The 143381-nt window shown below is 45.0% G+C and overlaps 9 protein-coding genes across 15 annotated transcripts in view; 5 read left to right on the forward strand and 4 right to left on the reverse strand.

Annotated features, from left to right (window-relative positions):
- Nucleotides 1-10040: 10040 nt before the first annotated feature.
- LOC106608170 (actin, alpha cardiac muscle 1) lies at nucleotides 10041-13635 on the forward strand. The gene is made up of 7 exons (XM_014205952.2): nucleotides 10041-10193; nucleotides 10586-10730; nucleotides 11206-11530; nucleotides 11708-11869; nucleotides 11983-12174; nucleotides 12442-12623; nucleotides 13260-13635. Exons 2-7 carry the CDS (start codon nucleotides 10602-10604, stop codon nucleotides 13401-13403), a joined length of 1134 nt encoding a protein of 377 aa, XP_014061427.1. The 5' UTR covers nucleotides 10041-10193; nucleotides 10586-10601; the 3' UTR covers nucleotides 13404-13635.
- Nucleotides 13636-13758: 123 nt separating this feature from the next.
- On the forward strand, nucleotides 13759-17000 carry LOC106608171 (gap junction delta-2 protein). The gene is made up of 2 exons (XM_014205953.2): nucleotides 13759-14810; nucleotides 15220-17000. Exons 1-2 carry the CDS (start codon nucleotides 14734-14736, stop codon nucleotides 16073-16075), a joined length of 933 nt encoding a protein of 310 aa, XP_014061428.1. The 5' UTR covers nucleotides 13759-14733; the 3' UTR covers nucleotides 16076-17000.
- Nucleotides 17001-30120: 13120 nt separating this feature from the next.
- Nucleotides 30121-53999, reverse strand: stxb6 (Syntaxin-binding protein 6). 6 transcript variants are annotated; one of them, XM_045719473.1, is made up of 7 exons: nucleotides 53727-53999; nucleotides 52912-53071; nucleotides 51882-52012; nucleotides 51172-51496; nucleotides 50782-50880; nucleotides 49962-50131; nucleotides 30121-30329 (listed from the first exon to the last, which is right to left on the reverse strand). In XM_045719473.1, the coding sequence occupies exons 2-7, from the start codon at nucleotides 53063-53065 to the stop codon at nucleotides 30138-30140; spliced, it is 1071 nt and encodes a 356-aa protein (XP_045575429.1). In that variant the 5' UTR covers nucleotides 53066-53071; nucleotides 53727-53999; the 3' UTR covers nucleotides 30121-30137.
- A 3466-nt stretch (nucleotides 54000-57465) lies between these two features.
- LOC106608167 (phospholipase DDHD1) lies at nucleotides 57466-70173 on the reverse strand. 2 transcript variants are annotated; one of them, XM_045721073.1, is made up of 13 exons: nucleotides 68996-70173; nucleotides 68593-68775; nucleotides 67735-67863; nucleotides 66687-66834; nucleotides 65959-66068; nucleotides 64584-64690; nucleotides 64137-64396; nucleotides 63909-63987; nucleotides 63643-63792; nucleotides 62717-62781; nucleotides 62243-62424; nucleotides 59845-60093; nucleotides 57466-57757 (listed from the first exon to the last, which is right to left on the reverse strand). In XM_045721073.1, exons 1-13 carry the CDS (start codon nucleotides 69786-69788, stop codon nucleotides 57573-57575), a joined length of 2640 nt encoding a protein of 879 aa, XP_045577029.1. In that variant the 5' UTR covers nucleotides 69789-70173; the 3' UTR covers nucleotides 57466-57572. The 2 variants fall into 2 exon arrangements, with proteins under 2 accessions (XP_045577029.1, XP_045577028.1); XM_045721072.1 differs by having other exon boundaries at nucleotides 68572-68775.
- Nucleotides 70174-70179: 6 nt separating this feature from the next.
- On the forward strand, nucleotides 70180-74412 carry LOC106608169 (cell growth regulator with RING finger domain protein 1). Its single transcript, XM_014205951.2, has 6 exons — nucleotides 70180-70385; nucleotides 71066-71205; nucleotides 72423-72603; nucleotides 72921-73068; nucleotides 73308-73415; nucleotides 73726-74412. The coding sequence occupies exons 1-6, from the start codon at nucleotides 70207-70209 to the stop codon at nucleotides 74059-74061; spliced, it is 1092 nt and encodes a 363-aa protein (XP_014061426.2). The 5' UTR covers nucleotides 70180-70206; the 3' UTR covers nucleotides 74062-74412.
- Nucleotides 74413-74538: 126 nt separating this feature from the next.
- On the reverse strand, nucleotides 74539-78680 carry LOC106608168 (26S proteasome regulatory subunit 10B). Its single transcript, XM_014205950.2, has 14 exons — nucleotides 78519-78680; nucleotides 77986-78065; nucleotides 77833-77872; nucleotides 77683-77735; nucleotides 77498-77565; nucleotides 77244-77358; nucleotides 77046-77133; nucleotides 76685-76746; nucleotides 76462-76585; nucleotides 76173-76234; nucleotides 75738-75858; nucleotides 75322-75402; nucleotides 75162-75233; nucleotides 74539-75047 (listed from the first exon to the last, which is right to left on the reverse strand). The coding sequence occupies exons 1-14, from the start codon at nucleotides 78601-78603 to the stop codon at nucleotides 74929-74931; spliced, it is 1170 nt and encodes a 389-aa protein (XP_014061425.1). The 5' UTR covers nucleotides 78604-78680; the 3' UTR covers nucleotides 74539-74928.
- Nucleotides 78681-92000: 13320 nt separating this feature from the next.
- On the reverse strand, nucleotides 92001-95658 carry LOC106608165 (prostaglandin E2 receptor EP2 subtype). The gene is made up of 2 exons (XM_014205947.2): nucleotides 94668-95658; nucleotides 92001-94182 (listed from the first exon to the last, which is right to left on the reverse strand). The coding sequence occupies exons 1-2, from the start codon at nucleotides 95454-95456 to the stop codon at nucleotides 93856-93858; spliced, it is 1116 nt and encodes a 371-aa protein (XP_014061422.1). The 5' UTR covers nucleotides 95457-95658; the 3' UTR covers nucleotides 92001-93855.
- Nucleotides 95659-112188: 16530 nt separating this feature from the next.
- LOC106608149 (proline-rich extensin-like protein EPR1) lies at nucleotides 112189-113433 on the forward strand. Its single transcript, XM_014205910.2, has one exon. It carries the CDS (start codon nucleotides 112189-112191, stop codon nucleotides 113431-113433), a length of 1245 nt encoding a protein of 414 aa, XP_014061385.2.
- A 29348-nt stretch (nucleotides 113434-142781) lies between these two features.
- LOC106608164 (mRNA decay activator protein ZFP36L1) overlaps nucleotides 142782-143381 on the forward strand; it is a 14981-nt gene continuing 14381 nt past the window's right edge. Inside the window, exon 1 of the mRNA XM_014205937.2 lies at nucleotides 142782-142906. Coding sequence (XP_014061412.1) covers nucleotides 142886-142906 — 21 coding nt within the window. The 5' untranslated portion in view covers nucleotides 142782-142885. The remainder of the gene's footprint in view (nucleotides 142907-143381) is intronic.

Raw genomic sequence — 143381 nt, forward strand, 5'->3', positions numbered from 1 at the left:
CATACCAGGCGGTGAAGCATCCAGTCAGGATACTCTCGATGGTGCACCTGTAGAACTTTTTGAGGATCTGGGGACCCATGTAAAATCTTTTCAATCTCCTGAATAGGCGTTGTCGCTCCCTCTTCACGACTGTCTTGGTGTGTTTGGACCATGATACTTTGTTGGTGATGTGGACAACAAGGAACTTGAAGCTCTCAACCTGCTCCACTACAGCCCTGTCGATGAGAATAGGGTGTGCTCGGCCCTTCTTTTCCTGTAATCCACGATCATCTCCTTTGTCTTGATCACATTGAGGGAGAGGTTGTTATCCTGGTACCACACTCCCAGGTCTCTGACCTCCTCCCTATAGGCTGTCGCATTGTTGTCGGTGATAAGGCCTTCCACTGTTGTGTCGTCGGCAAACTTAATGATGGTGTTGGAGTCGTACTTGTCCATGCAGGCATGGGTGAACAGGGAGTACAGGAGAGGACTGAGCACGCACCACTGAGGGGCCCCCGTGTTGAGGATCAATGTGCAGATGTGTTGTTACCTACCCTTACCACCTGGGGGCGGACCGTCAGGAAGTCCAGTATCCAGTTGCAGAGGGAGGTGTTTAGTCCCAGGGTCCTTAGCTTAATGAAGAGCTTTGAGGGCTCTCTGGTGTTGAACACTGAGCTGTAGTCAATGAATAACATTCTCATGTATGTGTTCCTTTGTCCAGGTGGGAAAGGGCAGTGTGGAGTGCAATAGAGATTGCATCATCTGTGGATCTGTTGGAGCATTATGCAAATCGGAGTGGGTCTAGGGTTTCTGGGATAATGGTGTTGATGTGAGCCATGACCAGCCTTTCAACGCATTTCATGGCTACAGACGTGAGTGCTATGGGTCGTTATTCATTTAGGCAGGTTACCTTGGTGTTCTTGGGCACAGGGACTATGGTGGTCTGCTTGAAACATGTTGGTATTACAGACTCAGTCAGGGACAGGTTGAAAATATCAGTGAAGACACTTGCCAGTTGGTCAGCGCATGCTCGGAATACACATCCTGGTAATTCGTCTGGCCCAGCGGCCTTGTGAATGTTGACCTGTTGAAAGGTCACATCGGCTACGGAGAGCGTGATCACACGCTGGTCGTCCAGAACAGCTGGTGCTCTCATGCATGCTTTAGTGTTGCTTGCCTCGAAGCGTGCATAGCAGTAATTTAGCTCGTCTGGTAGGCTTGTGTTACTGGGCAGCTCGCGGCTGTGTTACCCTTTGTTGTCCGTAATAGTTTGCAAGCCCTGCCACATCCGACAATCGTCAGAACCGCTGTAGTAGGATTCAATCTTAGTCCTGTATTGATACTTTGACTGTTTGATGGTTCGTCAGAGGGCATAGCGGGATTACTTATAAGCATCCAGGTTAGAGTCCCGCTCTTTGAAAGTGGCAGCTCTATCCTTTAGCTTGGTGCAGATTTTGCTTGTAATCCATGGCTTCTGGTTGGGATATGTACATACAGTCACTGTGGAGACGATGTCATTTATGCACTTATTGATGAAGCCAGTGACTGATGTGCTGTACTCCTCAATGCCATCTGAAGAATCCTGGAACATATTCCAGTCTGTGCAAGCAAAACAGTCCTGTAGCTTAGCATCTGCGTCATCGGACCACTTCCGTATTGAGTGAGTCACTGGTGCTTCCTGCTTTAGTTTTTGCTTGTAAGCAGGAATCAGGAGGATAGAGTTATGGTCAGATTTGCCAAATGAAGGGTAAGGTAGAGCTTTGTATGCGCCTCTGTGTGTGGAGTAAAGGTGGCCTGGAGTTTTTTCCCCTCTGGTTGCACATGTAACATGCTGGTAGAAACGAGATAAAATGGATGTAAGTTTCCCTGCATTAAAGTCCCCAGCCACTAGGAGCGCTGCCTCTGGATGAGCATTTTCTTGTTTGCTTATGGCCTTATACAGCTCATTGAGTGTGATCTTAGTGCCAGCATCGGTATGAAATAGACAGCTACGAAAAATATAGATGAAAATGATCTTGGTAAATAGTGTGCTCAACAGCTTATCATGAGATACTCTACCTCAGGCGAGCAAAACTTTGAGACTTCCTAAATATTCGATTTCGTGCACCAGCTGTTATTTACAAATAGACACAGACACCCACCCCTTGTCTTACCGGAGGCAGCTGTTCTATCTTGCCGATGCACAGAAAACCCAGCCAGCTGTATGTTATCCATGTCTTCTTTCAGCCACGACTCTGTGAAACATAAGATATTACAGTTTTTATTATCCTGTTGGTAGGATAATCTTGATCGGAGCTCATCCAGTTTATTATCCAATGATTGCACGTTGGCTAATAGGACGGATGGTAGAGGGGGATTACCCACTCTCCGTCGGATTCTTACAAGGCACCCCAACATGTCCCCTATATCTCTGTCTCTTCTTCATGCAAATTAAATGGATTTGGGCCTTGTCCGTGTCTGAAGTAAATCCTTTGCGTCCGACTCAAATAAAAAATCTTTGTCCAGAACAAGGCAAGTAATCGCTGTTCTGATATCCAGAACCTATTTTCGGTCATAAGAGATGGTGGCAGAAACATTATGGACAAAATAAGTTACAAATAATGCAAAACAATACACACAATAGCACAATTGGTTAGCAGCCTGTAAAACGGCAGCCATCTTCTCCGGCGCCATTTCTCCAAAATATACTGCTCAAAAAAATAAAGGGAACACTAAAATAACACATCCTAGATCTGAATGAATGAAATAATCTTATTAAATACTTTTTTCTTTACATAGTTGAATGTGCTGACAACAAAATCACACAAAAATAATCAATGGAAATCCAATTTATCAACCCATGGAGGTCTGGATTTGGGAGTCACACTCAAAATTAAAGTGGAAAACCACACTACAGGCTGATCCAACTTTGATGTAATGTCCTTAAAACAAGTCAAAATGAGGCTCAGTAGTGTGTGTGGCCTCCACGTGCCTGTATGACCTCCCTACAACGCCTGGGCATGCTCCTGATGAGGTGGCGGATGGTCTCCTGAGGGATCTCCTCCCAGACCTGGACTAAAGCATCCGCCAACTCCTGGACAGTCTGTGGTGCAACGTGGCGTTGGTGGATGGAGCGAGACATGATGTCCCAGATGTGTGTCAGCAGTTCCTGCAAGAGGAAGGCATTGATGCTATGGACTGGCCCGCCCGTTCCCCAGACCTGAATCCAATTGAGCACCAATTGGATTCAGGTCTGGGGAACGGGCGGGCCAGTCCATAGCATCGATGCCTTCCTCTTGCAGGAACTGCTGACACACTCCAGCCACATGAGGTCTAGCATTGTCTTGCATTAGGAGGAACCCAGGGCCAACCGCACCAGCATATGGTCTCACAAGGGGTCTGAGGATCTCATCTCGGTACCTAATGGCAGTCAGACTACCTCTGGCGAGCACATGGAGGGCTGTGCGGCCCCCCAAAGAAATGCCACACCACACCATGACTGACCCACCGCCAAACCGGTCATGCTGGAGGATGTTGCAGGCAGCAGAGCGTTCTCCACGGCGTCTCCAGACTCTGTCACGTCTGTCACATGTGCTCAGTGTGAACCTGCTTCATCTGTGAAGAGCACAGGGCGCCAGTGGCGAATTTGCCAATCTTGGTGTTGTCTGGCAAATGCCAAATGTCCTGCACGGTGTTGGGCTGTAAGCACAACCCCCACCTGTGGACGTCGGGCCCTCATACCACCCTCACGGAGTCTGTTTCTGACCGTTTGAGCAGACACATGCACATTTGCGGCCTGCTGGAGGTCATTTTGCAGGGCTCTGGCAGTGCTCCTCCTGCTCCTCCTTGCACAAAGGCGGAGGTAGCGGTCCTGCTGCTGGGTTGTTGCCCTCCTACGGCCTCCTCCACATCTCCTGATGTACTGGCCTGTCTCCTGGTAGCGCCTCCATGCTCTGGACACTACGCTGACAGACACAGCAAACCTTCTTGCCACAGCTCGCATTGATGTGCCATCCTGGATGAGCTGCACTACCTGAGCCACTTGTGTGGGTTGTAGACTCCGTCTCATGCTACCACTAGAGTGAAAGCACCGCCAGCATTCAAAAGTGACCAAAACATCAGCCAGGAAGCATAAGAACTGAGAAGTGGTCTGTGGTCACCACCTGCCGAACCACTCCTTTATTGGGGGTGTCTTGCTAATAGCCTATAATTTCCACCTGTTGTCTATTCCATTTGCACAACAGCATGTGAAATGTATTGTCAATCAGTGTTGCTTCCTAAGTGGACAGTTTGATTTCACAGAAGTGTGATTGACTTGGAGTTACATTGTGTTGTTTAAGTGTTCCCTTTATTTTTTTGAGCAGTGTACATTTAAATTGGATGTCACAACAGCATCATAAATCGTCCACTTTTAGGATTTCCTAATTCCATTTTTATTTATAAACTCAGCAAAAAAGAAACGTCCTCTCACTGTCAACTTCGTTTATTTTCAGCAAACTTAACATGTGTAAATATTTGTATGAACATAACAAGATTCAACGACTGAGACATAAACTGAACAAGTTCCAAAGACATGTGACAAAGGGGGGGTCAAAGGGGGGGTCATGTGAACAAAGGGGGGGTCAAAATCAAAAGTAACAGTCAGTATCTGGTGTGGCCACCAGCTGCATTAAGTTCTGCAGTGCATCTCCTCCTCATGAACTGCACCAGATTTGCCAGTTCTTGCTGTGAGATGTTACTCCACTATTCCACCAAGGAACCTACAAATTCCCGGACATTATTGGGGGGAATGGCCCTAGCCCTCACCCTCCGATTCAACAGGTCCCAGATGTGCTCAATGGGATTGAGATCCGGGCTCTTCGCTGGCCATGGCAGAACACTGACATTCCTGTCTTGTAGGAAATCACGCACAGAACAAGCAGTATGGCTGATGGCATTGTCATGCTGGAGGGTCATGTCAGGATGAGCCTGCAGGAAGGGTACAACATGAGGGAGGAGGATGTCTTCCCTGTAACGCATAGTGTTGAGATTGCCTGCAATGACAACAAGCTCAGTCCGATGATGCTGGGACACACCACCCTAAACCATGACGGACCCTCCACCTACAAATCGATCCCGCTCCAGAGTACAGGCCTCGGTGTAACGCTCATTCCTTCAACGATAAACACGAATCCAACAATCACCGCTGGTGAGTCAAAACCGCGACTCGTCAGTGAAGAGCACTTTTTGCCAGTCCTATCTGGTCCAGCGATGGTGGGTTTGTGCCCATAGGCAACGTTGTTGCCGGTGATGTCTGGTGAGGACCTGCCTTACAACAGGCCTACAAGTCCTCAGTCCAGCCTCTCTCAGCCTATTGCGGACAGTCTGATCACTGATGGAGGGATTGTGCATTCCTGGTGTAACTCGGGCAGTTGTTGTTGCCATCTTGTACCTGTCCCGCAGGTGTGATGTTCAGATGTACCGATCCTGTGCAGGTGTTGTTACACGTGGTCTGCGACTGCAAGGAAGATCAGCTGTTTGTCCTGTCTCCCTATAGCGCTGTCTTAGGCATCTCACAGTACGGACATTGCAATTTATTGCCCTGGCCACATCTGCAGTCCTCATGCGTCCTTGCAGCACGCCTAAGCCACATTCACGCAGAAGAGCAGGGACCCTGGGCATCTTTCTTTTGGTGTTTTTCAGAGTCAGTAGAAAGGCCTCTTTAGTGTCCTAAGTTTTCATAACTGTGACCTTAATTGCCTACCGTCTGTAAGCTGTTAGTGTCTTAACGACCGTTCCACAGGTGCATGTTCATTAATTGTTTATGGTTCATTGAACAAGCATGGGAAACAGTGTATAAACCCTTTACAATGAAGATCGGTGAAGTTATTTGGATATTTATGAATTATCTTTGAAGGACAGGGTCCTTCAATTTTATATGTAGATATCTTTGCTAGAAGTATACTATATTTCCCTTGATGGAGTGATGCTGAATATCAAAAATGGATAAACTTACCCCACTGTCCCCAATTTGTCAAATCATTTCTACATTTTTTCTACAGAAAAAAGCATTTTGAACTCAAAACAAATGAAGGACAACCAATACAGATCAAAATAATTTCATATAATGGAAATTCAAGTAAATTTTACTTTACAATGACATGTATGCACATATGTGACATTACAGGACATTACAGTGCATTCGGAAAGTATTCAGACTTTTTCCACATTTTGTTACATTACAGCCTTGTTCTAAAATGTATTAAATCATTTACCCCCTCATCAATCTACACACAATACCCCATAATGACTGTCACAACGTTCACAGAAGGTGGCGCCACTCCCCGATCGGGCGGCGGTCGTCGTCGCCGGCCTACTAGCTGCCATCGATCCATGTTTCATGTGTTTGTTAGTTATGTTTGTTTTGTGCGCACCTGTTTCTTGTTTGTAATTAGTGGGAGGGTATTTAGTTAGTCAGTTTCTTGTTTGGGGTTGTGCGGGATTGTTTCGTGTCTGCTGTTGTAAGTTGGGGAAATGTATTTTTCTGTCCATTTTATGTCTTAGCGTTTAGGCGTTAGGGTTGCTGGGCTGCGTCCCAAATTATTTTAGAAGACTGTGTTAGTCTTCCTTATTTGGTATTTGCCCTGCCTTTTCGGCTTGATATTTTTGGACTGATTTTTCCCTTCATTAAATTACTACGTGTTTCACGTACCTGAGTCTCCTGCGCCTGACTTCACCCCTTCCTTCAGAACTATTCTATGACAATGACAAACTGAAAACAGGCTTTTTTTGCTACGAGACTCGAAATTGAGCTCAGGTGCATCCTGTTTCCATTGATCATCCTTGAGATGTTCCTACAACTTGATTGGAGTTCACCTGTGGTAAATTAAATTGATTGGACATGATTATGAAAAGGTACACACCTGTCTATATTAGGTCACACCATTGACAGTGCATGTCAGAGCAAAAACCAAGCCATGAGGTCGAAGGAATTGTCCTTAGAGCTCTGAGACAGGATTGTGTTGAGGCACAGATCTGGGGAAGGGTACCAAAAAATGTCTATAGCACTGAAGGTCCCCAAGAACACAGTGGCCTCCACTGTTCTTAAATGGAATAAGTTTGGAATCACCAAGACCCTTCGTAGAGCTGGCCGCCTGGCCAAACTGAGCAATCGGGGGAGAAGGGCCTTGGTCAGGGAGGTGACCAAGAACCCCATGGTCACTCTGACATGGCTCCAGAGTTCCTCTGTGGAGATGGGAGAATCTTCCAGAAGGACAACCCTCTCTGCAGCACTCTACCAATCAGGCCTTTTAAGTGGAGTGGCCAGACGGAGGCCACGCCTCAGTAAAAGGTACATGACAGCCCACTTGGAGTTTGCAAAAGGCAGTTAAAGATTCTCAGATCATGAGAAACAAGATTCTCTGGTCTGATGAAAGCAAGATTGAACTCTTTGGCCTGAATGCCAAGCGTCACATCTGGAGGAAACCTGGCACCATCCCTACGGTGAAGTATGGTGGTGGCAGCAGCATGCTGTGGGGATGTTTTTCAGTGGCAGGGACAAGGAGACTAGTCAGGATAGAGGGAAAGATGAACGGAGCAAATTACAGAGAGATCTTTGATGAAAACCTGCTCCTGGGGCGGAGGTTCACCTTCCAACAGGACAACGACCCTAAGCACACAGCCAAGACAACACAGGAGTGGCTTCGGGACAAGTCTCTGAATGTCCTTGAGTGGTCCAGCCAGAGCCCAACCTTGAACCCGATCGAAGATTTCTGGAGAGACCTGAGAATAGCTGTGCAGCGACGCTTCCCATCCAACATGACAGAGCTTAAGAGGATCTGCAGAGAAGAATGTGAGAAACTCCCCAAATACAGGTGTGCCAAGCTTATAGTGTCATACCCAAGAAGACTTGAGGCTGTAATTGCTGCAAAAGGTGCTTCAACAAGGTACTGAGTAAAGGGTCTGAATACTTACACTACCGTTCAAAAGTTTGGGGTCACATAGAAATGTCTTTGTTTTTGAAAGAAAAGCACATTTTTGGTCCATTAAAAAAACATCAAATTGATCAGAAATACAGTGTAGACATTGTTAATGTTGTAAATGACTATTGTAGCTGGAAACGGCAGATTTTTTATGGAATATCTACATAGGCAACCATCACTCCTCTACATTATCAGCAACCGTGACTCCTGTGTTACAATGGCACGTTCTGTTAGCAAATTCAAGTTTATCATTTTAAAAAGACTAATTGATCATTAGAAAACAATTTTGCAATTATGTTAGCACAGCTGAAAACTGTTATCCTGATTTAACGAAGAAATAAAACTTGACTAGTTAAGTATCTGGAGCATCAGCATTTGTGGGTTCGATTACAGGCTCAAAATGGCCAGAAACAAAGAACCTTCTTCTGAAACTCGTCAGTCTATTATTGTTCTGAGAAATGGCTATTCCATGCAAGAAATTGCCAAGAAACTGAAAATCTAATACAACGCTGTGTACTACTCCCTTCACAGAACAGCGCAAACTGGCTCTAACCAGAATAGAAAGAGGAGTGAGAGGACAAGTACATTAGAGTGTCTAGTTTGAGAAACAGACGCCTCACAAGTACTCAACTGGCAGCTTTATTAAATAGTACCTGCAAAACACCAGTCTCAACGTCAACAATGAAGTGGCGACTCCGGGATGCTGGCCTTCTACGCAGAGTTGCAAAGAAAAAGCCTCATCTCAGACTGGCCAATAAAAAGAAAAGATTAAGACGGGCAAAAGAACACAGACACTGGACAGAGGAAGATTGGAAAAAAGTGTTATGGACAGACAAATCTTGAGGAGTTCGGATCACAAAGAAGAACATTCGTGAGACGCAAAAAAATGAAAAGATGCTGGAGGAGTGCTTGACGCCATCTGTCAAGCATGGTGGAGGCAATGTGATGATCTGGGGGTGCTTTGGTGGTGGTAAAGTGGGAGATTTGTACAGGGTTAAAGGGATCTTGAAGAAGGAAGGCTATCACTTAATTTTGCAATGCCATGCCATACCCTGTGGACGGCGCTTAATTGGAGCCAATTTCCTCCTACAACAGCACAATGACCCAAAGCACAGCTCCAAACTATGCAAGAACTATTTACGGAAGAAGCAGTCAGCTGGTATTCTGTCTACAATGGAGTGGCCAGCAGAGTCACTGGATCTCAACCCTATTGAGCTGTTGTGGGAGCAGCTTGACTGTATGGTATGTAAGAAGTGCCCATCAAGCCAATCCAATTTGTGGGAGGTGCTTCAGGAAGCATGGGGTGAAATCTCTTCAGATTAGCTCAACAAATTGACAACTAGAATGCCAAAGGTATGCAAGGCTGTAATTGCTGCAAATTGAGGATTCTTTGATGAAAGCAAAGTTTGAAGGAAACAATTATTATTTCAATTGAAAATAATTATTTATAACCCGGTCAATGTCTTGACTATATTTCCTATTCATTTTGCAACTCATGTCATGTATGTTTTCATGGAAAACAAGGACATTTCTAAGTGATCCCAAACTTTGGAATGTTAGCGTATGTTTTTTTATTTGATTTATTTAACCTTTATTTAACCAGGTAGGCTAGTTGAGAACAAGTTCTCATTTGCAACTGCGACCTGGCCAAGATAAAGCAAAGCAATTCGACACAAACAACAACACAGAGTTACACATGGAATAAACAAACATACAATCAATAATACAGTAGTGACAAACACACACACACACACACACACACACACATCAGAAGGGATGGAGTCTTACATTTACTGAACACTAAAGTCATTGTTCTTAATAGAAGGCATTGCTAAGAGCTAAAACGTTAACTCTCACATCACATAACCCCTGAAAATATAGACCCTGTAAGGCCTGTTAAAATCCGTGGCATGCTCAAGTCTATAAGAGGGAATGACGTCTGCTGCTGAAACCTTAGCCAGCAAATAACATTATTCTTCATGTCTACTCACTGTGCCGTGTATAAAATAGAGGGGATACCTCCAGACATCTTCACACCCTCATACTTCGCAGCTGTCTGTCCGCGCGGGTCCCCTTCCATACATGGGCGTTCAGGAGTCAACGCGCGAGCCTCAGCGCCCTTCCACTCCACTCATAATAGGGCCTGGCATCCAAATAAGGAGAAAGAGGTCGCCGGGCGTAGTGGTGCTTGTAGAGTAGACCTATAAATTGGGTTCTGCCCTCACCACACCACCGCTGCTCATTCAGAGGAACAGGATACTCGGTACTTATCTGGTGAGTATCTGACAACTGAAACAGAGAGTTCTATTTACTAGTCTGTTTTCCACCAGGTTCAGACGAAACAGCGAAATTGATGATGAATCATATGGAATATTAATCTGCAGTTCATTATTATTATTAGATTAATAATACATTATTTGACATTGCGGTGCTCGCTATAGGGTTTTCAAAGAGATAAATCATTACTCAAAACAAGTTTGTTAGACTTGTGTGGCCTGTGTGTTGTAGCCTATACTGTACAACGTTAGCCTGCCAGTGTTTCCCGGGGCCACAACAAAAATATGTAGGCTACTGTTGGGGCTATTCGAGGACCGGAGTTGGGAAACGCTGTTGTATATGACCTGTAGCCTATACTTCTTAGCCTAATGTGCGTTTTATCACAACAGAAACCCAGCTGACATCATGTGTGACGACGACGAGACTACCGCCCTTGTGTGCGATAACGGGTCGGGTCTGGTGAAGGCTGGATTTGCCGGAGATGACGCACCTCGCGCTGTGTTCCCCTCCATCGTTGGTCGCCCCCGTCACCAGGTAAACTTCACAGCATGAAAATCAATGAAACATTTATGAGGATACATCAAACATCCATCAAACTGGGCGTTTTTCCAGACTTAATTGTCTATACATTATGCATTACCCTTGATTATCTGCTCACAACTTTATTTTACCTAACCAGGGGTATTCAACTCTTACCCTAAGAGGTCCGGATTTCTGTTCTACCTGATAATGAATTGCACCCACCTGGTGTCCCAGGTCTAAATCATTCCCTGATTAGAGGGGAACAATGAAAAAAGACAGTGGAACATGCTTCAAGGTCCAGAGTTCTGTTTGAGGGCACTAGACCATTGAATTGTGAGAGAAAGAAAGACACAAAGGAAGAAAAATAATGAATGTATAAATGAATGAATGAATGTCCTGTGCTATTGTAGCTTACAACTATCTGGCCCTGTGTTTGAGTTTGAGGAATTGTGTTTTGACTAAGTTTGTTTCCTTTCTTCCCCTGCAGGGTGTGATGGTGGGCATGGGACAGAAGGACTCCTACGTGGGAGACGAGGCCCAGAGCAAGAGAGGTATCCTGACCCTGAAGTACCCCATCGAGCACGGCATCATCACCAACTGGGACGACATGGAGAAGATCTGGCACCACACCTTCTACAACGAGCTGCGTGTGGCCCCTGAGGAGCACCCCACCCTGCTCACTGAGGCCCCCCTCAACCCCAAGGCCAACAGGGAGAAGATGACCCAGATCATGTTCGAGACCTTCAACGTCCCCGCCATGTACGTGGCCATCCAGGCCGTGCTGTCCCTGTACGCCTCCGGTCGTACCACTGGTGAGAAACGAGCAGAGGAGAAAGGCTGCATACATTAACATACAATTCAGATCCAGTGCATTATTGAGTCTCATGCAACCTTTCATTACATGAATCGTAGTTTACACCATTAAGATAAACATAAAGCTGTTCTATTCTATTTCCATGGTTTACATAGTATTCTGCCTCATGTTCTAGGTATTGTTCTGGACTCTGGTGATGGTGTGACCCACAACGTGCCCATCTATGAGGGTTATGCTCTGCCCCACGCCATCATGCGTCTGGATCTGGCGGGTCGCGACCTCACTGACTACCTGATGAAGATCCTGACAGAGCGTGGCTACTCCTTCGTTACCACTGGTGAGACCATCATTCCTGAGAATAAACGTATTTGCTATGTTTGATATTGAATGGTACGGTCATAATTCATTATCCACCTTCTCAACCAAACTTTGAATCTTCTATTCTAACAGCCGAGCGTGAGATTGTGCGTGACATCAAGGAGAAGCTGTGCTACGTGGCCCTGGACTTTGAGAATGAGATGGCCACCGCTGCCTCCTCCTCCTCTCTGGAGAAGAGCTACGAGCTGCCCGACGGTCAGGTCATCACCATCGGCAACGAGCGTTTCCGCTGCCCAGAGACCCTCTTCCAGCCTTCCTTCATCGGTAGGTATCTTAGAAGCATTGTGCAGCTCACTGTCCAATCAAACCCATTTTTTTTTACCTCTTTAAGAGACAAGAAAAGAGTCCCTGTGTGATCTTATATAGCCTTCATAACAGCAACATAAGCCATTATACTAACTACTGCCAAACATACTGTATGTTTATATTGAAGCAATGAGGGAGTTGTCCATTTCAGCACCAGTTAGGCCTACACGGGTGACTTCTCATCCAGAGCATTCGCTTACAACTTGTTCTCTTCTATCTCACCAGGCATGGAGTCCGCTGGTATCCATGAGACCACCTACAACAGCATCATGAAGTGTGACATTGACATCCGTAAGGACCTGTACGCCAACAACGTCCTGTCAGGAGGTACCACCATGTACCCTGGTATTGCTGACCGTATGCAGAAGGAGATCACCGCCCTGGCCCCCAGCACTATGAAGATCAAGGTCAATATTATTCTCACTGAAGTCCACAAACTCAACATCTAAGACCAACCTGACCACAATCTCTGTGTGAGCCTACTAATGACCAATCACAGCCTTCTAATGACCAATCACAGCCTTCTAATGACCAATCACAGCCTACTAATGACCAATCACAGCCTTCTAATGACCAATCACAGCCTTCTAATGACCAATCCCAATCACAGCCTTCTAATGACCAATCCCAATCTTCTAATGACCAATCACAGTCTACTAATGACCAATGACCAATCAGTCTACTAATGACCAATCACAGTCTACTAATGACCAATCAGTCTACTAATGACCAATCACAGCCTACTAATGACCAATCAGTCTACTAATGACCAATCACAGCCTACTAATGACCAATCACAGCCTGCCAATGACCAATCCCAATCACAGCCTGCCAATGACCAATCCCAATCACAGCCTGCCAATGACTAATCAGCCTGCCAATGACCAATCAGCCTACTAATGACTAATCACAGTAACACCTATATTCTCCTTATAATGCATTATATGCTAATTTGAACAAATGATGAACTGTATGGTGCATTATAAAGCAGTACATATTGAGAGGACTTTTGCTTATCAGTTTTCCTCTTCCCCCTTCTCTAGATCATCGCTCCCCCCGAGCGTAAGTACTCGGTCTGGATCGGCGGCTCCATCCTGGCCTCTCTCTCCACCTTCCAGCAGATGTGGATCAGTAAGCAGGAGTACGACGAGGCAGGCCCCTCCATCGTCCACAGGAAGTGCTTCTAAGCTCTCCCACTTGCCCATCGCTCCCCCCAGAGACAGTCAGATGACCACGGATGAAAAATCTGTTTACATTACCTCCGCCTATGGATATGTTGTTTATGACCCATATGCAAGTTACAAATCCAGGCAGGCCTCTGTTTTATGTTTTGTCAATGATGTACAGTTTGTTTACACCCAAGTGCAATATGTAGATATTTATTTGCTTTATAAAAAGACTGGGATCTTGTGTAATACCGCACTTTGTCATCTCGTCAGTCATCTGCATATTGGTATTTGTTGTATTATAATTCAGGAAAATGACATACTGTATCTGTTTACTCATAGGCTATCCATTCACAATACAGGTTGAACTAATTCCTGCTAGTGAGATTAGTACGCTACATGTTAAGTCCAGTCACGCACACAGTACAGTACAATGTGTTATGTTAAAATAACTACTAGAGGCTGCCCACTAAGTTGTTTCTTTAGACCCTCTGAAGCAACCCTTTAAAGCCATTACTCAACCCAGATAGATCACCTTGGCTGGGACTGTATAGGCTAAGGAATTATTGCGGCTTTGAATACAAACAAATGCTTAGGCTACTATAAGGTAATATATTGTTACTTTGCTTGACAGACTGTAACATCTGTTTTTATACAGACACTAGTGTAGGAGGTCATGGTAGATCTGCACTGATGCAGGCATGTTTCAATATAGTTTCTCCAGACAAGCAGATTAGACGTTGTAGCCTCCATCATGACAACAATCATAGTCAGAATACAGAATAGGCCTACAGAGAATACAGACCAGGACAATAGTCTCTCTCTAGGCCACTACTCGTTCTGTCACTGTCATGTGGTCTTACAGGCGACAGACATCCCTCGTGATTTGAGCTTATGACCAATCATTTTTATTACATATTAATATGCTACATTCCCGCCTTATACTTGGAGAACAATGAAAGTCAAAAACATGGTGTCTCTTTCTGCCTATCTCCACCAACCTGTCCGCGCGTGACGCAAGGGGAGTATACTTAAAGCAGGATTAGCTCTCTACCAACATTAAACTCAACTGCCCTCCATTCAAGCACCGCGCGACATACCGTCCGGCGCGCACGATCGAAAATAGGAGGGCTTTCTACTAATCAGCACTCAGGCTCGCGCGAGCAAAAGTGCTTGGGTTGTGGAGTGAGCTTTTAGCAGAGGCGCAGAAGGTAGAAGGCATGAGCGAACGCAGAAGCGGTGGGTTACCAATGCATTCTCCAGATATTGGAGCATCCGGAGTAAAACACGGGAAACAATAGATTCCACGGGAATTTTGCACAGTGCACGGTGTGCTATCGTCTCCGAATGAATGACCATGGGGGAGTGGACAATATTAGAGCGTCTCTTGGAGGCGGCTGTCCAACAGCACTCGACTATGATCGGAAGGTAAGAAGGAAAGTGAGGATACTTTGTAAAAGTGTTAGCAGGAGTGTGTGTTTGATCAAGTGCTGAAAGTGATTGGGTATAAAGAACTGTACAACAAAAAAACCCCGCAAAAAACCCAACAAAGATTCATGACAATATGCAAAAAACGTGAACCAATAGGGAATCATTTGATAACAGAGCTGTCACTTGAGATGAAAAACTGTGGCGCTTTCCTTCTATAACAAAACTGGCTGGTGGCTTTCAGCACTGGATAGCTCCCATTTAGCGTCTGCTTAGTAGCCTACACTAGAGCCAGCTTTACTTTGCAATCGCTAATTGTCTCTATATCTTGTTTGTTTAACAATCAATCCTATCATCTCTGCACATCTGAACTGAGACATGTTTGTTTTCGTGCTTGTTTGTTTTGTAGGATCCTCCTAACTGTGGTGGTGATCTTCCGGATTCTAATCGTTGCGATCGTTGGAGAGACGGTCTATGATGACGAGCAGTCCATGTTTGTTTGCAACACCCTGCAGCCCGGCTGTAACCAGGCCTGCTACGACAAGGCGTTCCCCATTTCCCATATCAGATATTGGGTGTTTCAGATTATTCTGGTGTGCACCCCCAGTCTCTGTTTCATCACATACTCCGTACACCAGTCCGCCAAGCAGAAGGAGCGTTTGGAGCGGGGGTACTCCACCGTGTTCCTCTCCTTGGACAAGCGCCACGATTCCATCAAAAGAGACGACAGCAAAAAGATCAAAAACACCATTGTAAACGGAGTACTTCAGAACACGGAGAACTCCACCAAAGAAGCCGAGCCCGACTGCTTGGAGGTGAAGGACATCCCAAATTCGGCCATGAGAACTAGTGGAAAGTCTAAAATGAGGAGGCAGGAGGGAATCTCAAGATTCTACATCATCCAAGTGGTTTTCCGAAACGCTCTAGAGATAGGGTTCCTGGTGGGTCAATATTTCCTCTATGGATTCAATGTCCCCGCGGTATATGAGTGTGATCGATACCCCTGCATCAAAGATGTAGAATGCTACGTTTCAAGGCCCACGGAAAAGACAGTGTTTCTGGTCTTCATGTTTGCGGTCAGTGGCGTCTGTGTGCTCCTGAACCTGGCTGAACTCAATCATCTTGGATGGAAGAAGATCAAAGTAGCTGTCAAAGGCGTGCAGGCCAGGAGGAAGTCCATCTACGAGATCCGTAACAAAGACTTGCCTAGAATGAGCATGCCAAATTTCGGCCGCACTCAATCAAGTGACTCTGCCTATGTGTAGCTGTCTATTTCAATACAACTGAATGGAACAATTGTAGCCTACAAAGAATTGACATATATTTAATAATAATGTGGTAGATATTTTATCTCACCGACTTCGTTTGCGAAGTAGGTCGGGTATATGGATTTTATTTGTATTTTATGGATAGGTAAAAAAACAAACGGACCAAAACGTTTGCTTGTCATATATATACACACATACGAGAAGGCACTGATGCAACTTTTTACTATGGTTTATCCTATATTTTGTAAAGTGCTTCTTAAAAGCATTTAATTTGTTTTCACATATTCACTCTGTCGTTCACTTCAGCGGTTGAACATGGAGCAAATACTTGCACTAAATATGAATAATAAGGCAAAATATATCCGATTTGTGCTGTGAAGTCTTTTAATGACATTCTACCGGTTTTAAACTCCACATACCATTATAGGCACGAAACACACACATTGTTTGGCAGTTTTATTGTCAATATTCCTCAAATGTACACAAATGCATATTCATTCTTCTAGTGGGCTAGATCACTCATTTCACATATTTGTCAGATAGATCAATGACAGCACTATAAGTTGTTTTGGTTGACCTGAGTTTGCACCATTGACCTTAACCTATGTGATCACTCCATTAGGGGAATGTGCTGCAAATGCTGACTTTTTTCTTTACTTTTTATTTACACCCAAGCGCCCATTCCTTTTATTTGTGGGGAAATTGATTTTCATGTCATCAAGTGCCATATATGTACATAAATATAAACATGACCATATCTATAAAGTTTTCCCTTCATCGTGAAAGCTTTAATTCCAGTAAAGGCCGTTGTCATCTTTGATTTGAATCACTGTGGTTTCTATGTAAATGGTATGCTACTATATTATTATCTCTGGTTTCATTTGCAACATACAAAAATAAACAACCTTTGCATATTCAAAAAGTATTGACGAGCAATTAGTCAAATAGACCACACATCTACAGTAAGTTGGAATCAATTACAAAGGGCAATAGATGTTGGCCCCTGATGCTACCATTTTCCAAAGCAATGATTTAAAGTATCAATGTACACTACATGGCAAAAAGTTTGTGGACACCCCTTCAAATTAGTGGATTCGGCTATTTCAGCCACACCCGTAGCAAACAGGTGTATAAAATCGAGCACACAGTCATGCAATCTCCATAGACAAACATTGACAGTAAAATGGCCCGTTCTGAAAAGCTCAGTAACTTTCAACGTGGCACGGTCATAGGATGCAACCGTTCCAACAAGTCAGTTCGTCAAATTTCTACCTTGCTAGAGCTGCCCCAGTCAACTGCAAGTGCTGTTATCGTGAAGGGGAAACATCTAGGAGCAACATCGGCTCAGCCGCGAAGTGGTAAGTCACACAAGCTCACAGAACGAGACCGCCGAGCGCTGAAGCACATAGCGCATAAAAATCGTCTGTCCTCAGTTGCAACACTCACTACAGAGATCCAAATTGCCTCTGGAAGCAACGTCAGCACAATAACTATTCGTCGGGAGCTTCAAGAAATGGGTGTCCATGGCCGAGCAGCCGCACACAAGCCTAAGATCAACAAGGACGATGACAAGCATCGGTTGGAGTGGTGTAAAGTTCACCACCATTAGACTCTGGAGTGAGGAATCACATTTCACAGTCTGATGAATCTGGGTTTGGTGGATGCCAGGAGAATTCTACCTGCCCCAATGCATTGTGCCAACAGTAAAGTTTGGTGAAGGAGGAATAATGGTCTGGGGCTGTTTTTCATGGTTCGGGCTAGGCCCCTTAGATCCAGTGAAGGGAAATCTTAACGCTACAGCATACAATGATATTCTAGACACTTCTGTGCTTCCAACTTCGTGGCAACATCTTAGGGAAGGCCCTTTCCTGTTTCAGCATGACAATGCCCCCGTGCACAAAGAGAGATCCATACAGAAATGTTTGTCAAGATCGATGTGACAGAACTTAACTAGCCTGCACAGAACCCTGACCTCAACCCCATCGAACACCTTTGGAATGCCGAATGCAAGCCAGGCCTAATCGCCCGCGGGCTGCCAGTTGGGGACATCTGCCGTAGCGAATGAGCGGGTTCAGCTCTGTCGGAAGCCGAAAAGTCGCCTTCTGCACTCCCACAAGGTCACGGAGAGAAGTGCTGAACACTGAAACCCGTTTCCCCAGAGAGTCGGAGTCTCCCCAGCTAACGAATCATGATGCGGGGTGAAAGAATGGGGAGGGGCTGGAGTGTTGGTGGACAGGTATGGCTGCCAAGATGACTCGGCAACTCTGAGGAGCAGAAATGGAAGCACCAAGGCCCTGACAGATCAATATCAAATTCAGCAGCGACTTTAGATGCTCCACCAACTCTCCAACACGAAACAAGCTCTGATCGGTTGGATCGGCTGGCTAATGGCCATTCCTGCTTCCTGTCTGTCTGCCTGTCTGTCAGTCAGACAGATGCAGCTTAGCACTTGGTGTATTGGATTAGTGGTTTCTAACATTTCCCTTTGTAACCTTCATGAAAGGCTATCTGAGAACACAGGACAGGCTCCGACTGGTAACAGGAAGTACTTAGCTACGGCTAAATATAGCTACACTGAACCTCAGTCTGATCACACACTGACTGCATGATGTCCTTGTATTTTCTGATTGTCTATCCAGCAAATATGAATCTCCAATCTACAGCCTTTATAGGAATGTGTTAATGTTTTTCATACATATCTAAAAAGATATCCCCTGTTTACACTCTAAACAGTGCACTTTTCATTCAGATATGCATGACAAATACAAAAGGAAAATCAATAAACATTAATTTTGGTGATTCATGTTATGCTTCCAACTGTTTATCTAGAGGCATAGTGAGGATGTATGTTAATATCACATTAATGCGACTAATAAATATTTAATAAAGGCATCATCATCTGATCAGGTCATTCTTCCGAAATAAACCTTTGACCATCAACAACCGTAAAAAATCACTATGTCATTTCTGAAAATAGTTTTTAATCATGACAATATGTGTTATGATCATACACAATCATCACTCATCTTCAGAGCTTCCAAGATGAGAAAACCAGCCAAGCTGCCTACACTCTTAGGAAAAAAAAGTGCCCTCTAGAACCTAAAAGGGTTCTTGGCTGTCTCAATAGGTGAACCCTTTGAAGAAACCTTTTTGGTTCCAGGTAGAATTGTTTTTCGGTCCATGTAGAACCCTTTCTACAGAGGGTTCTACCTGGAACCAAAAAAGGTTCTGCCTGGAACCAAAAAGGGTTCTCCAATAGGGACAGCCGAAGAACCCATTTGGAACACTTTTTCCCCAAGAGTAAGTAGAAACATCAAAGATAGTACATGGATCCTCCTCTCTAAGAGTGTTCCACGTGTCTAGTATTCTACATGGATCCTCCTCTCTAAGAGTGTTCCATGTGTCTAGTATTCTCTCGTCCATGTGTCTAGTATTCTACATGGATCCTCCTCTCTAAGAGTGTTCCATGTGTCTAGTATTCTACATGGATCCTCCTCTCTAAGAGTGTTCCATGTGTCTAGTATTCTACATGGATCCTCCTCTCTAAGAGTGTTCCATGTGTCTAGTATTCTACCTGCCACTATGTCCAACACTGAGAGGGTCTGTCTCTGGTTTGGAGCAAATTAAGACATCAAAGCAACCATGGGAATAGAAGACAGATCTGATGTTGAAGTGCCTGAGGCCTGGTCACACGCATAAATACTGTGTGTGTGTGTGTGTGTGTGTGTGTGTGTGTGTGTGTGTGTGTGTGTGTGTGTGTGTGTGTGTGTGTGTGTGTGTGTGTGTGTGTGTGTGTGTGTGGTGGTGTGTGTGTGTGTGTGTGAGTGAGTGGTGGTGGTGGTGAGTGAGTGAGTGAGTGAGTGAGTGAGTGAGTGAGTGAGTGAGTGAGTGAGTGAGTGAGTGGAGTGAGTGAGTGAGTGTGTGAGTGTGTGTGTGTTTCACTTCTGCGCTCCACCTCACTGTCTAATAGGGGCTATTCCTCTAATATAAACACTAAAGGAGAACAACAGCTCTTACTTCATATTCATAAGGTCTTCTGTTTATTTTGTAACTATATTTCCTACAGAGAGCTGCTTCAGTATACGTTTAGAGTGCAATTCCTAATAACACAAAGACTTGAAAGAGAGTGGTTGTCTTTCTGCATTTGTTTCCACATCTAGAGTGAATTTACACACTCTTTTGAAGTAAGCAGGTCCATCTCAGACAGCTCATCAGTATATACATCAATGAACACCTAACATGGGGTGATGATGGCCAGGTAAGAGGGAAGGAGAGGGAAGGAGTGGGAAGAAAGGAGAGCGAGGTTCTGCTGGTGCTGCCAGGACGTGGAGCTCCCTGTGTGGGCAGGGTGCCCACTGGAGTCATCACCGCGGCCCTGGGCACGGTGCCCATGACATTAAGGATTTATGAGGTCATAGGGGATGACGGAGTTAGAGCCCAAACGAGGCGGAGCAGCAAAGACAATAATGATAATGCAATGTCATGCTGTCACCTCGGCCCACCCAACACGTCACTACCACCTAGGCTGGCTGGCTGGCAGCGGGGCCACACTTCAAATACAGTCAAGTGGGTGTTAGCAGAGAGTGTGTGTGTGTGTTTGTGTGGACATGTTTAACTATTCTTGTGGGGACCAGAAGTCCCCACAAGAATAATAAACAAACAAAAATTTGACCAACGGGTCAAATGCTATTTCTACGGGGTTTAGGGTTAAGGTTAGAATTAGTGTTAGGGTTAGAATTAGGTTTAGGGTTAGGAGCTAGGGTTAGTTTTAGGGTAAGGGTTAAGAGCTAGGGTTAGGTTTAGGGTAAGGGCTAGGAGCTAGGGTTAGGTTTAGGGTTAAGGTTAGGTTTTTGGGTTAGGGTTAAGGTTAGGGTAAGAGTACCGGTTAGGGTTAAGGAAAACATGATTTTTAATGGGACTGAATTGTGTGTCCCCACAAGGTTAGCTGTACAAGACTGTGTGTGTGTACAGTTTTAGCAGTGCTCAGTTGTTTGAATAAGCAGCCAGCTCATCGGAATCTGACATTAACTTCCTTTACGTCCACAGGAAGTGCTGTCAAAGCAGAGATAGGTATTTCTGTGTTGTCAACATTTTCACTTCAGTCAGATACATTTTAGAGTCCTGTGTTGTGGCATTAGTGTCACTCAAGAAGAAGACATCACATGACATGATGGACAGCTCAGTGCTTTACGATGGACAGCTCAGTGCTTTATGATGGCCAGCTCAGTACTGCACATGCTGTGATGGCAATAAAGTTAAGGAATTACCAAAGCTCCCTCTGTTAGATTGTTTACCAGTATTCATGCCAAACATTGTCAAAGAGAACACGACGCGTTAGTTTCTCATAAAACACTAAAGCCATTGCAATGGATCACTTGGATCCGTTTCTGATTTCATGAGTTATGGAGAGGTTTCAAAGGCAGCCAGATCTGCCCGGCAACACCCACCCCAACAGACTACCAGGCCAGCCAGGCAGAAAGGACTAGAGTCTCCCAGCTGTGGCCTCCTCCATGGGCTCCCTCCTATCTCCTCTCCTCACTCTCTGATTGCCAGTGGGGGGGGGGGGGCTTCTACAGTAGTATCCTCAAAGAGAAGATTTACAAGCACATGACCTCTCCCTCTGTATTATAAATCACAAGGATGACCTTCGTGTCACAGCTGAAGCACCCCATGGGAATTGTGAGGAATGCTGCCAAAATCAGCTATTCCTATTCTCTTTGATGGTTGTTGTTCAGGCAGTGTTTTTCTTTCTCTCCTTAAATATCTCTCCCCCTCTAAGACCATCTTTCAAAAATATATGAGATGGGAAATATTGATGTAAAGGGCCCGTATTCATAAAGCATCTCATAGTAGGAGTGAGGATCTAGGATCAGGTCCCCCCTCTTATTAATTACTATCCAACAGGCAAAACTGATCCTAGATCAGCACTCCTACTCCAAGGTGCTTTATGAATATGTGCCCAGTGCATGTTTTGTTGTGGCAATGAAATAATGTCAGGTGTGTTCTGTACTGTACTTGGTATGTCGGGTGTTAAGGTGTCTGTGGAGGTGTCAACCTTATGGTAATGATGGATTTCTAATGAGACTAAGAAACCTAGTGTGGTTCACAGTTCCCATGGAGACAGTGTGTGGGGGAAGGGCTGGCAAAACGTTACCTCAACAAGAGGACCTTTACTTCAACATCGATTAGACATTACCTCAACAAGAGGACCTCTAATTCCAACATCGATAAGACATTACCTCAACAAGAGGACCTCTAATTCCAACATCGATAAGACATTACTTCAACAAGAGGAACTCTCTTCACATCGATCATCAAGGACCTCTAATTCCAACATCGATAAGACATTACCTCAACAAGAGGACCTCTAATTCCAACATCGATAAGACATTACCTCAACAAGAGGACCTCTAATTCCAACATCGATAAGACATTACTTCAACAAGAGGACCTCTACTTCCAACATCGATAAGACATTACCTCAACAAGAGGACCTCTAATTCCAACATCGATAAGACATTACTTCAACAAGAGGACCTCTACTTCCAACATCGATAAGACATTACCTCAACAAGAGGACCTCTACTTCCAACATCGATACTCCCAGTCTGAGATTATTGTATCAAATGAGTTCATTATTTAAAACCAGCAAGATAAACAGTGGAAGAGAGGTTAGATAATCACGGCTACAGTAGAACCTCATCACTGATTGACAGAGCTAACCCGATTACTATCACTAGAGTTATCTTCAGAGCTCTTTATCAAACACTGAATAAACAATACCATTTCTCACACAATTTCGCTAGCTCTGCAGAGCAGTTATAGCATTTTAAAGCTGTATAGTCAGGCGTTGCCACGCCACCGCAGGTGAGAAAATGAACAGGTGTGATTTTAGCAGGCCAAGAGTTGCTAATGAACACAAGGGTAGATTTTTCATAGAGCAGAAATCAGTGCTGCTATATAATCTCAGCAAAAAAAGAAACGTCCCTTTTTCAGGACCCTGTCTTTCAAAGATAATTCGTAAAAATTCTAATAACTTCACAGATCTCCATTGTAAAGAAGTTAAACACTGTTTCTCATGAACAATTAATGAACATGCACCTGTGGAACAGTCGTTAAGACACTAACAGCTTACAGACAGTAGGCAATTAAGGTCACAGTTATGAAAACTTAGGACACTAAAGAGGCCTTTCTACTGACTCTGAAAAACACCAAAAGAAAGATGCGAAGGGTCCCTGCTCATCTGCGTGAACGTGCCTTAGGCTGGTGAGAGGCTGGACTGTGGGCTTGTAGGCCTGTTGTAAGGCATGTCCTCACCAGACATCACCGGCAACAACGTCGCCTATGGTCACCAACCCACCATCGCTGGACCAGACAGGACTGGCAAAAAGTGCTCTTCTCTGACGAATCACGGATTTGTCTCACCAGGGGTGATGGTCGGATTTGCATTTATCGTCGAAGGAATGAGCGTTACACCGAGACCTGTACTCTGGAGCGGGATCGATTTGGAGGTGGAGGGTCCGTCATGGTCTGGGGCGGTGTGTCACAGCATCATTGGACTGAGCTTGTTGTCATTGCAGGCAATCTCAACGCTGTGCATTACAGGGAAGACATCCTCCTCCCTCATGTGGTACCCCTCCTGCAGGCTCATCCTGACATGACCCTCCAGCATGACAATGCCACCAGCCATACTGCTTGTTCTGTGCGTGATTTCCTGCAAGACAGGTGTGTCTGTGTTCTGCCATGGCCAGCGAAGAGCCCGGATCTCAATCCCATTGAGCACATCTGGGACCTGTTGGATCGGAGGGTGAGGGCTAGAGCCATTCTCCCCCAGAAATGTCCGGGAACTTGCAGGTGCCTTGGTGGAAGAGTGGGGTAACATCTCACAGCAAGAACTGGCAAATCTGGTGCAGTCCATAAGGAGGAGATGCACTCACTGCAGTACTTAATGCAGCTGGTGGCCACACCAAATACTGACTGTTACTTTTGATTTTGACCCCCCCTTTGTTCAGGGACACATTATTCAATTTCTGTTGGTCACATGTCTGTGGAACTTGTTCAGTTCATGTCTCAGTTGTTGAATCTTGTTATGTTCATACAAATATTTACACATTTTAAGTTTTCTGAAAATAAACGCAGTTGACAGTGAGAGGACATTTCTTTTTTTGCTGAGTTTATCTACTGCACCACCCAGCATGCAACACAGCCTATAGGAGTCAATCAGCACTCTGAGCCAACCTGAGCATGTAGGAGTCAATCTGCACTCTGAGCCAACCTGAGCCTGTAGGAGTCAATCTGCACTCTGAGCCAACCTGAGCCTGTAGGAGTCAATCTGCACTCTGAGCCAACCTGAGCCTGTAGGAGTCAATCTGCACTCTGGCTCCTAGCATAGATACTTTGTAACTTTCCCACTTGAAAATAAATTCATTAGACTACTGTCAATATAATCTGTATCCCACCGCTGCCACCAAATGTCGCAAATCCATTTTTCTACTTCTTAGCGTATCTGTTTCCATAAAATCAGTAGAGGAGTGAGATTATTCTGGAGATAGTTTTAGCTTGGTCATTATCTCGACAACTCCAAATGCTGACACTATTTCATCATCATACTCATCCTTGATATTAAACACAGGTCATTTCATCTTTATTATGTTTTTGGCGAGAAGGATAGGTCCCAAAACGGGTGGCCCCTTCCTCCCCCTTATATCATCTGTTCACATTTGTCCCCTAGTTTACATTGGTTTCCTTCCCATAACCCCCCACCCACACCAGCATAATGCACCAAATAACATGACCCTTTTCCATTCGGAAGTTGAGATGAATCATTGTGATTTTACACTGATTTCTATGATCTTAGATTAGAGGACCCACGGGTGGTAGACTCCAGAGGTGAACGGGTGGAGTCCATTCAAGAATACGATCACTGGTTCATTTGATTGGAAATCCGCTGCATATACTGTACCATCCAGCGGGTATTTGATAATACCAGGAGATTTTCTCAACCACAAGACCTGACCAGGTGAACTCCAGGCCCTAGTGATAAACAATGGACATCTACAGTACGTGCCTGAAGAGTAAAGTCTATACACTGTTAGGATGGCCTCCATGCCATGTCCTCTAGATCCAAAGATGGTGTCCGGTATCCACAGAGTCACTGGGAATGCACACTGGTGTCTGGTTACTGGTGCTTCTGTGACCTCAAAGCTCTGATCTGACCGTGTGATCCCTACTGCGTCCTGTGTACTGTGGAACTTTGGGGGAATTATAGGAAGTGGTGCTCTATTTTTAATCTGATGGCTATTTAAAGATCCTCATGATATTGTACTCTCATACATGCACACACACACAAGATCCAGTCACTCTGGATGTCAACTGCCACTCTGGATGTCAACTGTCCCTCTGGATGTCAACTGTCCCTCTGGATGTCAACTGTCCCTCTGGATGTCAACTGTCACTCTGGACGTCACTCTGGATGTCAACTGTCCCTCTGGATGTCAACTGTCACTCTGGACATCACTCTGGATGTCAACTGTCCCTCTGGACATCACCCTGGATGTCAACTGTCCCTCTGGATGTCAGATGTCAACTGTCCCTCTGGATGTCAACTGTCCCTCTGGATGTCAACTGTCCCTCTGGACATCACCCTGGATGTCAACTGTCCCACTGGATGTCAACTGTCACACTGGATGTCAACTGTCACTCTGGACGTCACTCTGGATGTCAACTGTCCCTCTGGATGTCAACTGTCACTCTGGACGTCACTCTGGATGTCAACTCCTCTGGACGTCACTCTGGATGTCAACTGTCCCTCTGGATGTCAACTGTCACTCTGGACATCACTCTGGATGTCAACTGTCCCTCTGGATGTCAACTGTCACTCTGGACATCACTCTGGATGTCAACTGTCACACTGGATGTCAACTGTCACTCTGGACATCACTCTGGATGTCAACTGTCCCTCTGGATGTCAACTGTCCCTCTGGATGTCAACTGTCACACTGGATGTCAACTGTCACTCTGGACGTCACTCTGGATGTCAACTGTCCCTCTGGATGTCAACTGTCCCTCTGGATGTCAACTGTCCCTCTGGATGTCAACTGTCACTCTGGACATCACTCTGGATGTCAACTGTCACACTGGATGTCAACTGTCACTCTGGACATCACTCTGGATGTCAACTGTCCCTCTGGATGTCAACTGTCCCTCTGGATGTCAACTGTCACACTGGATGTCAACTGTCACACTGGATGTCAACTGTCAATCTGGATGTCACTCTGGATGTCAACTGTCCCTCTGGATGTCAACTGTCACTCTGGACGTCACTCTGGATGTCAACTGTCACTCCGGATGTCAACTGTCCCTCTGGATATCAACTGTCACACTGGATGTCAACTGTCACACTGGATGTCAACTGTCAAACTGGACGTCACTCTGGATGTCAACTGCCACACTGGATGTCAACTGTCACACTGGATGTCAACTGTCACTCTGGACGTCACTCTGGATATCAACTGTCACACTGGATGTCAACTGTCACACTGGACGTCACTCTGGATGTCAACTGTCCCTCTGGATGTCAACTGTCCCTCTGGATGTCAACTGTCACTCTGGATGTCAACTGTCCCTCTGGATGTCAACTGTCACTTGATGTCAACTATCACTCCGGATGTCAACTGTCCCACTGGATGTCAACTGTCACACTGGATGTCAACTGTCACACTGGATGTCAACTGTCACACTGGACGTCACTCTGGATGTCAACTGTCACACTGGATGTCAACTGTCACTCTGGACGTCACTCTGGATGTCAACTGTCCCTCTGAATGTCAACTGTCATACTGGATGTCAACTGTCCCTCTGGACGTCACTCTGGATGTCAACTGTCACTCTGGATGTCAACTGTCCCTCTGGATGTCAACTGTCACTCCGGATGTCAACTGTCACTCTGGACGTCAACTGTCACTCTGGACGTCAACTGTCACTCTGGATTTCACTCCGGATGTCAACTGTCACTCTGGATGTCAACTGTCCCTCTGGATGTCAACTGTCACTTGATGTCAACTGTCACTCTGGATTTCACTCTGGATGTCAACTGTCACTCTGGATGTCAACTGTCACTCTGGATTTCACTCCGGATGTCAACTGTCACTCTGGATTTCAATCCGGATGTCAACTGTCACTCTGGATTTCAATCCGGATGTCAACTGTCCCTCTGGATGTCAACTGTCACTCTGGATTTCACTCCGGATGTCAACTGTCACTCTGGATGTCAACTGTCACTCTGGATTTAACTCTGGATGTCAACTGCCACTCTTGTGTGAGCAGGCATTCACTCACTGCTCCTCCAACACTCTAATCCGTGTGTGTGTGTGTGTGTGTGTGTGACAGATGGAGAGAGATCAAAGGCACACGACTCATTATGAATTATAACCCTGATCATATTACAGAATGCTTTGCTGAAGTCTGATTACTTACTGCTCCCCTGTAGTGATCTGTCTACCTCCCCTATAGTGATCTGTCCCTACATCCCCTGCAGTAATCTGTGTCTACCTTCCCCTATAGTGATCTGTCCCTATCTCCCCTGCAGTGATCTGTCTTTACCTCCCCTGTAGTGATCTGTGTCTACCTCCCCTGTAGTGATCTGTCCCTATCTCCCCTGCAGTGATCTGTCTTTACCTCCCCTGTAGTGATCTGTCCCTATCTCCCCTGCAGTGATCTGTCTTTACCTCCCCTGTAGTGATCTGTCTACCTCCCCTATAGTGATCTGTCCCTACCTCCCCTGCAGTAATCGGTCTACCTTCTCCTGTAGTGATCTGTCCCTATCTCCCCTGCAGTGATCTGTCTTTACCTCCCCTGTAGTGATCTGTCCCTACCTCCCCTGTAGTGATCTGTCCCTACCTCCCCTGTAGTGATCTGTCCCTACCTCCCCTGTAGTGATCTGTCCCTACCTCCCCTGTAGTGATCTGTCCCTACCTCCCCTGTAGTGATCTGTCTTTACCTCCCCTGTAGTGATCTGTGTCTACCTTCTCCTGTAGTGATCTGTCCCTATCTCCCCTGCAGTGATCTGTCTTTACCTCCCCTGTAGTGATCTGTCCCTACCTCCCCTGTAGTGATCTGTCCCTACCTCCCCTGTAGTGATCTGTCCCTACCTCCCCTGTAGTGATCTGTCCCTATCTCCCCTGCAGTGATCTGTCCCTATCTCCCCTGCAGTGATCTGTCTTTACCTCCCCTGTAGTGATCTGTGTCTACCTTCCCCTATAGTGATCTGTCCCTACCTTCCCCTGCAGTAATCGGTCTACCTTCTCCTGTAGTGATCTGTCTACCTTCCCCTGCAGTGATCTGTCTACCTTCTCCTGTAGTGATCTGTCTACCTTCCCCTGCAGTGATCTGTCTACCTTCTCCTGTAGTGATCTGTCTACCTTCCCCTGCAGTGATCTGTCTACCTTCTCCTGTAGTGATCTGTCCCTACCTTCCCCTGCAGTGATCTGTCTACCTTCTCCTGTAGTGATCTGTCTACCTTCTCCTGTAGTGATCTGTCTACCTTCCCCTGCAGTGATCTGTCTACCTTCTCCTGTAGTGATCAGTCTACCTTCTCCTGTAGTGATCTGTCCCTACCTCCCCTGCAGTGATCTGTCTACCTTCTCCTGTAGTGATCTGTCCCTACCTCCCCTGTAGTGATCTGTCCCTACCTCCCCTGCAGTGATCTGTCTACCTTCTCCTGTAGTGATCTGTCTACCTTCTCCTGTAGTGATCTGCCCCTACCCCCCCTGCAGTGATCTGTCCCTACCTCCCCTGCAGTGATCTGTCTACCTTCTCCTGTAGTGATCTGTCCCTACCTCCCCTGCAGTGATCTGTCTACCTTCTCCTGTAGTGATCTGTGTCTACCTCCCCTGTAGTGATGTGTCTACCTTCTCCTGTAGTGATCTGTCTACCTTCCCCTGCAGTAATCTGCGTCTGCTCCCTCCCCTGCAGTGATCTGTCCCTGCTCCCTCCCCTGCAGTGATCTGTCCCTACCTCCCCTGCAGTGATCTGTCCCTACCTCCCCTGCAGTGATCGGTCCTTGCTCCCTCCCCTGCAGTGATCTGTCCTTGCTCCCTCCCCTGCAGTGATCTGTCCTTGCTCCCTCCCCTGCAGTGATCTGTCCTTGCTCCCTCCCCTATAGTGATCTGTCCCTACCTCCCCTGCAGTGATCTGTTCCAACCTTTCCCTGCAGTGATCTGTCCTTGCTCCCTCCCCTATAGTGATCTATTCCTACCTTTCCCTGCAGTGATCTGTCCTTGCTCCCTCCCCTGCAGTGATCTGTCCCTGCTCCCTCCCCTGCAGTGATCTGTCCCTACTTTCCCCTTAAAACCCTGGAAAGGCTTAAAACTGAAAGTAAGCTTCTTTATTGGACAAACTCAAATAGACTATTGCACTATAACGATGAAAAATTTCAATGATTTGCTTCCTTGCCAAAGGAACATTGTCGCATCCTTGGGTGGACAATAAAGTTATTCGATTAGATTCTTTCATCTAAATTCTAAGCAATCAGAAGGAGTTTTGAGTGGAGTTGTGTGTACTGCTGCTTTTATCTGCTTTCTGCCAAAACCGAAGTCTGGGTAGGAGCTGCTTGGCTGGAGGGGTGAGGTCCTGTCCAGGCATTGACTTATTACCTAGAGGTCACTTGGACAAATTTATGGGTGATTTCCAGGGTCCCCTTCACATGAGGTCCTGACAAGAATGTGCAATCAATAAGATAATAGCGAACGAAACGGCGGGAAGGGTCTGAATTTATTGAGGCACCGTAACTCCTGTCAAGTACAAGTGTGACATCAGGGCTCTCTTGACCTGGCTCGTTTCATTTAACCCTGGACAGTAACGTAAGTGCTTACCACTAAAAGACCGAAATATATTACATTCATACTGCTTAATAAACAAGAACAAAACAGATAAAAAAATTCTACAAATATGCAGAATCCACACAGTACATATTTTACATGTTCCTGAAGACCACATGTAGTACAGTACTGTTACAATCCAACACCATAAAACCACTGATGAAGTTCCCCTGCCTGGCATTTCAGCATCCCTCTCTAGCTGCTTGCCACACATGACAAACAGGCTGGTTGTCGCACCAGCTCATCCACATCCGTATATAACGCTGCTGATTATGTGGCTGTGGAGATGTGGGGAGGGGACCAGGCAGCTGATGAAATAATCCAAGTCTGTGGAGGCATCTGTGGGGATTGCTTGGTGTGCAGAGCGGCTGGCCCTGTGGAGGAGGAAGTGGGGGTGGAAGATGAGTACTGGATCAGCTGGCGGAGAGAGCGAAGGAGACAGGGAAGGAGGGAGGGAAAGTTTAATGCCCCAGCCAGCCAGTGATCCATCACTGCCAATGAGTCTCGGTAGAGGCAGAGCCAGCCCAGCGACCCACTCAGCCCGTCACCGGTCCCCTGTCCCTGCTCTGACGGATGGCCGCTGGGACATCGGCGTGTCAAGGGCCCTGGATCGCCACCGGGCTGGTGGTAAATCTTTCAACCCCCTCTCTATCAGAGACCACTAGGGACCTTAGAGGGAGAAGGGAGGATGCTTTCCCGTGTCTCTGAGATCTCTTCATACTGTTCTGGCCTGGGTCAGGTGTTAGAATGAACGTCACAAGCTCAAAATGTGACAGACTACTGGTTTGAAACCCAGGTCTCCTGCATGCTGTAATACTGTGTTAGCCCAAGGAGCTAAAGCCTAGGAATTCACTTTGGGAGCTAACGCAAGTTTTCAGGTCACAGGCAAGGTTACTCATCATCACTCGAGTGTGGATCCCAACCACCTCCATTGCACTAAGGCAAACTGTTTCACATAGGGAAACAACACAGCATACATAAACACGCTGTGTCAGCGCTAGTAATGTGCCACCACGGTGCTAAGATTCGCTGACGGCTCTTAACGGTTTCCTATCACAGATAGGATCTGTTTTGACAAGGTTTCACACAATTTAACTTAAAGTTGGACAAACAACAAAAGCACAAACCCAAAACACTTTTCATAAGACGAAGTGCTGTTTATTATCGTCTGTTTTGCTCCGGGAAAACTTTGCTGGGCCAGCACTGTCCTCCTCGTCTTGGCACTGGACATGTCACACGGTGTGACATGTTCCCCGGTCGTCATGCTGACACAGGAGTTTGGAGGTCAGTCGAGGCGGCCATTGCGTCACGCCATGACAATATCCGCTGTGACAACCCACGGTGCATTCTGCTGACACCTGGAAGTGCACACCGTCGTTACCCAGGATGCATAGGGGGAGGAGAAGGACTGTTGTCAAAAAGGAGATGGCTTAGAGGGGGTTACTTTGGGTAGTGGGAGTACTGTATGCTTGAGGTGCAGTGCATTATGGTTATCGTTCAGCGGTTGTGTGTCTCAGATTTTGTGGCATAGTCATTTAGTTTTGTGAATTGCACTGAGGTTGTGATTCATAATAAAGTGGTTTCCTGGTAATCTGCAGCAACAGAGGAGGAAAACCAATCCTCTTTCATCTGTCTTTACAGTGGATAGTAGACATCTAATTTAGCCCTTCTCCCCTTCCCTCACTCTTCCCTACCCCATCCATCTCCTCTCCCCTTCCCTCACTCTTCCCTACCCCATCCATCTCCTCTCCCCTTCCCTCACTCTTCCCTACCCCATCCATCCATCTCCTCTCCCCTTCCCTCACTCTTCCCTACCCCATCCATCCATCTCCTCTCCCCTTCCCTCACTCTTCCCCAGCCCATCCATCTCCTCTCGCCTTCCCACACTCTTCTCTACCCCAACCATCTCCTCTCGCCTTCCCCAGCCCATCCATCTCCACTCCCCTTCCCTCACTCTTCCCTACCCCATCCATCTCCTCTCCCCTACCCCATCCATCTCCTCTCCCCTTCCCTACCCCATCTAGCTCCTCTCCCCTTCCCTACCCCATCTAGCTCCTCTCCCCTTCCCTACCCCATCTAGCTCCTCTCCCCTTCCCTTCCCCATCTAGCTCCTCTCCCCTTCCCTACCCCATCTAGCTCCTCTCCCTTCCCTTCCCTACCCCATCTAGCTCCTCTCCCCTTCCCTACCCCATCTAGCTCCTCTCCCCTTCCCTACCCCATCTAGCTCCTCTCCCCTTCCCTACCCCATCTAGCTCCTCTCCCCTTCCCTACCCCATCTAGCTCCTCTCCCCTTCCCTACCCCATCGCCAACCACCTCTGTTTCTCTTTCCCCCTGGGATGAAGAAGCCATGGAGGGGACAGCATGGTGATTCTCCCAGTACCAGATGCTATGGAGGGGACAGCATGGTGAATCTCCCAGTACCAGAAAAAGCCATGGAGGGGACAGCATGAGGATTCTCCCAGTACCAGAAGACATGGAGGGGACAGCATGGTGAATCTCCCAGTACCAGAAGACATGGAGGGGACAGCATGGTGAATCTCCCAGTACCAGCTGCTATGGAGGGTGGATGTTGGAGCCAAGTGGAGGGGCACATGGCTGCAGGCAGCAGCACATACCAGCCACTACCATAAATAGAGTCACACTCACCCACTCTGAGCCGTGCAGACAGTGCAGTCAATAAAAGGGCTTCAATAACCCACTCAAATGAGTAATTGAGAGATGTTGTCAAGCGGAGTATCTCGGCTGTAAAACACACAAGAGTGCGCATGCACACACACACACACACACACACACACACACACACACACACACACACACACACACACACCTCTACGCGGAGTCACAACCACACACTTCCCAAAGGCATCATCACGTTTAGGCTTTTCCTCTTTTGTCATCCGCCACCATTTCCACATCACATGGTCGTTTATAGTCTGGAAATGACAACGGCAGACAAAATAAGGAAGACATTGAATAAAAACATTTCTACTCCACTACTCTTTCCCCTTTTAGAATGCTTTGTCCCCATTTCCTATTTTCTTTCTCCCGCTAGACCATTAGGCATATTTGGGGTTAATGTTATTCAAAGTAGAGTGCATTATTCCGGCTTCCTGGCCTATTTAATCTTGCCCGGGACGTGCCACATGTGTGGATTATAGGATTATTTGCAGCTGCTTATTCCTGCCATTGTTTTGCAGGTGAAGTAGGCCAGAGGTTTGGGACACACAGCTGCAGTAACACTAGCTGCAGTAACACTACTGTTTCAGGACAGAATGACACACTAGTTGTAGTAACACTAGCTGCAGTAACACTACTGTTTCAGGAAAATACCTGTAGTAACACTAGCTGCAGTAACACTAGCTCAGAAAATACACACATGCATCACTTGCAGTAACACTAGCTGCAGTAACACTAGCTGCAGTAACACACAAATCTAAAGGGATGGAATAAGAATATGTACATATAAATATATGGATGAGCAATGGCCGAGCAGCATAGGCAAGATGCAATAGATGGTATAAGATACTGTATATACATACATATGAGATGAGTAATGTAAGATATGTAAACATTATTAAAGCGGCATTGTTTAAAGTGACTAGTGCGTCTCAATTTAGGCAGCAGCCTCTCTGAGTTAGTGATTGCTGTTTAACAGTCTGATGGCCTTGAGACTGAAAAATAGCTTCTGTCTCTCGGTCCCAGCTTTGATGCACCTGTACTGACCTCGCCTTCTGAATGTTAGCGGGGTGAACAGGCGGGTGGTTGTTGTCCTTCATTTTCTTTTTGGCCTTCCTGTGACATCGGGCGCTGTAGGTTTCCTGGAGGGCAGGTAGTTTGCCCCCGGTGACGCGTTGTGCAGACCGCACCACCCTCTGGAGAGCCTTGCGGTTGAGGGCGTTGCAATTGACGTACCAGGCGGTGATACAGCCTGACAGGATGCTCAATTGTGCATCTGTAAAGGTTTGTCAGGGTTTTAGGTGACAAGCGAAATTTCTTCAACCTCCGCTGTTGTGCCTTCTTCACCACACTGTCTGTGTGGGTGGACCATTTCAGTTTGTCTGTGATGTGTACGCCAAGGAACTTAAAACTTTCCACATTCTCCACTACTGTCCCTTCGATGTGGATAGGGGGTGCTCTCTCTGCTGTTTCCTGAAGTCCACAATCATCTCCTTTGTTTTCTTGACGTTGAGTGAGAGGTTGTTTTCCTGACACCACACTCCGAGTGCCCTCACCTCCTCCCTATAGGCTGTCTCGTCATTGTTGGTAATCAAACCCACTACTGTTGTGTCGTCTGCAAACTTGATCACGCAGTCATGGATGAACAGGGAGTACAGGAGGGGGCTGAGTACGCACCCTTGTGAGGCCCCAGTGTTTAGGATCAGCAAAGTGGAGATGTTTCCTACCTTCACCACCTGGTGGCGGCCCATCAGAAAGTCCAGGACCCAATTGCACAGGGCAGGGTTGAGACCCAGGGCCTCCAGCTTAATGATGAGCTTGGAGGGTACTATGGTGTTGAATGCTGAGTTGTAGTCAATGAACAGCATTCTTACATATGTATTCCTCTTGTCCAGATGGGCTAGGGCAGCGTGCAGTGTGATGGTGATTGCATTATCTGTGGACTGCAGTAATGCTGCCGTTTGAGGACAGAGTGACACAGTAGCTGCAGTAACACTACTGTTTAAGGACAGAGGGACACAAGTTACAGCTCATAGTATGTCCCTGGTTAGCTACCTCAGAAAATAGAGAGCTTAGAACAGGGGTGTCAAACTCATTCCATGGAGGGCCTAGTGTCTGCTGGTCTTCCTTTCAATGATGACCTAGACAACCAGCTGAGGGGAGTTCCTTACTAATCAGGGACCTTAATTCATTAATCAAGTACAAGAGAGGAGCGAAAACCTGCAGACACTCATTCCTCTGTGGAATGAGTTTGACACATGGCCTAGAACAGTGGTTCGCAACCTTTTTATAGTCCCATAGCCCTTCAAACATTCAACCTCCAGCTGCGTACCCGCTCTAGCACCAGGGTCAGCACACTCTCAAATGTTGTTTTGTGCCATCATTGTAAGCCTGCCACACACTATACGATACATTTATTAAACATAAGAATGAGTGTGCGATTTTGTCACAACCCGGCTCGTGGAAAGTGACAAAGAGCTCTTAAATCATTTTCCACACACGGTCTGGGCCTGTATTTAGTTTTCATGCTAGTGAGGGCCGAGAATCCACTCTCACATAGGTACGTGGTTGCAAAGGGCATCAGTGTCTGAACAGCGAGATTTGCCAAGGAAAGAAACTCTGAGCGCAGCCCAATCCAATAATCTGGCAGTGGCTTCTGATTAAATTACATTTTCACAGAACCGCTTGTTGCAATTTCGAAATCGGTAAGTGGACGGAGGCAGGACATGAAAGGGATAACAGTTCTTCGTGTCCCCGTTTCGGGAAAGTACCTGCGTAATTGCGGACCCAGCTCACTCTGGTGCTTCGCTATATCACATTTGACATTGTCATTGCTTGAATTCATTTGTATGTGAAGCAGTAATTGTTCCAAAACATCTCCTGCCATGTAACCGATGTGTCGTGAAACAGTGTTGTTTGATGAAGTCTTTGTCTGTATAGTTTTTTGGGCCTTTTCCCCCAGCATTGTCCCAGCCATATCCACAGCAACAGGAAGAATTAAGTCCTCCACAATAGTATGGGTCTTGCCTGTCCTAGCCACTCACTAGCTCATTATATAAGACTCTTCTAGCACCTTCTTATTAATGGTATCTGTTGCTTTTATACATGTCTTACTATTTGTTATTTATTTAACCATTATTTAACTAAGCAAGTCAGTTAAGAGACGGGAGTCAGTTATTTTACAATGACGGTCTAGGAACAGTGGGCTAACTGCCTTGTTCAGGGGCAGAACAACAGATTTGTACCTTGTCAGCTTAGGGATTCGATCCACCAACCTTTCGGTTACTGGCCCAACGCTCTAACCACTAGGCTACCTGCCGCCCCTACTACTCGAAAGTCATCTTTATTCTCGCTCAAAAAACTCATGTAGCTTATTTTTCAAATTGTCATGTTTCATTTCTAAATGTCTGAGCAAGAGTGAAGGTTTCCCGTGAGAGAGTAATGGTTAATGTGATTGGATGTTAATTATTTGACTAGGGTACCTGTATTTGACATTGTATTGTTATTTCGCTGAACACTAGATGGTTTAATTTTATTTTTACCAATGAAACAAGGCTACTCAGGTGAGAAAAAAACCTCACCCAAATGTATAGCCCCGTTGGAAAAATAGAAATGTACTTTATGAAATTGTGAAGACAAAAAAAGCAAGAAAATAAATTAAGAAAAAAAACGAACAAAAAAACAAACATGTGAATCACATTTTTATTTGGCGTACCCTGACCTCACCGTCTCTCCCCTGACCTCACCGTCTCTCCCCTGACCTCACCGTCTCTCCCCTGACCTCACCGTCTCTCCCCTTACCTCTCCCGTCTGTCTCCCCACCTCTCCCGTCTGTCTCCCCACCTCTCCCGTCTGTCTCCCCACCTCTCCCCTGTCTGTCTCCCCACCTCTCTCTCTCTCCTTACTTCTCCCATCTCTCTCTCCCTCTCCTTACCTCTCCCGTCTCTCTCTCCCTCCCCTTACCCCTCCCGTCTCCCTCCCCTTACCCCTCCCGTCTCCCTCCCCTTACCTCTCCCGTCTCCCTCCCCTTACCTCTCCCGTCTCCCTCCCCTTACCTCTCCCGTCTCCCTCCCCTTACCCCTCCCGTCTCACTCCCCTTACCTCTCGTCTCCCTCCCCTTACCTCTCCCGTCTCACTCCCCTTACCTCTCGTCTCCCTCCCCTTACCTCTCGTCTCCCTCCCCTTACCTCTCGTCTCCCTCCCCTTACCTCTCGTCTCTCTCCCGTCACCTCTCCCATCTCTCTCTCTCCTTACCTCTCCCCTGTCTGTCTTTCATCTCTCCCCTTAGCTCTGCCCTGACCTCACCTTCTCTCGCCTGTCTCTTCCATTACCCATCTCCAGTCTCTCTCCTATTACCGCTCCCTTTCTCTCCCCCAGCCTCCTTACCTCTCTCCTCTCCCCCGTCTCCCTCCTTACCTCTCTCCTCTCCCCCCGTCTCCCTCCTTACCTCTCCTCCTCTCCCCCGTCTCCCTCCTTACCTCTCCCCTCTCCCCCGTCTCCCTCCTTACCTCTCTCCTCTCCCCCGTCTCCCTCCTTACCTCTCTCCTCTCCCCCGTCTCCCTCCTTACCTCTCCCCTCTCCCCCGTCTCCCTCCTTACCTCTCCCCCGTCTCCCTCCCCACCTCTCCCGTCTCTCCCCATACCTCTCCCTACCTTTCCCCCCTACCGACTGTCTCCCTACCTCTCCCCTTAGCTCTGCCCTGACCTCACCTTCTCTCCCGTCTCTCTCCTAACCTTCCCTTACCGCTCTCCTGTCTCTCCCTTTACAGCTCCCCTGACCTCTCTCCCCCGTCTCTCCCCTGACCTCTCCCGTCTCGTTCCTTACCCCTCCCGTCTCGCTTCTTACCCCTCCCCATACCTCGCTCCTTACCTCTCCCCATACCTCGCTCCTTACCTCTCCCCATACCCCGCTCCTTACCTCTCTCCATACCTCGCTCCTTACCTCTCCCGTCTCTCTTCTTACTTCTCCCGTCTCTCTTCTTACCCCTCCCCATACCTCTCCCCTGTATCTCTCCTTAACTCTCCACTGTCTCCCGTCTCTTCCCTCACCTATCTCTCTTCTGTCTTTCTCATTACCTCTCCCTACCTCCCCTGGCTCTCTTCCTACCTCTCCCCCTGGCTCTCTCCCTACCTCCCCTCTGGCTCTCTCCCTACCTCCCCCCTGGCTCTCTCCCTACCTCTTTTGTTTGTGTTCTTTCCCCAGAGTTGGCCCTGGATGGACAGCTGCTGGCCGAAAATCACAGAGCTAAGCACTGCTTCTCATCTTGTTCTCTGCTTGAGAAAAGTGTGTGTTTTTGTCTGTTTGTGCGTGTTTGTGTGCTCTCAGTATCTCCATGTGGCAGAGCTATGTCAGGGAGCAACAGCGGCTCTGTGATGTTGTGAAGGAAAAGACTGGGTTCTACCCTACACCCTTGTATCAAAAAGGCTCTGCTTCAATATGCAAACTAGCACACCACCATTATGCACACTGAATGGGCATGCCTTTTAATGCTACTATGGACCGCTGTCTTACATAAGCATGGTGACTAAATGAGGTCTAAGTGTTCATTGTGCTGTGTTGCCGTGGGTGTGCTGTAAAAACATGTGTACACTACATACAGAACACCCCACCCTTGAACCTTAAGCGTTTAATGCCATTCATCTGGACCATGTCCATCCTCTATCCCCAGTCTCTGTTGTGCAGGGTCAGTGTGTGCCTCCCCCACAATCTGGTGTTAACACAATACCTTTGTGCGACGGCAGAAAAACTGCACATCCCAAGTTTGTATCGTCTTACCGCCAAGGCGCAGTATTGCACAGGGGCCATGGTACAAACGCGCTTCAGTGAAATGTAAGCTATAGCCTATGTACTCGTTCTTCCAGCGGAAACGTTTCTGATTCCACAGACATTACTGGTGGTGTGTTGAAGGGAAAGAAAATGTCCCCACCTGTCCGACGTCTACTTTGGTACTTTAGGCTGATACCGGACTTCCTATACAGCTTCCTCATTCTGAACACAATAATGGGCAATAATGTTGGACATGGACCAAGACAGTCAAAGACCCTCTCAGTGATATAGTTCTCTATAGGATCTAAATAGGCCACTCTGATACTAGCTATACACGTGTCAAGAACTGCAATGCTGCTGGGTTTTTCACACTCAACAGTTTCCTGTGTGTATCAAGAATGGTCCACCACCCAAAGGACATCCAGCAAACTTCACAAAACTTTGGGAAGCATTTGAGTCAACATGGTCCAGCATCTCTGTGGAAAGCTTTCAACACCTTGTAGAGTTCATGACCCAACGAATTGAGGCTGTTCTAATGGGAAAAAAGGGTGCACCTCAATATTAGGAAGGTGTTATTAATGTTTGGTACACTCAGTGTATATGGTGTACCGGACTACTGAATACATTCATTCTGTATACCAAGAAAATGAGCTATTTACAGTGGAACGCATAAAATAACCCATTCACTATACATTCCTAAAATACATTCTCTAAAGAAAGAAACGATTATACGTGCACACACTTAAACATACAGTACATGACAAGCTCTCTCACCCGCACACCAAAATACTCGGAGGACATGTAAGGACAAAGCCATTGTGCACTGAACAGAAAGGTTAAGTCTGGAGTGTTTTTGGTTCTTAGTCCACGTATTCGTCGGATGGAACAGGTCTGACAGAGGTATTTCACCTCACAGCAGCTGTCTCCAGCCAGATTTATCCTCTGTTAGCTGAACCCCTCACAGCATCTGTCTCCAGCCGGATTTATCCTCTGTTAGCTGAACCCCTCACAGCATCTGTCTCCAGCCGGATTTATCCTCTGTTAGCTGAACCCCTCACAGCATCTGTCTCCAGCCGGATTTATCCTCTGTTAGCTGAACCCCTCACAGCATCTGTCTCCAGCCGGATTTATCCTCTGTTAGCTGAACCCCTCACAGCATCTGTCTCCAGCCGGTTATCCTCTGTTAGCTGAACCCCTCACAGCATCTGTCTCCAGCCGGATTTATCCTCTGTTAGCTGAACCCCTCACAGCATCTGTCTCCAGCCGGATTTATCCTCTGTTAGCTGAACCCCTCACAGCATCTGTCTCCAGCCGGATTTATCCTCTGTTAGCTGAACCCCTCACAGCATCTGTCTCCAGCCGGATTTATCCTCTGTTAGCTGAACACCTCACAGCTGGTCCCTCCCTGGATTCTGTGTTAAATCCTCTACAACAAAGCTTTCTTAGTGTCAAACAAGCTTTCTCTACCCTTAAACTTATTCTGAATACCTCAGAAACAAAGGTCATGTGGTTCTTTAAGAAGAATGCTCCTCTCCCCCACAGGTGTGATTACTACCTCTGAGGGTTTAGAGCTTGAGGTAGTCACCTCATACAAGTACTTGGGAGTATGGCTAGACGGTACGCTGTCCTTCTATCAGCACATATCAAAGCTGCAGGCTAAAGTTAAATCAAGACTTTGCTCTATCGTAATCACTCCTCTTTCACCTCAGCTGTGTGCCCCCGCACATTGACTCTGTACCGGTACGCCCTGTATATAGTCTCACTATTGTCATTTTACTGCTGCTCTTTAACTACTTGTTACTTTTATCTCTTATTTGTATTTTTTAAACTGCATTGTTGGTTAGAGGCTTGTAAGTAAGCATTTCACTGTATTAGGCGCTTGCCTCACTCCCCCCTGAGATATCTACTGCAGCCCTCATCCTCCACATACAACACCCGTTCTGCCATTGAAATTCTGTTAAATGTCCCCAAAGCACACACATCCCTGGGTCGCTCCTCTTTCCAGTTCGCTCTAGCTAGCGACTGGAATGAGCTGCAACAAACACTCAAACTGGACAGTTTCATCTCAATCTCTTCATTCAAAGACTCAATCATGGACACTCTTACTGACAGTTGTGGCTGCTTCGCGTGATGTATTGTTGTCTCTACCTTCTTGACCGTTGTGCTGTTGTCTGTGCCCAATAATGTTTGTACCATGTTTTGTGCTTCTACCATGTTGTGTTTCTACCATGCTGTTGTCATGTGTTGCTACCATGCTGTGTTGTCATGGGTTGCTGCCTTGCTATGTTGTCGTCTTAGGTCTCTCTTTATGTAGTGTTGTGTCTCTTGTCGTGACGTGTGTTTTGTCCTATATTTATAATATATATATTTTTTTATAATCCCAGACCCCGTCGCCGCAACCGGCCTTTTGCCATTTGGTAGGGAGTCATTGTAAATAAGAATTTGTTCTTAACCTTTATTTAACTAGGCAAGTCAGTTAAATAAATAAAAGTAATCCAATCACAGGGCACGTAACCAGGAAATTACTCAAATAACCAATAACGCTGAACAATAGGAAAGGCCGATGGATCGCAGAGAGAGACAGAGCTTGGTCCCACTGTGACGGATACAGTACTGCATTTTATGTTTATACATGCACAGTGCATGTATAAAAATCTAAGAACCTGTATTGGCATGTTAAAAGTACACAGTACTGCCCAATGTGTGGATTAATCATGAATCAGCCAATCAGATTACAGTTTAAAGCCCACACAACAGCTACAGTCCAGACAGGCCAGTCAGAGCAGGGAGGGTTGAGTGTGGTGAATTCTGATGGTGTCCGCATGGACCATGAAGCCCCCTTTACACTGCCCATGGTTGGGAGGGGGGGGTGGTCACACACACAGGGGTGTTTGCCCTGTCACCGTGTAGTGGGGGCAGGGCAGAGAGGCCATGTAGTGGTGATGGATACGAGGCAAAGGGGTTTGTCATTTCAGGGCGTGATATGCGACATCAATGAGCGTGCGGTGAGCCTTGATGCTGGCACTTTCAAGCTCTCCACCCCCATCCTTTCCCTCTGTATCTTTAATCATATTGCTCCCCCCCCTCTCAAATAAAAGCGCAGCTCTGCTTGGAGCCAGTGCAGAGGCTCAGGGGCTTTTTTTGGTGCAGCAATGAAGCGGGGAAAAGACGAGCATGAAAACACCAGCTTAATTCTGTGATGTTACCAAACATCTGCTCAAAGCGGAGCGCCAAGCCTTACTCATGCCTGCCCAGCTCCAGTGTTGGGGGAGATGAGAGAGTTGGATCGTGTTCATTGTGGCACACTGTAGAATTTATTTTTCCATGGAAAGCGAAAACTAGCGTTTCCTATTGGACCCGTTTAGGTAGTCCCTACCGGTTTCAGTCAGTTTTTTCCCCCATTTGGTGCCTAATGAATATGACCCCGCTTGGGAGACGGAGCAAGAGCCAGGCTGTTTTTGGTTTGTAGTTTCTGTCATTCCCTTCCCTTCCAGTGCATGGACACATGCAACCACAAACAAGCACACAGACAAGGTCGTGCACAAGCGCGCACTTCACAAATCAAGGTCTGGTAGATTAAGGATGTTCTCTTTAAAGCGGCTTAAAACTGGATGTTATTCACCTGAACTGTCCTGGTGCCTAACAGCTGGATATGGAGGACAAAGGCTGGGATGTTTTCACCTAGAGAGAGGAAGGACAGATTTACTAGAACAAACTGTGAGAGAGCGAGAAACAGAGAGCGAGAAACAGAAAGAGAGAGAGACATAGTGGAGAAAGATTGAGGGACAAAGGTCGAGAGAGGTATTAGGAGACCAGGAAGAAGAGATAAGTAACCCAGTTACCTGTCTGGGGGTGCAGGCTGCCAGAGCTCAGAGGGAGGGCTGGGGGAGGTGGCTGAAGGTGACCAGAGGTGTGTGACATCTGTCTGCCTGGCTGGGTTGGTGGCTGGCTGGCTGGGTTGGTGGGAAATGGAGAAGGCCCTATGGCCCCACTATGAGAGGCCAGTAGCAGCCAGGGCTACTTCTGCCATAAGAGAAAACCCAACACACACACACACACACTACTGCATTCTCTAACAGCCACACCGCCGATACAGGAGATGGGCCAGCTGTAAGGTTTTATCTTACTGTACTCTGACTCACTACGAGTCCTCTGTGATGGTATTGTGAGATGTCACACCACCACCTGGTATGATAAATGTGATGATCATAGGTTCCGAGCATAACGTTCACAACTGTGTTCAACTGTATAGATTGGAGGCCAGTCCCTTGTTCTAGTGACCCCACAGGGAGTTCTGTAAGACTGACTTACATTCTCGGGCTGGCTCTAGCTAACCTTAGCAAGCATGCTTTAAATTATGTTTTAAATCATTTGCAGAAAATCTGAATAATAGATTAGAATCTCAAAATTGGGATTTGAATTATTTGTCATATGTGCCGAATACAACAGGTGTAGACTTCACCGTAAAATGCACATTTATGAGCTCTTCCCAACGATAAAGAAATAAAACTAAATAAACATAGTAACACAAGGAGTACAATATAGAATAATGAGAAAACCTACAGAGAAAACCAGTACCAGATCAATGTGCAGGGGTAATGGCTATATACAGGGAGTACCAGATCAATGTGCAGGAGTAATGGCTATATACAGGGAGTACCAGTACCAGATCAATATACAGGGAGGACCAGTACCAGATCAATGTGCAGGGGTAATGGCTATATACAGGGAGTACCAGATCAATGTGCAGGGGTAATGGCTATATACAGGGAGTACCAGTACAATATACAGGGAGGACCAGTACCAGATCAATGTGCAGGGGTAATGGCTATATACAGGGAGTACCCGATCAATGTGCAGGAGTAATAGCTATATACAGGGAGTACCAGATCAATGTGCAGGGGTAATAGCTATATACAGAGAGTACCAGATGAATGTGCAGGGGTAATAGCTATATACAGAGAGTACCAGTACCAGATCAATGTGCAGGGGTAATAGCTATTTACAGAGAGTACCAGATGAATGTGCAGGGGTAATAGCTATATACAGAGAGTACCAGTACCAGATCAATGTGCAGGGGTAATAGCTATATACAGAGAGTACCAGCACCAGATCAATGTGCAGGGGTAATAGCTATTTACAGAGAGTACCAGATGAATGTGCAGGGGTAATAGCTATATACAGAGAGTACCAGTACCAGATCAATGTGCAGGGGTAATAGCTATATACAGAGAGTACCAGAACCAGATCAATGTGCAGGTGTAATGGTTAAATACAGAGAGTACCAGATCAATGTGCAGGGTTAAAAACTATATACAGGGAGTACCAGATCAATGTGCAGGGGTATGAGGTATTTGGAGGTAGACATGTACATAAAGGGTAAAGTGATTTGGGGACAGCCCTTGCTTATTCTCAATAGAGTTTCAAATGAATGCGTTGTCAAGGTCAATTCTGTAACAACAAAGTGTGAGCACCAATCAAATCCCTTTCTCACAAGCCCTATGATTGTCACACAACGTAAACCTTCAGAGCACGGGTCACCTGTTTAATCAAGACATCAACAACCAGCTAATCCCTAACATGGACATGAACCCCCATGTCATCACTATATCACCTGTCCTCAATGTGATCCGCCATCTATGACCTCTATGTGAAGAGGCATGTTTGTGACAGTGCATATATTCTGTCCTGGGTGTGTCTGACGGTCTTCGATACCAATGTAAAAGATGTAGACAGGGGAACTGTACTGCCGAGACGGGTTAGAGAACCCTAGACACAGATAGATAAAACACACACACACGCACGTAAAATCTCTAACAAATTCCTATTTTTTTGTTCCTCTCTTCACACAAAGTTAATCTGGAGCATGTAAGAGGGGCCTCATAACTGTCTGGAAGAGCTCCCTCTGCCCCTCTAACCGCTCTTTCTAGGTTAAGTTTCTCTGTTCTGATGTCACAGAGGATAAGATAAGAAATGTTTGGAGTAAATCAGAGAAGAAAAAAAAAAATAGTCGAACAATTAAACTATTGGAGTTTGTGACACAGAGATTGAATGTGTATTTTAGCATTCTGCCTACACAGCATTCTGTCTAGCCATTTTCACCTGTATACCATCATTGGAAAAGACTGATTGGAGCCCTATGTTTTGGATTGAGGGCATTGATGTGTGTGAGATTTGTCCTATTTCAACCAGAACATCAGAGAGAGCGCTATAGTCCTTTAGTCTGTAGCCAGATGGCCTTCATAGAAAGCAGGTGGATAATTCTCAGGTGCTGGGAATAAGTCTCAAATAAGGAAAATGTCTGTCTATACATTTCTGCTGATTCAAAAGCATTGCTCTACAATTCAAATTGTTAGTGAAGGAGCATTCGGGTTCCCGAGTGGAGCAGCGGTCTAATGCACTGCGTCTCAGTGCTAGAGGCGTCACTACAGACATCCTGGTTCGAATCAAGGCTGTATCACAACCACCATGATTGGGAGTACCATAGGGCGGTGCTCAATTGGCCCAGATTCGTCCAGGTTTGAAATAAAAATAAATAATTGGGCTTCAAGAGACAATTCTGTTTACATTCTACTATTTGGAGGGGGGCCAGTCTCGCCCTATTAACATCCCCTAAGTACAGTCACCACTGCACAGCTGCGCCCCACAGTGGTACACTGGAGAACTACAGCCACTTACTCTGACAAACAAGAAAATCATGATTCATTTAATACAGCACATTTACAATTCAGTCATTTAGTAGGCATTCTTATCAGGAACCACTTACAGGAGCAATTAGAGTTAAGTGCCTTGCTCATGGGCACATAATTTTCACCTCGTTGTATTAGTGTAACAGTCATAATAGTGATGACAATATCACCAAAAGCTTAAATGCTCTCCCTGGTTGTTCATTAGGCACCAAAATAAATAAAATGGAGTTAAACCGGGAAGAAACACTTATTTTTGTTTTCTGTTGAAAAAGACTTTGCCACATTGTGTCCAAATGAATACATCCCCTGTGTCCCTGGCCACTAGTCATGACTCATGACACAGCGGTCTGAGTCAGAGTTAAGCCCGACTTAAACCAAGGGTCCTTGAGATGTTAACATCCAAGGAGGAGGCATGGTCAATATGAGATCCATGCAAAGTCACTGCGTCTCCATGTCACGACCGGCCCTTCTTGCTGATACGTCTACTTCAGGCATCAGGAAATCTCTTCGTCGATACGACAAAATACTGACACTTCCTGGTGTGACCATGAAGGTTAAATACATTGATTAGCCACAATGTGATACTGATGAGTAAATCATCAATTACATTATGGTACTAAAGGAGGAGCTATGTAGCTCATTTACATTTTGTAAATACAGGAAGTCAGGAGCCTTGGCTCCAGAACCACTCTTGGGTCTGAAGGTGATCTGTTTCGGTAGCGTGGCAGCTTGATGTACACCCCCTGGACAGGACGCTAGTCTATCGCAGGGACTTAAATATAGTACCACAAACAAACTCCTATCACACCACATACAATGACATGATCCACAATTTATATATCAGTCGTCTCTGACGGAGTGTCTGTTCTGCCCTGTGTAAGCACAGGCATTTATAAGAAAATAAACGTATCCTCATGCATTGTATCATAGGGAATTTGAGGGGTCGCCCCGACTGGGACTCAAACCAGGTCCAGCGACAGTCAACTCAACAACTGATACACCAAGAGTTCTGAACCTCTTGACAAGGTCTCTTGGTGTTGGCTTAAGGTCGCTACAGTATAGCTGCATCAATACTGTATTCTCCAGGGACCAGAGCTGTTTTCATCTGATCCACAGATGCTGACCAAGCTGCCTGGGTATACAATATAGCAAAAATATAGACAGGTGCACGAATTCAATATTTTCCAATTGATTACAGAATAGTTTCACATTTCAGTCATTTAGCAGACACTCTTATCCAGAGCAACTTACAGGAGCAATTAGGGTTAAGTGCCTTGCTCAAGTGCACGTCGACAGATTTTTCACCTAGTCTGCTCAGGGATTCAAACCAGCAACCTCTCAAATACTGGCCCAATGCTCTTAACCGCCAGGCTACCTGCTTGTTAATGGTTTGGACAGTGTTTTGACACAGAGTTATGACGGGATTGTGCAAATGTAACGCTCAGGGTCCCAAAATATTGACCCCAGTTCTTCCAAGCAAACATTTCCTTTTATTCAAAAGTCAGTGGTGAACATTCACAACAAACCATCCTGACCACAAGAAATCTACATGATCTATAAGAACACACAGATATGTTGTATTATATGCAACATAACGACATGTTTAAAGAATACCCCATCATCACAAATTACCTTAAGTAATAATGTCACTTGTGATGGCAAGTGGATCGGATTTCACTGCTGTTTGAGCACCCTCTAGTGTTCAGAAAAAAGGCAAAGAAAATTCAGGTACTGTACGTCTCTCAATCCAGGCTACTCAATCCAACCCTTGTTGTATCTAACCTGATTCCACTTATCAGCCATGTAATTATTAGAATTGGGTGTGCTAGATTAGAGTCAGTGAAAACCTACAGGATGGTAGCTCTCCAGGAAGTGTTGGAGAGCCCTGCAGTAGGCCTAACAAAAGGAAAACACAGAACGTCAGACAGGTCCCACTTCATTTATTGGGTCAAAAAGTGTTAAGGTCATTGAAGTTCTCATTAAAAACAGTACAAATCTCATGTTAACATTGACACTAAACAGAGCTTCAAGAACTGTTCTAAAACTATGTTAAATAGTCAGCATTTCTAGGAATAATAACATCAGTTCATGGTTTCAACTCCATGATCAGAATAAAAAAAGGTAGTGTAGGCACTTTTCAACTAATCTAGATTCTAGCTGACCTATCATCATAACACCAACAGTAATATAGCAACAGAAAGCATGCAGTCAGGACAAGCGCCATCTTAGGATTTGTCTCCTTAGTTCAGTGCCACAATTAAGTCTCATTCAGATACGGGTAGTTGAAAGACAGATTAGGCTTCCCTCTCACTCCATGACAGGTTAAGCATGAGGTGGGACATGTTGTCCCAGCTGATAAAGCATATTGATTTATTTATTTGTGTTGTGTACAATAAAAACACTATTAGGCATCGAAAGAAATTCAACAACCACAGGCCTGCGCAAGAGCACTCAACTAAACGTTACAACAAGTCTTTCTGACCCTCATCACTAACCAACTCAGAAGTCTCTTCTCTACCCGTCTCTACAGTGGCCTTCTGAACCCTCATCACATGAACCTCGTCCCCAGGCTCAATTGCTACCACATAGAGAGCCGGCTGTGTGGACGAGATTATGATCACACGCAATCATTCACAGTCAACGTTCCATATCTTGCTTACAACCTCACCTAGAAGAGTCCTGGTCTACATACACAAACCCACCCTTATATCGGCTGTACTCAAGTCTCTGACACGGAACCAGCAGTTAAAGATTAAAAGGGCATGAGACATGTAATTATGATACATATGGTACAAGAGACAAAAACACAAGACACATACGTGACAAGACAGGGGATCAATGACTCACACATGATTAGACAAAGACAATAGACAAGGATCAGATAGATTATCAACTTGAATTTGGAATAGAGATTAGTGACTAATCAATGGTTTGAATAGTGATTAATGACTAATCAATGGATGATGCAAGCAGGGATAGGGTAGTGGAGGAATTTAGCAGTGAAAAATAGTGGAAGGAAATTAAAGCAAAACAAATTATAGTGCAATATAGGAATCCATACAATAGTAAAATTTAGAAAGTGCCAAGAAATCAAGACTATACTTACTACAGCATCACCATGCAAAGAAAATAAACATTTCACCAGGTGTTCCTCGTACCCCTGCACCGGCTAGGACAAAACTAAGGCAATAACCTGAAATAGCCATACTTACGTACGCATTCAACTCCATTCAAACATTAAATGACTACGTAATTGGTAACCCCCCCCATGTGTAAAATGGGTTCTCCAGTATCAATCTAAATCAAACATTCACCAGCTGCTCTCTATGCGTGTGCCTGTTCACGGTCATAAATGATCAACTATTTATGTAACGAGCAAAACCACCATTGAAATATACTTCCATAGCGGAGAAGACACGTGAATTCTGAAAAGATTTTTTACTGAGAATTCATATGCCAATATTTAAACATCTAAAAACATGTGAAACCCCCAAAATGTAAAATCCTCGTTATCAGAGCACAGGCTACTGAAGCAGGGAAGACAAGTACACTCAAGCAGTGGGAGCATTGTGACAACGTTGCCATCCAGTAAACCAGCTAGCTATGAAAAGACACCGTCATGTGATCCACAGGTCCCATTCTGGAGGTTAAAGGTCATTCTTAAACTCTGGAGGTCCATAACTGGGCCGTCCTCCCCACTGCCCATCTGTAAAGGTTTCCATGTCCTTTTGACATAGTCAGTGTCCTAAGAGCAAGTACCACAACCCTCCACTCCTCTCAGAACATAGGATTCTTCACAGAGGAATTGCAGCATCCACTGGGTTTCAACTAAACTATGCCTCAGTCCAACATTAGTATAGGAGTTATTATACATAAATCAACAGGTGAATTAGGGCCATGGACTCCAGGAGCAGACCCACAGGAAGAGATGCCTCTAGTTTGAATACTTCAGAGCCAGCTAGAGGAGAAAGAAAGTCATAATTTTCACATTCTAGCTCATTTCCCCTGAAATAAAAAGGTATTTTCTCTTTGATGGGCCACTTTAAGGCATTCTAGGGCCTAATAGTTTTAGATGACCAATGTCATCCAATTACATAAACATTTAATGAGTTAATTACCCGTATGTTCTCATCAATGACAGTGTTACGCTGGTATACTTATAATGACTCCTTTCCAAATGAAGAGTTTATTATGAGGATTGATTGACTCGCAATTACTGTAAAACCTAATGGTGTGGGGGGTGTTGGTAGCCCTCTGGTGCGCTCATTGGGTAGGTGTTCTAGACAAGGTCAACTACACAGCACAGTGTGGAATGATACACACTTCATAATACATGTTAAGTTGCTCATACGTCGCGAGCATGGCTGGACCAAACTCAGAGGCTGAAATCAAACTTTCGGCCAACTGCAGAGTCTGTGTGTGTGTGTGTGTGTTAGCGTGTGTGTTAGTGTGTGTTAGCGTGTGTGTGTGTGTTAGCGTGTGTGTTAGCGTGTGTGTGTGTGTGTTAGCGTGTGTGTGTGTGTGTTAGCGTGTGTGTTAGCATGTGTGTGTGTGTTAGCGTGTGTTTGTGTTAGCGTGTGTGTGTGTGTGTGTGTTAGCGTGTGTGTGTGTGTGTGTGTTAGCGTGTGTGTTAGCGTGTGTGTGTTAGCGTGTGTGTTAGCGTGTGTGTGTGTGAGCGTGTGTGTTAGCGTGTGTGTGTGTGTGTGTGTGTTAGCGTGTGTGTGTGTGTTAGCGTGTGTGTGTGTGTGTGTGTTAGCGTGTGTGTGTGTGTGTGTGTGTTAGCGTGTGTGTGTGTGTGTGTGTGTTAGCGTGTGTGTGTGTGTGTGTATGTGTGTGTGTTAGTGGTATTGACATTTAACAGTGCCACGTCTCACCTTGTGGGCAGTGTCTGCAAACTGCTGCGCTTTGTGCATCAAGTCTACTGTCTTGTCCTCGGCATGGCCCAGTCTCTCCCCACGCTCCTGCAGGGCCTGGCTTGCCCTCTTGACTACACTAGCCATACTGCCCCCTGGGGGGCGCTGCCCACTGGGACTTGCTCTGGGGCCTGCTGCACAACACACACACAGAGAGAGACAGAGAGACAGAGAGACAGAGAGACAAGCACTGGTTATGACCACACACACACCAAAGACAGGATACCCAACAGGCGTAACATTATGTTACAACATCCAAGAGCCAGGATCAACATGTCGATCTAGCCATCTTTGCTTTCTTTTATTCTAAACTACTGTTTGTCGAGAGAGGTAACAATCTGTAGGGGGGGGCTATATCATAACACCTGGACTGGTCAGCTTGGAAGAGACTGCCCTACATTTTCTGTTGGTCTGCATCTCTATGCCCTGCTACTGCCTGGCACCTCTCCCTGTGCTACACACACACACACACACACGTCAGTTGGTTCCATGAGGAGCCGCGTTTCTTCTCACTGTCTCCCTACCCCGCAGACTCAAGGCCAGCCTTTGTTTTTATTAGCAGGAGGTTTAGACACAAAGTGGCCACTCAGCTAGCCGCAACCTCATAGAAGAGCCATTCTCTACTGTAGCGGAGAGAGGTGTTACAGAGAACAATTGACAAAACCATCCATCGCCTGAGAGAGGATTAGGAATCCATGAGAATATAAAGGATACAGCCATAGGCCTACCACTAAGGTTATGTCCTTATATTATTGAAGGTTATTTTGTTTTGTACCCTTACCTCCAGCCTGAGGACTGCTTTGTTTTGAAACCATCCCCTTCTTCATGCGGTTGAAGAAGACCTTGCAACGGTAGATGACCAGATTCACAGTGCAGGCATCTGTTACAATGACACCCAATGAGACTGCTAAAAGCTGTATCATGATCAATAGGGCAAATAGACAGTACAGAATCAAACAGGAAATTGGAGTCCATGCCATATCATGAGGATAAACCACTCCCACGTTCTCAGAATAATGCAAACTGATAGCTGGTCCAGATTTGCTCCCTAACACTTCCCCTAGGTCAAAGCACGTCGATCTGCAAACATGGAACGGTTAGGACCAAGGGGAAGGGAGTGAATTGGGACTGACTGTTGACAGACTGCGCTTCTCCTTTCACACCCCTTTACCTCCTGTGAGTTTGGACTGACAGTTGACAAATTCAGTCTGGCGGGGCCTGGGACCCACTGTGCTCTTCCGTCTAGCCTGGGCCCCTGGACCTCCTCTTTGGCCCCCTTGGGACCCTGGGCTAACCTGGGCCCCTGGGCTAGCTCCCTGGTCCTTCTGCTGGTCTCCAGCTGGGCTACCCAGGCCTCCAGGGACCCGCTCCTTGCCCTCCCAGTAAGTCTGACAGGCGTGGTACATGATCTGGATGAAGATGCACTTCTCTGCCGCTGAGCTGGCCACCCATTGGTCAAAGGCATTGTCGAACACCAGGTCAAACTCTGGGCAGTCCTGTGGGAGATACAGAAGGGTATACAGATGAGGGATACAATAGAGCGGTCATAAGACAGTAGAGGAGAATAGTGGACCAAACCAATCGCCCAGAAACACATGGGTCAAAATCCTGGTGCTCCAATCCCAATTCAACCCTTTACCCATCAAGACCTGATTGGCTCTACTAGACTAATTAGCCCCCAAACCTCGCTGATTTTCACCCATTCTGCTTTGGGAATCTGAAAATGGCAGAGAGGGCTAAGGAGAGAGGAATGAAATGGATGGGTTTGGGATGCAGGGCTTCCAGTGAGTCTAGGCAGTACAGGCTTAGATCCACAGAGAGAAAAAAAGAAAATAAACAACACTAGACAGAATATCACATCTATACTATTGATGACGTCACCTTGTTGGGGTCGATGCCGTCGACCTGGCGGAGCTGCTCCACGCTCCACTGTGACCTCCTGGTGAAGGGGGCGGAGCCTCCAAACTGCTTCACCTTGGTGATGAGGAGCTGGGCTGGCCTCTTATTGGTCACTGAGGGGCCATGGATTAGAAATATGAAACCCAAGCACATGTCATATAACCCCAAAATATCAAAGTAAATCTGCACAGTACTACAATGAAGACAGGATATAAAGAAGAGATTTAGGAATCACTTTCCACTACTAAACACGTGTTTAATTTTTTTTACAAACATTGGACACACACACACGGGACCAGTCACCATCACAGATCAACAAACAGACCGCCAATGCCCCTTCTTCTTCAGTGGATTCTCTTGTTCAAACGATATGAGGGGTTGTAATGAGGGGAGACTGGCAGTGCCAGCTGAGGACACTAGTCACTCTTCCGTCACTGGTGTAATTGGGACGGGGTGAAGAGTCCCTCGAGGGACACTGGGGCAGTGAATGCCCATGGCTCTGGGTGACTTCATCACAGTAACAATAGCTACTATGGATGGAGAGTGAGTGACACTGAACATCTAAATAATATGCAAGTGATCCTTCCTGCTCAATTATAGGATCCATGTCCTCTGACAACAGACTCAGTGGTATTAGATAGCCAGCAGCACAATGTCCTGACTGCAACACAATGAATACCTCTGCTGCCTTCCAGTCAGATAATTCCACCATGAGATGGTTAAACAATGCAGCCTTTTAATCCTGAACAAGAGAGTTTACAGTATACAGAAGATCAACAAGTCACAATGGTCCCAGCTGAGAGAAATATGTTACAGGAGCCTACCTGACAGACAGATGTATGTCATAGAGAAATATGTTACAGGAGCCTACCTGACAGACAGATGTATGTCATAGAGAAATATGTTACAGGAGCCTACCTGACAGACAGATGTATGTCATAGAGAAATATGTTACAGGAGCCTACCTGACAGACAGATGTATGTCATAGAGAAATATGTTACAGGAGCCTACCTGACAGACAGATGTATGTCATATATTCTCCCTTGCCTCCAGTGGGCAGAAAGGGAACCTTTTTCCGTTTTCTCCTCTTAACCTCCACAGCCACTAGTATCCTCTCATCCCGGGGGGCAAACACTTCCCTGTTGATAACTGACTGGATATTCATAGTGATCTGGGAGCAGGATAGGCAATGGACAAAATAGACAGACAGATTGATGAGGGAAAATATTGAGGATTTTACTCGTGAGTCATATGCTTAGTGTATTGTCTTCCAAATGAATGCCATCTGATGTGAAAGGTTAGCTACAGATTGTTACACAAAATAATGTGATTAAACCAAAGATTTGTTTGTATTCAATTACTGGGAGTTACAGGGTGTTTAGTGTAGCGCAGAGATTTCTTCATGGAGCAAAACAAGAATTTATTTAAATAACAGAACATTTTCTAAATTCAAAAACGGACCACCTGCAACTGGCCACTTTACGAGACCCGTGTTTCCATAAATCAAGGACGAAAACAGTGTCGCCAAAGTGTTACACCAAACAGTACCGATCCTGTAACTCCAAGTAATGGATACCAAAACTCTTTGGTTAAATCACATTATCTGGTGCAACAATCTGTATTGTAACTAGTGAAAGATAAACTTCACACCTGTTAGAGTGGGAGACGCATTAAACTGATTCAAATGATCGTGTCATGGGTCCTCTTTATTCGTTTAAATTGAATTACATTTACCATCATCAAAATCCCAAAATGGTTTATCGATTATTCTTTAGTAACCCTCGACATACAATTAAGAGAGAAGAAAGTTGTATGGTATACAATACCTTTTTTGTTGTTTTACTCCACCAAGGTGCAGAAACAGCTAGGCTGATTACCGAACGACTCGACTGACTTGTTTAACTGTCAGGCTGCCCACTCTAATCAACCGCGACAAGGTTTACAATCCGAGTTCAATTTCTACTCTAGAGCATTGCGGAGAAGGCGACTCTGTCTGGAGACCATCCCATTTGAACAAATTACAAGTCACGTGGGAAAATTGATTTATTGGGTTGAATCTCATACAATAATTCATTTAAATCTTGGTTTACCATCATTCTTTATAGGCTTACTCTTTGCAGGTTGCTCTCTTAAAGTCATACTTTAAACAGGAAATCAGCAGTAAAAACAATAACAACGGCACCCCCACTCCTGGTTTGGTAAAAAGATGAGGGATTGTGCTGGATAAATGTATTCACTCTCCAGTCCATAGACAGCTATGTATGTAAGGAGCCATCAAAAGTATTGTTTTAACCATGTTTTGAAGCTATATGGTGTCTGTTTCCATTTTTTGTTTCCAAACATTGTAGAAAAACAAGCTTATATTTTGGGTTCTCGTGGATTGTGACAGTTGAACTAAGCTCATGAGACATTTATAAGTTATATTCTTCAAGAATCAGTGGGTACATATCATTCATTTATAAGTCAAAAAAAGGATGTAGTAATCGATGATTTCCCCTTTAAAAACTTGAATTTGCCATGACACTATTTCCAAAGCTCACTGATATGGCTCGTCTTTATTTATTCAAAAGTAGGCCTAATGTTGAATGAACTGAGACCACAGACAGACAGCTGTAGAGATATAGTTTAATGTAAAACAAAAGGTTTACCAAGGTTAAGCACCACGTCATTAATTTGAAGAGGGAACGGAAAAAAAATGGTTTCCACTAGTTACCACAGCCAAAAAGTCAAAATTGGCTATCGTAAAAATGTATGAAAACAAAAATGTGCTTAAGGTTAGGGTTAGGCATACGTTTAGCAGGGTGGTTAAGGTTCGGGTTGAAATCACATTTTAAGAAGATACATTTTAGAAATATGCGGGTTTTCTGACTTTGTGGCTGTGGTAACTAGTGGCGACCATTAAAACGAGTGAGCAATGGACAGCAATTGGACAGTGAGTGGAGAGGAGAGGAGACATGACAGAAAAATAGTGTCCTCTGGTGGAAGGCAACAGGGGCTACAGTTGAAGGGTGGACAACCCACAACACAATCACATTTCCTTAGCACAGGAGGTTGGTGGCACCTTAATTGGGGAGGAAGGGCTCGTGGTAATGGATGAAGGGGGTCGGAATTGTGGTAATGGCTGTAGCGGAATTGGTGGAATGGTATCAAATGTTTTCCATGTGTTTAAGCCATTCCATTTGCTCCGTTCCATCCGTTATGAGCCGTCCTCCCCTCAGCAGCCTCCACTGTTCCCTAGGGTACAGTACTTCATTTTGTCTTGAGTGACAACTCTATGCAAAATTAAGAGAAGACATCTATGTCACTTACACGTTATGGCACATGAATGGGTAAATTGTATCCTAAGGACGATGAACCTATCATCTCTATAACTGTAACAGTGACAACATCCCACTGGGCCCACACTGGTTGAATCAATGTTGTTTCCACGTCATTTCAATGAAATTACGTTGAACCAACGTGTAATAGATGCTGAATTGACGTCTGTGCCCAGTGGGACGACATGTAAACAAGGATATGCAGAACCAAGGAGAGAACCATGGGTAAGACTCACTAAGAGGTTTCTCAATACCCTTTCATACTACAGAGCTAAACGATGCTGTGTTGTACTGGCCTGGTCTGGTTATGCATCCACCATAGCTGTTAGAACCATGCTAGAAAGGACAATGTGAAAATTAAATATCTGTGCCAGCACAGTTTGATTTGGGTTGGCCCTATAGTGGGAACCAGGTGTTGGAGCAAAGGCATGGGGATGACAGAGTAGAATACCTAGGAATCTGACAGTCTGATCTAACAAGGGAGGCTTTCAAACACATCTGAGGAGAAATGAAATAGCTAACATTCACAAGAGAGTAAAACGTAATCCAAAAAAATAAAAAAAATAAAAAACTCTGCTGTGTTTACACAAATCATATTAAAAAACTTCCTGATGGCAAGCTTTATTCTGGCAGAGAGATCTGATGTAAGTGATGTCATTCGATGTTAGTGTAATTACTTTGCTAAAAGCCTTTAACAAATGAGCCTGCTGTAATCCCTCACTAACAGCAAGACATTTATTTGAACCTCTTTTTAACTAGGCAAGTCAGTTAAGAACAAATTCTTATTTACAATGACGGCCAAACCCGGACAACGCTGGGCCAATTGTGCGGCACCCTATGGGACTCCCAACTGTAGCGTCACGTCTTGCACTTGAGATGCAGTGCCTTAGACCGCTGCGCCACTCGGGAGCCCAAGCATATTCCTCCCTGTCTATGTACATACTGCATGCTTTGTTTTCATTTTGACCTAAATCATTATTGATTTTAATAAATATATTGTATTAGTACAGTGTATTATCCAGTCCTCTCCAATGCAACTCTTTAGTCACCTGGATGTAAATAAAACATGTTGCATGGGTCCTTCATGCCTGTGTTCCTCTTGTTTTACTGATATGTTGTCTGTTTGTTGCCTGACTAGAAAGTTACAGCGTTATGTGCAACATGTCAGCGTTAGTAGTACAAATGGATACAGTAGTGCTCTGTTGGATCAAGACAATTCACGGTAGAACTAAAACAATTCTGTGATCTTCCGATGGATGGATCAGCCAAGAGACCGAACCTGCCATTAAGTTAAGAGACATAAGCAAATAACTGTATTTGGCAACTTTGCTCAAATTGTCTACTCAACATTAGCATCTTTCCATCATCCCTTATAGAAATGTTCAGTTAGTTAGTGTAAACATGGTACCTCAACATATCATCATCGTAGCAGTACAGGTAGTCTACAGAGCTACATTCTATTTACTCTACCACATGCTCAGGTCCAATGACCTCATCAATAAAGCAGCATTAACCCTAGCCTGGTCAAACCGGACTGAATGGAAAAAACAATGTTTAACCAGGCTACTTCAAACCTTCCGTAACAATCCACTTTGATCCACCTAACGAGTTGAAATCAAATGTGTTTCAATGTTCTGAGGGATGGATTTGGATGTAACGCTCTCAACAGGCTAAACATCTAAATGAGTGTTGACACTGGGAGTTGTGTGAGGAGAGGTTGGGCTAGAGGCATGGCTACAGTTTCAGGAGTCACACAGACCCAGTCAAAGCTGTGTCCGACACCAACACAGTCACTGCCGAGTCCAAGATAATGAACACTGACAGATGCTTGGTCCTAGAGTCATCATTTAGTCACAGGAAAGAGGAACAGTCTTCGTTGAGGTTGGTGTGTGCCTGGGGGGTAAAGTCTTCAATAAACCCACAGGGTGGGTATATGAGGAACAGTCACTATTAGGACCATAGGGTAAAGGGTACGGTCTTTGACGGGATGACCACAGGCTGACCACAGGCTTGTGAAGTGGTCTCTGATACACAGTTATGTCTAATTGTTCTGGTCGCAAATTTGTGTGTGTACACTGGGAGACTATTATACGTGTTGAGGGAAAGGGAAAAAGAGTGTGTGTGTGTGTGTGTGTGTGTGTGTGAGCCTCTCTCTGTGTGTGTGTGTGCCTCTGTGTGTGTGTGCCTCTCTCTGTGTGTGTGTGTGCCTCTGTGTGTGTGTGTGTGTGTGTGTGTGTGTGTGTGTGTGTGTGTGTGTGTGTGTGTGTGTGTGTGTGCGTGTGTGCCTCTCTCTCTGTGTGTGCGTGTCTCTGTGTGTGCGCCTCTGTGTGTATGTGTGTGAGTGTTGGCTGTGGGTTAGGATAACTCTGGGTTATCCTCAGAGAGCTGAGTGGGATACCCCTGTCTATACATGAAGCTGAGAAGAAACAGTGCCACGTCGTGTGAACACCAATAGGCTGTGTGCGAGGTCACCGCCGACCAATAGCGGCTCTCCACCATGCCTTCTCGCAGCTCAAAGTCAATGCGCCTCTCCAACTCCACTGTAACACAAAGAATGACAGAGTTAAAACAAACACTTGTAATACTAGCCATAGATACGGTAACCAAACAGAATTAGTTTCCCATAACAATATGACGGAGCAGACCTGGGTTTATCAAACACTTTATATACAAACACTTGACTTAGCTTGAGTTTGTACTTTTGGTTGTGTTACAGGGCAGAGATTCTAGATTTCTTCATTATGATACAGGTTTGGTTGTGTTACAGGGCAGAGATTCTAGATTTCTTCATTATGATACAGGTTTGGTTGTGTTACAGGGCAGAGATTCTAGATTTCTTCATTATGATACAGGTTTGGTTGTGTTACAGGGCAGAGATTCTAGATTTCTTCATTATGATACAGGTTTGGTTGTGTTACAGGGCAGAGATTCTAGATTTCTTCATTATGATACAGGTTTGGTTGTGTTACAGGGCAGAGATTCTAGATTTCTTCATTATGATACAGGTTTGGTTGTGTTACAGGGCAGAGATTCTAGATTTCTTCATTATGATACAGGTTTGGTTGTGTTACAGGGCAGAGATTCTAGATTTCTTCATTATGATACAGGTTTGGTTGTGTTACAGGGCAGAGATTCTAGATTTCTTCATTATGATACAGGTTTGGTTGTGTTACAGGGCAGAGATTCTAGATTTCTTCATTATGATACAGGTTTGGTTGTGTTACAGGGCAGAGATTCTAGATTTCTTCATTATGATACAGGTTTGGTTGTGTTACAGGGCAGAGATTCTAGATTTCTTCATTATGATAGAGGTTTGGTTGTGTTACAGGGCAGAGATTCTAGATATCTTCATTATGATACAGGTTTGGTTATGTTACAGGGCAGAGATTCTAGATTTCTTCATTATGATACAGGTTTGGTTATGTTACAGGGCAGAGATTCTAGATTTCTTCATTATGATACAGGTTTGGTTATGTTACAGGGCAGAGATTCTAGATTTCTTCATTATGATACAGGTTTGGTTGTGCTACAGGGCAGAGATTCTAGATTTCTTCATTATGATACAGGTTTGGTTATGTTACAGGGCAGAGATTCTAGATATCTTCATTATGATACAGGTTTGGTTGTGCTACAGGGCAGAGATTCTAGATATCTTCATTATGATACAGGTTTGGTTGTGTTACAGGGCAGAGATTCTAGATTTCTTCATTCATGATACAGGTTTGGTTATGTTACAGGGCAGAGATTCTAGATTTCTTCATTACTATTAAAGCACTTTCTAATAAGGGTTTTACAAATACATTTGATTGGTTAATTGGTTGAATGATTGGTTGATTGATTATGCCTGACAAACTAAATCAAGCACACCTCAAGTATTTAGTATTTGCAATACATATTTGATCCAGGTCTGTGGGAGAACAGTAGGGTAGGTGCTTCGGTTAAATAGATCTGTCATAGACAGGGATGGAACTTCCTGAAAGAGATTCTCCGGTACTTTTGTATACTTTTTAGCCAGTAGTTCTGAAAGTAGCGCTCGCGAGATAAAAGTGGTCCACGTAAATTGCGTTTTACGTCACATACAGTATGTGCAGATATGTGTACCACTTCATTGCTCTCTCTTGCTCTGTTGTGTGTTCATCTTGCTAGCTGTCACTCAAATGGTAAGTGGCTGAAGCTCATTGGCTAAAACTCACATTGCTAGGGGGCTGGCCCATGTGGGGGAAAATGTAGGGAAAATGGCAAAGCACAGCTTCCAGAAAAACGCTTTCCAAATACGCAACCAGTACAATTTGATTTGTTGGCTAATTGAGGTAAGACAGTAATTCTGCTCATAGATGATGCATGTACAGTATGAACTACACATTGTTACATCCAGCCCAAAGCAGGTCGTTTAAAAAATACTTAGTAGTCGCCAAAGTTCCCGGAGTATGTCTTTAAGGACTTTGGGCACTGACCAGCCAGGCTAATAGACTGCAATCTTTACCAGCCCAGGTCCAAAATCTGTGCCATGCGATAATTGAAAAGACAACATTTCACTAACCGTTGGGCTAGTTGGACACATTTTCTACTAACCCAGTCTGAAAAGTACTAGCCACGGGCTAGCTTGATTTCCATCCCTGATACGTACATGTGGTGTTGTCCAGGATAGCTGAGGTGGACCGAGATATGGAGGACTCTACTTCCCTCGTCTCCTCTACTACAGGTAACTTCTCTAACTCCGTAGCCACACCCTCCTCTCCTGATACGGCATTATCCACCTCCAAGACCCCGCCCTCTGAATCGGAAGGCTCCTCCTCCACGTTGCCCACCTGACCACTTGAGCGTGAGAAGCGGGAGAAGAAGATCCCGCCAATGCCTTTCCCGAGACTGGCCGCACCTGCCGACATGGAGAACACAGCGAAACTCAAAGACAGACAAGCACACACACATACAAACACACACACACGCACACACAATCACATGGAGCAGCACAGCACAGCACAGCACAGGACAACACATATCAATCAACTAATGTGTCCTCACAGATATAGGCAGGAAAACACAATAACATTTATACTGGACATAGCACACCCACGCATTTACAAATCATTACCTTAGATTTGGTCTGATACAGCAAAGTGTTCTTTAAATAAAAAATATCTAATCCTGAATAAAGGAAATATATGAATCAGAGGTCCTCTAGTGTCAATCCCTGTGATAAGACTTAATTGCTCTCCATTGATTTGTTGAGGCTGTGTTTTCTGGACAGTGATTCAGCTATGCAAGCTACTTCTGTTTCAGCGAGATCAAATTACATCTTTCCACAAAATTACATATATACAAAAGTATGTGGACACCTGCTCGTCGAACATTTCATTCTGAACTCCTGGGCATTAATATGGAGTCGGTCCCCCCCTTGACTGCTATAACAGCCTCCACTCTTCTGGGGAGGATTTTCACTAAATGTTGGAACATTTCTGTGGGGACTTGCTTCCATTCAGCCACAAGAGCATTAGTGAGGTCGGGCACTGATGTTGGGCGATTAGGCCTGGCTCGCAGTCGGTGTTCCAATTCATCCCAAAGGTGTTCAATGGGGTTGAGGTGAGGGCTCCAGAGAATGTGTTTCCACTGCTCCAGAGTTCAATGGCGGCAGGCTTTGCACCACTCCAGCCGACGCTTGACAATGTCACATTGTGATCTTAAGCTTGTGTGCGGGTGCTCGGCCATGGAAACCCATTTCATGAAGCTCCCGACTAACAGTTATTGTGCTGACGTTGCTTCCAGAGGCAGTTTCAAACTCGGTGGTGAGTGTTGCAACCGAGGACAGACAATTTTTACGCACTACAACACTCAGTGGGCCCGAGGCGGAGCCTTTGTTGCTCCTAGACATTTCCACTTCACAATGACAGCATTTACAGTTGACTGGGGCAGCTCTAGCAGGGCAGAAATTTGACGAACTGACTTGTTGGAAAGGTGGCATCCTATGACGGTGCCACGTTGAAAGTCACTGAGCTCTTCAGTAAGGCCATTCTACTGTCAATGTTTGTCTATGGAGATTGCATGGATGTGTGCTCGATATAATACACCTGTCAGCAACGGGTGTGGCTGAAATAGCCGAATCCACTAATTTGAAGGTGTGTCCACATACTTTTGCGTATGTGGGTGGGTCTGTCCTTAACTAAACCCAAACAGCCCACTCTCTCCACTGTGACCTAACAGCCCACTCTCTCCACTGTGACCTAACAGCCCACTCTCTCCACTGTGACCTAACAGCCCACTCTCTCCACTGTGACCTAACAGCCCACTCTCTCCACGGTGACCTAACAGCCCACTCTCTCCACGGTGACCTAACAGCCCACTCTCTCCACTATGACCTAACAGCCCACTCTCTCCACTGTGACCTAACAGCCCACTCTCTCCACTGTGACCTAACAGCCCACTCTCTCCACTGTGACCTAACAGCCCACTCTCTCCACTGTGACCTAACAGCCCACTCTCTCCACTGTGACCTAACAGCCCACTCTCTCCACTGTGACCTAACAGCCCACTCTCTCCACTATGACCTAACAGCCCACTCTCTCCACTATGACCTAACAGCCCACTCTCTCCACTGTGACCTAACAGCCCACTCTCTCCACTGTGACCTAACAGCCCACTCTCTCCACTGTGACCTAACAGCCCACTCTCTCCACTGTGACCTAACAGCCCACTCTCTCCACTGTGACCTAACAGCCCACTCTCTCCACTATGACCTAACAGCCCACTCTCTCCACTGTGACCTAACAGCCCACTCTCTCCACTGTGACCTAACAGCCCACTCTCTCCACTGTGACCTAACAGCCCACTCTCTCCACTGTGACCTAACAGCCCACTCTCTCCACTATGACCTAACAAAAGAAGGCGATTTCAGGAAAGTCCAAAATAAAAAACAAGATAAACAAAGAGAAAAGTCTAAATACCAAGGAGATAAAAATAAAGAATCTGCCACAGAAAGTCCCTACATCTCTCCCTTCCTCCCCCCTTCTCTCTCCCGCTCCCTCTCTCACCCATAATGCTGGCTTTCCCCAGGTTTGTGATGGACTCTCCGTAGTGTCTTCGGGTCTGAGGGGGGGAGGTACAGGGGCTGGGGAGGCTCTCCGTGTCCGAGATGGATGCTCTCTCTTTCAGTGCAGGGTTGAGCAGCGTGGGACGGATCTGGTCGTACGGTGTCGGACTGCATGTGTTATACCTGTAGAACCCGGTCACAATATATACATGTCATTCACTAACACGGAAATTCCTGATTCATACAACACTGCTCCGGGGATGCCGCTCTGCCGCCGATTATTCGCTGTTCCAAATCTGTGTGTGTGTGTGTGTGTGTACTGACTGTGAACTAATATATTCAAAATAACATTAAATCCTCTACTCACCAGTGTAACTCATTCTGACCTATTCTTCTCAAACATACTCAATCCACTACTCACCAGTGTAACTCATTCTGACCTATTCTTCTCAAACATACTCAATCCACTACTCACCAGTGTATTTGGACTGGTGAAATGTTACTGTAGTTCTTTAAGATCAGGGGCTCCAATCGGTAAGCCTGAAAATACAGCCATAGGTCATCATTAAGCACATCCATCATTACATTTAACATTTAAGTCATTTAGCAGACGCTCTTATCCAGAGCGACTTACAAATTGGTGCATTCACCTTATAATATCCAGTGGAACAACCACTTTACAATAGTGCATCTAAATCTTTTAGGGGGGGGTTTAGAAGGATTACTTTATCCTATCCCAGGTATTCCTTAAAGAGGTGGGGTTTCAGGTGTCTCCGGAAGGTGGTGATTGACTCCGCTGTCCTGGCGTCGTGAGGGAGCTTGTTCCACCATTGGGGTGCCAGAGCAGCGAACAGTTTTGACTGGGCTGAGCGGGAACTGTGCTTCCTCAGAGGTAGGGGCCCAGCAAGCCAGAGGTGGATGAGCGCAGTGCCCTCGTTTGGGTGTAGGGACTGATCAGAGCCTGAAGGTACGGAGGTGCCGTTCCCCTCACGGCTCCGTAGGCAAGCACCATGGTCTTGTAGCGGATGCGAGCTTCAACTGGAAGCCAGTGGAGTGTGCGGAGGAGCGGGGTGACGTGAGAGAACTTGGGAAGGTTGAACACCAGATGGGCTGCGGCGTTCTGGATGAGTTGTAGGGGTTTAATGGCACAGGCAGGGAGCCCAGACACTCACTAGCCATCAGCAATCTCGATACTGGAACCCAGAACCAAATCTTGCTGCGCTAGCTAGCTAGCTAGCCGCTTGAAGTGATTCTGGAGGCGGAAATGGAAGCTGAGCCTCTACCAAAGCTCTTCCCCTTTCACCTTCCAATCCTTTATAGGTACAGTATACTACAGTATACCATCAGTGACTGACTGCATGACTGAATGACTCTACTGTCTGGTTCAGTTGGTTGGCTCACCACAGGGTCAGTAGGATGAAAGACGTTGAAGAGACGTTGGCAGATGGATTTGGGTAAGATGTGATCCTGGGTCACGTTGTTCCCAGGTCGGATCCCTCGTAACGCCAAGAACACGGCCAGGGGAGAACCCATGCAGAAAAAGTTCTCCACCTAGAAGCAAATAAACGGCGCAGAGAACATCAGAGGATTACAAAGGGTTCATTCCCAGCTCAGTAGGTCTGTCACAACAATGAGAAGAAATGGAATAAAGAATATGTCGATGTCACCTTAAATTTCAAGGCTGAAGAAGAGCCTTCAGATGACGGGGATTGCAAACCAGCAAACTGATTTTCCAAATCTCGTAACCTTTTAGACATGAATGAAACACAACAATAAATTAACATAAAGATTTAACACTGGGGACAAATTAAAGTGGGCGACTGGGTGATCACTGTGTCGTGGTCATCCGTTTGGTGCCTAATGAATATGACCCTGGCTAGTGAGTGTCTACCTACCTGAGTCGTGTGAGTCTCATCTCCTCTTGTAGTTGACGCCCCTGACAGCTTGGCCAGCGCTCTTGCATCTCCTCGGGGTCAGCCCATAGTTCTTCATGACGGAAACGTACTGGATCCCAGCCTGTCATGATGTCGAAAGTGATGACACAACCCAGGGAGTGGGACACGATGGACACCTTGCCACTCTCCCCAAACTCAGGGTTCCGCATGCAGAAGAGGCTGTAGAGACGATTCAGCTCCTGAGTTAGACCCTTAGTGATCTACAGAGACAAACAGTGGGACCAATTAGATTGTGTGTGTGGCTGAGAGTGCTTTCTGTGTGGGACTGTTCAATGCAACACATGATAAGTGTGTGTGCGTACCTGTGTGTTTGTTTGTGTGTGTTTGTGTTTTCTGTGTGGGACTGTTCAATGCAACACATGATACGTGTGTTCGTGAGGATCTCACCTCGTCTCTGTACAGAGGGCTGGTGTAGTACATGATGTCCATGGCACTGCTGTTGAGCATGTCCCTGAGTCCACGAACCTTGTCTGGAGTGATGGAATCCACCGTGTCTACAACCATCACACACACACACACACACACACACACACACACACACACACACACACACACACACACACACACACACACACACACACACACACACACACACACACACACACACACACACACACATCAACAAAGAACACATTTCAACCCGTCTGGCGTGAAGCCCAGTCCAATACAGCATGTACAGTAAACAACTGTTGTATTGTTGTCATGCGTTACGGCTAAAGCACAAACAGACCAGTGGGTTCACAGGTTAAGTTGTTTTGTCTTCATTACACAACAACAGCTGTTGTTACTGCATTTACATCTTAGTAGATGTTGAAAAATATTACAAGCACATACAATGTTACTCACATGATAAAAACAAATACCACACCCTGCAATCTATGCTACCACAGACAACGTTTCCACCAATTAGGTGTTCAATCTATGCTACCACAGACAACGTTTCCACCACTTAGGTGTTCAATCTATGCTACCACAGACAACATTTCCACCACTTAGGTGTTCAATCTATGCTACCACAGACAACATTTCCACCACTTAGGTGTTCAATCTATGCTACCACAGACAACGTTTCCACCACTTAGGTGTTCAATCTATGCTACCACAGACAACGTTTCCACCACTTAGGTGTTCAATCTATGCTACCACAGACAACGTTTCCACCACTTAGGTGTTCAATCTATGCTACCACAGACAACGTTTCCACCAATTAGGTGTTCAATCTATGCTACCACAGACAACGTTTCCAACAATTAGGTGTTCAATCTATGCTACCACAGACAACGTTTCCACCAATTAGGTGTTCAATCTATGCTACCACAGACAACGTTTCCACCACTTAGGTGTTCAATCTATGCTACCACAGACAACGTTTCCACCACTTAGGTGTTCAATCTATGCTACCACAGACAACGTTTCCACCACTTAGGTGTTCAATCTATGCTACCACAGACAACATTTCCACCACTTAGGTGTTCAATCTATGCTACCACAGACAACATTTCCACCACTTAGGTGTTCAATCTATGCTACCACAGACAACGTTTCCACCAATTAGGTGTTCAATCTATGCTACCACAGACAACGTTTCCACCACTTAGGTGTTCAATCTATGCTACCACAGACAACGTTTCCACCACTTAGGTGTTCAATCTATGCTACCACAGACAACATTTCCACCACTTAGGTGTTCAATCTATTCACAGACAACGTTTTGACCACATAGGAGTTCAATAGGTCACAAAGTGGGTGTGGCCACACATACCTCCATCCAGGCACAGTTTGGACCTCCACTCCACAGGAAGGAACTCCACGTGTCCTGTGGAACGATCTGAGAAATGCTTATCCTCCATCTTCCTAGCAGCCTCCCTCATCCTATAGACGAGTAATGGCACAGATACAGATCCACATTAACAAAAAATACATCACCAAGAATATTTGGTCATATTTCCTATGAATACCCTCCTTGTGAAGCATTATACATGCATTATTAATGCATCAAAATGCAAAACATACAGTATGTGACTACCACAAAACATGACTACCACATGAAGCTGGATGAGAGAATGCCAAGAGTGTGCAAAGCTGTCATCAAGGCAAAGGGTGGCTACTTTGAAGAATCTCAAATATAAAATATATTTTGATTTGTTGAACACTTTTTCGGTAACTACATGATTCCATGTGTTATTTCATAGTTTTGATGTCTTCCCTATTATTCTACAATGTAGAAATTAGTCAAAATAAAGAAAGACCCTTGAATGAGTAGGTGTGTCCAAACTTTTGACTGGTGCTGTAGGTGAAAAGAATTGCTCATTAACAATGGTTCCGTGAGAACTTTAGATTTAATCCTCCAATGTTTGGTATACTTTCTCTGCTCACTTTCCCCATGATAATACTATATTATAAACATATTAGATTGTAGAAAACCCGTTGACAGGGTCTGAGAGAGTTTTATACCATATCGTCACTGAGTTCGTTGTTCCTGTAACTCACATGCTTGTGTTCCTGATGATGCGGCCCTGGTCCATCTTCTGGCCAATCCCGTGCACCACAAAGACGATGTGTGTTGTTTCGGGCGGGGTGTCCTCGGGCGCTGCCTCCTCCACATAGCCCCGATGGAGACGCGTCCCACTACTGCCAGCTGAGGAGGAATTAAACCAGCTCTTTTACCGTATACATGAGCACAGGGAAACACAGGAAGAGCAGGAAGACCCGCTGGAGAAAACAAACTGACAACATTATACCAGAGTTGACAACTGAACGGTACAAAAGATCTGTCACGCCCTGACCTTAGAGATCCTTTTTATTCTCTATTTTGGTTAGGTCAGGGGGTGACTAGGGTGGGTACTCTAGTTTTGTATTTCTATGTTGGCCTGATATGGTTCCCAATCAGAGGCAGCTGTATCTCATTGTCTCTGATTGGGGATCATATTTAGGCAGCCTTTTCCCACCTGTTGTTTGTGGGATCTTTGAGTCAGTGCATGTAGCACCTCTGTTGTCACGGTTTGTTGGTTGTTTCTTTGTTTTTGTTGTTTGGTTGTAAAGTTTCACTAAAATAAAATGTGGAACTCAGAGCACGCTGCGCCTTGGTCCTTCTCTACACACAAACGTGACAAGATCACCCATTCTCTGCTCATTAATGAGTCACTCAATAAATTGCTGGATGTTTTTACATTTTTTGTTGTTGTCATCCTCCTATCCTTTTCATATGTTGTATGCGCATGGATTTCACTTTGTATTGAACGCCAGATTAGTGTAAATAAAAACTTGAACTTGATTAGCCTACTGTAACTGTACAGTTATGTACGGTACCAAAACAAAGTATTTGAGCAAATCCCACGAAAGACTGCTAGTTCTTAGTCAGGATCGTTATGAGATGAGACATTATAAGGGGTTCATACATGCTTATGTCAAGTCTTACAATACATTATAACCATAATAGGATGCATTGTACCTGCAGGTTTTAAGTAAGGTGTTACATACCATATTGTAGGCAGTGAAACACAGAGGATTCCTATTTCATGTCAGTGGGGATACAAACCTTTGGAGAAGCCCAGTCTCTGGGTGACAGTGCGTGCAATCTTGGAGGTGGTGGCATCACTGTAGAGATACACCTCGTCCACACTGTGCCAGTCCACATGGCTTCGGCTTAGTTTCAAACTGTGGATTGCTGGAGGAAGACGAGGAACAGTAATTAACACAGACCTATTAACTTCATTCCGTTCATGTGAATTAAGTCTCCAGTGACGTTTGGAGAAGTCCCACTTGCACACACTTAAACAGTAGTCGTGTTCAGTAGTTACTAAATGGAAGAAAATGGTCCCAAACAGATATGAACTTGTCCAATAAGAATCGCTTGTTTTTCTTTTCTGCAAGCAAAAAGCTTTAAAACATGTTCCTAAGGCATACACTAATGAATATGGCACAGCTGTCATGTATGTTGTCAATCTGCCATTTTTCCTTCCATTTTTACTATGACAGTTTGTATTCATTTTCAGGTGAACCTATGAATGTCCACCTGGTTTCGACGGAGCTCGGCGAAAACGAGGTCAGCTGACCAGAGCTTTCTTTGTGACGCTGGCCTAAATAGTTTGACAGTAAAAAAAGACAGCCTACACACAGTATAGTGACTCACTTACTGTAGTGCTGAACAGTAGCCAGTGTTGTCTGTAGTTAGGTACAGGGACAATGAAAGCACTTGGGAGCAGCATGCCATGTGCGACTTTCTAGCTATGTTTTGTTCTTTCTTTATTCAAAGTGTTTGTTTTTGGGTGCAGGACCAGTGGGGTGCGTGTTCATTCATACCATTCACATACACCCTTCATCGACACGGTCACAACCGACGCCCCACACGGCAGCACGCCCATGTCCCACTTGCCATTGAGTCCATCCACTTTACCATCCTTGTTGTCCACTGTGGTGGTCACCACTTCAATGGCGGCCTCGTAGGTCTCCCTCGTCTGGTGCCCCCTGAAGCGGGCAAGGTGATCCAGCTCGATGAGGTCACTCTCGTCCTCCTCAAGGGGAAGCCACGTGCCGTCGACAAACCACTGACCCCTCATCACAGCAATACGGTCCTGCTCTATGGATATACAGAGGGATCACACTGTGGTTATGGTGATGTCGAATCAACTCTATTGAATGGGCAGTATCAGTTGCTCAATCTGTGCTCTGACAGGTTCGGGACTGTTATGGCAGCCGTATTGAATAGAACTGGGGACCGGTGTGATATAATCAGGATTAACATGACAAACAGTGAGGGAGAGAAGAATCGTCTATAGTGATAAGAATAGGCTACTCACGGTTCCAGTAGACGGGGTAACATTCCTTGTCTTTGACGTCCACTTCGTAGAGACCACCTCTGACGCAAACAGCCTCAACGTTTACACTTATGGAATCCAGGTCGAGTTCATCTTTCTCCCATTCTCTGTCCCCTCCAACCTCTGCGTCCCCTGTCGTCATCTCTGCTTGAACAGCTCCTCCCTCTGCCACATATTCCAGTAGTGGCTCGGAAGCCGTGGCCGACTCACTGGCATCCTCTGGTTCGGTGGTGGGGCTCCGACATTTGACCTTACAGGGATTTAGTTCACATAATTTGCGGTAAATTACTTCAATTTTCAAAGAGTCGTGTCCAACGAATGGTTTCCATGTTCTCTTGTCCTCTTTGTAGAACCATCGCACTTCCTCTGGTCCCAGCTCGGTGACGACCTCCCCGCGGTGCCTGGAACTGGTGGAGCGGTTACGTTTCTTTGTAGTCACATTCCCATCACTTTCGCTGTAGTTCAGGTCGTTTGTGATATCCAAATAGTTTGTCCCCGAGTCGGGGAGAGGATGATAGCCCGAGTAAGCTTCCTCCACTAGGCCCAATAGCATGCTGTCCTGAGATAAACGGTGATCGCCTAGCAGCAGCGGAGGCAGGTGTATTTCCAAGCCGGACTGGACCGAGTCCATCTCCCCGTGTATATTCTCTCCCATCGGGTCCTCGTAGCAGGTCACAAACACGTCATTGGCCATATCCCAGTCATTGCTGCTCACGGAATTATTATCCGAGCTCAGTTGACAGGATGGCGACTTTATGTCCTTAAAATTGCTCATGACTTGACAAAAAAAACAGCCTATTGTCTAAATAAACAATATAGTCTAGCCTACGTCCTCAACCTTATTTCTCTGTGCCTTTTGCTTACCTAATGGTTTGTCATAGATAGGTCCAGGACTAACGGTTTCAAAACCTTCTCCTTGCTTATTACCACAAATGCCACCATCTGTGCGCCGGTTCATCCACTCTCCCAGAAATAGTCCACCGAAATTGAGACTTACTGAAATGATTGAAATATAGATCTACTGGCAGGAACAAAGTGGGACTCTGGGGAGACTATCTGTTCACCTATTGTATTCACCCTCCTATCTGCGGTTTGCTTACTACAGATGGTCGGCTAAGTGCTCCTCCCAAATGCGCGAAAAAATGCGCATGAGGGCATGTGCACAGGACACCGTAGTGACGGAAGTGCCTGCTATGGAGGATACGAATGTATTTTTTATCCACGGGTTTGATCATAAATCGGTTTATTTATCGTTAGCCAGATTAAAAATGGCAGCCGTGTTTTTAGTTATGTTGTATGAATATTCTCCTTTATTTTACATTAGTGTCATATCATTATGTTTCGTTGTTACCGCCGCCATGGTCCTCGGCTGGTAGGTTTATCAAATTGCCTTGACAACAACATTAGGCTATGGTTATTAAATTAAGGGCTTATTTTAGCCTACACATAACGTTGCTAGCTATCTGTCATATCTGTGCCGACATTTAGAAGTCAGTCATGTTTATATTCTGTTCAGTAAAGTCCAATTCCTCCTCTCTTTCGCTGTAATAAAGATGGGAAAAGACGTTGATCGTTTGACAGCACACCATTATTGCTACATTGACACCTCACGTGACAAAAATACAGTGACGCAATGTTCGGCACGCGAGAAAATGAAACGTAGCGTTGGATGAACGTGGGCCTGCGGAAATGGAACATAGTGGCATAGCCTCTGAAGTGAACTGCAATGTTCACTTTTCTGCACTGTTGTCTACTCGTTTTATTATAACATTAAAGTGGTTGGCAGAATTTTGTAAATAATTTATAATGTTATACACAAATTGTCATACTTTTCATAAGGTTGGCTATTGGAGAGCGTTCTTTTTTTATATATATCATCCCCAGAAATGGGATTATATAAACGTTTATTTAAAAAAATGGTCTGCGTGCAAAATCAATTTGTCAAGTTGTTATGTAGGCGACTTCGACAATCTCGTCTGATTTCTTATACACACAACATAATGGAATATCTCCATTCAAATGTTCTGTGCTGTTCCACCTCGTCCCCCATAGGTTTGGTTTCGATGTCCCAGTGATTCTTCGTAGCTCTGATGAGACTGAGTCAGTCTTGCCTGTCCCAGAGAAGAGGATGGTTCAGGTGACCAACCCCTTTGCCCTGGAGATGGGGACCTCTGGGGTGGCCTCTGTTACTGGTAAGAGAGCATACAAGGACAGTTATAATGCAAAACACCACACATAGGGCCAGATTCCTGAACCCAGATTAACCCTCCAGGTCCAAAAAACTATTGCAATGGACATTCCGGGGAAACGGGCCCATATAGTATAGTGTTATATTAGGTCTATGCCCCATACTATGTTATAGGTGTGCCGCCATCAAGTATATATAAATGTAGATTTTATTGCATATTATAAACTGGGTAGTTTGGGTCCTGGATGCTGATTGGATGAAACAAAAATACTTCTGTACTGTACTATTTATGGTTGTTGCCAGTTTATAATAGCAATAAGGCACCTCGGAGTTTTGTGATATATGGACAATATACCACGGCTAAGGGCTGTTCTTAGGCACAACGCAACGGGGAGTGCTAGTACACAGCCCTTAGCCATGGTATATTGGCCATATATCACAAACCCCTGAGGTGCCTTATTGCTATTATAAACTGGTTACCAGCGTAATTAGAGCAGTAAAAATAAATGTTTTGTTATACCCATGGGATACGGTCTGATAGACCACGGCTTTCAGCCATCAGCATTCAGGGCTCGAACCACCCGGTTTATAATAAAGCAATAAGGTACGGGGGGTGTGGTATATGGCCTAAGAACAGCCCTTAGCCGTGGTATATTGGTCATATACCACAAACCCCAAAGGTGCCTTATTGCTATTATAAACTGGTTACCAACAAAATTAGATCAGTAAAAGTATATGTTTTGTCATACCTGTGATATACAGTCTGTTATATCATGGCTGTCAGCCAATCAGCATTTAGGGCTCAAACCACCCAGTTTATAATTGAGCAATAAGGCCCGAGGGGGTGTGGTATATGGCCAATATACCACGGCTAAGGGATGTTCTTAAGTGCGACGCAATGCCATTATAAATTGGGTGGTTCGAGCCCTGAATGCTGATTGGCTGACAGCCGTGGTATATCAGACCGTATACCAAAGTATTACAAAACATAATTTTTTCTTCTCTAATTACGTTGGTAACCAGTTTATAATAGCACTAAGGCACCTCGGGGGTTTGTGGTATATGACCAATATACCATGGCTAAGGGCTGTATCCAGATACTCGTTGTTGCGTCACACTTAAGAACAGCCCTTAGCTGTGGTATACTGGTCATATACCACACCCCATCGGGCCTTAATCATTCAATCAACAATGAATCATTCATTATTTTCCTCCTTCCAGAGGGTGTGTCCCTGCATCCATGCTGCCTGGAGCCCTGTGTGCTGAGCTGTTACTGGGGTTGTGGTGTCCATGCCCTCCAGGGGGCGCTACAGACCCACCAACACGGCCCCAGCAGGCTCAGCACACCACAACAGTTCCAGGAAGCCCTGCACTTCCAGTACCACCACTGCCAAAGTTTCCAGTATCCTTCTCAGGGGCTATAATCTGATAATCTGTGTCATTGTTGCTTACTTAGTTTAGTATTATTAGTACATGTTTTGTACATGTGATGGTCCGATTTGATATTCAGGTTCTAGAAGATATTATTTTCTCATGTTGTGTTTATCCTTTATGATATATCGCAAGTTTCATTGATGTATTATGATATATCATGACGTTTAATTATTGTGATATTTAGATGTTACACTAAGATTGAGGATGGATGGAGTACATGCAAGGCTGATTAATGTCTTTCAGTTCAGTTTCATCATGTATTTCACCCCTTAACCAAAGCTTCAGTATCAGTGGAGAGGACAGAGAGGAGCACTACAGTGAAATGCCAGCTGAACTGAGGATCACTGATTTTGGTCATTTGCCGCGGGAACGTTATCCCCTGGTGGCTCTCCTCACACTGGCTGAGCCTGAAGCCAGGGACACATACAACATTGTGAGTATGACCGTCATGGTAACACTTGAACATGTGTAAGCTGGAAGTAGAAGCCTAAATGTTGTTGTCCATTAGTTTACTCCAATTAGGAGAGGGGTGGTAGTGTTAGGGGAACATAATGAAGGAAAACAATAAACACCCCGGTATAAGGTGTGCTCAGTAAGTTTAACGGTACCTTCTCTGCGTGGGTGTTGTCCTAGATGTGACACTCATTATCCCTCATGGTTCCTCTCTCTCAGGCCGCCAGTGTCACCGTAGTCCATGTTCCAGATGATAAATACAGCCTGTCGGCACGGATCCTGTTTCAATACCTCCTCACGGCACAAGGGAACATGTATGAGTTAAAGGTATAGCTTTGTTTCTTTATTCATCATTTATTCATCCAGTCCCATTGAAACAGAAATATATGTTTCTACGGAGTGGGCAAGGGCTCAGTGAGATTACAGTAGCCTGTCATCACTTTCTTCTGATATTTGATTGTGTTCCATTATCCATACTAGCTTTCCACTTAGAATGCAGGCCAATACATTGCTTTCTTCTTAGTGGTATGCTATTCTGGATATTGGAATAAATTGTTGGCTGTTAAGAGCAAGTCCGATGCTGGCAGTTGATGTTCTCGTAAATGCAATGGTATCTGTTGTCTGTTTCCTCCTCCAGTCACTCTTTATGTCAGCTGAGAGCATGGGGTTGTCAGGGGCGACTGACCCCACCCCTAGCACAGAGATACCAACAGAACGACAGGAAAGAGAACATGGAAAGGAGGAAAAGGAGAAGACACCAGGAATGGAAGATGAAGAGGAGTGGTCAGAGGGAAAAGCCAAAGACTGTGTTGTGTGTCAGAATGCACCTGTTAACCGTGTTCTGCTACCCTGCAGGCACGCCTGTGTGTGTGACGGCTGTGTCCATCACTTCCAACACTGCCCCATATGCAGAGCTTTCGTATTGGAGTCTTTTGCCCTGTTCCAGAACTCCCCTATGGAGGAGGAAGAATGAGCTGTGATGTAGCAGGTCAATGTCTTTAGAGTAGCTGTATGGTGGCCAGGATGTGCATGAGCATTATCACTATAGGTGCTGGTCCAATACAGATATAATAGTACTGTTTCATGGGAATCAGTGTTTATCATAGAATGGATGTGATATGGTTTTACACCAAAGTCATCTATTGGACATTTCAAACTGTTGTAGGGCTGTGAGCATATACATTTTATTTTATCACGTTGATAGTTGTGGTGTAAACTATTCCTTGAACTGTTTGTAAACAATGTAGATATGGAAAACCTTCTATTTGTTTTATGTGTAATGTATAGATGTATTTTATTTATTATCAATATACCATACATTACATTTTTCTTCTCCTGAGCATTGATCATTTGTAGGGACAGAAATTATTAATTACATTTTTTGGAAATTGGCAAAGAAGCCAAACCCGGCATCACAGCTTTCTCGAGGTAAAAAACAGCATAACAGTGATCAGTATGATAAAGTTTTTAATATGGCATACTCCTTTTGTATGCTTTTACAGATACAGCCGCTTCAATGGCAACAGTATTGTCTCGTTAATATAATCCTAAATACTGGGCAGAAATGTAACACTACGAGAGGGTAGAGACAATGTATGCATGTCCCATATCTGTAGCTGTTCTGAGGTCACGTCTTGGCAACTCTGTATAGAAATGGTTCTCTGATAAGAACAGATCCCTAATCCACTTTTCCCCCAAGAAACTTTTCTGCATCATACAACTTGGCAAAAAAAAAACTGGTGAGAAGAAAACAAAAAACAAAACAAAAAAAATGGTTTTACTGGTGAGAACGCCCCAACAGCAAACCTCCCCCTACCTCCCCACGTTCACATATAGAAATTTATATGGGCTTGTAGTCCAGCTTGGATTCAAGCTTCTTTGAATCGGCCACCTTGCGAACCGCCTTCATGAAATCCTCTTGAGTGACGTACTCGTGATCGGTACGGATTGCAAACATACCTGGTAGACCGAAAGAGACCAGACTTAGGGAGATCAAAACGCGGTTGGATTCAAGAAAAATCACAGTTTTTGTCAAGCTAGACTGATAATGTACGAGTTAGTCATGACAGCTACCTGCTTCAGTGCAGACGTTTCTCAAATCGGCTCCGTTGAAGCCATCCGAAAGCTTCACGATCGCTTCGTAATCTGAGAAGAAAAAAAGCCAACACCTGTTAAAAGGAAACAGTACATGACTTCAACCTAATATGTCCCAGCTGTGTTCAAATCAACACACCTATCTCTCCATGTTTGGTGATGGGGCCAGAGTGGATCTTCAGGATGTCCAAACGGGCCTGTTCATTGGGCAGCTCAACGTCTGTTGGAACAGTAGAAATAACCATGTGTCACTCTTTTCATACCATAGAGATTTACATGTGTTACTACCTGGTTGTAAAAAGAAGGAAGTGGAGGGGATCATTGTGACCCTACGTCCCAAAGGGGATAAGGTACTGTATGGCTCAGTTGATTCAGCATGGCCCGTGCAACGTCAGGATTGTGGGTTCGCGTCCCGGCGGCACCCATGCGGAAAATGTATGAAGCATGACTAAGTCCCTTTGGATAAAAGTCTACTTAATGGCATATACTATAATATGATGAGTAAGTATGAAGCAGACTGGGTGATGATGGACAGAGAGAGGAGGAAGAACCTACGGATCTTGCGGTCCAGTCTGCCGGGACGCAGCAGCGCGGGGTCCAGGGTGTCAGGCCGGTTGGTGGCCATGATCATCTTGACTCTGTGCAGTGTGTCAAAGCCGTCCATTTGGTTCAGCAGCTGGGTGCACACAGAGATAAGACGGTGAAAATCCAATTCAGCGAGGATTATCTGCCATGGATCCTAATAATGTTAAACACCTTACAGTAATACCCTTCGCTTATTGAAATGACAGTCAAGCTTACTGCAAGCTACACGTCATTGAGTTGTCTTATCTTCAACATCTCCACAATATATACTGTAAGGACCAAGCCACAGAACCAGGTCTTTCCCCAAATAAACGTTTTATTGAACCATCACTCATAGAAAGCAACGTCTGTTGAACAATATCAATTCTATGTAACATATCTAAGTGTTATGGTCGCTCATTTTACCTCCATCAGAGTCCTCTGGATCTCTCTGTCAGCTGACGTGCCCTCTGAGAACCTTCGGCCACCTTGGAGAGAAAAACAAGTATTTAACTTACAACACATTCCCAGTTCCCAGACACTGCACACAATGCTGAGCAAAGGGAGAAGGAATAGATATGGCATCAGGGTTCAGAATGCTTAGCCTGGTCCCAGAACTGTTTGTGCTGTATAGCCAACTGGTTGACAATGACCATAGCAGTTGGCTATACAGTGCAAACTGATCTGGGGCCAGGCTACAGCTCTGGATGCTCACCGATGGCGTCTATCTCATCCATAAAGATGATGCAGGGCTGGTGGTCCCTGGCGTAGTTGAACATCTCCCTGATGAGCCTGGCACTCTCTCCAATGTACTTATCCACAATGGAGCTGGACACAACCTGACACAGGGGGACACAGTGTCAGCCAAGTTTCTCAAAGAATGGTGAAGAGAGTCAGAAAGGCCAGTGGAGTTAAACAAAGTGTAGCCTACAGGTCACCTTTAGGAAGTTACAGTCCATCTGACTGGCCACCGCTCTGGCCAGAAGAGTCTTTCCGGTGCCTAATCAAAAGATAAGTGCATAAAGAAAACCTATGAATAAACCCTCAGGACCTCAGTGATGTAACTTATTTGCATTATTCAGTGTGAATCTCAAAAGTCTCCGTGATTCGCCGCACCCTTTATTCCTTGACCTCCTTCTCAAAACACATTGGAGGAGAAGGTCCGAGGGGCGGGACCTTAGATCTTCTCATCCAATGTGTTTTGAGAGGTAGGTGAAGGAATCAAGAACATGAGAAATCAAGGAAACACTTGAGATTCAGCCTCGGTCTAGAGTGAAATCCTGCTAGATAGTGACTTACCTGGAGGTCCGTAGAGCAGGCAGCCCTTTGGAGGGATAATCCCCACCCTCAGGAATAGCTCAGGGTTGGTCAGGGGCAGCTCAATCACCTGGAACACAGGGGGAAGGTCATATATAAAACCTGACTGGCTCAGGAAAAGCACGTACCCCCATTTTCTAAGAATATCATAAGTGTACAGTAGGATGTGCTAGAAGTTACCTCTCTCAGTTCACGGATCTGCTCGGCCAAGCCCCCGATCTCTGAGTAGGAGATGCTGCCTGGGTCTTCATGGGACATGTTGTACACCAAGGGGTCCACCTCTCTGGGCAGATATCTGAGGTGGGGAAGGGACATCACCAGCAACATTTAAGGCTGACATACCTTTTACTTGGAACATTTTCTTTCAGTAGACTGAATTGACAGTTGCTCAATAGCTGTGTGTGTGTATGTATGCGTGCGTGTACAGTGCCTACCTCATAATGGTGAGGGTGGTCATGTCCAGGGCCACTCTTGTGCCTGGTTTGAGCTGGGATTTATCCAGCTGTGTGAAAATGACAGATAGATGAGCTCCATTACAATCATGGAGAGGTGACACTGACACTCACTGAAAGTAAATAAATGCGGATGATACGAGGGTGCGTCATGGCTCAAGACTTACTTGTCTGCGGCAGCCAACAACATAGCGAGGTCCATTGGTTGCCTTGACAATGACTGAAGACAGGAAGAGAATGAACATGACATAATATGTAATGCCGAAGGGTCAGACATATATAATGATTCAGAGGAAGATTGCAATGTTACAACTTACATTTCTCCTCTGTCAGCTGTTTGAGCACTTCACCAACAATCTGCATAAGTATTACAAGAAGTTGCAGTTAAAATCCATTCTTTATGATACGGAGACAATTTTAGTACACTATTGCCGATCAATAAATCATGTTGTGTGAATACACAATTTTACCTGACCAACACTTTGTAAGGCCTTCAGGTCATTTTCAGATTTTTCATATTGTTTTGTCTGTTCCTTGAGCTGTTCCCTCACTGAAAACACAGGATACAAGTATGAAATCAAGCTATGTAACGTTAGCAAGCTAGTTAACTTTAGCTAGAAGATAGGGCTGTGCTCTGTTAGCTAACTAGCTAGCTTTATTCTAACTAGTTAGCTAACGTTAGCTGATCATTTGTTATTGTTTTAATGTTCAAGTTAAATTCTAACTACTATTGTTAGCTAGCGGTCTTGGCAAATAGCTGGTTAAATAGCTTGCTAAGCACAGCGAATACACTTCAATATACGGTTAACTGCAGCTGTTTTGGTAGCTAGCATTTTGCTAACGCGTTAGCCGGTTGTCATGACCATTCATTTCTATAGCCGATTCTACTGCATGACAAAGCGAGTTAGCCGCTAACCGGTAATGTTGGTTATTTTAGTTAGATAACCCCTTTTATGTGTATTATTTTGAAATATTGACAAAGGCAAGCTAATATATCACTTACACTCTTTTAAACGTCCATCAATCTCTTTATGTTCAAGTAATCTTTTTCTGTAATCTTGAAGTCCCTTTTCTCTGGTGTCAGCCATTTTGCCTCTATGAATTATGGGAATTGTAAACTACTTCTTCTTCTGTGGATGTTATATGGCGGTTGGCAACCAACTTTAAGGTGCATTACCGCCTCCAACTGGACTGGAGTTTGAACCAGAGACAGTGGCCTTCTGTGTCCCAGTCTCAGCCTTGTGACTACACTTTCCTCCCTTCTCTCTCGGCCTAAGGACCTCTCTGGCCCCACCTTTTCCTGGATCGTATACAGGTGTCTTCCCTTACTCTCCCTGTTCCACAACTCTTGCCACTTATTTTTAACCACTGTTCTTATTAATCCCTTGGCTTCTGTTTTACTGATGGACAATTCCAACTCAACATTAGGATGTTTAAGAGCCTGCTTGGCAATAATATCCACTTCCTCATTCCCCTCTACTCCCACATGAGCTGGTACCCAGAGGAACATTACAAATACCCCCATCTGTTTCACCCTATACAAGCACTGCAAAACCTCATACAATACATCCTGTCTGCTCTGTGACACAAATGAATGTAAGCTGTACAAATGAATCAGTGCTGCACAGAAGTCAGAGCAGATGACTACCCTGTCTGGCCTCACCTCCTCCACACACACTGCAGCCAATAGTATGGCCAACAACTCCATTGTGTAAACAGATAAATTATCCGTTGCTCTTTTTGTCACTGCCACCTTAAACTCAGGAACACTAATAGCTGCTCCTGTCCTCTCTGTTTTGGGGTACTTTTCGTTATTATTTTTATTTATTTATTTCACCTTTATTTAACCAGCTAGGCTAGTTGAGAACAAGTTCTCATTTGCAACTGCGACCTGGCCAAGATAAAGCAAAACAGATCGACACATACAACAACACAGAGTTACAGATGGAATAAACAAACATACAATCAATAATACAGTAGAAAAGTATAATTACAGCATGTGCAAATGAGGTAGGATAAGGGAGGTAAGGCAATAAATAGGCCATGGTGAAGAAGTAATTACAATATAGCAATTAAACACTGGAATGGTAGAATGTGCGGAAGATGAATGTGCAAGTAGAGATTCTGGGGTGCAAAGGAGCAAGATAAATAAATAAATACAGTATGGGGATGAGGTAGATTGGATGGGCTATTTACAGATGGGCTATGTACAGGTGCAGTGATCTGTGAGCTGCTCTGACAGCTGGTGCTAGTGAGGGAGGTACGAGTCTCCAGCTTTAGTGATTTTTGCAGAACGTTCCAGTCATTGGCAGCAGAGAACTGGAAGGAAAGGTGACCAAAGGAAGAATTGGCTTTGGGGGCGACCAGTGAGATATACCTGCTGGAGCGCATGCTACGAGTGGGTGCTGCTATGGTGACCAGTGAACTGAGATAAGGCGGGGTTTTACCTAGCAGAGACTTGTAGATGACCTGGAGCCAGTGGGTTTGGAGTCGAGTATGAAGCGAGGGCCAGCCAACAAGAGCGTACAGTCGCAGTGGTGGGTAGTATATGGGGCTTTGGTGACAAAACGGATGGCACTGTGATAGACTGCATCCAATTTGTTGAGTAGAGTGTTGGAGGCTATTTTGTAAATGACATCGCCGAAGTCAAGGATCTGTAGGATAGTCAGTTTTACGAGGGTATGTTTGGCAGCATGAGTGAAGGATGCTTTCGCTGCGAAATAGGAAGCCAATTCTAGATTTAATTTTGGATTGGAGATGTTTAATGTGAATCTGGACGGAGAGTTTACGTCTAACCAGAGACCTAGGTATTTGTAGTTGTCCACATATTCTAAGTCAGAACCGTCCAGATTAGTGATGCTGGACGGGCGGGCAGGTGCGGGCAGTGATCGGTTGAAGAGCATGCATTTAGTTTTACTTGCATTTAAGAGCAGTTGGAGGCCACAGAAGGAGAGTTGTATGACATTGAAGCTCGTCTGGAGGTTAGTTAACACAGTGTCCAAAGAAGGGCCAGAGGAATACAGAATGGTGTCGTCTGCGTAGAGGTGGATCAAAGAATCACCAGCAGCAAGAGCGACATCATTGATGTATACAGAGAAGAGAGTCGGCCCGAGAATTGAACCCTGTGGCACCCCCATAGAGGCTGCCAGAGGTCCGGACAACAGGCCCTCTGATTTGACACACTGAACTCTATCAGAGAAGTAGTTGGTGAACCAGGTGAGGCAATCATTTGAGAAACCAAGTCTGTTGAGTCTGCCAATAAGAATGTTGTGATTGACAGAGTCGAAAGCCTTCGCCAGGTCGATGAATACGGCTGCACAGTAATATCTTTTATCGATGGCGGTTATGATATCGTTTAGTACCTTGAGCATGGCTGAGGTGCACCCATGACCAGCTCTGAAACCAGATTGCATAGCTGAGAAGGTACGGTGGGATTTGAAATGGTCGGTAATTTGTTAACTTGGCTTTCGAAGACTTTAGAAAAGCAGGGTAGAATAGATATAGGTCTGTAGCAATTTGGGTCTAGAGTGTCTCCCCCTTTGAAGAGGGGGATGACTGTGGCAGCTTTCCAATCTATGACAATCTCATACGATATGAAAGAGAGGTTGAACAGGCTAGTAATAGGGGTTGCAACTATTTCGGCAGATAATTTTAGAGAGGGCCCAGATTGTCTAGCCCGGCTGATTTGTAGGGGTTCAGATTTTGTAGCTCTTTCAGAACATCAGCTATCTGGATTTTGGTGAAGGAGAAGTGGGGGAGGCTTGGGCGAGTTGCTGTGGGGGGTGGAGGGCTGTTGATCGGGATAGGGGTAGCCAGGTGAAAGCATGGCCAGCCGTAGAAAAATGCTTATTGAAATTCTCAATTATAGTCGATTTATCCGTGGTGACAGTGTTTCCTAGCCACAGTGCAGTGGGCAGCTGGGAGGAAGTGCTCTTATTCTCCATGGACTTTACAGTGTCCCAGAACTTTTTTGAGTTTGTGCTACAGGATGCATATTTCTGCTTGAAAAAGCTAGCCTTTGCTTTCCTAACTGCCTGTGTATATTGGTTCCTAACTTCCCTGAAAAGTTGCATATCACGGGGGCTAATCGATGCTAATGCAGAATGCCACAGGATGTTTTTGTGCTGGTCAAGGGCAGTCAGGTCTGGAGAAAACCAAGGGCTATATCTGTTCTTGGTTCTACATTTTTTGAATGGGGCATGCTTATTTAAGATTGTGAGGAAGGCAGTTTTAAACAATAACCAGGCATCCTCTATTGACGGGATGAGGTCAATATCCTTCAAGGATACCCGGGCCTGCTCGCTGAAGTGTTTTAGGGAGCGTTTGACAGTGATGAGGGGTGGTCGTTTGACCGCAGACCCATTACGGATGCAGGCAATGAGGCAGTGGTCACTGAGATCTTGGTTGAAAACAGCAGAGGTGTATTTGGAGGGCAAGTTGGTTAGGATGATATCTATGAGGGTGCCCGTGTTTACGGATTTGGGGTTGTACCTGGTGGGTTCATTGATAATTTGTGTGAGATTGAGGGCATCAAGCTTAGATTGTAGGATGGCCGGGGTGTTAAGCATGTCCCAGTTTAGGTCACCTAGCAGCACTAGCTCTGAAGATAGATGGGGGGCAATCAATTCACATATGGTGTCCAGGGCACAGCTGGGGGCAGAGGGTGGTCTATAGCAAGCGGCAACAGTGAGAGACTTGTTTCTGGAAAGGTGGATTTTTAAAAGTAGAAGCTCGAATTGTTTGGGTACAGATCTGGATAGTAAGACAGAACTCTGCAGGCTATCTCTGCAGTAGATTGCAACACCGCCCCCTTTGGCAGTTCTATCTTGTCGGAAAATGTTTGAGTTAGGGATGGAAATTTCAGGGGTTTTGGTGGCCTTCCTAAGCCAGGATTCAGACACGGCTAGGACATCAGGGTTGGCAGAGTGTGCTAAAGCAGTGAATAAAACAAACTTAGGGAGGAGGCTTCTTATGTTAACATGCATGAAACCAAGGCTTTTACGGTTACAGAAGTCAACAAATGAGAGCATCTGGGGAGTAGGAGTGGAGCTAGGCGCTGCAGGGCCTGGATTAACCTCTAGATCACCAGCGGAACAGAGGAGGAGTAGGATAAGGGCACGGCTAAAGGCTATCAGGACTGGTCGTCTAGTGCGTTCAGATCAGAGAGTAAAAGGAGCAGGATTCTTGGCGCGATAGAATAGATTCAAGGCATAATGTACAGACAGAGGTATGGTAGGATGTGATTACATTGGAGGTAAACCTAGGCATTGAGTAATGACGAGAGAGATTTAGATCCTTAGATCCATCTGTGAGTATATTACAGAAAACATAGTATTGTGTTCTTAAATGTTCACATACAACTGAATCTACTCCTTCCTCAACATCCCTTACCCTCTCAAGCAACCATAGATCTATCAGTGGTTGAGGGAGAAACCAAAGTGGGACAGCAGGAAGAAGCACAAAGGGACTAAACTCCCTCCCAAACAACCCCATCTCTCTCGCCATGCAATTGCCTATCCACCCAAAGCTTGTATTCAGATTTTGTCCATGTTCCCAACACTCTAGGAGCACCTTTTTGTCGGATGTGTAACCTTATGTCCTTGTAGATTTACCCATAATGTCATGGCTAGCTGTTGTCTTCTTAACTTTACCGGCATCTCTCCCAACACTACCCGCATCGCTGCCACCGGGAGGTCCTGAGTACTCCACAACATATTCTTAGGGCTTGGGACTGGATAACGTCTAACTTTATGATCCATATGCTATACTTCCATAATCCACTGATGACTTTAACAGCTCTATATATATCATTTTAAACGCCATTCTATCTACCCCCTCTCCATTCCTGACAAGCAACGCATCACATCCAATATTTCCCTTCCTTTGACAACTACTCTGTTAATATGCTCCGCCCATGTCATTCGAGTGTCAAACCAGACCCCCAGGAACCTAAACCCCTCCCACCCTCTCCAGATTCCTTCCATACAGTTTCAGGTATATTTCCTCCCGAAACTTCCTTCTAGAAAAAACACAGTCTGTGTTTTCTCAACTGCAAACTTGAAGCCCCACCTGAGGGACCACTGCTCTACTTCCCTAATCGCTTCTTGAAATCTTCTGGCTGTATGGGTAATATTTCTCCCTCTCTTCCACAGCACTCCATCATCCGCAAACAATGACCTCCCAATATCAGGTCTCACCTGAGAGAATACATTGTCAATCATAATGGAGAACAACAAAGGACTAATGACACTTCCCTGGGGGATACCATTATCCACCTCATAGCTTTCTAACATAGAGCTCCCCACCCTCACTTGTATTGATCGACCAAAAATAAAATCCTTTATCCAGTTAAAAACCCTTCCTCCAACCCCCATGTTATCCAGGTTGATAAGTAGGCCTTCGTTCCACGTCATATCATAAGCCTTCTCTACATCAAAGAAAACAGCTACCACCATCTCCTTATTTGCCTATATCTTCCGTATGACTGACTTAAGGCACAGTACACGATCCATCGTTCCCCTGCCTTGTGGCCTTGTGGCTCAGTTGGTAGTGCTGTGTGGCTCAGTTGGTAGAGCATGGTGTTTGCAACACCAGGGTTGTGGTTTTGATTCCCATGGGGGACCAGTACCAAAAAAAAAAGTATGAAATGTATGCATTCACTACTGTAAGTTGCTCTGGATAAGAGTGTCTGCTAAATGACTAAAATGTAAAAAATGTAAACGTTTCCTGAACCCACTCTGATCTGGTGACATTAGTCCTCTACTCTCCAGAAAGTAAGTCAGCCTTTCCGTTATCATCCTTTCCATAAGTTTACATACGTGAGATGTCAACGCTATCGGCCTATAGCTTGAAGGACTTGTAGGGTCTTTCCCAGGTTTCTGTATTGGCACAACTACTGCCTGCTTCCAACTTCCAGGCAGTTTCACTTTCTGCCTCACCTTATTATAAAGGCCCAATACATTCCCCATTGCAGTGTCACTGAGATGAGCAATCATAATGTAACACATCTCATCCTTCCCAGGAGATGTTACCCCAGCTTTAGCTAATGCACTCTTCATCTCAGCCAACGTAAAAGGGCCATTCAATGTATCCCCCACCATCTCTTTCTGATCCAGGAACCCCACATGTTCTTCTCTGACCCTGTCTCTCCCCCCCACGCTGCCCCTCTTCTGTCAGATTATTTGAGCTGTGCACCTTCACAAATACCTGGGCTAACATCTCTGCCTTCTCCATATCTCTCACTGCAACAATCCCCCCACTTTTCAGCACAGGGAGATCCCAATCTCTTCTGACCCCACTCATCCTTCTACTGCTTGTGCTTGTTTACACTGAATCAGGTGCTGGTAATTATGGGACCTTTTCAACATTCTGAAAGCGCTGTTCCTACTCTTCACTGCTTCTCTACACCCTTCACTCTACCAGGGGACTGTGTTACTCTTTCTTCCCCCTGTACCCATAGGAATCACCTGCCTTGAGGCCCCTACTATTGCTCCTCTTATTCCCTCATTGACTGTTTCTATATCTGAATGAAGATCTACCTGGGACAACTCCTGTTCACTCAACTCCTGAAACTGACACCACTCCACTTTCCCAAATATCCATCTCCTACTGATTCTTCCTCCCTCATGATAGGATGATAGTGATCACTACCCACTGTACAGTCGTGGCCAAAAGTTTTGAGAATGACATAAATATTAATTTCCACAAAGTTTGCTGCTTCAGTGTCTTTAGATATTTTTGTCAGATGTTACTATGGAATACTGAAGTATAATTACAAGCATTTCATAAGTGTCAAAAGCTTTTATTGACAATTACATGAAGTTAATGCAAAGAGTCAATATTTGCAGTGTTGACCGTTCTTTTTCAAGACCTCTGAAATCCGCCCTGGCATGCTGTCAATTAACTTCTGGGCCACATCCTGACTGATGGCAGCCCATTCTTGCATAATTAATGCTTGGAGTTTGTCAGAATATGTGGGTTTTTGTTTGTCCACCTGCCTCTTGAGGATTGACCACAAGTTCTCAATGGGATTAAGGTCTGGGGAGTTTCCTGGCCATGGACCCAAAATATCTATGTTTTGTTCCCCGAGCCACTTAGTTATCACTTTTGGCTTATGGCAAGGTGCTCCATCATGCTGGAAAAGGCATTGTTCATCACCAAACTGTTCCTGGATGGTTGGGAGAAGTTGCTCTCGGAGGATGTGTTGGTACCATTATTTATTCATGGCGGTGTTCTTAGGCAAAATTGTGAGTGAGCCCACTCCCTTGGCTGAGAAGCAACCCCACACATGAATGGTCTCAGGATGCTTTACCGTTGGCATGACACAGGACTGATGGTAGCGCTCACCTTGTCTTCTCCGGACAAGCTTTTTTTTCCAGATGCCCCAAACAATCAGAAAGGGGATTCATCAGAGAAAATGACTTTACCCCAGTCCTCAGCAGTCCAATCCCTGTACCTTTTGCAGAATATCAGTCTGTCCCTGATGTTTTTCCTAGAGAGAAGTGGCTTCTTTGCTGCCCTTCTTGACACCAGACCTTCCTCCAAAAGTCTGCCTCACTGTGCGTGCAGATGCACTCACACCTGCCTGCTGCCATTCCTGAGCAAGCTCTGTACTGGTGGTGCCCCGATCCCGCAGCTGAATCAACTTTAGGAGACAGTCCTGGCGCTTGCTGGATTTTCTTGGGCGCCCTGAAGTCTTCTTCACAACAATTGAACTGCTCTCCTTGAAGTTCTTGATTATCTGATAAATGGTTGATTTAGGTGCAATCTTACTGGCAGCAATATCTTGCCTGTGAAGCCCTTTTTGTGCAAAACAATAATGACGGCACGTGTTGTCACGCCCTGACCATAGAGAGCCCTTGTTTCTTTATGGTGTAGTAGGTCAGGGCATGACTAGGGGGTTGTCTAGTTTAATATTTCTATGTTGTGTTGTAGTTTATATTTTCTATGTTGGTGTTTTTGTATGATTCCCAATTAGAGGCAGCTGGTAATCGTTGTCTCTAATTGGGGATCATATTTAAGTAGCTATTTTTCCCACCTGTGTTTGTGGGATATTGTTTTGTGTTTGTGCCTGTGCACCACGTAGTCAAGTTTAGTTGTTCGTTTATTTGATTTATTTGTTTTTGCTTGAAGTTTCACTTTGGAATAAAGATGTGGAACTCTACACATGCTGCACCTTGGTCCCGTTCTTACGACAACCGTGACACGTGTTTCCTTGCAGGTAACCGTGGTTGACAGAGGAAGAACAATGATTCCAATCACAACCCTCCTTTTGAAGCTTCCAGTCTGTTATTTGAACTCAAGCAGCATGACAGAGTGATCTCCAGCCTTGTCCTCGTCAACACTCACACCTGTGTTGACGAGATGATGTCAGCTGGTCCTTTTGTGGCAGGGCTGAAATGCAGTGGAAATGTTTTTTGGGGATTCAGTTCATTTGCATGGCGAAGAGGGACTCTGCAATTAATTGCAATTCATCTGATCACTCTTCATAACATTCTGGAGTATATGCAAATTGCCATCATACAAACTGAGGCAGCAGACTTTGTGAAAATTAATATTTGTGTCATTCTCAAAACTTTTGGCCACAACTGTAGATTCCTTCAAAACCTCCCAGTTACATCTGCCTGCCATTGAATTTGAGATCCAGAGTAGATTCATTTCCAGTTATTGGGTCAATCCTGGTTCCCCGGCTGTCATTACGACTCATAAGCCCTTTCTCAGGAATTGTAAACTTCAGAGAGGATGTGTTTAGTTTCTGTGCCATCGTGCCATTTGTCAACTTTGCCACATGGTGCTGTGTCTCCTCATTCTTCTCATTATGATGAGGACCAAAGGATGCTCTAAAGCAGTGTTTACCAACGAGGGGTACTTGGCCTATCCACAGGGGGTACATGAGAAAACTCATGAGACGATAGGCTTACTGATTAAGTGCACATGACGGTGTACTTCAGGGGGACTCCGGGCAGAGCAAAATTCAGTTGGTGGTACAGTAACCCAAAAGGTTGCGAACCACTGCTCCAAAGGATGCCACTCGAACACAAAATAAGTTTCATTAGGAAATACAATATTTTGCCCTTCTTTCAAATCACAAAAACACATTATTCTAACTCAGTATGAATCTGGTAATGTTTGGCTTGTGTGACTTTCCCATGAAGAGTCACAGATGAATAATACAAATATTTTACAACACTCTTCTAGTCTGGATATCATCTTACCATATTTGACAGAGCACATCATTTTGTTATGAGCAAGCTAAGGTTTTTTATAGCATGATGAATCCTTGAACTTCCTGAGAAGAGAATGGGAGGGGGTGCAGGCTGATTGTGAGTTGGTGGTTAAGACTATCAGTTTGGTTGAAGCACTTCTCATGTGTTCTTTGTGAGCATAGTAGGCAGCAGAGGCGGCTAAAGTGAGGAAGCAAAGCTATAGAACAGCTGTGTGTATCTTAAACACCCCTACCACCAACGCCTGTGCCCACAAACACAGGAAAAGTTTAAACAAAGACAAAAGACGGTCATAAAATATATCTGTTGTCAAAACATTCAGCCTTTTAATATTTTTTTCACCATCCCTTTGCTTCACTTCCATATCATCTCTTTTTTAGTGTCCATGTGTGTAATAGGGTAGGGAGCCAAAAGCATGCCTGTTTGAATCATTCTAATGTGTAAACACTTAACTTAATGGACTATTTCAGAAGGACGCCTTACGCAAGACCACTCAGGCCTTGCTATCATCATGCACTATGTCTTCTTCCTGTCACTAACTAGCCTGAGAATAGAAGACACCCAGTGATGTCATCCTAACAAGACAGGACACGGCTGGAAGTCCATCTGCATTTCCTGTATTCACAGAAAGGACTGGATGTTTGTTGAAGGGTATAAGAAAAGTCACAGTGTGACATCAGTGGGACAGCAGAGTTGTGTAGGATGTTCTTGGGGTGGCAGGTAGCCCAGTGGTTAAGCGTTGGGCCAGTAACTGGAAGGTTGCTGGATTGGATCCCTGAGCTGACAAGGTAAAATCTGTTGTTCTGCCCCTGAACAAAGCACTGTTCCCTGGTAGGCCATCATTGTAAATAAGAATTTGTTCTTAACTGACTTGCCTATAAAAAATGTTTTATTCAACTTAGTGGAGGGTACCTACCTACCAGGAAGGTTCTAGAGTATGGTATGAGATTGAGTTGTAGAAGCTGCGTTAGAGAGACCGTAGGGGAGATTGCAGGGACAAAACACAATGTTTGATTGATGGAACATTTTCTATGATATCAAATGTAATTTAAAAAAAATTGTCATTGTAATAGGACTATACAGTTGAATAAAAAGGAGAGCAGTCGTAAGTCAGTCAAAAATCAATCCAGTGTATTACAAGTTGCAAAAGGGAGACCATCCAGCACAGAAGGATAGAACATGTCAAACCGGCCTTCTCTGAGCAGTTGTGAACTGATTAGATTATCGAACAGTGTCCACAGAATGTCATCAATACAGTGCAACAGTGAGTAATCAGTGTGTCCTCAGTGCTTGTACCTGGACCTTCCGTAATCTCTCTCATCCATAACATTCAGCATCAAGTCTAGTGAAACTCTGAACATTGTGTTGATCACTCTAAACTAAATATGAGCTTACATGTCCTTATTACGGGTCATGAGAAAAGAAGAAACACGCATACTGCTCTTGATAGTATCACTGCTCTTTAAAAAGCTTTACGTATCGACCTCAAGGCCTTTGTCAGAGCTTTATCTTATTATTTTGTATCTAATTCAACTATTAAGGGCTTGTAAGTAAGCATTTCACTGTAAGGTCTAAACTTGTTGTATTCGGCACATGTGACAAATAAAGTTTGATTTGATTTGTTACTATACACCTGCAAAAAAGTTAGCTCAGATGTGCGAGTGCCTTTTGATTTTTTTCCTATCACGGTCATCAGTTCCATTTTAATCTCAAAACAACAGAAATGATTTAGTGATAGTGATTCTACAGTATGTGGTGTTGTTGTCCAGTGTTCCAGGGGAGTACTGTCTTGCACAGTATGGTATTGCAACCATGAGGGCTACTTCTGGTCTCAGCTGGGACCACTGCATTTACCTCAAGGTTACACAAGGAGCTGATTTGCCCCCCAAGACATTTCACAAGATAAACACATTGGAAGTATAGACAAAGAGTAATTAGAAACAGTGTTTTTTTTCTATGCTTGTTTTTCCCTTTTCAATGTAGGAATACAGTACAGAGATGTATACGATACAGAGTGCTCAGTGTGATCTGATATAGGTGATACTTTCTGCTGTAGATTAGAACTCTAGGATGTGGTAAAGGCCTACTGATAAATGGGACCTTTTACTATGATGAGATCCTGTTGTTTTGGCCGAGCAAACAACCTCTGGGCTGTCACGCTGCATTAGTACTCTGCAGGGGAGGTTTCAATGGAAAACGCAGCAAGCAGCAGTTTATGGGAATTTCTTTGTTTTAAAAGCTACAGATTATACTGAGTAATCAGTGGCGTCATGCCCATAGGGGGCACAGGGGCACATGCCCCCTCAGATTTGTCCTGTTAAGAAACATTTTGAAAAAATAAACAAAATTTGCTGTAATACTACTAGCCACTTAGCAATTTTATGAAGTTGGCTTTAGCTAGCGCAGATAGGTTCCCAATCTCCTAACCTCATATCTAGCTACCAATAAGCCCTTTCAGGCAATCAATCAAGTTAGATCAGCTTGCTAGTCTAACTATTTTAACTCGCATGTCTGTTGAAAAGTTTGGTATACTTTAGAAAAGCAAGCAATAACTAAATATACTGAATAAGACACATTCCTTTCAATCTTTTACACAGATTTTAGTAGAGATGCAGAGAAGCATATTTAGTTTCTTAAAAAAAACACCTGTCAACAGGATACAGATAGCTAAAGAGATATGCTTAGATATGCAGAAAAATTTGCATATTTTTTTTACATAGGATTAAGCATAATGATTATGGTTTTAGATTGCAGAAAAAAGCTGTTTCAGGTGTTTGAAAAAGGCAAAATTCTCAAACTTAACCCCCTCCACTCCCACCCCCATCATCTGACATCCTCACTTACTTCGTGCCCCCTCAGAGTTTGGGGATGCATGACGCCCCTGTAGGTAATGGTACCCCATAGTCATCTGGTCTCCAAATGTAGAGAATGAGCGGCATCCATCTGGCAGCACCCCTTAATTACATTTTAGTCAGCAGCATACCACCCTGTATTCCACTGCTGACTTGCCTCTGAAGCTAAACAGGGTTGGTCCTGGTTGGTCCCTGGATGGGAGACCAGATGCTGCTGGATGTGGTGTTGGAGGCACTCTTTCCTCGGGTCAAAATAACTATCCTAGTGCACCAGGCCAGTGATTGGGGACATTGCCCTGTGTATGGTGCTGTCATTTGGATGAGATGTTAAACGGGTGACCTTACTCTCTGTGGTCACAAAAAATCCCTTGACACTTATTGTAAGAGTAGGAGTGTTAACCCCGGTGTCCTGGCTACATTCCCAATCACACCATCATGGCCACCTCATCATCCCCATTAGCTTCCAATTGGCTCATTCATCCCCCTCCTCTCCCTGTAACTATTCCCCAGGTTGTTGCTGTAAATGAGAATATGTTCTCAGTCAACTTACCTGGTAAAATAAGGGTTAAATTAAACAAATAATGCAATTTGAATGAGGACAGACAGTGAAGCAAGCACCACAGCAGCTTCAACTCATCAACCCCTCTGCAAATCAAACATGTGTTGTTAATTCTCTAGATATTTGGTCTCTGGATGCTGTTAACATTCTCAACTCGGAAGCATTAAAAAAACTTTCCTGTGGGAAATATCCCGTGGGGTCATGGACATGGCACTTGATCAACTTAAAAAAAACATTCCTACAGTATATTAGGCCTAGGTCAAATCTTTAGGCTAAATCTCAGGGACCGTATTTATAGTCTCCCAGTCACAGAGCTGTATTATCCATATTATCTTCATTTTACTACTTTTACTCTTTGTGAATAAGGGCCCTTAACTGTGATCCGACGTACAATATCATGTAGAGTGTTGTATTTTGTATGTACAGTAATGTTCTGGGCTGTTGTTGTTTGTTCGTACTATTGGTTGTCTGTTCCTTGTTATCTTCATAAGATGTGCGACATTCTGTGAGCTGTCCAATCTAACTGATATGAACATTAAATGAAATCTCAGATACCTTCGAAAATAAAAATCTGAGTTCCTGTTTGTGTTTCGAAATCCTATGTCCTTGTTGTCACTTTGAAATGAAGTTTTTGTGTACATGCGGCCTGTGTTTGTTAGTGTAAGTGTGATCTGTGTCCAATTCTATGTTACTCTATGTTGTATCAGTCCAACCAGAAACCATCTGGTTGTGAGATGACCGTGCATCCTTCCCTGTAAGTGTACTGTTAGTATATAGTACAATATACTGTTGCACTTGGAGACATTATTAACTTTTTTCTTCATTCTGTAGTTCAATAAAGGACCATTTGGAGAGATTCAGTACAATATTTATGGAGCATTGGAGATAGGCCACAGTATATTAGCTCAATCTCCCCCTCACTTCAGTTGTCGACTGAAATTCACACTAACAAATTTAAACGGTAAACCCACACACAGTGGCACACAAATAAAAACTGTTTAAAAATGTCCACTTTTACAAAGATCAGCTTTACCATTTACTGACCTAGCAAAGATGTGCCAAAGTGTCAGCTCAGTGCAATAGTCAAACAATCCAAGGTAAGTGTTTCCTTCCTAGATTCGTAAAGGACTGAAAGTCCAGCAGCAAACACACTTCTTATGCGAGTGGAGATCTTATCTGAAAGGACATGTGACATACCATCAATGATGGGAACGGAGCATAAAGTAAATACAGACGCAGTTTTTTATGGGAAACACATTGAGTGCATCTGCTCAAACTAATCTGAATACAGTGAGTGAGTTCCAAATGGCACCCAATTTACTACATATTCCCCTATGGCCCCTGGTCAAAAGTAGTGCACTATAAAGGGATTAGGATGCATTTTAGGATGCACACACCGTCTCCCTCTGACTTCCTGCCTTAAGGGCAATGACACTTTCGTTTAATAAACAACATAGCTATTTCAGTCTTAAACAGTCACTCAACCAGATCACTGCAAATGGAAGCCCTGCTGGCCTTGTACTTAATTAACGATCAACATTGATGCAGGGCTTCAGGCTGACTGAAAATGAATAGAACCACGGAAGGGTAGGCACCACTTTTGAAGAAAATAACATGAATTGTTTTCTAAAAAAAGCCATGTCAGGAAATGGAAAGAGAAATACAGGAACACTTGAATGGACGTATAGTCGCAGCAGTAGTTAGGATGATATACTGTACACAGCACACAGATGAGGACACACAAGTCAAAACCGGTCTGTTCTGTGTGCATTATGAATAAGACAAGCCAACACCTTTGTTTGGAATGGAAAGTTACTGGTATGAGTAAGTACATCAAGCTGAAACCCATCTTATTGTCACAAATTACAACTAAATCAAGGATTGCGTATCTGTTGAGGAGTGGCTTAATGCAAAGGGACAGATGAAAACATTCCAATAAATGTTAAGAATGGCACAGTGGTCACCAAATGTCTAAACATGTTGTAACGTGCTGAACAGGTAGCTATGTTTACCTTCTCAGGATTGGGACTGTATAGCTTTCAGCCTTAACAGTTGGTCTGCCGGCTTTTTTTCGAGTCCCATGTAGGTGACCTGACCGTCTTGTCCATGTAATCTTATTCATTATGATCTAAAATACTTCTTTGCTGTGAGACATCATATGAATACGGGCTCCGACGACAGCTGGGTTTGGGTTCTGATACTGAAATATTTAATGTAAACATTCAATATAATACAAGGACATTATATTTGGTTTTCCAATCATAAAATGGCTTAAGATTAGATCATGTTTATTGACCTTTATTAATATAGTAAATACTTGACCCATTCGTCCAGGAGGAGTTCGGTCAAATTAACATTTCAGTCCTATACATTTCTGATCATAAAGTTTGTATATAAATATAATGAAGCAATGAAATAAGTAGACACATCAAAATGCTAAGTCCTGTTCCAAATCCCAATCCATATTGTGTGGGCATAACATGTCAGCACCGCAGCCTTCCACATCTCTGATATCTTCCTCAATCTATTCCAACCTCCTGTCATGAGGTCAATAAGTGAAAATGCTGCACCTCACTAAATGTTTATTTGCAAGTACACACTGTGTAAGGGGGTCCCTTCAACCAGTGGATGTCTAGTCTGTTAAATCACTTCCTGTGTCCACTTAGGCTCCTGCTGATATCAAATGGTCCCGTTACTGTAATCCTTCTAGTCTGGGTCATTGGTTCCATATGCATGAAATGATGTCTTGTCCACTCTCTGCACTTCCTCGTTCTGGAGCTCCATGGGTGGGTTTGGCGGTGAGAGTTTGGTCCCAACGTGGAAAGCCTTTTCCCGTGGGAATGTGGGGGCCTCAGGGGGCCTCTGGGGCTTACACAGTGTCAGCTTCCTCCAGAGGAAGCGCAGCACCGAGGGGCTGAGGATGATGAAGAGCCAGGGGTCGATGATGGAGTTGAAGGACAGCAGGCGGAGAGCAGCGAGATCAGTGCCATAGCTCTCATTTGACCTGCCCATGAAGTTGATGAACACACGGAGCTATGGGGGACACACACACACAGACACACACACACACACAAAGAGAAATGCATCACAGTCAGTTATTCAGAATTTCAATATTAACAAAATATGGTTATCAAGTAAGACAGTATCCTTATTATCTATTAAAGGCCAGGAAGTATTGGTTGCAGCTAGTAGGCTTCAGCTATAACAGGTGCAAGAACACTGCAATAAGTACATGGTAATATAATAAATAAATAATCACAATATGTCAATGGTCTTGCTCCATGTAAGCCTAAGTCTTTCATTATTGATATATTAAATGTTTAAATTGGGTTGATGTTGTTTATGATGATGTAACAGAAGAGGACATGGTTATGTTAAAGAGAACCATTTTGAACTGTAACATATGTGAAGAGATACTTGGGTTGAGAGAAGGGAGGGCACACACACACTGCACATTAGACAGTATCTCAATATTTTCAATATTTTTGGACCTGCAACATCGAAACGAATGCTCTTACCACTAAAGGAAACGAACAGATGACAAAGGTAACCGTTATGAACAGCAAAAGCAGAAGATGCTCCACTTCTTCCGTCATAGAGAGGGATCTTTGGTAGAACCGTATCCGTCGCGTTAAAACACGCGCTTTGCATCTCCTATACATCATAATTAAGTGGTAGACGACAGATAAGTTACAGACCACTGTGGTAGAAATCATGATGAGAGTCAATGACGCATACACACCGACGTGTACTTTTGGTTTGGTTTCTAATGGGACCATGTCAAAGAAGCACCAAGTCCCCGGGCAATATTGAACGTATTTTCCAAAGCCCACGAAAGGTGCTAGGCAGAAAAGGATGCAGATCAGGTAGATGAGTGTAATGGTGATGTATCCGCAGCGTTTTCTCAAGTGCCGTTCGTAAAAATACGGGTGTCCAAAGGAGAGGTAGCGCTCCAAAGCCATGGCGCACAGAATGGCCAAAGTGGCGAGGCTGAAAAACGTCATGCTGAACCCAAAATAGTCGCATACCGCTCCATTTCCACCCATACCCATCAAGGTCCTGTTTTGTGTATAGGAGGCTAGTACGAGAGGACTGACAGAGAAGGTACCCAGTAGGTCCGTAATCACCAGCGCGGTCACCAGCACCTGGAAAAGGGATGGACTTTGCCTCCGGCGCCGCATCTCCAAGAGGACCAAGGCGATTAAATTGCCCAGAACTCCCGCCGAAAACATTGCCGCGGACATATAGAGATTCCCAGACGAGACATTGTCTCTGTCACCGCACGTTAATTTAGATTTGTAATCCATAAAAAAAGTATTAACCTACTCCACTAAGCGGTAAACGCATGACCTGATCAATGTAACTTTTATGCAGATCAGTGCACACAAAGGAGCAACGTCCGCGTCCAACTGACATAAATGCGGCTCATCTCGTGTCAACAAAAACGCAGATTTATTTTCAGTCCCACCCACCACCCACACACGCAACCATGTGGTTCACTGTGCTGACAGTGTAGTGTGAGCACACACTGTGTGCGTTCCTCTGCCCAGGCGTGGCTGACGTATTTCAGATCTTACAACGCATGGATAGGTAGGCCTATTTTAAGTATAAACTAATGTCGCGTTCAAAACAACTGGGAGCTCAGAACTCAGAATTCGCAAATCTACGACTTCCGACGTCAATGCGTTCAAAATAACTGGGAACTCGGAAAGAAAACAGCTCCAGCTGGGAATAATCGACTTGAACAGTCATCCTACTCGGAATCCCAACTCGGAGTTCCCAGTTGTTTTGACCGCGGCATATGACTACGGTCAGCCTGCTCAGGTGGAGAAGTGCGCACTACCCACTTTTAATTAATTTTTAAAGATTGTATTACTTACCCTCGGATTTAATTTGTTTTCACTTTTTGTTTAGGCCTACTGTTATATGTCTGCCTGATAAATGCCACTTTTATATGTAGCCTTCTTTTGTATAGGCCTACAGGTCGAGAGTGGTGGCTGATGGCAGGGGCTCATAGTAACACATGGAAATTATTTTATGGAACTGTATCCAACATCAAACAAATAATTTCCATGTGTTTCATACCATTGCATGTGTTCTATTCTAGCCATTACTATGAGCCGACATACCCTCACCAGCCTCCTCTTCTTTCAGGGATGTGCTTGTCGAATAAAGATCTTGTACTAAGATATTGTAGAATATACGGAAGAAAATGATGTATTTTCTTTTTTATTTATTTATACAAAGCCACACTGAGACACTTTGGACTAATTCCTTGATGAGATTCACAACTAGTGACTTCTCAGGCCTTCAAATGCTTACCTTAATAATGAACTGGACCTGGAGTTCCTATCAGCTCAAAATGATTTGTTTTAATATCGTATAATGTTGGTCTTTCTTTTTAAACAATCTTTATTAAGAGCTGTCATTTTATTGTGAGGAACTGTAGTTGTATCAGATATTTATTCTGTTTTGTGAGTGATATTTCTTGTTGAAGATAAGGTAAAAGATAAGGTAAAAATACTGTAGAAGATAAGGTAGAAGATATTGTAAGAGATAAGGTAGAAGATATTGTAGGAGATAAGGTAGAAGATAATGTAGGAGATAAGGTAGAGGATATTGAAGAAGATAAGGTAGAAGATATTGTAGGAGATAAGGTAGAATATATTGTAGGAGATAAGGTAGAATATATTGTAGGAGATAAGGTAGGAGATAAGGTAGAATATATTGTAGGAGTTAAGGTAGAAGATATTGTAGGAGATAAGGTAGATTATATTGTAGGAGAAAAGGTAGAATATAAGGTAGAAGATATTGTAGGAGATAAGGTAGAATATATTGTAGAAGATAAGGTAGAAGATATTGTAGAAGATACTGTATGAGATTAAGGTAGAAGATAAGGTAGAAGACATTGTAAGAGATAAGGTAGATGATAAGGTAGAAGATATTGTAGAATATATTGTAGGAGATAAGGTAGAATATAAGATAGAAGATAAGGTAGAAGATATTGTAGAAGATACTGTAGGAGATTAAGGTAGAATATAAGGTAGAAGATAAGGTAGAAGATATTGTAGGAGATAAGGTAGGAGATAAGGTAGAAGATAAGGTATGCACATGTGACTGTAAGTCTCTTTCGATAAAAGTGTCTAGTAAATAACATATATTAATATGATTATTAAAATAATAATGAAATATCAGACAGAGGAGTACCTGCCTAGATACATGTCTCACCTGTATGGAATGAATCACAGTTAACCCATCTCACTGTGTACCCCAGGCAAGACTGTCAACCACAGACCATATCAGTTCTGTATCTATGCTGTCAACTGTCATCCAATCCATACAAGTGAATTGATCTGGGGCCGTATGTATCAAGTGCTAATCTAGGATCAGTTCTAAGACACTTTATGAATACAGGTCCAGATAGTTCAAATATATCTGAGGCCTGTTTTTAGGGACTATGATGTATGAATCATTTATCCTAAGAGCAGAATTCAGCTCAGCAGTTGACTGTTGTTCAAGACTCACTCCACTAGATGGCGGTCTTAGTAGGGTCTACTGTCAACCTCGAGAAACGCTCATGGCTGTTCATCTTGAGTTTACACAAGACAACAAACAGTAAAAACATAAAAATACCTTGGATAACTGAGATAAGGTTATATACTTCATTGGATATTGATATAGCCTCCAACAGTGCTAAAGGGTTATATTAAATGTGTTTTGTGTGTGAGGGTATCACTATGGATCAGGGATTGAACCCTCTTTGACCTTAGTCATGGTCATTCTATTTCTTTATTTGTATTTAGTCTTTATTTCAGGTAGTCCCATTGAGACCAAGGCCTCTGTTGGAAGATGATGTAAAACGTTACGGTACATTCATCCCTCTTCCCTCAGTTGGTGTGATGAACCAATGGGACATGTTGACTACCTGACTGAGACTATGAAACATACAATAAACATGGTAGCATTTAATAACTACCTTTCATTCAGATCTCTCTCTAAGTGCTTTCTCACTCACCCAGAAACAGAAGACACATAATTCCCAGAAATTAAAGAACCACAGTGGGAGAGGAGGGAGAGAGGGGAAGGAGTCACTCTGTCTCTGTCCCTCTCTCTCTCTCTCTCTGTCCCTCTCTCTCTCTATCTCTCTCTCTCCTCTCTCTCTCTCTCTCTCTCTCTCTCTCTCTCTCACTGTCTCTCTCTCTCTCTCACTCTCTCTCTCTCTCTCTCTCTCTCTCTCTCTCTCACTCTCTCTCTCTCTCTCTCACTCTCTCTCTCACTCTTTCTGTCTCTTTTTCTCTCTCTCTCACTCTCTGTTTCTCTCTCTCTCTCTCTCTCTCTCTCTCTCTCTCTGTCTCTCTGGGCCTTGAAAGAGAGGTGTAAATAGGTACGACACACACACACACACACACACACACACACACACACACACACACACACACACACACACACACACACACAGACACACAGACACACACACACACACACACACACACACACACACACACAGACACACAGACACACACACACGACACACACACACACACACACACACACACACACACACACACACACACACACACACACACACACACACACACACACACACACACACACACACACACACACACACACACAGAGTAATACTACTAGCCACTTAACTGGCAAGGTTGGTGGACTTTAGAAAAGCAAGCGATAACTATGTTTTTTTACAATCACTTTGGCAGTAATTTCAGAACCTTGAGGTCATTTTTCAAAACTCTAGACAAAACTCAAAGCGGTCATCACTTGTAACACAGGCTGTCCAATGTTCAAAACATTGCATTGTGCATTCATATCTTTAAAGAAACCTTGCACTTGCAGAATCATTGGTTCAAATAACTCATTTATCATGAAATACCATAGGAACATTAATTTAGATCACCCACACACAAAATACCGATAGTTTCACTGTGTAGTTGTTTGTACAATCGTTAAATATTGTAGTTCAAAATATGTGATACATGTTTCATTATGGTACTACACGTAAATACATCACTGTAAAAGGACTAGGCGAGAGAATACTACAGACACAGTGGAATCATTGAACAAAATCTGAAATGTATTTTGAAATACAATAAAATCACAACATAGGTTTCTTTGAATCGAAGCAAAAATAATTAGCTACAAAAAAGAAAACAACCTCAATAAAACGTCAACTGCAGTGTTCCTCACCTGGCGTACTGTAAAACGCTAAACAAAGGCTTGATTACTCTACTTCTACATTTCCCTCAACCCTGTCTTGTGGGTTCGGACACAGGTTCTCATCCATGTTTTCATTAGCCAAACATCTTGGGAAGTCTCTACGGGCATGGCGAATCCAGGCCTGACACTGGTCTGCTGTGATGTCATTGTCACGTCCTGGCCAGTATAAGGTTAATTGGTATTGTAGTTTGGTCAGGACGTGGCAGAGGGTATTCGTTTTATGTGGTTTGGGGTGGTGTGTTTTGTTGAAGGGGCATTTGGTTTAAGTATTCCGGGGTTTTTGGGCACTGTTTGGTTTTCAGATATTCTATGTTTAGTCTAGTATGTCTGTTTCTATGTTTGGTTAATTGGGGTTGGGACTCTCAGTTGAAGGCAGGTGTTGTCTATCTGCCTCTGATTGAGAGTCCCATATATTAGGGTGTGTTTGTTATTGGTGGGTGATTGTTCTGTGTTAGCCTTGTGCCTTGCAGACTGTCAGTCGATCGTTATTTCTGTTTGTTATTTTGGTGTTCATTTTGTATTCATTAAAACGTCGAGATGAGCATTCACATACCTGCTGCGTTTTGGTCCTCTTTAACCGACGTCAAGCGTGACAGAATCACCCACCATTCCAGGACCAAGCAGCAGAGGAAGGAGCAGAGGAATGTCGAATTGGACAAACGAGAGAGATGGACTTGGGAGGAGATCTTGGAGGGAAAAGGCTCCTACACTTGGGAGGAGATCCAAGCAGGTAAAGATCGCCTTCCATGGGGACAGGTGGTAAGCGAGAGAGAGGAAAGGAGTAAGGCTGGCATGGACCGGGAACGTTTCCGAGGGACAAGACTGGCGTTGAAGCACGAGAGGCACCCCCAATAAAAAAATTTGGCGGGGCACACGTGTAGTTTGGCTAGGCATAGGAAGAGCCGGAAGCCAGCTACCCGTGGTTATATGGAGGAGCGTATGGGGTGGAGAGCGCCATGTTTCGCTGAGGAGCGCACTCTCACCCATACGCACGCACAGTCCAGTGCGCGTTGTTCCAGCCCCTCGCAGGTGCCGTGCTAGAGCGGGCATCCAGCCTGGTAGGAGGATGCCTGCGCAGCGCATCTGGTTGCCGGTACGCCTCCGAGGACCAGGCTACCCAACTCCCGCTCTACGCACGGCTACCATCAGGCCCCTGCACAGCCCAGTCTGCCCTGTACCAGCACCCCGCTCGTACAGGGCTACTAGTTCCATCCAGCCAAGACGGGTTGTGCAGGAGGTAAGATCAAGACCGACTGTGCGCCTCCATAGCCCTGGGTTTCCAGCTCCTGTCTCTCGTGCGGACCCGGAAGTGCGTCAACCCAGTCCGACTCGTCCTGTTCCCGCTCCCCGCACTAGCCTTCAAGTGCGTAAACCCAGCCACGCCAGTCAACAGTCACCGGAGCTGCCCGCCAGTCAACAGTCGCCGGAGCTGCCCGCCAGTCAACAGTCGCCGGAGCTGCCCGCCAGTCAACAGTCGCCGGAGCTGCCCGCCAGTCAACAGTCGCCGGAGCTGCCCGCCAGTCAACAGTCGTCGGAGCTGCCCGCCAGTCAACAGTCGCCGGAGCTGCCCGCCAGTCAACAGTCGCCGGAGCTGCCCGCCAGTCAACAGTCGCCGGAGCTGCCCGCCAGTCAACAGTCGTCGGAGCTGCCCGCCAGTCAACAGTCGTCGGAGCGGCCAGACTGCCCTGAACTGCCGGAGCGGCCAGACTGCCCTGAACTGCCGGAGCGGCCAGACTGCCCTGAACTGCCGGAGCGGCCAGACTGCCCTGAACGTCCCGAGTTGCCAGACTGCCCAGACTGTCCCGAGTTGCCAGACTGCCCGACAGCCTGGAACGGCCTGAGCCGGAGCCACCTCCAGAGATAGGTGGGTTGGGGAGGGGGGGTGTAGCACAGTGCCGTCGTTGACGGCAGCCACCCTCCCTTCCCTCCCTTTAGTAAGGGGGAATTTTTCTTTTTTGGTGTTGCTTGGGGTTATTTTTGTTAAGGTGCTTCCGGGGTTCGCACCTTTAAGGGGGGGGGGGGTACTGTCACGTCCTGACCAGTATAAGATTAATTGGTATTGTAGTTTGGTCAGGACGTGGCAGAGGGTATTCGTTTTATGTGGTTCGGGGTGGTGTGTTTTGTTGAAGGGGCATTTGGTTTAAGTATTCCGGGGTTTTTGGGCACTGTTAGGTTATCAGGTATTCTATGTTTAGTCTAGTATGTCTGTTTCTATGTTTGGTTAATTGGGGTTGGGACTCTCAGTTGAAGGCAGGTGTTGTCTATCTGCCTTTGATTGAGAGTCCCATATATTAGGGTGTGTTTGTGTTTGTTATTGGTGGGTGATTGTTCTGTGTTAGCCTTGTGCCTTGCAGACTGTCAGTCGATCGTTATTTCTGTTTGTTATTTTGGTGTTCATTTTGTATTCATTAAAACGTCGAGATGAGCATTCACATACCTGCTGCGTTTTGGTCCTCTTTAACCGACGTCAAGCGTGACAGTCATTGCATGCGTCATCCATGGCCTGGAGAAGGGTGGCTTGTTCATGAGGGCTCCTATCATATACCTTCTACCTCCATGTGGAGAAAAATTCCTCAATCGGGTTAAGGAAAGGAGAGTATGGGGGTAAGTACAGGGTAGTAAATTGTGGATGGTCCTGAAACCCTGCTTGCACCATTTGAGTATGGTGGAACCTGACATTATCCCACACAATGACATAGGTCATGCCATCAGCTCTACTGACCTGATTTAGCTCATAAAGGAAGGTTACAAGGAGAGCTGCATTATGATCCAATACGAGGTCTGCGTCCCACCACACCATCTTCTCATATAGCCACACACATGGTGATGTTGGACCCACGTTGTCCAGGTACTTGGATGGTTGCCCGCTGGCCAATGAAATTCCAACCTCTCCTCCTTGTCTTGGCCAGGTTGAAGCCTGCCTCATCCAAAAAGAGGAATTTGCAATGGTTTTCGTCAGCATCCAGCTCCATCACCCTCTAAAAATACATTTTGGAAAGAGAATTACTGATTACAATGATGTAGAATATTGGGGAATTTTTCACAACAGGCATCTTGAAACTAAACATACCTGAACATACCTGAACATACTCAGTCCTCAGTTGTTTCACTCTGTCTGCATTTCTTTCAAAAGGCACACGGTAGAGCTGTTTCAGAGACACCTGGTGCCTTTTCAGCATGCGTGTAATAGTCAGCAAACTTATGGCTTCCACATTGTTGAACATGTCATCATTATCCAAGATGTGCTGCCGAAGTTCTGTAAGGCGAATATCATTTCTGGCCCGAACCAAATTGACCACAGCCCGCTCTTTGCTGTTGCTGCTGCTGTCTTGGTCCGTGGCCTTGTCAAATCAAATCACATCCTGAACCTTTCATGATCTAAACATGGAATATTGTTCGTCAGTTTCCATAAAACTAGGCATTCAGAGTAATTTAACAGTTACTTATCATTTTGATCAGTTGTATCAATTGATAGTTAGATCACTGTAATGAAATGAATAGACAGTCATCTCAGATGTAATGTGTGAATTGCATTTTGAAATGGTAATACTTTGATGTTAAGTTGTGTCATTTTGAACAGGTGATTTTAGTTCAATGAACAAATGATCTTAGCTTTATGTGTATTGTATCCAAGCAATTGGAAAAAGTGTTAGAGTTTTGAAAAATGTGCATTTTGATCATCGGTTGTGAATTTTGTGTCGAGAGTTCTGAAAAATGACATCAAGGTTCTGAAATTTGTGCCAAAGTGATTGTAAAAAACTGTAAATATACTGAATAAGACTCACATTCCTTTCAATTACTACCCACCAGTCAGGAGGATACAGACAGCTCAAGAGGTATGCTTAAATATGCAGAAAATATACATAGAATTAAGGATATTAATTATGGCTCTAGATTGCAGGAAAAAGCTGTTTCAGGTGTTTGAAAAATACAAAATTCTCCTTCACTCACACCGTGGCCTCAAACAGTCTCTCTCTCTCTCTCTCTCTCTCTCTCTCTCTTTTCAGCTTGCATATTCAAACACACGTGACCAGGTTTGAGGTTTTCAATGGGGGGTGTTGGATTACCTGTGAGTGCAACTGGGGACAACTGAGTGGGAACACGAACAAGTAGCATATACTGTATTGCATAGTAAAAATCTTAGTAAAAAGTAAAAATCTTTGGAGCACTTTAAATACAAAATGTGAGCAAAAACGCGAACTCAGCTCCATCCTTCATTGAATGAGATGGCTCAGTAATCACAAAACCCTCTGATATTGTCCACTACTGTCATTCGTTTTTCATTGGCAAGATTAGCAAATGTAGGCATGACATGGCAACAACAAATTCTGAACATTCATATCCATGCATAACAGACCAAATTATGAAAGACAAGGATTGACATTTTGAATTCCATGAGTGAGTGGAAGAGGTGATTTTTTTTGGGGGGGGGGTTCTATCAATAATGATAAACCACCTCGTACTGACAACTTGGCTAGAAAATGTCTGAGGATTGTAGTGGACTATATTGACACTCTTATTTGTCACCTCTTCCATCTAAGCCTACAGGAAAGTATGTGCCCTCAGGCCTGGAGGGAAGCACAAGTTGTACTGTTATCCAAGAATGACAAAGCACCCTTTACTGGTTGAAACAGCCGACCAACGGGCCTGCTACCGTTAGTAAACTTTTGGGAAAAATGGTGTTTGACCAGATACAATGATATTTCACAGTAAACAAATAAACAACTGACTTTCAGCATACTTCTAGGGAAGGACACTCAACAAGCACAGCACTTACACAAATGATTGAGGATTGGCTGAAATAAAATGGATAATTAGAAGACTGTGGCAGCTGTTTTGTTAGATGTAAGTGCAGCTTAAGACATTATCGATAATAGTCTGCTACTGAAAAAAACGTTGGTGTTCTGGCTTTACATCCTCTGCTATATTATAGATTGAGAGTTACTATCTAAGAGAACACACAGGGTGTTCTTTAATGGAAGCCTCTAACGTAAACCAGGTAGAGTTTGGCATACCTCAAGGTAGCTTTTTTCTACATTGATGACTCAACTTTATACACGTCAGCTACCACAGCAAGTGAAACCACTGCAACCCTTAACAAAGAGCTGCAGTCAGTTTTAAATTGGGTGGCTAGTAATAAGCTAGTCATAAATATACTGAGTGTACAAAACATGCTCTTTCCGTGACATAGACTGACCAGGTGAATCCAGGTGAAAGCTATGATCCCTTATTGATGTCACCTGTTAAATCCACTTCAATCAGTGTAGATGAAGGGGCGGAGACAAGTTAAAGAAGGATTTTTAAGCCTTGAAATAATTGAGACATGGATTGTGTATGTGTACCATTCAGAGGGTGTGTATATGTGTACCATTCAGAGGGTGTGTGTATGTGTGTCATTCAGAGGGTGTGTGTATGTGTACCATTCAGAGGGTGTGTGTATGTGTACCATTCAGAGGGTGTGTGTATGTGTGTCATTCAGAGGGTGTGTGTATGTGTACCATTCAGAGGGTGTGTGTATGTGTGCCATTCAGAGGGTGTGTGTATGTGTACCATTCAGAGGGTGTGTGTATGTGTACCATTCAGAGGGTGTGTGTATGTGTGTCATTCAGAGGGCGTGTGTATGTGTGTCATTCAGAGGGCGTGTGTATGTGTGTCATTCAGAGGGTGTGTGTATGTGTGTCATTCAGAGGGTGTGTGTATGTGTACCATTCAGAGGGTGTGTATATGTGTACCATTCAGAGGGTGTGTATATGTGTACCATTCAGAGGGTGTGTGTATGTGTACCATTCAGAGGGTGTGTGTATGTGTACCATTCAGAGGGTGTGTGTATGTGTACCATTCAGAGGGTGTGTGTATGTGTACCATTCAGAGGGTGTGTGTATGTGTGTCATTCAGAGGGTGTGTGTATGTGTGTCACGACAAATTGAGGCTGTTCTGAGGGCAAAAGTGAGGCTGCAACTCAATATTAGGAAGGTGTTCCTAAAGTTTTATATACTCTGTGTATAGAAAAAACTAAAAGTATTGTATTTGGGACAAATCATTCACTACACGCCTAAACTTAATCTAAATCTTATACTGAATAATGTGGTATTGAGCAAGTTGAGATGACTAAACTGCTTGGTGTAACCCTGGATTGTAAACTGTCATGGTCAAAACATACTGATACAACAGTAGCTAAGATGGAGAGAAGTATGTCCATAATAAAGCGTTACTCTGCTGTCTTGGCATCACAATCAACTAAACAAGTCCTACAGGTCCTAGTTTCATCACACCTGGACTCCTGCCCAGTATTATGGTCAACAGCCATAAAGTAGAACACAGTCAAATTCCAGTTGGCCCAGAACAGAGCAGCACAGCTGGCCCTTAAATGTACACGGAGTGCTAATATCAATAACATGCATGTCAAGCTCTCCTGGCTCAAAGTAGAGGACAGATTGACTGCATCACTACTTGTCTCTGTGAGATGTATTGACGTGTTGAAAGCACCAAATTGTAATAATGTATTTGATGATGTATTGTGTTATTTATGATGTAGGCTGTTTGTTGTGTTTTGCTGTGATGTAATTTTTTTTAATACTGTTTGGACCCCAGGAAAAGTAGCTGCTGCCTTGGCATGGTGATCCTAACAAATACTAAATACTATTACTTACCCAAGATAACCTGGTGCACCCTCCTCCTCCATACTAGGTCATCCAACAGTGTGTGTGTGTGTGTGTGTGCGCGTGCGTGCGTGTGTGCATGTGTGTGTGTGTGCGCGTGTGCGTGTGTTGTTCCATTGCAATAACTACATGTGGTTATGTAATTACGCTGTGCTATGCTAAGTAGGGGAGAGAATAACCCACAAACCGTGTCTGTGAATGGAAAACTAGGGCTTTTCCTGGCCAAAATGACTGGTATTTACATATTTTATGCTAAATATGCTTCCAGTTCCAGTATTAGTAGGTCTCAGTCTCTTTACATGACAATGCTGTATATAGGACTATGTTAAGCTTTACTAAGGTATGAACATGAATTTGAATCTGGGAAAAAACAGAATTTGTTTTCTGGCAGAACAGGATTCCTCTGATGTATTTTCTGTTTGCTTTCTTACTTAAGAGGGCACTGGGGTAGTCTGTATGTCTATCCATCCAGCCCACCTCTACTTTCTTACTTAAGAGGGCACTGGGGTAGTCTGTATGTCTATCCATCCAGCCCACCTCTACTTTCTTACTTAAGAGGGCACTGGGGTAGTCTGTATGTCTACCCATCCAGCCCACCTCTACTTTCTTACTTAAGAGGGCACTGGGGTAGTCTGTATGTCTATCCATCCAGCCCACCTCTGCTATCTCCCTACCCCAAAATAGATATACAAGTAAACAGATCTATCCTACAGCGTTGCATACAATTATAGAATTTCTCAAGTCTGGCATCAGTGAGGGGGTAGGGATTTGGGAATGCTATCGGACCACAGGCTGGGTTCCTGTAAATGAGAAGCCTGATGATATCCTAAAACAAACATGTTGGCTTTGCTAAAGACGTGACGGTTGCCAAGGCACAGTGAGGTCCAGCCACTGACCGCGAGACCAGACCTCCCAGTCTCTCTCTCCCTTTACTACCTCCCCACAGACCTGAGAGGGAAAGAGAGAGAGATAGACAGACTGACTGACTGACTGACTGACTGACTGACAGAGAGACAGACACAGACACAGAGAGAGAGAGAGAGAGAGAGAGGGGGGTGCCATTACCCAGGGTGCTCTGCAGTGGGAGTGTGTGATGTCCACAGGAGAAGAGAATTCCACTCCGACCGCAAGCGGTTCAGCAAGTTCAGCCAAGGTTGCTCAACACAGCGGTCACTCTCTGGGGCAGGGTTTGGCTTGAACCCGTGCCCAGTCACAGTCACAGAGGTTAAACACTAAGTGACCGCTGGCTGGTCATGTGACCAGGGTGATCACTGAACGCTTCCTTTCCATTGTGCTCTTCATCACTTTAACCCTTTAAGTTCTGGATAGGAATGGGCAAATCAAATCAAATCCTAGAACACTGTTTTATGCTGACCCAACACATGCATAAACACTGACCAAGTTTAGTAGCTTTGCTTAAGGAGCCTAGCTACTCCTCCTGGAACAGGTGGACCTCCAGACCATCACATTATATATTTATTTAACTTTCATTGAAGCAGTGCGATGAGACATAAATGAACACATCAATACACATCAATTACACTATGCATATCTACATATATACACATCAATTACACTGTGCAGATCTCGATATATACACATCTACATATATACACATCATTTACACTGTGCAGATCTACATATATACAGATCAATTACACTATGCATATCTACATATATTCACATCAATTACACTATCCAGATCTACATATATACACATCTACATATATACATATCAATTACACTGTGCATATCAATTACACATTGCATATCTACACATTTGCACATCAATTACACTATGCTTATCTACATATATTCACATCAATTACACTGTGCAGATCTACATATATACACATCAATTACACTATGCATATCTACATATATTCACATCAATTACACAAAACACAAGAAGCAGTAGTACAAGTACAAGAAGCAAGATGTAGTCATCCAGGGAAAACCTACAGGACGGTAGTCCTCCAGGAACAGGGTTGGAGTGAAAACCTACAGGACGGTAGTCCTCCAGGAACAGGGTTGGAGTGAAAACCTACAGGACGGTAGCTCTCCAGGAACAGGGTTGGAGTGAGAAAACAAAAAGACAATTCTTACCAATGTGTCAAGTAATTAACAAAAAAACTGAGCAAACTAGAATGCTATTTGTCCCTAAACAGAGAGTACACAGTGGCAGAATACCTGACCACTGTGATTGACCTAAAATGAAGGAAAGCTTTGACTATGTACAGTGAGCCTTGCTATTGAGAAAGGCAGCCGTAGGCTCTCAAGAGCAGACAGGATATGTGCACCCTACCCACAAAATGAGGTGGAAACTGAGCTGCACTTCCTAACCTCCTGTCAAATGTATGACCCTATTAGAGACACATATTTCCCTCAGATTACACAGACCCACAAAGAATTCCAAAACAAACCCAATTTTGATCATCTCCCTATTGGGTGAAATACCACAGTGTCCAATCACAGGAGCAAGATGTGTGAAAATAAGACAATACAACCCATATTTATGTTTATTCATTTTCCCTTTTGTACGTTAACTATTTGCACATAATATAACATTTGAAATGTCTTTAATCTTTTGGAACTTTTGTGAATGTAATGTTTATTGTAATTATGTGTATTGTTTTTTTCACTTTTGTTTATTATCTATTTAAATTAAATTGAAAATTGAATTGAGAGAGAGAGAGAGAGTGGGGGGAGACAGAGGGAGATGGGGGGTGAGAGAAAGAGAGAGGGGGAGAGAGCGAGAGAGACAGGGGAGGGAGAGAGAGAGACGGGGGGGTGGGAGAGAGAGAGACCCATGTTTATGTATTGTGAGAGGGTAGAGACCTGCCAGAGTCTGGGAATGTGAACATAAACAGTGTGTGCATGGGTTTGTGTGTGTGTGCGCATGTGTGTCTGACAGTGGGGAAGAATCTCAGTCAGGAGCCCTCACAATGACCCTGCAGCCACAGTATTCACGTCACCCATCCACCCTGTTACAAAAGGCAGGAGGAGAAGCTCCTCTACCACTACTCGTCTCCTGTACCCTGCAGTGCTCCCCTCTTCTCCTCCTCTCCTCCTCCCTCCTCAATTCCTCTCCTCCCTCCTCAATTCTCCTCCTTTCCTCCTCTCCTCCCCTCCCCTCCTCAATTCCTCTCCTCTCCTCCTCTCTTCTCCTCTCTTCTTCTCTCTTCTCCTCTCCTCTCATCTCCTCTCTTCTCCTCTCCTCTCCTCCTTTCCTGTCATCACCTCCTCAATTCCCCTCCTCCCCTTCTCTCCTCCTCTCTTTCCCTCCCCTCCTCCTCTCTTCCCCTCTCCTCCTCTCCCCTCTCCTCTGACCCTCCTTCTCTCTTCTCCTCTCCTATCCTCTCCCCCTCCTCTCCCCCTTCTCTCTTCCTCCTCTCCCCCTCCCTCCACCTCTCCGTCCACCCTCCTCTCCACCACCCCCCCTCCTCCTCTGCCTTCCACCCTCCAACCCTCTACAGCCTACATAACACGGAGGACAGGAAAGGAGGAGGCGGAGAAGAGGAGGAGGGGGGAGAATCGGACAGCATGTTGAAGAGTAATGGGTGTCTGAGAACACTAGGCTTGAGGGTCAATCCAGCCACACAAGTTATACAACCCACCTGTCCACCCTCCTCTCCTCATCTCCTCCTCTCCTCTCCACCCTCCTCTCCAACCTCCTCTCCTCTCATCTCCTTATCACCTCCTCTCTGGTATCTGAGAACACGAGGCCTGAGAGTTATTCCAGCCGCACAAGTTATACAACACACCTGTTTCCTGTTTCCCAACTCAACCAGATATTATGGTTAAGTCTCAAAAGGCACCCTATTCCCTATATAGTGCACTACCTTTGGGAGATGGTTCATAGGGCTCCTGTTGATACCTGGAGTGTTGACACTTCGTACTGTAAAGGATAAGAAATGTAACACTGAGAGTGATTGTCTATTTACTTTGGTCCAAGTGTGGACACTCCTTAATGACATTGTGTTTGAACTATTTCATAAAATCTCTGAATTGGCTTGGCACACATCTATTTTGTTTGAGTCCAAACTCCTGTCCTATTCTGTCTGAGTACGCAGACCAGTTGTAGAGTTATCTACTTCCTACAGTATCGGGACTTTGGATGGGGACTTTGGACAGAGTCATCTACTTCCTACAGTATGGGGACTTTGGATGGGGACTTTGGACAGAGTCATCTACTTCCTACAGTATGGGGACTTTGGATGGGGACTTTGGACAGAGTTATCTACTTCCTACAGTATGGGGACTTTGGACAGAGTTATCTACTTCCTACAGTATGGGGACTTTGGACAGAGTTATCTACTTCCTACAGTATGGGGACTTTGGACAGAGTTATCTACTTCCTACAGTATCGGGACTTTGGACAGAGTTATCTACTTCATAGAGTATCGGGACTTTGGACAGAGTTATCTACTTCCTACAGTATCGGGACTTTGGACAGAGTTATCTACTTCCTACAGTATGGGGACTTTGGACAGGAGGACAGGAGCTGAGACATAACGGGAGGAGGGGAGGAGGAGAGCAAGAGGAGAAGGGAAGGTAGGACTTTAGAGGTGAGTCGGTCTATCCTGCTAAACACATCAGGGGTCCTGTAGGTTGGGGAGATGTTCACATAGGGGCCCATTTTACATGACTTCACAGAGGCTGCATGGATTCTGCCCTGATTATATCGACGCTATGAAAGCCCACCTATGGAATGTAAAAAACACTGTACAGTTCTGTCTTTTTACCAGCAATTGGTGCACTTTCCCCAGTGGTTTAGGACCCATTGACAAAATGACTTGTCTTTTATTGGTTGCAATGAGATCAAACTATTTCAGTTCCTCTACTTTTTCTTATCCTGAAATCATATTAACCCTTGATTGGAATAAAACTGGAAAGGCTATTGACTCATTTAGTTGTAATAATCTGTGAGTATTTGCACCTGTTTACCACTTGTAATGCACTTTGTCCCAGTACTACACACTCTGTGAGTGTGTGTATTACGTAAGGCGGGTGCTGTAAAAGACATATGAAATAGCTCAAAGTTGAAAGCAGAGCGCTGTTTATAAGGAGTAGTGTGCCAATGATTGTCTACTCCTATCTATGCCAAACAATGTTAAAGGGTGACTGCACTTCCTGATATGTCCTTGTTTTAGATTTGGATCATTAAGAAATGCCAGCGGCCATGATTGTATTGAAACGCGAGTTGGTTTCGGGGTGTGGTTTGATGTGGATGTCACGTGTGTGTGTTTGCAGGTGGGAAGAGTTATCCAAATCATTTTGCCAATTAACTTCAGCCGGCTGGTGTATGGGGACTTTGGACAGGAGGACAGGAGCTGAGACATAACGGGAGGAGGGGAGGAGGAGAGCAAGAGGAGAAGGGGAGGTAGGACTTTAGAGGTGAGTCGGTCTATCCTGCTAAACTCATCAGGGCTCCGTAGTACATTTTGACAGTAGAATAAATGTTTCTGACTCATATCGATGACACCTAGGCTGTTTTCTAAATTAGACAGTTAAGCTTTAAAATTGTCATGCTGTGTATGAGATTATAACAGAGGAGGAGGCAGAGAGAGTGTGTGGAGGAGGAGAGAGAGTGTATGGAGGAGGAGAGAGGGTGTATGGAGGAGGAGAGAGTGTATGGAGGAGGAGAGAGGGTGTATGGAGGAGGAGAGAGGGTGTATGGAGGAGGAGAGAGAGTGTGTGGAGGAGGAGAGGGTGTGTGGAGGAGGAGAGAGGGTGTATGGGGAGGAGAGACAGTGTATGGAGGAGGAGAGAGGGTGTATGGAGGAGGAGAGGGTGTATGGAGGAGGAGAGAGTGTGTGGAGGAGGAGAGGTGTATGGAGGAGAGGGTGTACTGGGGAGGAGAGAGGTTGTATGGGGGAGGAGAGAGGGTGTATGTCTTTCTTTCCATGTGTATGTACTGTATGTCTGTGTACAACTTCCTTTTTACCATTTGGCAAATCCCAAATCCCCTTCCTGAAATGTAGTTATTGACAGGTCTTGACTGGGGTCAAGGGGCTGAAGGGAGTTGTGGTGGTGGAAGCATGGTGGGAACTAAGGCTTCTATCCCACTCTCTGTTATTGGAACCAGGCCTCAGCCATCTCCTGGAGAGGAGCTGCCTACATGAGCCCACATCCTATGATGCCTCCCCCCAAACCCTTTATACAGCCTCCCCAAACCCTTTATACAGCCCCCAAACCCTCTACACAGCCCCCCAAACCCTCTACACAGCCCCCCAAACCCTTTATACAGCCTCCCCAAACCCTTTATACAGCCCCCAAACCCTCTACACAGCCCCCCAAACCCTCTACACAGCCCCGCAAACCCTCTACACGCAAACCCTCTACACAGCCCCGCAAACCCTCTACACAGCCCCGCAAACCCTTACACAGCCCCCCAAACCCTCTACACAGCCCCCCAAACCCTCTACACAGCCCCCCAAACCCTCTACACAGCCTCCCCAAACCCTCTACACAGCCTCCCCAAACCCTCTACACAGCCCCCCAAACCCTCTACACAGCCCCCCCAAACCCTCTACACAGCCTCCCCAAACCCTCTACACAGCCCCCCAAACCCTCTACACAGCCTCCCCAAACCCTCTACACAGCCTCCCCAAACCCTCTACACAGCCCCCCAAACCCTCTACACAGCCCCCCAAACCCTCTACACAGCCCCGCAAACCCTCTACACAGCCTCCCCAAACCCTCTACACAGCCCCCCAAACCCTCTACACAGCCCTGCAAACCCTCTACACAGCCTCCCCAAACCCTCTACACAGCCTCCCCAAACCCTCTACACAGCCCCCCAAACCCTTACACAGCCCCCCAAACCCTTACACAGCCCCCCAAACCCTCTACACAGCCCTGCAAACCCTCTACACAGCCCCGCAAACTCTCTACACAGCCCCCCAAACCCTCTACACAGCCCCCCAAACTCTCTACACAGCCCCCCAAACCCTCTACACAGCCACCCAAACCCTCTACACAGCCCCCCAAACCCTCTACACAGCCCCCCAAACCCTCTACACAGCCCCCCCAAACCCTCTACACAGCCCCGCAAACCCTTACACAGCCCCCCAAACCCTCTACACAGCCCCCCAAACCCTTACACAGCCCCCCAAACCCTCTACACAGCCTCCCCAAACCCCCCAAACCCTCTACGCAGCCCCCAAACCCTTACACAGCCCCCCAAACCCTTACACAGCACCCCAAACCCTCTACACAGCCCCCCAAACCCTCTACACAGCCCCCCAAACCCTTACACAGCCCCCCAAACCCTCTACACAGCCTCCCCAAACCCTTTATACAGCCCCCCAAACCCTCTACACAGCCCCCCAAACCCTCTACACAGCCTCCCCAAATTCTCAACACAGTCTCCCTAAACTAGCTCCACCCTCCCACCTGGAACCCCACACTCCTTCCCCTTATCCCCTACTCCTCTCATCTCCTCTTCCTTCCCCAGTCAGAACTACAAAGCCATGCAACCCGAAGCCTATGGCCTAGTGTTTCACTTCGGGCCTGTCTGTGACGGGAAGCCACATGAGAGAGAGACACTGTCAGGGAGAGCAGAGAGAGGCACTTATGGCTGTAAGAGAATCTCCCTCTCTCTGTTCCTTTATTCCCCCACTGGAAATAAGAGAATGAGAGGTTTCCAGCCACATGTTTATATACTCAACCCCCTGGTTCTCCTCATCTCTCTCTCTTTATCTCTCCCTCCATCTCTCTCTCTCCCTCTCTCTCACTCTCTCTTTATATCTCCCTCTCTCTCTCTTTATCTCTCCCTCCCTCCCTCTCTCTCCCCTCTCCCTCTCTCTAACTCTCTTTGTATCTCTCTCTCTCTCCCGCTCTCTCTCAATTCAATTCAATTCAAGGGGCTTTATTGGCATGGGAAACATATGTTAACATTGCTAAAGCAAGTGAGGTAGATAATATACAAAAGTGAAATAAACAATACAAATGAACAGTAAACATTACACTCACAGAAGTTTCAAAAGAATAAAGACATTACAAATGTCATATTACGTATATATACAGTGTCGTAACGACGTACAAATGGTTAAAGTACAAAAGGGAAAATAAATAAGCATAAATATGGGTTGTATTTAGAATGCTGTTTGTTCTTCACTGGTTTACCTTTTCTTGTGGCAACAGGTCACAAATCTTGCTGCAGTGATGGCACACTGTGGTATTTCACCCAGTAGATATGGGAGTTTATCAAAATTGGGTTTGTTTTAGAATTCTTTGTGGATCTGTGTAATCTGAGGGAAATATGTGTCTCTTGTATGGTCATACATTGGGCAGGAGGTTAGGAAGTGCAGCTCAGTTTCCACCTCATTTTGTGGGCAGTGTGCACATAGCCTGTCTTCTCTTGAGAGCCAGGTCTGCCTACAGCAGCCTTTCTCAATAGCAAGGCTATGCTCAGTGAGTCTGTACGTAGTCAAAGCTTTCCTTAAGTTTGGGTCAGTCACAGTGGTCAGGTATTCTGCCACTGTGTACTCTCTGTTTAGGGCCAAATAGCATTCTAGTTTGCTCTGTTTTTTGTTAATTCTTTCCAATGTGTCAAGTAATTATCTTTTTATTTTCTCATGATTTGGTTGGGTCTAACTGTGTTGCTGTCCTGGGACTCTGTGGGGTGTGTTTGTAAACAGAGCCCCAGGACCAGTTTGCTTAGGGGACTCTTCTCCAGGTTCATCTCTCTGTTGGTGATGGCTTTGTTATGGAAGGTTTGGGAATCGCTTCCTTTTAGGTGGTTGTAGAATTTAACGGCTCTTTTCTGGATTTTGATAATTAGCGGGTATCGGCCTAATTCTGCTCTGCATGCATTATTTGGTGTTCTACATTGTACACTAAGGATATTTTTGCAGAATTCTGCATGCAGAGGCTCAATTTGGTGTTTGTCCCATTTTGTGAATTCTTGGTTGGTGAGCAGATCCCAGACCTCACAACCATAAAGGGCAATGGGTTCTATAACTGATTCAAGTATTTTTTAGCCAGATCCTAATTGATATGTTGAATTTTATGTTCCTTTTGATGGCATAGAATGCCCTTCTTGCCTTGTCTCTCAGATCGTTCACAGCTTTGTGGAAGTTACCTGTGGCGCTGATGTTTAGGCCAAGGTATGTATAGTTTTTTGTGTGCTCTAGGGCAATGGTGTCTAGACGGAATTTGTGGTCCTGGTGACTGGACCTTTTTTGGAACACCATTACTTTGATCTTACTAAGATTTACTGTCAGGGCCCAGGTCTGACAGAATCTGTGCAGAATATCTAGGTGCTGCTGTAGGCCCTCCTTGGTTGGTGACAGAAGCAACAGATCATCAGCAAACAGTAGACATTTGACTTCAGATTCTACTAGGGTGAGGCCGGGTGCTGCAGACTTATCTAGTGCCTGCGCCAATTCGTAGATATATATGTTGATGAGGGTGGGGCTTAAGCTGCATCCCTGTCTCACCCCACGGCCCTGTGGGAAGACATTTGTGTGTTTTTTGCTTATTTTAACCGCACACTTGTTGTTTCTTGTTTGTTTGTGGATTTTATAATGTCGTATGTTTTTCCCCCAACACCATTTTCCATCAATTTCTATAGCAGACCCTCATGCCAAATTGAGTCGAAGGCTTTTTTGAAATCAACAAAGCATGAGAAGTCTTTGCCTTTGTTTTGGTTTGTTTGTTTGTCAATTAGGGTGTGCAGGGTGAATATGTGGTCTGTTGTACGGTAATTTGGTAAAAAGCGAATTTGATATTTGCTCAGTACATTGTTTTCACTGAGGAAATGTACGAGTCTGCTGTTAATGATAATGCATAAGATTTTCCCAAGGTTGCTGTTGACGCATATCCCACGGTAGTTATTGGGGTCAAATTTGTCTCCACTTTTGTGGATTGGGGTGATCAGTCCTTGGTTCCAAATACTGGGGAAGATGCCAGAGCTAAGGATGATGTTAAAGAGTTTTAGTATAGCCAATTGGAATTTGTTGTCTATATATTTGATCATTTCATTGAGGATACCATCAACACCACAGGCCTTTTTTGGGTTGGAGGGTTTTTATTTTGTCCTGTAATTCATTCAAGGTAATTGGAGAATCCAGTGAGTTCTGGTCGTCTTTAATAGTTGATTCTAAGATTTGTATTTGATCATGTAAACATCCCAACACAAGACAGTATACATGGGTGAAGGTTTTTGGGGCTAGGGTGAGTGCAGCCCGACAGCCCGATCGTTTTTATATGTCCAGGAATCGGAGCAATAGGCTGTTGGGTGCTACCATTCTCCCGGTGGGTTTTTCGGATCACCACATAACCATGGCTTGGCTGTCTATTTCATCAGGGCCTCGGCATGCATCCTATTGGAAGTTTAATGTAAAGCTCTTACAAGATGCCACTTTTTGCTCAGGTTTCCAGACTTTTTGGGAAAGGTGGGGGCAGAGAAGAGAGGAGTATGAGTCTCTGAATTAATGGTGGGATGTGGGGAAAGTCCAAATTCAGCTTTTCTGTCAACAGTATACAGCTCTCTCATCCTCAGAGGCTAGGAGAGTATTGGGGCAACTAGAGCGTTGTATTAGCGAGATGGAGGTACAGATGGTGGGGCAAGGCAATGTAGGTCTCCAGGCTAATTTAGCTGAATTACGTAGGGACCTGGGCAGTTTTTTCCAAGTTAAAGCAAAGGGAGCACTTGTAAGAGCTAGATTCTCCATGCTCAAGGAGATGGATGCTCCCAGCTCCTCCTTCTTTGGTTTGGAAAGACAAGGCGGTGAAGCCAAGGGTATGCATCGTCTACGGCTGACTGATGGGCGGGTGACCTCTGTGGTGGGGGAGATTTTCACAAAGGTTTTTGACCTTTGTGAAGATGTTGTATGCTGGGGCGTCATGATGGGAGGGGGACTCAGTAGGACAGTCTGGGTGAGACGGGGCATTAGACAAGGATGCCCTCTATCGGGGCAGTTATATACACTAGCTGTTGAGCCTTTTTTGGGCCTGCTACACAGGAGACTGCAGGGAGTGTGCTGAACAGGCATGGGTGTGGAGACAGGCATAGCAGTGTCAGTGTATGCAGATTACATGTCTGTGATGGTCAGGATATGCAGGCACTAGAGACCAGTCTGAAGGTGTACGAGGGAGCTTCGTCAGCTAAGGTAAACTGGGGCAAGAGCAAAGCTCTGTTATGTGGGGCATGGGGGGATAGGGCCCCTCTGTTTCCAGGGGTTTTACAGTGGGGTTGTGAAGGGCTTAAAATATTGGGGGTGTACCTGGGCTCGGAGAGGTGGGTCAGGAAGAACTGGGAGGGGCTGTCACAGGTAGTGGTGTCAAGACTGGCCAGGTGGAGGTGGCTCCTGTCCCTCCTGTCCCTCTCACATAGAGGGAGGGTGCTGATAATCAACAACCTGGTGGCATCTTCCTTGTGCATAAACTGTCTGTCCTCAACACCCCCGCCGGTCTGCTCGCAAACCTGCAAAGCAAGCTGGTGGACTTTTTCTGGTCTGGCCATCACTGGTTGAGGGCGGCAGTGTTGTACATGACCGTCCACGAAGGAGGACAGGGCCTGGTGGAACTGGAGAGCAGGGTGGCTGTATTCCGACTAAAGGTGGTGTAGAGACTGCTGTACCATACTGATGTTGGCTTGAGGGAACCAGCATTCGCGCTGCTGAGGAGAGCTGGCAAATTAGGGTTGGACCGGCAGCTTTTCCTCATGAAGCTGGAGAGGCTGAGTACAGCAGGTCTTTCAGAGTTTTACTCTGCAGTGCTGAGGGCCTGGAAGCTGCCACAGCCCAGGCCCACACGAGAAGGGGGTGTGGAGCCTGGGCTGTGGGAGGAGCCTATCTTCCACAATCCAGCCATCCCTTTGAGATCGGTTCAGTCAGCCAACCTGCAGACGCAACTGATGGCAGCGGGTTTACAAAGGCTGGGTGACCTGCGACTGCTGGGAAAGGAGGGGTGGAAAACCCCAGAAGTCCTGGCACAACAAACAGGGATAACGTCTCTTAGGCTGCTGGAGAGATTCCTTGAGGAGGTCCAGGTGGCACTGTCTGAGCCGGTAAAGGGGGGGGGGGTGTTTGAGCGGCCACAAGGGGAGGGCCCACCAATGTTTCTGCCACTGCAGGTGACGCCAGAGACTGGAGACTGGCAAGGGGGTCTGGAGGACTTGTTAGATTTTAACACTTCGAGCCTGGGGGAGTTTGAAGGGTTGGGAGGTAAAGCCCTCTACAACCTCTGCGTTAAGGTTAGGAACATTAGGAGACTAACAGGAGCAAGGGCACATCAGTGGCAGGGGGTATGTGGGGTGGAGAGTATGGTGAGTTTTAGATGGAGGGGGCTCTACAAACCCCCAGTACCAAAGAGGTCAGGGGACCTCCAGTGGAGGGTTCTTCATGGAGCCCTGGCCACTAACAGCTGGTTGGCACGGGTTGAACCGGGAATCAGACAGGGGTGTCCTTTCTGTGTTATGAGAGAAACTGTGCATCATGTGTTTTCTGTGTGCACCAGGTTAATTCCATTAATGTCTCTGTTGGAATGTCTGTGTGAGAGGTTGGGGGTGGTTTTTACTGTTGGGGTGTTTATAATGGAATACAGGTATTCAAATAAGGAGAAGGCCAAATGTGTTTTGTTGAATTTTCTGTTTGCTCAGGCAAAGTTGGCTATTTGGATAACAAGGAGGAACAGGGTCAAAGGTGGGGGGATAACAGACCCTTTACTATTATCTAATGGGATGGTCTCTGTGTGCTTTAGGGTAGAATTTGAGTTCTATAAAATGATAAAAAGTGTGGAGATGTTTCAGGAGATATGGTGTGTTGGGGGGGCTGTCTGTATAGCTGGGGAAGATGTTTTAGATATACGGTTGTAGAAGTGGTGAGGTTTTTTGGTTATTGTGATGTGTGGTGTTGTTTTGTATCGTGTGGAAGAGGGAAAGGTGAGTATGGTACATGTATGCAGTACAGGATATATTTTGGTGTTTTATTTTAGGGGGGGGGGTGAGGTTTTAATGAAATGAGGATGTTTCATTAAAGAAAGACAAAGTCTCTCTCTCTCTCCCTCCCTCCCTCCCTTTTTCTTTATCTCTCCCTCCCTCCCCCATCTCTTTCTCTCTCCTCTCTCTCTCTTTCTCTCTCATCTCTCCCTCCATCTCTCCCTCTCTCTTTATATCTCTCTCTAACTCTCTTTGTATCTCTCTCTCTCTCTCTCTCTCTCTCACACTCCCCCATCTCTCTCTCTTTCTCTCTGTATCTCTCTCTCTGTATCACTCTCTCTCTCTGTATCTCTCTCTAACTCTCTTTGTATCCCTCCCTCCATCTCTCTCTCCACCATCTCCCCCCCCCTCTCTCTCGCTCGCTGATGAAAACCAACCACGTCAACTCCAGTAAGGCTCACAAACTCTATATCTCGATCCCCCTCCTCATTGGACCACAGCCCTACTTATAACATCCTGAATTCCAAGTGGGCTGCATATGTTTTCCGTTTGGAGAAACAAGTGGAGTTAGACTGATCTATTACTGTCTGTATGACTTTAGACCACAACATTAATAAAATACCATATACAATACATCATAAACAAGGTTGTCTGTTTGACTTTAGACAGCTGAAAAAGACCACAATATTAATAAAATACCATATACAATACATCATAAACAAGGTTGTCTGTTTGACTTTAGACAGCTGAAAATAACATGGCATTCATTAAAATTCTCTTCAAGGTTCTGGTTCTGGTTCTGGGGGTTATTAAAACGCTTTCCTGTGTAACGACTTCTCTCTGGCTCTGCGGGATTAAATTGTATCCTGGGAATGTGGTGAATGACACACACATACACACACAAATGACAGTCTTTCTTGTCCCCTCCCTCCTCCTTGTCTCTGATTACTGCTGGCCACTTGGCTCTGCTGTGGCCTGCTTGTTAATTGGTCCGTTTTCGGTTGGATCTTGGAGAGGCTCCAGAGCGTGTTATGTGTCTGCAGTTAAATGCTGGCCCACAGAGAGGAGGCTTGTGTGGGGAGGGCCCACTGTGTGTGCAGGGGGAGGGGGTTGTGTCTGTGTCATGGGGGGATTGTGTGTGTGTGTGTGTGTGTGTGTGTGTGTGTGTGTGTGTGTGTGTGTGTGTGTGTGTGTGTGTGTGTGTGTGTGTGTGTGTGTGTGTGTGTTTTGTATGAAACGAGAGAAAAAGGAAAGAAAATAGAGAAGATTCACGGTTATCACGGCTCCTATTCAGACCACCACACGGTGGTCACAGCTCCTCATCAGACCACCGCACGGTGGTCACAGCTCCTCATCAGACCACCGCACGGTGGTCACAGCTCCTCATCAGACCACCACACGGTGGTCACAGCTCCTATTCAGACCACCTCATGGTGGTCACAGCTCCTCATCAGACCACCACACGGTGGTCACAGCTCCTATTCAGACCACCTCATGGTGGTCACAGCTCCTCATCAGACCACCACACGGTGGTCACAGCTCCTATTCAGACCACCACACGGTGGTCACAGCTCCTATTCAGACCACCTCATGGTGGTCACAGCTCCTCATCAGACCACCACATGGTGGTCACAGCTCCTATTCAGACCACCACACGGTGGTCACAGCTCCTATTCAGACCACCTCATGGTGGTCACAGCTCCTATTCAGACCACCGCATGGTGGTCACAGCTCCTATTCAGACCACCGCATGGTGGTCACAGCTCCTCATCAGACCACGACATGGTGGTCACAGCTCCTCATCAGACCACCACATGGTGGTCACAGCTCCTCATCAGCACAGCTCCTATTCAGACCACCGCACGGTTGTCAAGGCTCCTCGTCAGACCACCGTAAAGTTGTCATGGCTCCTCGTCAGACCACCGCACGGTTGTCAAGGCTCCTCGTCAGACCACCGCACGGTTGTCAAGGCTCCTTGTCAGACCACCGTAAAGTTGTCATGGCTCCTCGTCAGACCACCGCACGGTTGTCAAGGCTCCTCGTCAGACCACCGTAAAATTGTCATGACTCCTCGTCAGACCACCATAAAGTTGTCATGGCTCCTCGTCAGACCACCGTAAAGTTGTCATGGCTCCTCGTCAGACCACCGCACGGTTGTCAAGGCTCCTCGTCAGACCACCGCATGGTTGTCAAGGCTCCTCGTCAGACCACCGCACGGTTGTCAAGGCTCCTTGTCAGACCACCGTAAAGTTGTCATGGCTCCTCGTCAGACCACCGCACGGTTGTCATGGCTCCTCGTCAGACCACCGCACGGTTGTCAAGGCTCCTCGTCAGACCACCGCACAGTTGTCAAGGCTCCTCGTCAGACCACCGCACGGTTGTCAAGGCTCCTCGTCAGACCACCGCACGGTTGTCAAGGCTCCTCGTCAGACCACCGTAAAGTTGTCATGGCTCCTCGTCAGACCACCGTAAAGTTGTCATGACTCCTCGTCAGACCACCATAAAGTTGTCATGGCTCCTCGTCAGACCACCGTAAAGTTGTCATGGCTCCTCGTCAGACCACCGCATGGTTGTCAAGGCTCCTCGTCAGACCACCGCACGGTTGTCAAGGCTCCTCGTCAGACCACCGCACGGTTGTCAAGGCTCCTTGTCAGACCACCGTAAAGTTGTCATGGCTCCTCGTCAGACCACCGCACGGTTGTCATGGCTCCTCGTCAGACCACCGCACGGTTGTCAAGGCTCCTCGTCAGACCACCGCACGGTTGTCAAGGCTCCTCGTCAGACCACCGCACGGTTGTCAAGGCTCCTCGTCAGACCACCGCACGGATGTCAAGGCTCCTCGTCAGACCATCGCACGGTTGTCATGGCTCCTCGTCAGACCACCATAAAGTTGTCATGGCTCCTCGTCAGACCACCGTAAAGTTGTCATGGCTCCTCGTCAGACCACCGTAAAGTTGTCATGGCTCCTCGTCAGACCACCGTAAAGTTGTCATGGCTTCTCGTCAGACCACCGTAAAGTTGTCATGGCTCCTCGTCAGACCACCGTAAAGTTGCCATGGCTCCTCGTCAGACCACCGTAAAGTTGTCATGGCTCCTCGTCAGACCACCATAAAGTTGTCAAGGCTCCTCGTCAGACCACCGTAACGTTGTCATGGCTCCTCGTCAGACCACTGCACTCCACACATCTCAGTTAGAATCAATGGAATCAACATTTGGAATTGTTCATGTCAAAACCTGTGGAGTAGCTGTTCACTAACGCCTTCCCTGTGGCTCAGTTGGTAGAGCATGGTGTTTGCAACGCCAGGGTTGTGCGTTCGGGTTCCCACAGGGGGCCAGTACAAAAAAAAATGCATGAAATGAAATGTATGAAATGTATGCATTCACTACTGTAAGTCGCTCTGGATAACAGCGTCTGCTAAATTACTAAAATGTAAATGTAACTTGTAAAACCTGTGGAGTAGCTGCTCACTAACTTGTAAAACCTGTGGAGTAGCTGCTCACTAACTTGTAAAACCTGTGGAGTAGCTGCTCACTAACTTGTAAAACCTGTGGAGTAGCTGCTCACTTACTTGTAAAACCTGTGGAGTAGCTGCTCACTTACTTGTAAAACCTGTGGAGTAGCTGCTCACTTACTTGTAAAACCTGTGGAGTAGCTGCTCACTAACTTGTAAATAATTGTCTTCACAAGCGTCCATGAGAAAGCATACAGTCAGTCATAGAAAGGGTGTTTCTCTGTTCAGGCCATTTTCTACTGAACATAAGAGAAAGTGATGGAAACAGGGTTGGGTTGTACTGTTGTATTAGCTGTCTACTCTGGCAGTGCTCCCAATCCTGACTCATGGTATTGCTAATTGGAACCAAATCACCTGTAAGTCCAGTTCTGTTTCTCCAACTGGTACCGGCCCAAGAAAAGGTTTACTATGGCTTCACCTCTTCCATCCAAAACATTGACCTGCAGTTATTAAATGTCTTCCCTGGCTTTGTGTGTCTCTTCCCCTGTCATTAGTTGAATCCCTGGACGATGTCGGGCTCCATGGAGCTGTCTCACCCCCTCATGTGGAAACCATCGAGGCCCAGGTCAGAGACACGGGACTGGGCTTGGACAGGAACACTGCTTCCTCGGGAACACGGTTTGGATCGGGCTCTGTGTGTGTGTGTGTGTGTGTGTATGTGTGTGCGTGCGTGCGTGTGTGTGTGTGTGTGTGTGCGTGTGTGTATCCATGTGTATTGGCACGCTTTGTCTCCAGGGCAGGGTCTGTCTCAGTCTCAGGACTCACTGATGGGCCCGTTTCATTGACAGGAAACTCCCCCACATTCCCTCTTTTCCCTCTTCCCACTACAACTGGCCGTTTGGGAACGACAGCTGATTCCGGGAAACAGGCTCGTTGCACCGTCAAAAGTTTATGATTAGGAACTCAAACACTATGTAATGTTACAGTGTGCTCACTGCTCTCTGGGGGATGAAACTGTGGCCTTTTGTTTGCAGCTTACAGTAGAAATACAGACAGACAGGCTGTGATTTGTGATGCAGTTAGATGTGGATCAATGCCTAAGGCAATGTTCCACTTTCCTACATCTCTCCAGACCTGACAACCCTGTCTGCCTCTCACTAGCATCCTAGTAAAATCTGAGTTGAGTATTGAATCTATGGCTCCTGAGTGGTGCAGTGGTCTAAGGCATTGCATCTCAGTGCAGGAGGTGTCACTACAGTCCCTGGTTCGAATGCAGGCTGTATGACATCCGGCTGTGATTTTCCCAGGTCTGACCGTCATTGTAAATAAGAATTTGTTCTTAACTGACTTGCCTATTTAAATAAAGCATATGGCACAGCAACTACAGTATGACATGAACATGACTGTAAATCCAGACATGTTTCTACCCATTTGAAATGTAAACAAAAGCCCAGTTCACTGTCTAAAAAGTACAATGATTTGACAAAAGAGCTGCTGTGCGATCTGACGTCAAATGCCATGAAGAGGAAGGATATAAATAACGCAACAGAAATTGAAACAGGATGTATCCAGATAGTGTATATTGTGCATTATGCTGGGTAGTTAGTTTCCCCATGCTTCATTAACTTGGCAGTTGTTTTCATGAAAAGAAACCTAGGCACAGGCAGAAGATGTGAGCAAAGAAAATGTCGAACTGGCAGAAACCAGGCCGCAAAAACAACAAAACTCTCAAAGGGGAACAACGTCAGGAGTTGATTTACTGTAAAACATACAGCAGCTGTTCAAATCGAATGTGTGTAAAAAGATAGGGCCTGGAGTTTTTCCCGCCCATGTGGCCTGGTCAAGATCATACTAAGACCTAGTTACAGGCTACCGGTACATTTAGGGCCCAGAGTTTTCCGTCTCATTGCTCAGGTCACATGGCCTGGAAAAAACCCTGGCCCCAATCCTAGAGACTGACAGTTAATGATCTCTAGAAGTCCCGTCCTAATGGGCCCGTATTCCTAAAGCATCTCAGTGTAGGGCTGCTGAACTAAGGGTGGCAGGTAGCCTAGCAGTTGAAAGCGTTGGGCCAGTAACCGAAAGATCGCTGGTTTGAATCCCCTAGCTAACTAGGTGAAACATCTGTCAATGTGCCCTTGAGCAAGGCACTTAACCCTAATTGCTCCTGTAAGTCGCTCTGGATAAAAGTGTCTGCTAAAATCTAAATGAACTAGGATCAGGTCTATACAATCTTATTAATTATTATCTAAAAGGCAAAACAGATTCTAGATCAGCACTCCTAGTGCTCTATTTTCGGCTGGCACAATGGCAGCGCTCGCTAAGTGCACATTCGTTTGCAATGTGAGCATGTAAAATCTGTCACTCTGGTGTTTTCCACCTCATACGCCAGGTTCAGCAATTTACCTGTCTAATATCAGCTTGCTTGCGCTGAGGTGGGAGGGATGACAATATTTGAGGTGTGTCCGTGAAAACAAGCAAAAATGACAATTTCATCCAACGAAAAGCAGGTCTTAGCAGTAATGTGGTTGGTAATGGCATGGATTTTGTGATTGGAAGCGCAATCTATCCCACCGTGACCCACAGTGCCCTTATGCTTATGTAACAAGAGAGCAGATGTGCTTTTTGTGCCAGTAACCCTCGTATTTACAAACATAAAAAAAACAAATAAAAAATTCCGTTTGGTTTAATTTGATTAAAAACCCAGTATATACTGTAGCCTCCCTCCCCTCAATGAAGGCAGTTATTTCTGGGGGCCTGCCTAATGCGTTTGCCATGCAGCCAAACCTAGCAATAAAGGGTTTGCCTCGTGATACTGATTTGAAATATCACGTTTGGGAGCAGCAAAGCAGTGAGAGGATATCCCCTTTTTTATCTATGCATTCTATAGGAGTACAATATTGTAGCTCCCATTTTGGACATGCGTAAGCTACATGGAGTGTTCATATGCCCATCATGAAGCCAAAGATGAGATGATGCTGGTGACCATTGTATTTAGAACTTATTTCACAGTAAAAATGGCTTGTTTTACAATGGGTTGGTCAAAACAAGCACTGTGAGTCAGACGTGAGGGATATACTGCTGACCCCCGACCAGGCCCCGATCCCTGTGATTCGATCCCTGTGATCCTGAGAAGGAAACGGCGATTCCGAGGCAAAAGATCAGGGTGCCTTGTGAGGACCAGGCGATAAGTGGCTAATCTGCCCTTGCCCTCCGTTCTGCTAGCTAACGTTCAATCGCAAGAAAATAAATGGGACGAACTGAAAGCACGTATATCCTACCAACGGGACATTAAAAACTGTAATATTTTATGCTTCACTGAGTTGTGGATGAACGACAACATTAAGAACTGTCACGACTCCCGCCGAAGTCGGCCCCTCTCCTTGTTCTGGCGGCGTTCGGCGGTCGACGTCACCGGCTTACTAGTTGCCACCGATCGATGTTTCACTGTTTGTTTGGTTTTGTCTTTATTGTGTACACCTGTTTTTGATTTTCCCTAATTATGTTCATTATTTAAACCTCTGCATTTCCTGTTTGTCTTGTCGGTGATTGTTTCCTGTTTTGTGTGGTTGGAGGTGTTTCACTATGTATTTTCCTATGAGAAGATTTATTGATTTTTCAAATAAACACGTTTGTTTACATTGATCCCTGTGTCCTGTGCCTGACTCCTCTACTTCTCTAAAAGAAATCCATTACAAGAACAGAGCTGGCAGGGTATACGCTCTATCGGCAAGACAGAACAGCAGCCTCTGGTAAGACACGGGGCGGGGGCCTATGCATTTACGTAAACAACAGTTGGTGAGCGATATCTAAGGAAGTCTCAAAGTTTTGCTCGCCTGAGGTGGAGTATCTTATGATAAGCTGCAGACTTCACTATTTACTCAGAGTTTTCATCAGTTTTTTTCGTAGCTGTCTATATACCACCACAGAGCGAGATTGGAATTAAAACCGCACTAAATGGGCTGTATTCTGCCATAAGCAAACAAGAAAATGCTCATCCAGAGGCGGCGCTCCTAGTGGCCGGTGACTTTAATGCAGGGAAACTTAAATCAGTTTTACCGAATTTCTATCAACATTTTAAATGTGCAATCAGAGGTAAAAAAATTCTAGACTACCTATACTCCACACACAGAGACGCATACAAAGCTCTCCCTCACCCTTCATTTGGCAAATCTGACCATAACTCTATCCTCCTGATTCCTGCTTACAAGCAAAAATTAAAGCAGGAAGCACCAGTGACTCGGTCTATAAGAAAGTGGTCAGATGAAGCAGATGCTAAACTATGGGACTGTTTTGCTAGCACAGACTGGAATATGTTCTGAGATTCTTCCGATGGCATTGAGGAGTACACCACGTCAGTCACTGGCTTTATCAATAAGTGCATCGAGGACGTCATCCCCACAGTGACTGTAAGTACATACCCTAACCAGAAGCCATGGATTACAGGCAACATTCCCACTGAGCTAAAGGGTAGAGCTGCCGCTTTCACTGAGTGGGACTCTAACCCGGAAGCTTATAAGAAATCCCGCTATGCTCTCCGACGAACCATCAAATAGGCAAAGCGGCAATACAGGACAAAGATAGAATTGTACTACACCGGCTCCAACGCTCATCGGATGTGGCAGGGCTCGCAAACTATTACAGACTACAAAGGGAAGCACAGCCGAGAGCTGGCCAGTGACACGAGCATACCAGACGAGCTAAGTAACTTCTATGCTCGCTTTGAGGCAAGTAACACTGAAACATGCATGAGTGAATCAATTGTTCCGGATGACTGTGTGATCACGCTCTCCGCAGCCGATGTGAGTAAGACCTTTAAACAGGTCAACATTCACAAGGCCGCTGGGCCAGACGGATTACCAGGACGTGTACTCCGAGCATGCGCTGACCAACTGGTAAGTGTCTTCACTGACATTTTCAACCTCTCCCTGTCTGAGCTGTAATACCAACATGTTTCAAGCAGACCACCATAGTCCCTGTGCCCAAGAACACTAAGGTAACCTGCCTAAATGACTACCGACCCGTAGCACTCACGTCTGTAGCCATGAAATACTTTGAAAGGCTGGTCATGGCTCACATCAACACCATTATCCCAGAAACCCTAGACCCACTCAAATTTGCATACCGCACCAACAGATCCACAGATGATGCAATCTCTATTGCACTCTACACTGCCCTTTCCCACCTGGACAAAAGGAACTGACTTGACTACAGCTCAGCGTTCAACACCATAGAGCCCTCAAAACTCATCACTAAACTAAGGACCCTGGGACTAAACAGCTCCCTCTCCAACTGGATCCTAGACTTCCTGACAGGCCACCCACAGGTGGTAAGGGTAGGTAACAACACATCCACCACGCTGATCCTCAACACGGGGGCCCCTCAGGGGTGCGTGCTTAGTCCCCGCCTGTACTCCCTGTTCACTCATGACTGCACGGCCAGGCACAATTCCAATACCATCATTAAGTTTGCTGATGACACAACAGTGGTAGGCCTGATCACTGACAACGATGAGACAGCCTTTAGGGAGGAGGTCAGGGACCTGACCATGTGGTGCAAGGACAACAACCTCACCCTCAACGTGATCAAGACAAAGGAGATGATTGTGGACTACAGGAAAAAGAGGACCGAGCACTCTCATCGACAGTGCTGTAGTGGAGCAGGCTGAGAGCTTCAAGTTCCTTGGCGTCTACATCACCAACAAACTAACATGGTCCAAGCACACCAAGACAGTCATGAAGAGGGCACGACAAAACCTATTCCCCCTCAGGATATTGAAAAGATTTGGCAACCATGGCAACTGTTCGGCCTAAGGACCGCAAGGCACTACAGAGGGTATTGTGTACGGCCCAGTACATCACCGTGGCCAAGCTTCCTGCCATCCAGGACCTCTATACCAGGTGGTGTCAGAGGAAGGCCCTAAAAATCGTCAAAGACCAGCCATAGACTGTCTTTCTGCTACCACACAGCAAGCGGAAACGGAGCGCCAAGTCAAGGTCCAAGAGACTTCTAAACAGCTTCTTCCCCCCAAGCCATAAGACTCCTGAACAGCTAATCAAATTTCTACCCAGACTATTTGTACCCCCCCACGCTGCTACTACTCTGATATTATCTATGCATAGCCACTTTAACAACCATACCTGCATGTACATAATTATCTCAATTACCTCAACACCGGTGCCCCCGCACATTGACACATTAACTCTGTACCGGTACCCCCTGTATATAGCCAAGCTAGTGTTATTCACTGCTGCTCTTTAATTATTTGTTTGTCTTATGTCTTACTTTTTTCTTTTTTAGGTACAAAAAATAAATAAAATTATAAATAAAAAAAATGCATGAAATGAAATGTATGCACGCTCTGCGTGCTATGCACGCTCTGGATAAGATGACTAAAATGTAAAGAAAAATGTAAAAATTGTATTTTCTTAAAACTGCATCTTTGGTTAAGGGCTTGTAAGTAAGCATTTCACTGTAAGGTTGTTGTTGTATTCAGCACATGTTACAAATAGAATTTGATTTGGTTTGAGATGCGTTCTAAGCCATACTAAAAAATATGTTTAGCACGGGTAAGCCTATGATGCCAAAATGTGAATCTTGTTTTCTGTTCCGTCTGAGAAATCCCTGCGCATCCAGTGTCCCATCAGCCCAACCAGGAAATTCATTCACTTGATATCCACTGTAAAAAGCATCTAGACATTAGTTTCCCTTGCTTCTAGTCTAACATTTGGTTTGCAACAACAGGGGTTTGTACAAATGTTGCTGTCTGTCTCTCGACATTTGCAAAATTGTTTCAATATTGAAATTCGATCTCCACTGTCCTATTGAAAATAAATGTATGTGTCAGCCAGTCGAAATCATGAATCAGCATAATTTGTATGGATATATACAAAAAATGTCAATAGAAAAACCGGTCAAACGACATGCAATGCAGCTACCATAAATTCCGGACTATAAGCCGCAACTTTTTTCCCAGCTTTGAACCTCGATGCTTAAACAATGACGTGGCTAATATATGGATTTTTCCCGCTTTCAATTTTTTTTCTCCAAAGAAACACATTCTGTGACGTGCTCAGTTTTTTGGCGGCATGAAGCTTTCATTAGACCAATGAAATTGCCAAACGGGTTAAGGTCAAACAACTTTTTTGTTTACTGTTTAGATTAAATCGAGCGCTCTCAAACTTCCCATCGTTCTGATTACGGTAGTAATTTTGTCACCCTCATCATGGCAAAGACACGGAGAAATGCATATGATGCAGCTTTCAAGTTGAAGGCGATTGATCTGGCTGTTGGAAAAGGAAATAGAGCTGCTGCACGGGAGCTTGGTCTTAATGAGTTGATGATAAGACATTGGAAACAGCAGCGTGAGGAATTGACTCAGTGCAAAAAGACAACTAAAGCTTACTGCAAATGTTTTATTTTTTGTTACAAGCCGTGTTTCGTTAAAGCCTATTTATTTTTGTTACAAGCCGTGTTTCGTTAAAGCCTATTTATTTTTGTTACAAGCCGTGTTTCGTTAAAGCCTGTGTAAAGTTAATTTGTTTCAATGTACCGGTAGGCACCTGCGGCTTATAGACATGTGCGGCTTATTTATGTTCAAAATACTTTTTTTTTTTAATTACGGTAGTTTGCTGTCTTACCAACTTCAGTTTGTAGTGATTGTGTTAGCTGTGCAGTTGACTAGCTCCTCTGAACAACAGTGTCCTGACAAGTGAGCACATTTTCTATGCCAGGCGAAATTGCGCATCCTTATTGATGTATACAAAACAGCTTAAACAAATGCAAATGCATCTACTTTGCTGTTGTTATACCTGCACTGTTTGACCTGACTGTGTTAGCCGTAGTTGGCTAGCTAGCCAGTAATGGATAAGAGCTTTGCCAGCCAGCATGGCAACTGAACATTTAGAAATAAGGACTGGGTCGTGTCCATAGATATAGAACAAAAAGACTTAACGACTGGGTCGTGTCTCTTGCAACCTAATCAGAATGAACGGCCAGTCAGCTAGGGTAGCAAACATAGATGTGTCAGGAGTCCTGACTAGGCCTATATTTTTGTTGAGGGATGAAATAGTAGCCAATTAATACATTTTTCAAAATAATGTAGAAAAGTAATTGTACACAACAACTTTTTTTGCACAGCTGTGCTGATCTACTGTACCTGGCTCTTCCTCGTACATATGACCGCAGCACAGCTGTGCTGATCTACTGTACCTGGCTCTGCCTCGTACATATGACCGCAGCACAGCTGTGCTGATCTACTGTACCTGGCTCTGCCTCGTACATATGACCGCAGCACAGCTGTGCTGATCTACTGTACCTGGCTCTGCCTCGTACATATGACCGCAGCACAGCTGTGCTGATCTACTGTACCTGGCTCTGCCTCGTACATATGACCGCAGCACAGCTGTGCTGATCTACTGTACCTGGCTCTTCCTCGTACATATGACCGCAGCACAGCTGTGCTGATCTACTGTACCTGGCTCTGCCTCGTACATATGACCGCAGCACAGCGGTGCTGATCTACTGTACCTGGCTCTGCCTCGTACATATGACCGCAGCACAGCTGTGCTGATCTGATCTACTGTACCTGGCTCTTCCTCGTACATATGACCGCAGCACAGCTGTGCTGATCTACTGTACCTGGCTCTTCCTCGTACATATGACCGCAGCACAGCTGTGCTGATCTACTGTACCTGGCTCTGCCTCGTACATATGACCGCAGCACAGCTGTGCTGATCTACTGTACCTGGCTCTGCCTCGTACATATGACCGCAGCACAGCTGTGCTGATCTACTGTACCTGGCTCTGCCTCGTACATATGACCGCAGCACAGCTGTGCTGATCTACTGTACCTGGCTCTGCCTCGTACATATGACTGCAGCACAGCTGTGCTGATCTACTGTACCTGGCTCTGCCTCGTACATATGACCGCAGCACAGCTGTGCTGATCTACTGTACCTGGCTCTGCCTCGTACATATGACCGCAGCACAGCGGTGCTAAAAAAGTTCTTTAGCACGCCTTCTCATGTACATTGCTTTATTTACCATTTCACATGATTAAAAACAAACCCTGTTGTAGGTTACTCTTACAGTAGGCCTATAGGCTATAATGAAGACTGGTTCAACAGCAATCTGGTGAGACTTTTTTTATCCTGTTGACTTTATAATATCATTTTTCTGACCCCAAGCTATTTTTGATGTTTTAAAAAAAACAGATTGCTTGTTTTTCATTTCATTTGATTAAAAACCAAACTTTTAGAATTATTCATTGTCCTGGCTTTATGACAAGAACATCCATCACGCATTCAATGGAATTTAAGAATCATCTGCTGTTTCTGGAGAAGTGTGAACGCAGTCTGTAAGATGGTTCCATTATGTTTACAAAACATTATATTTGGGAGCAGTATGAAGGATAGGTGGACATTCTCTTTATATTAGATCTTCGTCAGGCTCATGTGAAAAGTTTGGATGTGCGTAAAACCCTCCATTGTCTGCGTTGCTTTAATATTATGGTGCCTGTAACTGTATTTAGACAGCCTATTTAAACCAAGTTGCGATTAGAATTATTCACTATTTTTAGGTCTAATCAATAGTTGACAACATTTCGCATGTTTTTGCTCAGCCATAATGCAATTATTATTATTATTATTTATACGATGCTGGACCAATTGTGCGCCACCCTATGGGACTCCCAATCGCAGCCGGATGTGATACAGCCTAGATTCAAACCGGGGACTGTAATGACTCCTCTTGCTCTAAGATGAAGTGCCCAAAAACAGTAGGCATAGCCCCTATATCAATGTAAATACTACTGTATGTATAAGCACATATTCCCATATTGAAGCTATGCAAATACATAGAACAATATGGACTGCAAACATGTTCATCATATTTAGCAAAGATGGGACAGGCCTACATTTTGTTATATTGTTTCTGTACACTATTTAACAATCTAGGCCAGTGGTTCTCAATCCTGGTCCTGGAGACCCAAAGGGGTGCACATTTTTGTTTTGCCGTAGTACTGCACACCTGATTCAAATCATCAAAGCCTGATGAGTTCTTGATTTGAATCAGGTGTGTAGTGCTAGGGAAAAAACAAATGTGTACCCCTTTGGGTCCCCAAAACCAGGCTTGAGAACCCCTGATCTAGGCTATCACAGACTAACATTCAAATTGGAGTTGATGACAACGCAGTACATAAAAGACAGTAAATACAAAACTTGAAGCAACAACATATTTAGCCATGGAACATGTTATGATTGGCCAGTGAGGGGTCAAGCCCCCAACTTATTTATTCATCAAAACCCATCCCTTTCACGCCACCGCCAACTACTGCACCCATAACTACCATAGTGGAAATAACAAAACTATTTCACACACCCCTGAACCTATAGCGCTACTGCCAGCGCAAAGATTTACCACAAAGGTAGGTTTGTTAAAATAGTGGCCCTAGTCTGAGACGCTGTAGGAATACTGGCCCTGTACTGGGCTGTTTGAAGGAAATGTTAAGTAAGAGGCTCCCTGCTGGCCTAACAGACCAGCACAGACCAGCTCCCTGCTGGCCTAACAGACCAGCTCCCTACAGACCAGCACAGACCAGCTCCCTACAGGCCTAACAGACCAGCTCCCTACAGGCCTAACAGACCAGCTCCCTACAGGCCTAACAGACCAGCTCCCTACAGGCCTAACAGACCAGCTCCCTACAGGCCTAACAGACCAGCTCCCTACAGGCCTAACAGACCAGCTCCCTACAGGCCTAACAGACCAGCTCCCTACAGGCCTAACAGACCAGCTCCCTGCTAACCTAACAGACCAGCTCCCTGCTAACCTAACAGACCAGCTCCCTGCTAACCTAACAGACCAGCTCCCTACAGGCCTACCAGACCAGCTCCCTGCAGGCCTAACAGACCAGCTCCCTGCAGGCCTAACAGACCAGCTCCCTGCAGGCCTAACAGACCAGCTCCCTGCAGGCCTAGGAGACAAGCTCCCTGCAGGCATAGGAGACAAGCTCCCTGCAGGCCTAACAGACAAGCTCCCTGCAGGCCTAACAGACCAGCTCCCTGCAGGCCTAACAGACCAGCTCCCTGCAGGCCTAACAGACCAGCTCCCTGCAGGCCTAACAGACCAGCTCCCTGCAGGCCTAACAGACCAGCTCCCTGCAGGCATAGGAGACAAGCTCCCTGCAGGCCTAACAGACAAGCTCCCTGCTGGCCTGCACTTTGTGACCTGGTCTCCTATTGGGTTGTCCCACCAAATGAGTGCCCTTTTCATCCTTTTGATATTTTAAGTAGAAATTCTGCACCAAAAATTGAATTTTAAAAGCCTGTTATATTAAACCTGCAATATGTACCTTTTTTTGTTGTTTCATGTTCAAAAGCTTCAATAAGTCGCTAGTGGTCATCTAAAGTGATGCAACAGTAACAATAGTGCGCCTCTAACTTGCCTTAGAACTACTGTATTCACTGGTATTAATTTACATTTTCACAGTCAGGTTGGAATTTACCGCCAGATTTTGTGCTGCACACAATGAATGAGTGATGTGTTTTCCGTCGGAGGGGAGGCGATGTAATAGCTAGCTATCTGAGTCCATAGCCAACACTTGGCTGATGGCTAGTGGAGATAGCTAGCTTACAGACATGGCAGACGCAAGGGGCAAGCGACCTGACCCAGCAGCAACTACCCCTCCATCTAAGCCAAATAAACAAACAGAGACCTTTGGAGAGCAGACAGGAAAAATGGGAACGTGGGCCAAGACAAGAGTAAACCTTGAATTTGCATTCATTTACATTTACATTTTAGTCATTTAGCAGACGCTCTTATCCAGAGCGACTTACAGTAGTGAATGCATACATTTCATTTCATTTCATGACATTTTTTTTTTTTTTTTTTGTACTGGCCCCCCGTGGGACGAACTAAGGGAGTTGAAGGGATTCAAAACCGACCCAGAATTTGCCATTTTTATGCTGAAAAGGTGGGACATAGATAGCTAGATAATACATCTTGCTAGATATGAAGTGAAATGTTGCTATTTCATTGTAAATATGTATGTCAGTAATATTTTGGATTACTTGTTTTGATTGTTTTCAAGCCACACGTCAATAGTTCGTATTAGCTAGCTAACTACCGTTAGCCGGTAGCTTGTTAGCAGACTGTGACATTGGTTGTTTTATTTTAATATAAAATGTTGCTTCACTAGTTAGTTGTAACTAGCTAACTTATGTGTATAATGTTACTTGACCTTATGTAACATTTCTGATGTCTGTGGTCCAAAAAGAATGTTGATATTAGCTAGCTAGCTACTTCAGTTCACACAAGTGTACCAGCACGGAATCGCCACAAAGCCCAGTTCAGATACATAAGATGAGACATGACGCAACGGTTTGTTTGCTCTGAACGGTCTAGTTTTAGAACGTCTCATGTCAATGCCTGGAGTATTCAAGATTTAACATGTGAAATTTAGCCAAAGTTTGGTGACGAGAATCCATTTAGCCATTCAAGGAACAATGCGCTAACATTTTTTGTTCAGCTAAGCAGCCCACTAGCTAGCCAAGCAGAGGACTAGCCAGCTATTTTACTGTACATAGCTATCCTGGCTTGCTAACATTTCTGACAAGTCAAACTGTACCGTTTCTGGTGCATGTATTTCATGACACTCATTTGTTACAACAAGTGGAAACTTTGTTTCAAAGTTAAATCACGGAATTGTAAAGCATTACCATTACCGTGGAAACGTTCTCTACTGCATATCTCCTTTTCTTGATCTGAATGCCCGTGTTTAGTCAGCTGTTGTACAACACAACATTTAAAACTAGCTAGATTTATCTCTGATCTAGATCAGGGATGGACAACTCCAGTCCTCTGGAGCTTGATTAGTGACATACGTTTGCCTCAGCCCCAGCTAACACATGACTCCAATAATCAACTAATCATGGCTTTCAGTTTAGAATGTAATTAGTTTAATCAGGTGTGATAATCTTTCAGCTAAAGGAGACTCTACAATAACAAGTCTCGAAGGTGAAGTGTCTACGCAATGAAAAAATACAAAGGACTATACTGACATCACAGAAGTTCAGAGAGCAGTGTTGAGAAGACGGGGCTCTGTTGGGCCTACTAAGGGGAATGATCCTGTGATCAGATGACCCAAGACTCCATGAAGTGCCACCAACAACAACTGCTGAGTTGCTACAACTTCGAGGAGACGTCGCCATGCAACTCAGGGTGCAGTGAGCACACCATTGAGCTCAGAAGGACCGAAGCTTTCCCTGTTGTCAGACTTGGGGGTTCCAGGGAAGTGTGAAAGCTAGCGACTACTCAGAATTGTTGTTGAAAGAGGTGGGCCCACAACTAAACATATACATCCTATGAATAAGAGAATTTTGTGTCAGAAACAATACGTTTTATTTAGCCTAAAGTCATCATTATTGTACTTTTGGAATGGTTTAAAAAAAAAAATATTGAGCAGAAGATGGAGTACACTGGTGTAAATACAGTACAAAACAAGTCGACCCAATTACACAGATCAGGTCAAATAGTTTTATAAGGGAGAAAAGAAAGAATACAAGGTAGTCTCTGTAACCTTCCTCAAAATAACAAAAGCACAGTGTAATACCCTGACTACACCGCTCGCGTCGCAAAATACATTTAGAAATCTATATTATTCAATTATTGCTCGCGCGCGTCAACGATCGTCTGCGTTGCCAAGGGACTAGAAATGATTCGGTTGACCGTTTTATCTGTGGATTAATTGTGCATTTCAGGTAAAATAACAACTCAATGTTTATATCCCAGGACAAATTAGCTAGCAACAGCAAGCTAGCTAAATAGGACAAATTACCAAGCAAGTGCAAGCTAGCTAGCTAAATTGCCATAATTGTTTAATGCTTTTCGACCTGTCCCTGTCACGACTTCCTCCGAATTCGGTCCCTCTCCTTGTTCAGGCGACGTTCGGCAGTCGACGTCACCGGTCTTCTAGCCATCACCGATCCACCTTTCATTTTCCATTTGTTTTGTCTTCCCACACACCTGGTTTCAATTCCATCAATTACATGTTGTGTATTTAACCCTCTGTTCCCCCCATGTCCTTGTCCGGTATTGTTTATTGTAAGTGCTTGTGCACGTTATGTCTGGTGTGCGTCGGGTTTTGTACCCATTTATTGATTGTTCTGTTTTCCGGTGGTTTTTATTATTAAACTGCGTCGCTGGAAACACAGTTTTTGCTCTCCTGCGTCTGTCTTCTCTGCCGACAGTACGCACCTCTTACAGTCCCCAAATTAATGTAATTGGTTCAGAGTTTGTTTTGATATTTTAACCTGCGTGTCGTGATCGCGTTTGGTGTGGGGAGACAAAATACATTTATGCACGATGGCGCACGCATGCAGCCGGTTTGGGTTCCGTGTAAGGGAAACATTCTAAATAAAGTAAAGTCCTGAACTGATTTCACCCAGAACAAAGAAGAATGTTTTAATATTGTGTGAAACTATTCCTTTGTAAATATAAAAAAATAAAAACATTGGCCATTTAATTAATCATAGAGTACAAGCAGGTGAGCTTGTTCTACTCTTTTTTTGGACATGTTCTGGTGTTTTGTGGTGGAAAACTGAGTGTCGAGCATAACACGTCAACCCTGTTACCCACAGACAGGATTTTGTGAAGCTTGCATTCAATTGCCACTCCCTGTTGCGTCCATTCTCCCAGTCATGAGGGGATTTATGGCTGATTTAAGATGAAATCATCAACCCTGTTATGGTCAACCCCGTTACGGTCAACCCTGTTATGGCCACCCTGTTACGTTCAACACTATTACGGTCAAACCTGTTAAAGTCAACATGATGCGATCAACCCCGTTACCGTCAACCATGTTATAGTCAACCTGTTACGGTCAACCTGTTACGGTCAACCTTGTTACTTTATTTGGCACTTAATTGACACTACTATAGTATTTTCTTTTATTTAACCTCTTGAGATGGAAAACATGTTTTTTATGAAGTTGAACATGTGCTCTACATGACAATGTTCAAGATACACTTCTTAAAAGGCACGGAATTGGTTCAATGATACCCAATTACACTAGGAGGTAAATGAGGGGCCTAATAGACTCCATGCAGGCCTGCACTTTGTGCCCTGATCTTCTACTACCATTACAGCCCTTTGTAATCTGTGTGTTGTTGTCTGCTGTCTTTAGGAGTGGTGACATGCTGATATATTTGTAATCAACCCACCTGTCTGGTTGTCGGGTCTCAAACCCTAACCATTTGTCTGACCATGCAGACATCAAGAGCTGTGAAAGAAACTCTTTCTGGCCTTGTTCTGTGTGTGTGTGTGTGTGTGTGTAACTCGAGAACTAGAACAAAATCATGTGGGACAGGTGTTGTGCGCAGGAAAGCATTCCCTCCCCATACACACTGACCCATTTCTGTTGTTTCCCAGCAACACTGCTGCCACGTGCAGGTTAGACACACACACACACACACACACACACACACACACACACACACACACACACACACACACACACACCACTGTGCTGGGTAATGACACAATCGCCAGAGCCATCACCATTATTCATTACAAATCAGACCTTGAATAAAATCCAGGCTGCCACATCACTACTAAAAAACAGTAACAGTGGGGACTGTGAAGAGACATACACATACAGGTACAGACACACACATACGCACACACACGCCCGCACACCCACTCTACACACACGTACATTGTGATATTGTTGTATGGTGGTATTATACATTTTTTATTGTAGATATATAGTGGTGTAATAATGTTATATGATGTACTGTTTTATGTTTGATGTAAGTGCCTTATTGTGTTTGGACCTCAGGAAGAGTATCTGCTGCCTTAGTAGGAACTAATGGGGATCCATAATAAATACAAATACTAAACATGAAGTAATTCATGATCTACAGCGTGCTGCTGCATACACTACATGGCCAAAAGTATGTGGACACCTGCTCGTTGAACATCTCATTCCAAAATCATGGGTATGCATTTGGAGTTGGTCCCCCCCTTTGCTGTTATAACAGCCTCCACTCTTCTGGAAAGGCTTTCCACTAGTTGTTGGAACATTGCTGCAGGGACTTGCTTCCACTCAGCCACGAGCATTTGTGAGGTTGGGCACTGATGTTGGGCAATTAGGCCTGGCTCGCAGTCGGTGTACCAATTCATCCCAAAGGTGTTCGATGGGGTTGAGGTCAGGGCTCTGTGCAGGGCAGTCAAGTTCTTCCACACCGATCTCAACAAACCATTTCTGTATGGACCTCGCTTTGTGCACAAGGACATTTTCATGCTGAAATTGCAAAGTGCCTTTCCCAAGCTGTTGCTACAAAGTTGGAAGCACAGAATTGTCTATAATGTCATTGTATGCTGTAGCGTTAACATTTTCCCTTCACTGGAACTAAGGGGTCCAGCCCGAACCATGAAAAACAGCCCCAGACCATTATTTATCCTCCACCAAACTTAACAGTTGGCACTATGCATTCGGTCAGGTAGCGTTCTCCTGGCATCCGCCAAATCCAGATTCGTCCGTCGGACTGCCAGAAGATGAAGTGTGATTCATCACTCCAGGGAACGCATTTCCAATGGCGGCGAGCGTTACACCATTCCAGCTGACGCTTGGCATTGCGCATTGTGTGCGGCTGCTAGGCCAACGAACAGTTCTTGTGCTGACGTTACTTCCAGAGGCAGTTTGAAACTCGGTACTGAATGTTGCAACCGAGTACAGACAATAATTACACGCTACGCGCTTCAGCACTTGGCGGTCCAGTTCTGTGAGCTTGTGTGACCTACCACTTGGCGGCTGAGCCGTTGTTGCTTCTAGATGTTTCCACTTCACAATAACAACACTACAGTTGACCGGAGCAGCTCTAGCATGGCAGAAATTTGACGAACTGTCTTGTTGGAAAAGTGGCATCCAATGGCGGTGCCATGTTGAAAGTCACTGAGCTCTTCAGTACGGGCCATTCTGCTGCCAATGTTTCTCTATGGAGATTGCATGACTATGTGCTCCATTTTATACACCTGTCAGCAACGGCAATGGCTGAAAAGGCCAAATCCACTCATTTGAAAGGGTATCCACATACTTTTGGCCATGTAGTGTACGTGCAGAAAATATCTAAAGCTTCAGAGGCTGAAATATGTGTCTCCTTAAGGTTCTAGCTCTGAAATGGTCTGTGACATGATTTAAGGCGATAGCATTCCTCAGAACCCCTGAGAACATAAAGCAGTGGAAAGAAAGGTGGAAAGAAAGACAGAAAGAAAGGAACATAAGAGGAAAAGAAAGAAGGCCTGTTTGTCGTCGTTCACTAACAGCCGTGAGCATCTCTTTCATTCTAACTCACATGACACCTTCTCAGGTCTCTACGGCAACCGTCCACAATGACCAAGATGCAACTGGGAATAATGACCTCATGAATCCTCGTCTCAGGCCGAGGAGAAAGGACAGGAAGCCTAGAGTGAGGTCATTTGTGTTCTCAATGAGTTGGGATAACAGCAGCGAAACCGCACAATGACATTGGAGTTGACACTTGACACAAGCGCTGCCCATTGCCATTAGGCCTTTGAACACTTAGGAGAGAGAAATTGACTTGACAATTCTGTGATCTTCAGTTGAGTGCTGACGTACGGTAAAGCTATGAGGGTCACAGTTCATTATGGCGGGTTCACTTGAAAGCTAACATCCTGGCTGTAAATCAGATATGGCAGTTGACCGTGGGCTTTTCAAGTTTTGAAGCGAAGGGACAGATGCATTGTGAAATATGGAGTGTTTGATTTGGCAGCCCAGCTGCAGTGCAAGGTCCACTGTCTGGGGTATGAGACTGTGAAAGAGAGAGAGAGAGTCAGAGGGTTCGAGCGAGAGAGCACGTCTGTTGTGTGTGTGTGTGTGTGTGTGTGCACACGTCGGCGGCCAGGGAAAGTCCCCAGATTCTCCAATCAGAGAAACACTCGCCCTCCTCCGTCATTTCATTTTGATGAATGATGGCCAATTTTACCATACCAATCCGAATGCCACGATTACAAAAAAGTCTCCCTGCTTGGAAACAATTGTGTAAAAAAGGCTTATTTTCCTAGTCAAAGTGGAGGAATCATTCAAGGACGTAACCACTTCCATCTTTGTGGCTTTGAACATCCTGAAATAGTGTGCTGACTTCTCAGCACAAATAAGCTTGGTCTTTCATGTGACATGACAGAGTATTTCTGTCATGTTCATGGTTGACAATGAGGCGACCATCATCACCTCTAACCACACAGGCTGGGGTAGATGGTCGGGTAACCTTCCAACCATATGGTTTGATGTCACCTCCAGTTTGATGTCACCAAATCCCCAGAATGTCTCGTCCATATCATGTCCTGTCCATCCTGAGGCTATGGGCCAGTGACCTCACATAGCATCTAGAGGAATCCCTGTCACAATAGTAGAAACACAAGCTATTCTCTCAGAGAAGTGGAGAGAAATAGAAGACAGCACTGTACTGTATCTACAGTCAACGGCACTGTGATCACACAGAGCGTAGCTCGTCCCCGATCTCTGTACTTCTGTATAGACAACTTGTTCTTCATTACATTGACCACAGGAGTTGGCAAGGCAGCAGATCAGGCTACATAGAGAGCTCAGCAGGAGAAAGTTATTACCATTGACCTACAGTCAGGGTTAGTGGCAGGAAAAAAAGCACTATATCAGATCAAAATAATCAGATAAACATTATGTCATTCAAGTCAGGCGACTAGTATGGCTCTGAGCCAGGAGTGACATCATCATCACTGTCCATAGAGCTCAAAACATAGCTTGCCTTACTTCCTCACAAATCCTAAAAACACATTAGCTCTCTTCAGGTTGCCCTAGGAGGTCTCACCAAGGTTTGAGTTTCATATCAAAGTATTTTGCGATGGTAACCTCTGATCTTTACCTCTCGACAGCTCTGTAAATACGTTGTGTGTGTGTGTGTGTGTGTGTGTGTGTGTGTGTGTGTGTGTGTGTGTGTGTGTGTGTGTGTGTTTGTGTTTGTGCGTACAAGCATGTTCCTCATAAAATATCTGCCCTGGAAACCTTTGGCCTCACGATTCGTCTCGTTTCATTATGTGAGGACATGGGTTGGGAATGTGAAGCAGGGGGATATTGCGTGACCAGGGGCTATTTCTGGTTATTGGATATTTACCCTTTACTATGAACGGATAGATATTTATGAGACTATGCCAATACAAATGAGAACAGACATGGCTGTGTACCAAATGGTACCCTTTTCCTTATACAGTGCACTACTTTTAACCAGAGCCCTAACTCAAATGTAGTGCACCACTTTTAACCAGAGCCCTATCTCAAATATAGTGCACCACTTTTAACCAGAGCCCTATCTCAAATATAGTGCACCACTTTTAACCAGAGCCTTAACTCAAATATAGTGCACTACTTTTAACCAGAGCCTTAACTCAAATATAGTGCACTACTTTTAACCAGAGCCCTATCTCAAATATAGTTCACTACTTTTAACCAGAGCCCTATCTCAAATATAGTGTACCACTTTTAACCAGAGCCCTAACTCAGATATAGTATACTACTTTTGACCAGAACCCTATCTCAAATAGAATCACCAAATAGGGAATAGGGTGGCATTTGGGACGCAGGGAGAAAGAGCTTTATTGTTTTTCATCTCTGAATATTCATCACATGTTTGAATGTTGGTCTTACATCAGTTGGAGATTGTGCTGTTTGCTAGCCAGCTAGACAAGGGTTAGGACATATCCAGAAATATACACAGCGATCATACATGGCTAGAACCAATGCGTTCATACAGATAGTACTCTGCGATTCGTACAGATAGTACTCTGCGATTCGTACAGATAGTACTCTGCGATTCGTACAGATAGTACTCTGCGATTCGTACAGATAGTACTCTGCGATTTGTACAGATAGTACTCTGCGATTCGTACAGATCGTACTCTGCGATTCGTACAGATAGTACTCTGCGATTCGTACAGATAGTACTCTGCGATTCGTACAGATAGTACTCTGCGATTCGTACAGATAGTACTCTGCGTTCGTACAGATAGTGCTCATGTAGATAACAGCTATTTGGTCATAAAAGCATGAAAGATGAAAGTGAACTTGAACTGAATGCTTACATATTTAAGAGCTGCTATGTTATCCTTATATTCTTATATTACTCATTCTAATATTTTTCAATAACATTTATGATCAAAACTGTTTTATATATAGGATTGTATCATATAGAATCATTAGCCTACATAGTTGTAGTATGTCCTCACTCTTTCTCTTTACGGTGTATCCTTTAGTAATAGCCAGATTATTATCTTATCATTTTGACAGTTCTGATTTATTATGAAATCTAATGGCCATGTTCCTTTCCAGATGTAACTCTAGATGATCAGACCCATGAGTCCAATGTTTTTGCCACTGCCAGAGGGACAACGGGCCTTATGTAATAAGACAAACATCTGCTCACGGACTCAAGGTGATCAGTCACCCAATGACAGCCACGATTGTGCAGGTGAGGGATGCCATCCCAGTCCCAGACACTAACTGACCTCCTCCGGAGAGGCCCAACTCTTCCATATGTCACTCAGTGGTCAGATAAACATGTTACAGAAAGAAGGGGGGGATGAGAACGGAGTGGACATGGGAGAGAGCGAGAGAGAGAGAGAGGGAGAGAGATAGAGAGGAATGAAAACTGGGTCGACTACGTGTGACCCCTCCCCTCCTCCATCTCCTCCCCCTTGACTTTCCTCTGCCCTCTCCGTCCTTCCCTCCTCCTATTTCCTCCTCCCAGCCATGCAGCACATGTTGCCAACACATGGACGGCTTCCTCAGTTGTTAGAAATGGTTAAGTCACATCGGCAAGCGTCCTCACAGTAGTTCTGACATGACAGAGCATTTTGTCCCCACACACTATCTCACTCAGGGGCGGCAGGTAGCCTAGTAGTTAGAGCGTTGGACTAGTAACCGAAAGGTTGCAAGATTGAATC

Source organism: Salmo salar, chromosome ssa06, assembly GCF_905237065.1.
Source record: "Salmo salar chromosome ssa06, Ssal_v3.1, whole genome shotgun sequence".
Lineage (NCBI taxonomy): Eukaryota > Metazoa > Chordata > Actinopteri > Salmoniformes > Salmonidae > Salmo > Salmo salar.

Excerpts from the sequence above, each read along its gene's own strand:
- LOC106608170 (XM_014205952.2), top strand. The coding sequence starts at position 10,602 with ATGTGTGACGACGACGAGACTACCGCCCTTGTGTGCGATAACGGGTCG. Across the intron at positions 11,531-11,707 it reads CGCCTCCGGTCGTACCACTG|GTATTGTTCTGGACTCTGGT; the intron begins GTGAGAAACGAG and ends CTCATGTTCTAG. Across the intron at positions 12,175-12,441 it reads CTTCCAGCCTTCCTTCATCG|GCATGGAGTCCGCTGGTATC; the intron begins GTAGGTATCTTA and ends CTATCTCACCAG.
- LOC106608171 (XM_014205953.2), top strand. The coding sequence starts at position 14,734 with ATGACCATGGGGGAGTGGACAATATTAGAGCGTCTCTTGGAGGCGGCT. Across the intron at positions 14,811-15,219 it reads CACTCGACTATGATCGGAAG|GATCCTCCTAACTGTGGTGG; the intron begins GTAAGAAGGAAA and ends TTTGTTTTGTAG.
- stxb6 (XM_045719472.1), bottom strand. The coding sequence starts at position 53,065 with ATGAATATCCAGTCAGTTATCAACAGGGAAGTGTTTGCCCCCCGGGAT. Across the intron at positions 51,497-51,881 it reads ACGGCATCGACCCCAACAAG|GACTGCCCAGAGTTTGACCT; the intron begins GTGACGTCATCA and ends TATCTCCCACAG. Across the intron at positions 50,135-50,781 it reads AAGCAGTCCTCAGGCTGGAG|CAGGCCCCAGAGCAAGTCCC; the intron begins GTAAGGGTACAA and ends TGTGTTGTGCAG.
- LOC106608167 (XM_045721072.1), bottom strand. The coding sequence starts at position 69,788 with ATGAGCAATTTTAAGGACATAAAGTCGCCATCCTGTCAACTGAGCTCG. Across the intron at positions 64,397-64,583 it reads GCCCTCTGTACAGAGACGAG|ATCACTAAGGGTCTAACTCA; the intron begins GTGAGATCCTCA and ends TTGTCTCTGTAG. Across the intron at positions 63,988-64,136 it reads ATGAGACTCACACGACTCAG|GTTACGAGATTTGGAAAATC; the intron begins GTAGGTAGACAC and ends CATGTCTAAAAG.
- LOC106608169 (XM_014205951.2), top strand. The coding sequence starts at position 70,207 with ATGGAGGATACGAATGTATTTTTTATCCACGGGTTTGATCATAAATCG. Across the intron at positions 71,206-72,422 it reads TGGGGTGGCCTCTGTTACTG|AGGGTGTGTCCCTGCATCCA; the intron begins GTAAGAGAGCAT and ends TCCTCCTTCCAG. Across the intron at positions 73,069-73,307 it reads CCAGGGACACATACAACATT|GCCGCCAGTGTCACCGTAGT; the intron begins GTGAGTATGACC and ends CCTCTCTCTCAG.
- LOC106608168 (XM_014205950.2), bottom strand. The coding sequence starts at position 78,603 with ATGGCTGACACCAGAGAAAAGGGACTTCAAGATTACAGAAAAAGATTA. Across the intron at positions 78,066-78,518 it reads TGATGGACGTTTAAAAGAGT|TGAGGGAACAGCTCAAGGAA; the intron begins GTAAGTGATATA and ends CTGTGTTTTCAG. Across the intron at positions 75,048-75,161 it reads AAACGTCTGCACTGAAGCAG|GTATGTTTGCAATCCGTACC; the intron begins GTAGCTGTCATG and ends TCGGTCTACCAG.
- LOC106608165 (XM_014205947.2), bottom strand. The coding sequence starts at position 95,456 with ATGGATTACAAATCTAAATTAACGTGCGGTGACAGAGACAATGTCTCG. Across the intron at positions 94,183-94,667 it reads TCTGTTCGTTTCCTTTAGTG|CTCCGTGTGTTCATCAACTT; the intron begins GTAAGAGCATTC and ends TGTCCCCCATAG.
- LOC106608149 (XM_014205910.2), top strand. The coding sequence starts at position 112,189 with ATGCCTCCCCCCAAACCCTTTATACAGCCTCCCCAAACCCTTTATACA.